Source organism: Brachyhypopomus gauderio, chromosome 21 (assembly GCF_052324685.1).
Source record: "Brachyhypopomus gauderio isolate BG-103 chromosome 21, BGAUD_0.2, whole genome shotgun sequence".
In the NCBI taxonomy this organism is placed as follows: domain Eukaryota; kingdom Metazoa; phylum Chordata; class Actinopteri; order Gymnotiformes; family Hypopomidae; genus Brachyhypopomus; species Brachyhypopomus gauderio.
This window is the reverse complement of record NC_135231.1, coordinates 8,014,938-8,152,463: the sequence shown is the minus strand read 5'-3', so window position 1 is coordinate 8,152,463 and position 137,526 is coordinate 8,014,938. Positions and strand designations below refer to the sequence as shown.

Here is a 137,526-nt window from a genome sequence, read left to right as displayed (position 1 = left end):
TACATGTAACTCAAAGTGCTTATCCCGATCCCGCAGCCGAAACTTTTAAGAGACGGTCCTGGCGCTTGCTGGTCTTTCTTGGGCGCCCTGGAGCTTTTTTGGCAACAATGGAACCTCTCTCCTTGAAGTTCTTGATGATGCAATAGATTGTTGACTGAGGTGCAATCTTTCTAGCTGTGATACTCTTCCCTGTTAGGCCATTTTTGTGCAGTGCAATGATGACTGCACATGTTTCTTTAGAGATAACCATGATTAACAGAAGAGAAACAATGATGCCAAGCACCAATCTCCTTTTTAAGTGTCCAGTGGTGTCATTCTTACTTAATCATGACAGATTGATCTCCAGCCCTGTCCTCATCAACACCCACACCTGTGTTAATGGAGCAATCACTAAAACGATGTTAGCTGGTCCTATTAAGGCAGGGCTGCAATGAAGTTGAATTGTGTTTTGGGGGATAAAGTTCATTTTCTATGCAAATATTGACTTTGCAATTGATTGCTGTTAAGCTGATCACTCTTTATAACATTCTGGAGTATATGCAAATTGCCGTTATAAAAACTGAAGCAGTAGACTTTGTAAAAATTTATATTTGTATCATTTTCAAAACTTTTGGCCATGACTGTACACTGCCATACCGCTATAGCAGGTATCACCAAATGGCGGACCGCGGTCCGGATCCGGACCCGAACGCCGTCCTGTCCGGACCCAATCACATTCCTGATTAACTGGATACGGACCCAAATGCCAAAAAATTTTTAACGGGAGACTATATTTTAAACCGGAGAATTTATTTTCAGACGAGTGTTACGTTCACCACCCATTTGAGTGTTACGTTCGCCACCCCCCCCCCCCCCCCCCCCCCCCCCCCCGCTCAACAACTTTCGTTCGCCACCGCGGACCCGGACCTAAGGTCTGAGCTATCTGCCAAAAATGGACCGCAGAAAGATTTAATTGATTACCCCTGCGCTATAGTATAGTATACACTGCCCTCTTCTGGTGAAATATAAAATGTTGTGAACAGAGGTAAACAGAGGCTGTGGGCCAGAAAATTTGAACGTAGGCCACATTTGGACACTTCAAGGACACCCCTGGGGGTAGAGGGAGGATGAAAAACTGTGTCATCATCAGTAAACTACAATATAAGATAGGGACATAAAGTGTACAGTGTGTGTAGCTATAAGGTGTTTCTAATAAAGTGTCCAGTGTTTACAGGTACATGGTGTTTCTTATAAAGTATCTGGTGAGGCCCCATTCACATAAACATTATTCTACATCACCAGAGTTAAAGTCAGGTGCAGGTTCTCTGTGTTTGTTCTACTGTCACTACAGCATTTGGGTTCAGTGTCCCTCAGTCTGGGAGGCCAGTGAACCGTGACATGTTTAAGTGTGTTGGGTTATTCCACATGTATCACATCATCATCATCATCATCATGTACAGAAGCATGAATAAAACATGTACTCATGAACGTAACATATATTCTTTAATGTAATGTATTTATGAGAGTAACATATATTCATGAATATAACATATATTCATGTCTATAAAAGGTAGATTTTCCATTAAAGCTGTTGTTCTGTTTGTACACAGTGCCCAAAAGAAACCTGTAAAGACTTCTATAAACAAACTGGAGTCAATATTCAAGGTGTGTATATGTCTGTATATGTATATGTGTGTGTGTGAGTGGGAGAAGGGTCTTAATTATTAGAGTGTGTTTACATCCCAGATCATGATGAGACTCTGTGGTTTTACTGCTTAATGCTTTAATTTAATTTTGCTGATGATGAATCATACTCAAACTTATAAAAAACTGTGTTCTGGCTTTATAAAGCTACATACAATTGAAGCGTTAATATTAGAATTATGTACTTATAAACCATAATGTCCACAAGACAAACTTTAATGGATTATCCTGTGTTATAATCATCTGTCTGTAACACTGTAGTTTTACTGATATTGTTTATTCAGGAGCTGGAGCACAAAATCATCTCTCTGGTGAAAAATGAGCTGAAGAGATTCAAGAATCTACTGAGTCCAGATTACCCAGCATGCACTGAGAGACAGGTGGAGGATGAGGAGGATCAGAGCAGTGTCAGAGAGGGGGCGCTGAAGATCACACTGCATGTCCTGAGGAACATGAACCAGACAGACCTCGCTAACACACTACAGACCAGTAAGAGCTCTGGGTCATGACATCATAACATCACTTTATTACTTCAGAGGGAGAACACTGTTGGTGAATCTCAGTTCACAATGAGTATCTTAAATCGGTGCTGTTCTGTCCACAGTTGACCTCCCTTCAGTGTAGTCTGCTCAGGTGCAGACTCAACACTCTCCTACATTTATCATTGTTGTCATGTCATTGTAGAAGTTTTGAGGATACATTGTTATTCTTTAGAACTGAGATTTGACCAATCAGATTTGACCACAGGTCACTGTCTCATGATGTCATTCACAGGTGTGTTTTCTATTTCCCCCCCCATTGTCTCTCAGATGTCCAGTCTGCTAGTTGTAGGTCTCCTCAGTCAGGTGACAGTTACCAGTGTGTGTGGTAGAACTTCAGCTGGTATAAGGCTTCCTCCATGAACCCATGTGTTCTCCATTTCAAACTGCTGATCGTTCAGTGTAATTGATACCCCGACACACAAACCATCCTCTAATTTAACACTTACACTACTTCAATGTCCTGAATGTGTCAATCTATGGGGACAAAAAAATCTATTCATAATGATGTATTTTCTTGTATTTCCTGTGATAAGTCTGTTATGGTTGATCCTAAATACATTAACATGTGTGATGTTGTCTTCCTCTTTATCAGAACTGGCCCCTGCTTGCCATAGAAATCTCAAATCCAAACTGAGGGACAAATGTCAGAAAATTAATGAAGGAATCTCACAGCATGGAACCACAGCACTTCTGAATGAGATCTACACAGAGCTCTATATCACAGAGGGAGGGAGTGGAGAGGTCAATAATGAACATGAGGTGAGACAGATTGAGACAGCATCCAGGAGACCAGCAACACAGGAGACACCCATCAAATGCAGTGACATATTTAGACCCTTACCAGGACAAGACAAAGCCATCAGAACTGTGCTGACTAAAGGAGTGGCTGGAATTGGTAAAACAGTCTCGGTGCAGAAGTTCATACTGGACTGGTCTGAAGGAAATGTAAATCAGGATGTTCTCTTCATATTTCCACTTCCTTTTAGGGAGCTGAATTTGATGAAGGAGAAAAAGCTCAGTTTGGTGGAGCTTCTTCATAGCTTTTTTCCAGAAGCACATAAATTAAAACCAACTCACTATACATACTACAAAATTCTGTTCATCTTTGATGGTCTGGATGAGTGTCGTCTTCCTCTAGATTTCCAGAACAATGAGAGCTTGTGGGATGTAAGAGATTCGACATCAGTGGATGTACTGCTGACAAACCTCATCAAGGGGAATCTGCTTCCCACTGCTCTCCTTTGGATAACCTCTCGACCAGCAGCAGCCAATCAGATCCCTCCTGAGTGTGTTGAGCAGGTAACAGAGGTGCGAGGGTTCAGTGGCCCTCAGAAAGAGGAGTACTTCAGGAAGAGAATCAGAGACCAGAGCCTGGCCAATAGAATCATCTCACACATGAAGTCATCAAGAAGCCTCTACATCATGTGCCACATTCCAGTCTTCTGTTGGATTGCAGCCACTGTTCTAGAGAGAATGTTGAGTGAAGTAGAGAGTGGAGAGATCCCCAAGACTCTCACTGAGATGTTCACACACTTCCTGATCTTTCACATCAAACACAAGGACCAAAAGTATGATCAGAAAAGTGACACTGACCCTCAACAAACTAGAAATCATGTTTTGGCACTGGGAAAACTGGCTTTCCAACAGCTGGAAAAAGGCAACCTGATCTTCTATGAGGATGACCTGAGAAACAGTGGCATTGATGTCAGAGAAATGTCAGTGTATTCAGGAATGTGTACTCAGATCTTCAGAGAGGAGTTTGGTCTACAGCTGGGGAAGGTGTTTAGCTTTGTACATCTGAGTGTTCAGGAGTTTCTGGCTGCTTTATATGTGTTTATTATCTTCATTTCCACCAACACCAATGTGCTGGAACAGCAACAACCTGGATTGGTCAAAAACACATTGTCTGACCTCCTCAACAGTGCAGTGGACAAGGCTTTACAGAGTCAGAATGGACACCTGGACCTTTTCCTTCGCTTCCTTCTGGGTCTCTCACTGGAGTCCAATCAGACTCTCTTACAAGGTCTACTGACACAGACAGGAAGCAGCTCTCACAGCAATAAGGAAACAGTAAATTACATCAAGAAGAAGATCAGGGAGAATCTCTCTCCAGAGAAATCCATCAATCTGTTCCACTGTCTGAATGAACTGAATGATAATTCTCTAGTACAAGAAGTCCAAACATACCTGAACAGTGGAGGTGACAATCGACTACGTGGAGCCAGGCTCTCTCCTGCTCAGTGGTCAGCTGTGGTGTTTGTCCTGCTGAACTCAAAAGAGGAGCTGGATGAGTTTGACCTGGGGAAATATGACCCATCAGAGGAATGTCTACTGAGACTGCTACAAGTGGTCAAAGCATCCAGAAAAGCCATGTGAGTATTTTCATTTAGAGATTAACAGTGGATGTAGCATTTGACTCAGAAGACAAATGAAAATGAAAAAGAGTGTGAGAAGAGTAGAAAGACCATACATTAAAGCCAGAGAACATTAGAAAGAAAGAAAGGTAGAGAGACCCTACTGTGATGTTGTGGCGCTGGAGGAAGGACGAGACACGAGTCCAGGTCTCTGACACAAATTACATGTTTTATTATATGAATAAGCGCAGTTAGCGCACATAGAACACTCAACAAACACACGGAAAACGTGTAGACTCAGACAACGACGAGCACAGAACACTGCGCGAACGCGCATTAAATAGACAAACCCCATAAACCCCAAGTGATGATGAGACGAGCCACAGGTGAGACGAACAATCACAAGACGTAACCGCACCCACGGAGATCCACAGACGCAGACAAGTAGACGCAGACGACGTAAACACACACCCAAAAGGGAGGGGCCGGGGTCCTCAACGTGACACCTACATTAAAAAAGAGAACATTAGAAAGATATCCCTACATTAAAGAGAGAGAAGATTAGAGAGAGAAGATTAAAGAGACCATACATTAAAGAACAATTTCACAAGATACTGACACCACTCACTATGGATATTTATCAAGACACTTTTCTTGTGGAGATATCTTTTAATTTCATTTACACATATGACAAATTCCCAATATTAAAATGGCATGTTATAAAAATTCACCTTTTCAGTGCTTGTGCACATATATTTGACTACATTATATGAAAGGTCAGAGATAAGCAGGTTAGAATTATTAGTTTTATTATTGTGGAGGGTGTTTGGTGGTGTAGGATCATATGTGATGAATGGATACGAGACCTCACCATGTTTATTATAAAGCACAGGGTGAAGCCTCCACTACAGTTACTGGCCTCTCTAGCGCCCCATACCTGCTTTGACACTTTTTAATCTGTTCATGCAATTAATATCATCATATTTTCCCAGATACAGAGGATAATTTAATCAGCATCAGCAGTTCAGATTCAATAATATTTGTAACTTGAATAATAAATTCAGAGTTATTTAACATTAAGGAGTAGTTACATTAATAGGGCAACGATTATGCTGATGTGGCCTGCAGTGAAAATGAGTTTGACACCACTGATCTAAAGAGACACAGATGAGTCCTTGTCTAAATGTGTGTGGGTATTTATAGAGACACAGAGACTCCTACACCGAGCTGAACACACACAATCGTACACAGAGCTGACCACACACACACACACACACACACACACACACACACACACACACATATATATATATATTCCTACATAGAGCCTGCAGAAACAAACAGCCTGTAAAACAGCTCTGCCCCAAGTGTCTTCATATTCTGGAATCCAGCATCATCTGATTGATCTGCATTTTGTACTGTATTGACTCCTCCTTTACAGACTGTCTCTCTGTGGTCTCACTGAGGAGTCTTGCAAATCTCTCACATCAGTTCTACAAACAGAAAACTCCTCACTGAGAGAGCTGGAGATGAATAATAATGACCTACAAGATTCAGGAGTGGAGCAGCTCTGTGCTGGACTGAAGAGTTCAAACTGTAAACTGGAGATTCTCAGGTGAGTTTTCTGTCAATTTAATTTGGAATGGAAACAGTAAAATGTGGTGACTGTTGGGATATTTTTTCTTGACCCAGATAGGCTTAACACCAAAAGTTATTTTAGACCAATTTACATTAAATATAAATGAGTACAAAATAGCCAAAGTATATGTGGTACAAACTCTCCAGTGCACTGGTGCTGGTTGCCTAACTACCTAACCCAAGTGGATCTCAGCAGCGTCCGAGCAAAAAGTCCCCGTGCTGGGCGATGTCCTCCCTTTCATACTCTTTCTCTCTAAGTTTCGATAACTCCCCCCCCCCCCCGGCTCCTCTCTAGTTGTCTGCCTGCATATCTCAAAACTGCTTGCTACACATCCTGCACTGAAAGGGCCCGTTCTGTTCTCCTCAAGGCCACTGAGGCCTCCTCACTTCTCCTTTCCCACAGTCTCCCTGGAAAACATTAAGTTGAAACATTAACCTTATGCTGCAGATTCGCACGCCCGGTGGCCATTTTTAACATTTTTGACATAGTTCACATTAAAACTAGATATCTCAAGTTGTACATATAGGAAAATTATCATTCATGGCTCAAACTGAAGTAGGCAGTGGGGGGAACATATTAATACACTTCAGTATCATATTCACATAATTTGGTTTATTTTAGAGCCTCTATTGCAGATGCTAATATGCCAGGAATGTCAAAAATGCTGACTTGAACTTGAACATGACTGGAATGTATATTCACATAGTTATTCAAATGTGGTATCAGAAATTACAATAAATTTCGCTAGGGTCTTTTCTAACAACACAGAAAAAATGGAGCAAATCCATGCAAGCATTGAAAAGTTATTCAGCTTTATCCAAGGTATGTCAAGTGCACCACACCCATGTCTAAATATGCCACACCCGACACACACCATTAGCCAACTAAGCTAACATGCCAACAAATTCCTTACACGAAACCGAGGAGCTACGACAAACAACAATGTTGCACATATTACAGCAAGACCAGAAAATTCCAATGACTAAATTTCATGTCCAAATATGAACGTTATGATATCATATTTATGTCCAATATAGTCCGACAGCATAAGCTAGGTTACCGTAGCCAACTCCGGTAGCATCCGACACGATACAGAGTGCTGCAGCACTCAAACGCTCTAAAACTGTTTATAATCTAACGCTTAGTTAATGTTTAGTATTAGAATATATATTTTGTACAATATCGCTTATGAAAAATTATCCATTGTTACTCACAGTACGTAGAATCGCGTCGTAGCCGGTGTACCGTCTCACTTCCGGGTTGGCGAAAATTCCGAAAATTGCTCATATATTCCACACAAAGTAATCCGTTTATGTTCAAAAGTATCCACAATCCGCATAAAAACGAACAAAATAATCCATGGCTGCTTCAGTTTCGCCGAACAGTGTGTTCTGGGGAGCTTAGCTTAGGTTAGCAAAGGGTTAGCTTATGTTGCTATGCTAGCGGCCGAAATTGGAAATGAAGCGCCAGTTTCCGAGGGCTCAATTTAAAAATATACTTGACCAATCATGTCATATGAGGGCTGGTTAGCTTCGGAAGGATGTACACTATTGGTTAGAACAGCTTTCAATCACTTCTGAGGCTCCAGCTTGTCTCTGTGGGCTTATTGGTTCACCCTCCCCCCCTCCCCTTCGCACCTCGCCGTGGGAGAGGTTGTAAAACCTGTCATTCAAAGTCACTACCCCACTTTAGACCAATAAAAACCACTCAAATCAAAGCAGAACCGCTGCAGCTTTGTAATGAGGGATCAAATCAGCGTTAAAAACGCTTCTGTGACGCTTAGGGGGCAGATTTGTCGGAGTGTCTCATTCAGGAAGCGGATTTTGGAAAATTTTGCAGTGAGGTGAGCAAGCTTTTTAAGGTACTTAACCACAACGGATCTACGCTGTTAAGGTCTTAAATTAAAGCCTTATTAGTAAACGATTTTTAGGTGACAAAACATTAAGACATTTCACAACATAAATATGTTTTGTAAACGGATATGTCGGGAGACCCCCTCGCGGGGTGCACTTTTGTGGTCAACTTCAAAGCCGGATATCTCGCGATCGGCTGCACGTAGACGGCTGAAACTCGGTAGGCATGTAGATGGGATAGGAAATTTTGATTTAAGCGCTTTTGTTCGGAGATTCATTAATGTTTAATATGTTTTATATCGCCGTAAAGGAGCTGGGCCCGCCGGCGGGCCCACTAGGGGGCGCTTCTGCATAATAGGTTAAGTTGTTCACCTTTAAATTTCTTTTTTCTTACATGACACTGCAGAGTTTTAATAAATATTAAAATAAGACAAAAATTTGTGCCCTTTTAAAAAGTAAATTTCCTTTTAAAAATAATAAACTTCCTTTGGGTGCAGTATAGAAAAATACTACCACAAGGCAATGCAAGACAATTCTACACTTTATTATTTTATTTATTTAAGTTTTCTTCCTTAATTCAACCCAAATATTTTTTGTTAAAGTTAACCACATAAACTACATTTCATTAAATGACCACATTGTGGAGAGAAAGAAAAATTTGTGATGCATAAGCAGATTCCCAGAAACTTCTAGCAGAAAAATGTAACACTCTAAAGCAGGGGTGTCAAACTCAAGCTGTATGTCCTGCCGCACAGTTTGAGTTTGACACAATGTGGCATGCCACATCATTTTTTGTGGCCCATGAGAGCTTAAAAAGCCCAATTGTCTAAAAAATTCGTCAAATACGTGCAGTAAACAAAAACTACATTTCCCACAATTATGTTACGGGCGAAGTGACAGCATCTCAACACTGCAGTGTTTCTATGTGATATTCCCAATAAGTGTAATTGAAAAATACAAATATTGATCCCAAAATGTCCAGGAAGAGAAAAATCGATGTAGATGGGAGTTGTTTCAAGAAAGATGAGAAAGCGAATACATGTTTGTGCTTCAAGGAGAAAAACCGGTATGTCTTTTGTGTTATGAAGCAGTGGCGGTTGTCAAAGTGTACAATCTACGTCGGCATTTTGAGACCAAACACGGAGTTAAGTATTCCAAAATTAGGCATCAAGAAAAACAACAAATCACCAAAGAATTAAAAGGCAAACCCCGATCGCAACAGAGTATTTGCAAAAGCCACAACCACAAACAATGCGGCAGTAAAAGCTAGATTTGTTGTGGCTGAAGAAATCACACCCACGTTTCAAAGTCTTTTTCAGAGGGAGTGTTTTTGAAGCATAATTGCCATTTTCAATTATTTCATATTTCAGGTTTTGAACAAAGTATAAATGTGATATCTTCAATGTTACTTTTCTTTATTCACTTGGGAGAGTTTGATCATTAATTGTGTGGGTAATGTGGATTTCATAATATAACAAATTAAAAGGATTTATGTTATAATGATGCAAACATGTGTAATATGTAATATTTGAAACTTGAATAATAAATTCAAATATTTAACATTAATGTCACGTTGAGGACCCCGGCCCCTCCCTTTTGGACATGTGTTTACGTAGTCCACGTGCATCGTCTGCGTCTGTGGATTTCTGTGGTTATGGCTATGTTGTGTGATAATCTGTCTCACCTGTGACTCGTCTCGTAATCACGTGGGGCTAATGTGGTTTGTCTATTTAAAGTGCGCTCGCGCAGTGTCCTGTGCTCGTCGTTGTCTAAGTCTACACGTTGTGTGTGCTTGCTCAATGTTATTCGTGCGCTATTGCGCAATATTTGTGAAAATTAAAGTGACATCAGTGGAAAATAAGGATTCCGTGTCTCATCCTTCGCCACGAGCTGCGCGTCACAATTAAGGAGTAGTTACATTTATAAGTTCTGTGGGCAATGATTATGCTGATGTGGCCTGCGGTGAAAAGAGACAGAGATGAGTCCTTGTCTATATGTATGTGGGTATTTATGGAAACACAGAGACTCCTACACAGAGCTGACCACACACACACACACACACACACACACACACACACATAGAGCCTGCAGAAACAAACAGCCTGTAAAACAACTCTGCCCCAAGTGTCTTCATAGTCTGGAATCCATCATCATCTGATTGATCTGCATATTGTACTGTATTTACTCCTCCTTTACAGACTGTCTCTCTGTGGTCTCACTGAGGAGTCTTGCAAATCTCTCACATTAGTTCTACAAACAGAAAACTCCTCACTGAGAGAGCTGGAGATGAATAAAAATGACCTACAAGATTCAGGAGTGGAGCAGCTCTGTGCTGGACTGAAGAGTTCAAACTGTAAACTGGAGATTCTCAGGTGAGTTTTCTGTCAATTTAATCTGGAATGGAACAGTAAAATGTGGTGACACTACAGAGTTTCAATAAATATTAAGGTAAGACAAAGATTTATGTTCTTTTAAAAAGTCAATTTCCTTTTAAAAATAATAAACTTCCTCATGAGTATAGTGTTAAGTATATTACCACACAAGGCAATTCAAAACAATTTCACACTTTATTTTATTTATTTATTAGTTATTATTATTTATTTATTTGACAGGGACAGTGTACATTAATTAACATAACTGTAAAAGTACCAGAATTAGCTTAAAAGCTATTTTTCATCCATTGTCCCTGTGTAACGCGGGGTTGGAGGCAGCAGGAGGCAGAGGTTGAGATTCGAGGGTTTTATTCTCCATTACAAAACAGAAGAACTCAGGCCACTAGGCAGTACAAAACAGCAGGTTTAACGAAAATAAGAAAGGCAAGAACAAAGTGTAGAGCAGAGACCAGCGAGGCGACGGGAGACTCTCACGTTGCGAGGCGAGGGGTGCAAGCAGTATGCGCAGCACTGGACGGCGCGACTTGTTGGAATATAAAGAGCCCGAGGCTGATTAGTATATATGATCGATATAAGCGACGACGCATCTGTTCAGATACTCCCTAAGGACCTCGTTTATAAACGCCTGGAAAAACAACGGCGCCGAAGCCAAGCCGTACGGCAAGACCCGGTATTCGTAGTGTCCCGTGGACGTACTAAACGCAGTTTTCCACTCATCCCCCTCACGGATGCGGATGAGGTTATAGGCGCTGCGTAGATCAAGCTTGGTGAATACCCTCACTGCCCTCAACTGCTCCAGTGCCGATGGCACGAGCGGAAGTGGGTAGGAGTAATTCACCAGGAGGGAATTGAGTCCTCGATAATCCACGCACGGCCTCAACCCACCGTCCTTCTTCTTCACAAAGAAGACGCTGGCTGAGGCAGGCGAGGTGGACGGAGTGATGTAGCCCTGCGCCAAAGCCTCCTTGACGTACTGACCCATGACTTTCTCCTCCTCCTGAGAGAGTGGGTAGACTCTGCCCTTGGGTGGAGTGGTACCTTCCTTGAGGGTGATGGTGCAGTCCCACGGGCGATGCGGAGGAAGCTGAGCTGCTCTGGTGGTGCTGAACACCTCCGCCAGATGGCGGTATTGCCCAGGGATCGCTTGGAGGGAGGCTACATTAGGGCTCTCTATACTAGTGGTCATGAGACGTGTGGGGGCGCGACGATACGCACCTCTGGGTGAGGTGAACCACCGTAAAATACGCCCTGATGACCAACGAATGAGGGGATTGTGTAAACGCAACCACGGGAGACCTAGGGTGACTGGGTAGCGCAGGTTAGACAGCACGTGAAACGATATGTGTTCAGTATGACCTTGTATGGTGAGGCGGATGGGAGAGGTGCGATAACGAATGGTGCCCTCGCCCACTGGCCGGCCGTCCAGCGCCTGCACATGCCTCGGGATCTCCAACTCTCTCAAGGGAACCCGCAGTCGCTCCGCCAAACTCCGCTCCATTATGTTGCCTGACGCTCCGGAATCGACTAGGGCGAAAACCCCCACAGAGCAACCCTTATAAGAAACCGATGCAGAAATGGAGAGCAAACTGCCGGTCAAGGAATTACTCACCCGAGCTCAGCCACCGCCCGGGCGAGCGGTCTCTCTGGCTGCGGTAGTCTTTCCCAGCTGCATCGGCTCAGGGGCTTCTCGTTCCTTAGGCGCGGGTGCTGGGGATGTGCTGGGCATGAAACCGGACACCGGACGTTTCTCCTGCAGCAAGCGGTCGTAGGTCACCGCCAGCCGAACCAGCTGATTAAAGGACTGGCCCTCCTGGCGGCATGCCAGCTCGGCACGCAACTCCGGCTTAAGGCTGGCCACAAACACGTCCACTAGAGCAACATCGCCCCATCCGGTGCTGGCAGCCAGGGTCCGGAACTCTAGCGCGTATTCCGATATCGGCCGCCCGCCTTGCCGCATCCTGAGGAGGCTCTGTCCACACGCCCTTCCCTGTCTTGGGTGGTGGAAAACCTCCTTGAGTTCGGCGATGAAACCGGCGTAGGTAGAAAGGAGCGGTGATTCGCTATTCAGGAGCGCCGCTGCCCATTCCAGCGCTTTGCCGGTCAAACGTGTGATCACGTACGCAACCCTCTTCGACTCGGACAGGTGAGAGTGGTACTTGAAGTATAGCTCAACCTGTACGAGGAACCCTCCGCACTTATCCGGGTCACCTCCGTAGGGCTCCGGAGGAGCCAGGTGGACCTTCTCCTCCTGGACTGGACGGGAGGAGGAAGCACTCGCCTGTGAGGAGAGGACCTGCAAACAGCTGGACATGGCCTGCATTAGGTTCTTCAGCTCCTGTATTTCCTGTTGCTGTTTCCCGATGGTCCTGCCCTGCATGGCAAGGATCTCTAGTGGCGACGGCTCCTCAGCCCCAGCTGCCATCGGCTGCGCATTCTGTAACGCGGGGTTGGAGGCAGCAGGAGGCAGAGGTTGAGATTCGAGGGTTTTATTCTCCATTACAAAACAGAAGAACTCAGGCCACTAGGCAGTACAAAACAGCAGGTTTAACGAAAATAAGAAAGGCAAGAACGAAGTGTAGAGCAGAGACCAGCGAGGCGACGGGAGACTCTCACGTTGCGAGGCGAGGGGTGCAAGCAGTATGCGCAGCACTGGACGGCACGACCTGTTGGAATATAAAGAGCCCGAGGCTGATTAGTAACAGGTGTCAATACTCGGGCGATTGGGAACGAGGGTGTGACCGTGCGTGAGGAGGCGTGTGCAGCGTTAGAGTGGGCGTGTAGGTAGAGGAAGGTGTGTGTGTGTGCGTCCTCTGGCGGCGTCTGGGCTGACCCACCGTAACACCCTGGACAGATCTTAAAAACTGTCTACCTAAAAACCAACAATAAAAAGTTACAATGAACAACACAAATATAAAAGAGCAATAAAATAGATATAACACAGTGTTTACGTTAGCTGTAATACAAACAAAACAAAGTAAGACAACAAGAAAAATTATATTACATTATACTACATATTAACATAACACAAGTGGGAGCAGGGTTGGGTTGAATTGAGGGGTGACACTGTCCATAATCTTATTAATGCTGACATGTCTGCTGTATTGTGAACCAGTTTTTAGATGCTTTTTGAACAGAGTGTATGTGGTCAGTTCTCTAATGTTTTGAAGGACACAGTTCCACTTCTGTGAAGCTTTAACTGAAAAGGCACTCTGGCTGAAGGCACTTTTCCTGAGAGGAACAACACAGTCTCCTCGGGCCACCCCTCGTGTTACTCTCAGGGTGGCGTTTCTGATCTTTAACAAACTGTCTAAGTGGAGTAGATGACAGACCAAAGATGATTTCGAATATCAGGCAGAGATTTGAATACTTGATGACATTTTCCCTATTATATTATTATTATAAAAGGTTTTATTATTATGATTATATAAACATTCCTTAATTAATTCCAAATATTGTCTGTTAAAACTAACTACATGAACTACATTTCATTTACTGACCACATTGTGGAGAGAAAGAAAAATTTGTGATGATGTCACGCCTACCTTCGCCCTCCTCCCCTTTCCCAAGTCGTCTGCGGTAGTCCCTCCTTGTTTTCATTTCCATGGTTGTCTGTTACGCCCCTGTACTGTGTTTTCCCTTTCCCTTTGCCTATGTTCTATGGTTGTTTCTTGTTATATTTAATGCCCTAGTTTATACGTTTACTTCGTTTGTCTGTTCCCCATTCGCGTTATGTTCATTGTATTTAATGTCTATCGTAGCCAGTTATTTTAGTCAGTTCAAATTAGTATATTGGTCCCTGTCGTGTTAGCGTAGGTGTGTCTCGTAGTCAATAGTGTTTCCCTGTTCCTAGTTCTTTCCCCGTGTTTCGTATTTTGTTTTTGTTATTTAATAAAATTAGTAAAATCCTGCATCTACCGTCCCGCCAGCCCAATCAGATCCTTACAGATGCATAAGCAGATTTCCAGAATCTCCTAGAAGAGAAATGTAACACTCTAAAGAGACACAGATGAGTCCTTTTCCAAACGTATGTGGGTATTTATGGGAAAACACACATACTTCTACATAGAACTAACAGAAACACACAGCACTGCCCCAAGTGTCTTATCACAGGATCACAGGTGAGGAATGGATACAAGACCTCACCATGTAAGTAGTTTATTATAAATCACAGGGTGAAGCCTCCACTACAGTTTCTGGCCTCTCTAGCGCCCCATACTGGCTGCTCTGGAAATGCATCTCCCTCACTGTCTCTCTCCCTCTTTTTCCCTCCATTCTGCAGATTGTCTGGTTGTTTGGTCACAGAGGAAGGCTGTTCTTCTCTGGCTTCAGCTCTGAGTTCAAACCCCTCACACCTGAAAGAACTGGATCTGACTTACAACCATCCAGGAGACTCAGGAGTGAAGCTGCTCTCTGCTAGACTGGAGGATCCCCACTGCAGACTGGACACACTCAGGTATGTAGGAATCCCCTTAAATACCCTGTGTGTGAACACACACTACAAATGTGAGAAGAACAGTGTTATACATAGAAACAGCACACATGACACACGCATGGTCTTATTTCTAAAATACACACAGTATCATACGACACCAGTGGCAACTCGTCAGTAGGGGGCGCTGGGGTGCCGCCCCATCAAATTATCCAGAGAAAAAAATGCTACTTAGACATATGAACTTATGTAAATTGTATATTGCAAAAGTATTATGAGTCTAGTAATACTGGCAATTATCATTCATTAAATTCTACCCGCTGAATGTCTGTGACATTACATGTGTACCGTATACTTCCTGTGTGTGGGGTGCCAAACTAATAGGTGTCTATGTAGGTCCTTAAACCTACATTTTGGCAAGCAAGTGACAGGGTTGCCAACTTTTCAAAATCACTTGGAGTGAGATTTGTATGTCAAACGTTGACGGGGGGAATTAGTGTGTGTGTGTCAAACGTTGACGGAGGGAATTGGTGTGTGTGTGTGTGTCAAACGTTGATGGGGTGGAGGGGGGGGGTGTGCTGCGCCTAAAGCGATCGATCACCAGTGGTCGGCGCCAGAGCAAACTAGTAACTGATTGAATCATAGATGTAAATAAGAGATAAATAAACTAGTTTTTTTTTCAGCATGAGAAATCGGATGTATGGAGCAGAGGTGGGGACTCGAGTCACATGACTTGGACTCGAGTCAGACTCGAGTCATTAATATTAAGACTTTTGACTTGACTTGAAAAAATATTCAGAGACTTAGACTTGACTTGGACTTTTACACCAATAACTTGGGACTTGAATTGGACTTGAACCTTACTTGCAAAGACTTGATTTTTTTTTACCCCAAATCTAAATTTTAAAACGCATATTAATATTTATAAAGTGCGCCCCATTAATTTCATTTCCGTCCTTCTGACGCAGACCGGCGTTACACCAGATTCTGTGACCGGCGAGTTTTGTGACCACAGGGGGCGCTATATCACAGTTTCTGTTCAGAGGCACAAACGCTTTACGAATGCTATGTAAACTACGCTGATGCACTTTCTTTACTCGTTTTGTTGGTGTCCACGAGCCAAAATATGACAGATGTTTATATTTACATTTATCGTCTCTTAATTACATAAATGTACTTAAACAAGATTTACCATCCCCTCACCATTGCAGCGAAACAAAGAAATCATGAATGGGATGTACAGGTGAGCCTTTTTAACTGGGGTCACCAATTCTGACGGCAGCCATCAGAATATGTGACACAACTGAATCTCCAGGTAACAATAGTAGCCTACACCGTGACCCCACAATAACAGAAAACAATGAAAAATAACCCTAACCTTTTATTAGTCTATATTTAAACATTTTATCCAAATGTTTAGAATAACCATTCGTAATGACAGCATCTTGCTTACGAATATTTTTTCGTGTAAAATGATGTAACGAAACATTCTTGTTTAAGTACATTTATGTAATTAAGAGAAGATAAAATGTAAATGATCTGTCATCTTTTGGCTGGCGGACACCAACAAAACGAGTAAAGAAACGCATCAGCGTAGCATTCGTAAAGCGTTGGTGCCTGTAAAAAAAAAAAGACTCGAAAGGACTTGAAATTCCAAGTTTCAGACTTGGGACTTGACTTGACGGTTGCTTGTCTTGACTCGAGACTTGACTTGAGTTGACTGTCTTTGCTTGAGTCTTGACTCGGGAATTGAGGATAAAGACTTGGACTTACTTGAGACTTGCAAAACACTGACTTGGTCCCACCTCTGGTATGGAGTATGAAGACAGTCAAATGCATGTGTCTCACGCTCATTGCATGAGAGTTGGCAACCCTGATGTGATCTGCAGAAGCTCTTTAATTGGTTGCTTTAATTGATCTCTCAGTCTCTCGTTGCATTCTCAAGTTAAAGGTGTTTCGCCACCTTATTCTCTCCTCCTCTCTCTTTTGTTCTTTTACTTATTCGAGTATTTGTCTCCTGTGCTGCTCTCTGACCTATCTCAACTTTTCCCCAAGCTATTTTTCTTCCTATCTGTTACTCATTTATTTTTGGGAAGGGTTTTATTTTGTTGCGGCGCTCACCTGCTGCTAGTTACTTCCCCTGGCGTCCTGTGTTTTATTTTCATGCGTTGTTTATTCCGCGTTCTTTGAGTTGCCTTTATTACTTTTCTCCCGTGCTTATACGGTTGACTTTTCTTTTGTCTTTTCACGTGTTGTTTTTCCACGTTGTTTTCTGTTGGTTTTTCTCCCGTGTTGTTATGGTCGGAATTTTGTTTTGCACGTTGAGTCTTCCACGCTCTTTAAGTTTAGTTTTTACTTGTGTGTGTGTGTGTGTGTTTACGTGCGTGCAGTTTAGTTTCTTGTTCACGGTTTCTGTTTGCCCGTGTGTTTTTGTCTTGTACACACAGCATTAGTTTACTGGTGTATTATCCTGCCTATATTAGGCGGCACTTGGGTTTACTCCTCTTTTCATTTTCTGACGTGGTGTGTACTGGTTTTTGTACACCCGTCGTCACAGCGTTAATGAAGCAAGCAGCTGCTTTGTAAAAGAAACAGGCATTAGAGTTGAAAGAAGCTGAAATTAAAACTGTAAAGGAAAGAATAGAAATAGAGACAGCGCTCACGGCTTCTGCTGCCAGAATGAAAATATATGAAGAGAGTGAAGAACGGCAATCGCCAGCAGATAAAAGTAAATTACATGACGTCTCAGATTACAATGAACATGAGGATATGCAAAGCATAATGGCTACCCGACCAAAGCAAGCTGACAAGTCTGCATTGGATGTGGATAGGAGCCTGGGTGCAGCTAGTGGGTTTGAACACCAAGGGACAGATGTTACAACCCAAACCACGGCCAACCGAAACAACGTTTTCACCACAGTCAGCCTAGGCCCGCACCACAACATGATGAAGGAGCAGAAGATCGATGTATCAGATGATGCAAAGGGAAACAGACATTACAGAGCTGCTTGCAAAGAACCAACAGCTGTTTAGATTACCACAGTATTCCAAGGGGATCCACTGGAATTCAGATCTTTTATAAGAGCTTTCAGTTATGCCATTGACTCTAAAGCAGAAAGTGAAGCAGATAAGCTATATTTTTTGGAGCAGTACACCAGAGGTGAGGCTTGTGATTTGGTCAGGAATTGTTTGCATATGCCAGAATGATGTGGGTATGCAAAGGCCCTCAGTCTGCTGCAAGACAAGTATGGGAATGAGGTGAAAGTGGCTGATGCATTGATTGAAAAGATGGTGAGATGGTGAACTCCTGTGACTGATATTACTGACATTACTGCTGGCAGTTGGGTGCAGGTTCCGTAGGTGAGTGATTCCATACATTAGATTATCCACAAGCATTTGATTCCCAGCCCTGTTAGGGTGAAGCTGATCAGGTTTTAAAAGCTGTGGACATCTCCAAAAGATATTGAAATTGAAGTTTACCTTTCGATGAGCACAGGCTGTAGTGAGCCAGCTGTTTAGAGCCAGCAGTCTGGTAAAGTGACCACTGCCCCGACGTGCAGTTGGTATCGGTCCAGAAATGAACACTTCACACTGGGAAAACTCCAGAATGTCGAGCAGATGGTTAAAATCCTGTTTCAGAATCTCAGACTGTTTGTAAACATTGCTAGAGCAAATATGCACAATCAGTCTTTCCATAGCTGGATGATCATGCAGTATGTGTGGAATCATGGGTATCACTTCACAGACAGTAACACGAGGAAAGCAAAAGGCCTTAATACTGGTGCTCCATACATCTCTGATGACTGAGTCCCCAATCAGAGTTTTGGGCTGTGGAGGTGTTCCTCGTCTCCTTTCACTGTTATTGCCTCAACAGCTAACATGGTTAGCATCCCGATGGCTAACCCTATTAGCATGCTTATTAGTTAGCCGTCAACTGGCATGGTTTGCTAGCTGGTGGTTGGGACATGTGTGACCGCACTGATGGCTAAGACTCTTAGCATGCTTGTTGGCATGCTGCCGGCTAGCACAGCTGGCAGCCTGGTGGTTGGTCTGCGTGTGGCCAGAGTCATACAGAGATTCATATCTGTTATCTAAATGAATGTTCTGTTCTGGAGATGGCTGCTTGCCACCGCTACTGTGCTGGTTTCTGCTGCGTTCCTTCCCCGAACAAGAGTCCAGCCTTCATCACTGTTGTTGTTAACAGGATTGGGATTTGAGGCCAAGATGAGCTTAGGCTTTGCCCCCAGTAGGCTACACCTCAGTGACAATGGAGAGAAACGTCTCTTTCTTTGCCAGCCGCCGGGACGGTTTTATCAGCAGTTTGCGTGGCAAAAATCGAGTCCAGATATTCTTCATCCTCCCTTATAGGTTGTAAGGTATGGATTCTTTCCTGAAGTTCTGCAACCCTCTGAGACAGTTTGATACACTCAGAGCAAATAGATGACGTAGAAGCGTGAGCCATAATCGAAACGATATCAAAAGCACGGGGCACACAAGGCTCAAATATCCAAATTAAAATACCAAAATGCAAAATTGACACTCAAGAAGTTCTGGCAGGTATTTCACAGCTGGTAACAATATCAGCCGCCGATAGAAACAGTGCACAAAAACCACTTACAAGGTTGAGGCGCAAAAAACTCACTGCTTACTCGCAGTGTCAGAATGTCAAAAATGCTAAACAATCCTTTATAGATAAATAAAAAAAACTTACCAAGTGAAGTAATGAGTAATGAATTCCTTTAACTTGTAAAAATAACTTTTAACTTAAAAATATAACTCAAATAAATTAAATAACTATGGAATAAGCAGAGCTAGCAGAAAAGCGTCTGCAAGAAAGCAGGAAGTGAAAAAAGGATTGTGAAAGTGAATCAAAATGAACAATCAAGGAAATTATGAAAACGAGGAAGTAGTTTCACTACTAGAGTAGAAGAAATGAAAACAAACAATGACAAAGATGATTCACCAAGGCCACAGGGTGATGTCATACAACCTTGCTTTTACAAAACCATGCTTGTACTGTGGGAATAACCATACAATGCAAGAGAGTTATAAACTTAGGGAGAAATCACAAAAAGAAAGAGTAACATTCTTAAAGAAATATGGATTCTGCTTTGGGTGTCTGTTGAAAGGTCACTTGAGCAGGGAATGTAAAAGGAAGATGACATGTGAGATTTGTGCTTTGAGACACCCCAGTATGCTACACATTTCAAGTGAGGAGAGAGGTACAAAGGAAAGGCCTGTTGAAGCTGTGCCTAGTGATGCCAGCACATCCAGGGTTCTGTCAGCTCTTCCTCATGAGACAAGTGTCTGTACTGGGGCTGGAGAAGATTGTGTGCTTGCCGTAGTTCCTGTTAGAGTGAAGTCCAGAAAGAGTGACCGAGTTGTAGAAGTCTACGCATTCATAGACCCTGGCAGTTCTGTCACCTTCTGCACTGAATCACTGGTAAGGCAACTGAATGTTCAAGGCAGATGAACTGAGATCATGTTGAGTACCATTAACTCTCAGAGTAGAGCAGAGTTACATTGTCTCAGATTGTCAGCCATCTTGAAAACGATGATTTCATTGAGTTAACCAAAGTCTTCACACAGAAAAACATTCCGGTGTCCAGAAAGAACATACCACTGCAGAAGGTGCATGTGTGTGTGAATGAGACAGACAGTATGGTCATCTAGGTGCATGTGTGTGTGAATGAGAGAGGCCTGTTATCTATGTGTGTGTGAGAGAGAGGCCTGTTATCTATGTGTGTGTGAGAGACAGTCCTGTTATCTGGGTGTTTCTGTGTGTGAGAGACTGTCCTGTTAATTGTGTGTGCGCGTGTGTGTGCGTGTGTGTGTTCTTTAGGGTGGATCATTCAGGGAAGATCAGACTCAAACCAGGACTAAGAAAATGTAAGTAGCAGTTATGTAGTTAATACACACACAGATACATACACACACACGCACACACATATACACACACTCACATATGCATATACACACACATACACACACACACACAGTATTTGTGTGGTCTCCTCTAATGTCTCTTCTTGTGTGCAGATGCGTGTGAGCTCACACTGGACCCAAACACAGCAAACAAACTTCTCTCTCTGTCTGAGGGGAACAGAAAGGTGACGTATATGGAGGAGCAGCAGACGTATCCTGATCATCCAGAGAGATTTGATGGCTGGTATCAGGTGATGTGTAGAGAGAGTCTGACTGGACCCTGTTACTGGGAGGCTGAGTGGAGTGGAACTGCTGATATAGCAGTGACATATAAAGGAATCAGCAGGAGAGGACGCAGTGATGACTGTGTGTTTGGATACAATATGAAGTCCTGGATGTTGCGCTGCTATAATAACAGATACACTGTCTGGCACAATAAGAACTACACTCACATCACTGCCCCCTCCAGCTCCAACAGAGTAGGAGTGTATCTGGACTGGCCGGCTGGCACTCTGTCCTTCTACAGCGTCTCCTCTCACACACACACACTCACACACTTACACACATTCCACTCCACATTCACTGAGCCCCTCTATGCAGGGTTTGGGGTTTGGCATTCTGACTCCTCAGTGTGTGTGTGTAAGATAAAATAACCTCCTGTGTACTGGAGCAACACCTGAGTGTCCATGGAAACGTACACTACTACACACAACTGAAGAACAAAACCTCTCTCTCTCTCTCTCTCTCTCTCTCTCTCTCTCTCTCATTCACTCTCTCTAGCAAACACCAACACACCTTCCAGTGAGCTGAGTGGTGTGTGTAGGTTTTGTGTTGGTTCTCTGTTGCTGGTGGTAAATGACAGTCTGTAAATCAGCACTCTGATGCTCCAATAAAGGACTGTTGAGCTGCAGTTGATTTCTGTACATATGACATAAATCCTGTTCTACAAGTTACATATGCTGAATCACAATCTCACTGTGTTCAACTCTGTACAAATCTACACATTAAAGGTGGAAATCTGTGGAAACTGAAAGGTTTTTCATTCTGTTTTTCTGTGTGTTGGACTGATACAGATACAGATGTTGTACAGTATGAATGTAAAGCTAAAGAATTCTTACAATAAAATACTGTCAACACTCAAAAGCTCTCAGTCTCTTTCACACACAGGCACCTAAATAATAGGTCTGTTTGTCTCTCACACATACACAGGCACAGAGATAACAGGTCTGTCTTTGTCTTACACACGCACCTAGTCTTTCTCTGTCTTTTCATTCCTAGTCTATCTTTCTCTCTCTCATAGACACATTCACCTACATATGAGGTTGGTCTCTCTCTCAGAAACACACAGACGCCTAGACTGCAGAAATGTCTGTCTGTCTCTCACACCCATACAGGCACCTAGATAGCAGGTCTGTCTGTCTCTGTCTCATACACACAGACACCTAGATAACAGTACTGTCTGTCTCTCACACAAACACAGGCACCTCGATAACAGATCTATCTGTCTCAAACACACATGTGCCTACATAACAGGACTCTCTATTTCTCTCTCTCTCTCTCACACACACACACACACACATATGCACACACAGTTAACAGGACTGTCTCACACACATACACATGCACCTACATAACAGGACTGTGTCTGTCTCTCTCTCTTGGCCACTTGTACATTAATGCCAAGTTAAGAACATTGATAAACATTTCAACCACGTTGTGCTTGCGAAGCAGAATCTGAAAACAGTTGAACTTGGCCTCCTCCAGCACAGCATCATTCAGTCTGAACCCACTCGCTGGAGCTCCACACACCACATGATGCAGAGATGCTGGAGCAGAAACACTGAACATCTACGCTGGAGATACGCTGGGAACATTTGCTGCACCAACTGCTGATCAATGGGACATAATTTCCAGTTTGATTGACATGCTGGAACGTGTTGAGGAAGTTCCTCTTGAGATCAACAGTTCAGAGGCTCCATCTCCAGTGTCATCCCAAGCATTGCTGTGCTGAAGATGGAGCTTCAGGCAGAGGGTCATAACACGAGGAGGATGGAAACACTCAGGGAAACCTGCTGCAGAAAAGGTTTGAAGGGACGGAGGAGAGAAAATGTTTGGTGCTAGTGACACTGCTGGATCCTCGTTATATCCTCATGTCTTCTTTACAGTGGACAAACTGACCAAGACAGAACAACAGATAAAAGAAGAGCAGGACATTGTGTCCCAGCAACTGATACAGACACCGCTGAAGACCAAGGATCAGAGAAAGGTGGAAGATGAAGAGGTATCTGGTCACTCCAGCATTCTTGAGCAAAGGTACGCAAACATCTTGGGGTCTCATGGATCTCCTACTCAGGAGAGAGATGATGAGCATCACTGAGCAGCTGGATCAGCTCCTCTATGAGACACTGATTGACAGACAGACTGGTCAGATACTGCAATGGTGGAAACAGAAAACATCCCGTCTACACTTTCTTGCACTATTTCTGCATGACACACACAGACACGACAATATATAGACCAACACACACACACATGGACATGACCATATTGTATATAGACAAGCAGTAGTTAATAGTAATAATAATGAATAAAGGATGGGCAAAAGTTCACCCCTCACTTGGGTGACCAGAGTAGTTTTGAAACTCCTTGGCGTCAAGGCTCCGGGGTAGAGGAGATCTGTCCTGAGTTTGTTAAAGGCTCCAGGGTGGAGGAGATCTGTCCTGAGTTTGTTAAAGGCTCCAGGGTGGAGGAGATCTGTCCTGAGTTTGTTAAATTAAAGCTCTGGATGATGTGGGACTGTCCTGGCTGACATGTCTTTGCAGCATCACGTGGACATCGGGAACAGTGCCTCTAGTCTGGAATCATTGGACCAGGACCTACAGCTCTCGCTGGATCAGGTTGCAGCCGTATGTGAGACGGCCGGGATGAGAATCAGAACCTCTAAATCTGAGACCATGGTACTCAGGTGAACAAGGGTGGAGTGCCCTCTCTGGGTCAGGAGTGAGTTTTTGTCTCACATGAAGGACTTCAAGTATCTGTGTTCTTGTTCATGAGTGATGGAATGAGAGGTTGACATGCAGATTGGTGCAGCGATTTCTGTGTTGTGGATGCTGTACTGGACTGTACAAAAGTCAAAGCTCTTGATTTACTGGTCAATCTATGTTCGGGCTTTTACCTATAGACTTGAGCTCTGGGTACTGGCTGAAAGAATAAGATCGCACATACAAGCGGCTGAAATGAGTTTTCTTGACAGGGTGCCTGGGCTCTCCTTTAGAGATAAGGTGAGGAGTTTTCCATTTTCCGGTAGTTCCGGTATTCGTCCACTAGATGGCAGCACACAACCGAATATTGATATTATATCGTAACTGGGCAAAGTATAGCATTTTGTATGGAATGTTTTATGTTGTGGTGTGATGTACATTTGCTTCTGTCCATTAAAGAGAAACACTGAAATTTACCCCAGTCCTGCCATTAAGAAGTGGGTTGAATAGTACTGAGGAAAGGAAAATGGTAAATTACTTTTAAATCAACCATGTGGAGATATTATTATTATAATTTTTCCTTAAGGTTGCCTAATCAGAATACATGTATCAAGAAAAAAAATTTGTTTGAAAATAATAATAAAAACAACAACAACAATAATTTTCAGTGTCTTTAACATATAGTAATTTATCCAATATATGTAGAGATCTCCCCAGTATTTATGGCAGATTAATTCAGACTGGGCTGAACGGTTAGCCACATGTCCCCGTTACTGGCAGGCAGTTCTCAGGTTTATATTGGCTTCACGGTGGACACTAAGGGAATTCACTATGGTGAATTAAAAGCATTCTGGCATGCTGCATGGCTCCAGAGACTCCAACACCCAGAATTCCTGGCAACACCTACCTAGATCCCGCCCCCCTAATTACTAGTTCATGCTTGTCCCTCATTCACCACACCTATATAACAAGGATGTGATCTATTACTCACTGTGTATCGCCAACAACACTATTTGAAAGCATCGAGCACTCATCCCACATTGGTCTACACGGTTTGACCTTGTTTGTGTTCAGTCTGTCAGATTTGCCCCTTTGTACACCTTGATTCCTGTTGCAGTGGTCTGAAGCATGTTGAAATGCTTTTGAGTGGTTAAAAGTCTGATGTCTTCACCAGTGCTGGTGTATCCTGTCCCCAGCAGAGGACTCATGTTGGAGAGAGACTGGTGATGTGAGGTCTCCAGTGGTCACAGGGAGAATCTGGGCCAGAGAGTACTAACCTCTGCCAGTGGGGCATGGACTGAGCAAGAATGCAACTATGCTAATAGGAGTTGTTGAGTATAGTGTCCTTTTCTAAGTCTGTCAAACACCTTCTGGACAAGGAGCTTATTTTCAGGGCTTGGAGGGGCAAATAAATGGTCAGTTTGGCTGGTTTTCAGTATCACATTGCACGGTGGCCAGGGGTCTCCTACACTAATGTGGCTGCCTTGGCCAGACGCCCTGGTGATGGGGCTCTTTGGGATCAGAGAGGTGTGGTGCCATCCTGCCTATAGAGGAACCTGTTTTTAAAGTGAAAAACTAGTACCTCACACCCAGGGTTTGCAATTTCAGGCTTGCAAACAAGTCAGGTCAATGTAAGATTAAAAAGAATCACACTGTTTATGGTATTATCAATGTATGAAATATTAGCAATTCTTGAAATAGACATTTATTTGCTGGTCTCAACAATCAGACAGCCAGCAGGTGCAACTGCCAGAATATCTTGGACATGCAGTGATTGATGAGAACTTTTGTCAACTTCCTGCATAGTGATGAAACGTTATACATTACTCCCTGTGTAGTTCGCCTGAACTGAACACTCACTCTGGTTTGTAATCTTCTCATAAAATGGCAGAATTACTTGTATATTCCACACTGAGGGAAATAGCAGATGAATGCCAACATTAAAGAACCTCATCAAAGGCTGAACAATATTCACATTTACCGTCTGTCAAAACAGGCAAGTGGAGCTCATTATCCCACTGTTCACTTTTCACACCACCAGTGTGGAAATAAAAATGCTGCATGTTGACATTTTTACTGGGTTTTACAGGGTAACATCTGCATTAATAGCATTATCAAAATTATCTTTTTTTTTTTTACATTTTGGCGTAACAAAGGATGCATAGTGTCCTCACCCACCTTCCTGGGGAACTAACCCATTACCTTTCCAAGGCAATCATAAAGCCTTCAAACGTAACACTAACACTTTAATAGACATCAACTCCAAACCCACCTGACCTCCCTTCATATTTCACCATTGAGGGCGATTAAGTTTCATTCAGAAGCAGGGATGAACACCCCAACAAAGTCCCACCGAAGTCAAAGTGGATGTCTGTTCACTTCAAACATATTTTACCCAAAGGAAGAAGTTTCAATTTCAGTAGTGGAATATGGTCCTGAACAGAAAGTACAGCACTAGGATCAGAACAGAGAGAACTCAGAGGGCCACGTCCTGTCAGACATATTCAGCACAAAATCTGCATAGAAAGTGAACAGCACTAATGTGAAGTATTACAGCAGCTCATCTGGCTGACTGAAGTGCACCACACTGGTAATATTAAAGACATGGGTTTGATTCCCCAGGGAGCACATGTGGACATATGATAGATTAGAACGTCTGCAAATGAGTGAAAACACAACACTTAGCCTTTTTAAAAAGGGAATATCAAAAGCTGATATAAGCAAACACCCGTAACATATGTGCTTTAGTCTTTACTGTATCCCTACTTAACTGATTCAGACCATTTTAAAAGTCTAGACTGCAGACGCACAACTGGAGTGGTGAACTTGTACTGACGTAACCAAAGTTCATTTAGTCTTTACACACCCCTAAGCTGAACTTGTTTGATCAGCTTTTTGATACACTTCAATTCATTCAAAAGATGCATCTGCCAGCATCTTGCACAAATGTAGTGAAAATGCAGATTAGACACAACATTGAAAAAAATAAAACACAAGCACTTGAGAATCCTGTGCGATTTAAATGGACATGTTCCAGGAGAAATGCAAAATTAGATCCTCTTCAGCACAGGCCATCGTCTAGTACCAATAAAATCACACATAATGCTCATGTGTGTATGCACGACTCACTTGGGCAGCTCAAAAGATTTTTAACTATTTTACAGAGAGATTAACCTTCTGGACTCTTATAGCAGAGCTTATAGCAGGTATTAGATGTAGGTCTAGCTCTGGGAAACGGAGTCCTTAGCCAATGTTGACATAGAGAAACACGTCCTAGCACCTAGTTCCCTATTTTTAAACTCCACTCACCAGTTAATAGGCATGTATCGAACCCATAAGAAGTTCAATCATATTATTCATCCTAAAAGCTGGTTTCACATATATTAAACCTACTGTCTCTCTCACTCTCACTCACACACACACACACATGAGTCTTATAAAGGGGAATGTTTATCATATATTTATTTCAACAGACAATGCAGTTTAATCCTAAACAAGCCTTAACCTGTATAGAGAACACACTGCCCTCCAGTGGTTGTTCCTGGTTACAAGCCTGCAGCGCTGCATGAGAACGGAAATCAAAACACGTTAACAGAAGCAGCGACGGCAGAGTGACTGTACAGTACTTGCAGGGTAGCGACGTGCACGTTCACTAGAGGCTGGAGCTCCTGTGGGCTCCTGTGGAGCTCCTGTACTCTGTGCTTCAAGCAGTGGTTCCTCAAGCACTCAAAAATAGGACTGCGTAGTATTCTACCCTTTCCAAAGCCCAAACTCAACTTCATCAACACATTATTCATCTACAAATGTACATATTTAAACTGCCCAGGTGCTTGGAAGAGCTTGGTGTTTCATTCTGGGGTTCTGCCCCTCCTTCTCTCAGGTTCTCATCGGAGAGGAATCAAGCCCGCAAGTGACAGCTGGGAGCACGCCTACATTTACAGTGCAGGTGGAAGAGGGCGGGGCAGCACTAATCAGAGTGGGCGGGGTCAAGTTGAAGATGGCTGGGAGGGGGGAGCAAAAGAGACAAAGAGAGAAAGAGGAAGACAGGAGTAGGAGGGCAGTAGAAGACAGACAAAAAAAAAGACAAAATGAAAATCAGCAATAGAAAAACACAGAAAAGCTGCAGTAGTGCAAGGTGCCAATGTCAAAACCCAACAGAAGATGTGTGAGGAGAGGAGGAAGAGGAGAGGGGGAGGAAGAGGAAGGAGGGAGGATCAGTCTCCGGAGCGGCAGCAGGCCCTGAAGCCACACTGCAGGTTCTGACATCCACTGGCGAGATCAGCATGGGGACCTGCAGGCAGACGGAGGGAGGGGAGAGTCAGACACACACACCCAGCAGCAGGAGCACAACTGCCTCAAACACCCACGATAAACACAGAGCAGCACGCAGGAAACGCCATACAACTCAAAGCTCACCTTACAGTACACGTGAAAACTACTGAAATGTATTCTCTCATTGCACTTAGTTAACATGTAATCTTAAAGGCATATTTCAAGAAAAACACACAAGTTCAAAGGAGGTCGCCTGTACATTTGAATTGAAATGCCCTGAGCCCTGAAAACCTTTCAAGGAAATAGATTTTGTGGTTGTCGAGTGCTGTTGCACTGAGATGAAGAGCAGAGACACCAGCCCTGTGCACCAGACTGCAGACACTATGGTTTCAGTCCACTGTGAAATGCACCAACATTTATTTACCATCTGTGCTAATGAAGTAGAGACAGCAGTCCATCACTGAATCTACCCTACACTCATATAAAGGTAACTGAATGAACTAAGGACAGCGCAACCATGGAGACCCGTAACAGACCCAAAGACTACACTGCCTACCTGACCAATCACGTTAGGCTTGTCCTGATCTGATATTTGGATTGGATCGGCCGCCGATATTTGCAAAAAATGCGTATCGGTATCGGATCGGCAGGCAAGAGAAAATGCAGATCCAGACTCCCGATCCATTTTTTTTAAAGTCCGATCCGGGTTTTAGATCATCCATTCCAGTTTTTGCTGCGGTTTCGCCAGCAAGAGTAAAATCCGGTCCACATTTTCCAGCACACCTTCAACAGAGCATAGCTTCTCCCCAATTTAGCTCAGTGGCATCTCCTAACCATTAAGACGGCCATGTAAATTTGAAGTTATCTGTGAAAATGTATACAATTTACAGTATTATCTGCACTTATGGCTTTTTAAGCCTTAGTGTACTGATGCCATCTCTGTTTGTTATTTATTATTTTGTCTATTTTGAGTTTATTAATTGCTAAATAAACAGGTCAGTTTCTACTTACCAACCATTGTGTATTACTCAAACACGCCTAATTGAGCTGACTACTTGTTATCAAGAGTAAAACGCTTTTCAACATGAGTTTGACAACAAAGCAAGTTGGCTAAATAACTTTAAACTTTAATACATGCTCGGATAGGCCGGTATCTGTATCAGCCGATATCGGTATCGAATAGGAAAGTGCAAATAAATATCAGTATCGGAAGTTCAAAAAGCTGGATCGGCACATCCCTAAATCACGTCACCACAGAAGTAGTCTGACTTTAAGCTCGGAGACGCTGAGCAATTCTCCCCCCGGACGAACCACAGGAATAAACGCCCTGCAAACTCACGCGCCTTGGCTCACTAATACCGTTCGCAATAAAGCGGCCCGCTGTTCCACCACCACCCATTCAGGCCGAACGAGCTTCACTCAAATGGAGCTTTGCTCGTGCTAGAGAAAATTAAACCTCCGATTTCAAACAGTCCAATCTGCTCTATGGAGGGACAGAACATGCCACGGTCATGTAGCCGTGTGAATGAGGCAGCTTGGCTCTCATTGACCTGTACAGATCCATACGCCAGTCTAGGAACTACTTTTCTTTATACTCACCTTGAGGTACTGTATACCCATCAACATCAGGGCAGGGCTGAGTGAGAGTTGTGTTAAGCACTATTTACACCTTTTGTTCACAAGTCGTTACACGTCTACATGAAAACCAATCAAAAGCCTTCCATTAACTACCCCCAATAACACCACGTACAGAGGTCATACATGTAGACAGCAGCTTAACATCCAAACAGAGCTGAGGAGAAAATTCACATTCAGAAAACATTAGTCTTTAAAACTGATCTAGACACAGCGATCATGCCTTACTCATCAGAAGCTGTGAATGCAGAGTGTCCTGTGGAGGTACATTTTAAGCAGTCATTGTAATAGGACGTGTATATGACCTGTGACCATTAATGTATTAATCTGTCACATAATACAAGACTGTGTGTGAGAGCACGTGAGAAACTAGCTGGTGTGGTCAGAGCTGGTGTTGAGCGTGTGTGTGTGTTACCGTTGATGTTATCGCAGTAGTAGAAGTGTTCGTAGTTGAGGGTGGGGCAGACAGACACCAGCTCCTGTAGTCCCACCTCCGTGATAAACAGGCAGCCTGAGAGGTTCAGATGCTCCAGTAGGGGGAGCCCTCCTCCCTGAGACAAACATCTACAGCAGCCAGACATGCGCACAGCCAGACACAGACACACAGACGTCACGTACTAGAAACAGGTCTTCCATCTAGTGGCACGTTTTAGTAAATCCGTTTTTCTTTCTAACTCTCTGAACTGTGAAATGTGCAATGCATTTTGGAAAACTCGCTCTTAGAAAGAAAAAAAAACATGACACTGACTCTTGATGGGAGATTTATGACATGCTCGTCTAATTTCATTAAAGTTGATTTGTGCCAGATGTGGTAGACTGCTGGGACTGAAGGACCAGGGTGTAGAAACTCAGACCCACTGATTACACTAGTGGAGTGGGGTGTGTGTGTGTGTGTGTGTTTGTGTGTGTGTGAGGGAGTCAGACGTGCAGTACCTGAGGCCCAGGTCTGTGACCTGATAACATCCTGACAGGCTGAGGAACCTTAGTGATCGAGAGGTCCCTGATTGGTCAGTCCTGTAGTCGCCCTCGGAAGGGCATGTAGTCCGAAACACAGCGCTGCCCCCTGTGGGCTGGGAGCTGCACTGCGCTCCTTTCACTGTCCTGACTGCAGTGTCTGAACTGCAGCATGTGGAGTGGCCACATTTCACGTCTCCCAAAGCTCCATACAGCTTCCGCCAGTAGGAGGAGCCAGGGCCGGTGACGTAGCTCTGCCTCTTGCCCCGCCTGCAGCAGCAAGACCCGCCTCCTGCCTGTAGCTCCAAAATACTTCCGTGTACTCCGTCCTGCGCAGACACGCCCCCTCGCCTGCTCCAATCCGCCGCGTCCTCGATGTCCGCCAGCTCGGCCGGATCCAGAACCCAGACGGGACTGCAGCCCATGCCCCGCCCCCCGGGCCTCCGCTTATAAATGAACGCCTGTCGGGTTCGTCCCATTGAACAGGTGGAGTGCTCGTCGAGGAGTCTGATTGGAGATGGTGCCGCCTTCAGAAGCTTGGCCCCGTGGTCTGGGCTGTTCTTGGAGCAGGGACGTATGGTCAGGTCACCTATGGCTAGGGACAGCCTCTTGAGGGTGTGGTCAGTGATCTTCTCACAGCCTGATAAGTCCAAATGCTCAAGTGAACGACACGCCCCCAGCTCCGCCCAGCTAAGCAAAGAAACGGGAATTTCTGTTAGCAGCATCACTGGCTTAAAACATCAATCTCTCTAGAGCTACATTCTCAAATTCTTGCCAGTGAAATTAAGTCCTTGAAGGGAAAGAAAAAAAAGTGTAGATTTATGATGAAACACTCACCTGTCAAAGGCTGAATCTGTGATATCGGTCTGCGTTAGGTCTAGGTGTTTAAGATTTGGGCACAGACTGAGGATCTGACGCACCTGGCGGTGGAGAATAAAATAGATATAAAAAATAAATTGTCAATTCAAATAAAATTAATTTTATCAATTGTTCACACTATGGCCTGTCTGTAAGCGTGCCTGCTTTCAGATTTCAAGACAGTTTTATTCAAATACAGACCATGCACTTTGATGATATAGTCCAGTTTTGCAGAAGTTGCTAGTCTCAGTGATCCTAAACCCTCCGTGATACAGCTCTATTGAAGAGTTGATTCCAAGTGATCAATCGGACGTTCAGAAGTCAGTTACATTGAAATAATGGTCTACTACTAGACCTCTCTATGAAATCTTGTCGCCTAAAGGATTTTAGGTTTTCCGTAGTGGGAACTTTATTCCAGCTAATAAACTTAAACCCATCGCTTGGTGTCAGTTTGGCTTCTTGGTTATACATTTTCCTTTAACTAAAACTATGCAAGATCCATTATGTCAAAGCAGCTCTATATTAACCCCACAGTAACTCCACTTTCTCAACTACACACTGCAGACTGCCAGTGTGTGTGAACTATTTATATACTGTAACCACAGGCCATACTGTAACAGTGCATCTCTTGGCTATATTACTATTAGGGGTGTCACGAAAATCGATATTTAATCGAAATTATGTCACAATCTCGAGCCTCGAAGTCAAAAAGAGGATTGACTATTCCTATGGCGTCAAAATAGGTCTTAATGTTTAGAGAATCAAAAAACTGAATCCACAACCAATAAATAACATTTTGTAATTGAGAAAACTGTCGTTAATATTGAGAGTTAAAAAAGCAGGTTTGTAAACAGAATAATGTTTTTAATTGTCTATTTTGAGTTTAATATTCTTGAAGAATCCGTTTTCGTTGCGCCTTTTCTTGCTCGCACTTCTCTCAGTCTCTCTCTCGCCTCCAGAAGTTTCTTGCTTTTGACTTTTGGACCCGATTTGACGAGTGGGCGGGATTTACACAGTCATTGGCTGATGAAGTTACGTCAGCGAAAGCGCGCCAATCTCACCCTGTTTGGAAAATGGCCGACCGGCAAACACAGGTAAGATGTGTGTTTATATGTTTTCTCATATCAGCTATTTTTAACGATTATCTATTTTAGTAACCCACAGTATATAGACTGAAGTAGATTGTTGTGGAGTTACAATCAATCAATCAAAGTTTATTTGTATAGCGCTTTTAACAACTCAAGTTGTCGCAAAGCAGCTTTACAGGGTTTACAAGGTTAACAATACTATGGGTCCAGAACCCTAATGAGCAAGCCAAAGGTGACAGTGGCGAGGAAAAACTCTCTATGATGGTGGGAAATAGGAAGAAACCTCGGGAGAACCAAGACTCAAAAGGGAACCCATCCTCCATTGGGCGGCCCGTTAACACACAAATACACAAGTCACACACAATCAGACTAGGTAAAAGGTAGAATTGAAAGTTCTGGGTTTTGATATTGTCACTGTAAATGTCTGTTGATGAATGCCAGGCTTTCATTCCGTGTCGGAGCAGTGATGCTGGTATTGTAGGCTCCGACTACTACTACCCTGTTGTAGCAGGGTGTGTAGAATGGGATGGGTGGGCGGGGCTTAACTCCATCAGCCAATGACTGTGTAAATCCCTTTCTTTCTGTGTAAATATCTTTCTTCTCCGAGGTTCACCTGGGGAGTAACACTGCAGTCGGAGCCTACAATACCAGTGTCATCACTCCGACACGGAATGAAAACCTGGCGTTCAATATAAGACATTTACATTGACAATATCAACACCCAGAACTTTCATTCTAGTTACCTTATTAACCTGATTGTGTGATTTATTTGCAGTGTTGTATAAAGTATTCGAGACCCATACTTGAGTAAAAGTACAAGTACTCTATCAAAAAATTTACTTGAGTAGAAGTTGAAGTGTTCTTTAAAAAAATTACTTAAGTAGAAGTACAGAAGTATTCAGCATTTTTTGTACTTAAGTATTGCAAGTAGTTTAGTCTAAAATTTATTACTCACGTACTGAAAGTAAAAAGAACAAGTATTGTGTTTTGAATTAATTACAGAAAGCCATTAAAGTTTGATTATAAATTGTTTTTATATATCACTTACAAATCAAAGATGTCAAAGATCACAAATACAAGTGTTCTGTTTGTACTTAAAAAACTGGGGTTAACACTTCGTACACAAAAAACAGATAACCTATGTCCCGCTACGTCGTAGGTTTGACGCAGAAGTACAAATTCGCCTTCATTTACCTGAGAAAACGAGGTGTATTTTGGACGGAAAATCCATCCGTCGGATTCTAAGGGTGAGCCTACTGCCCTGCGTTTACCCTCATTAAATGCTCTTACCCTATAAAAACACTACACTATAAAAATGGACACATGATTAGTCAGCACGTCGCCTTTATTGCCAGCTAATATTAAGTGAATTCTGCAGCACGCCATGAACATAATTAGGTTAGTTAGCTAAGATATCTAACCTAAGTCGTGCTTACTGCGCTCTTCTGCTGTTACCAAACACTGTACCATCTCTTTTAATGAGATAGGCTAAAAAGAGAATTATTTGGAATAATTTCAAATATATGTGTATTTGTATAAATATGTAAATCAAGCTGAAGGTGCTGGAAAATACTGAAAATGGACCTTTCAAAGTGCCGCACAAGTGCATAAATTCCACCTTGTAACTTCGCACGCACAAAAATCGAGAGGTGCACGACCTCGCGATGCGACCGCGCGTGTGGCCAACGCGCATTGGCGGAGCCAGCGCGATTGCATCATTTTTTCCACGTGGACCCTTGCGGCAGTCACGACGTGTCAAGTGAACCTAGATTACGAAGCTCATGTGTTCAGCGAAGGCAGCAGCAGAGTAATCGAGACGCGACCGTAGCATGCGCAGTTTTCTCATAAGACAGCCTGCTCGCTTAACCCGGTGACAGTGGCAGTTAACATGTTTATAATTGTAACGAGTAACTATACAGCACGTAAAAAATGTATTGGAGTAAAAGTATTAAACTGATGGAAAATATGTAGTGAAGTAAAAGTGGAAGTAGGAGAACAAAATAACACTCCAGTAAAGTACAGATACAGCATTTTAGTACTTAAGTACAGTAGTGAAGTAGTTCTACTTCGTTACTATACAACTCTGTTTATTTGTGACTTGTGTATTCATTTGTGTAATTTGTGTGTTAACGGGCCGCCCATTGGAGGATGGGTTCCCTTTTGAGTCTTGGTCCTCCCAAGGTTTCTTCCTATTCCCCACCATCTAGGGAGTTTTTCCTTGCCACCGTCACCTTTGGCTTGCTCATTAGGGATTTGGACCCATAGTATTGTTAACCTTGTAAATCCTGTAAAGCGCTTTGTGACAACATGTGTTGTGAAAAGCGCTATACAAATATATTTGATTTGATTTGACTTGTATCCCTTATATCAAACCCAACTTTTGAATAAGATATTGTAAATTTAGACTAATCTAAAACTGGCGTAGGCCTCTCTGCTGTAAAAAAAAAAAAAAAAAGAAAGAAAAAGAAAAGAAAATCGAGAATCAAATTGAATCGTCACCCTAAAATCGGAAATAAAATCGAATCGAAGATTTAGAGAATCATGACACCCCTAATTACTATGTATATAGATTCGATTTTCTATTTATTCCCCTTCATGGGAGCAGCGTTTCACTGCTAGTTGTACACACACTACGAATGTGGCTCTGATTTAACTGGACACTGACCACACAGGCCCAGGCACTGCGTAGTGACCCTCTCTCACCAACGTGTGGTGCCACTGATGAAGGGCCTGATGGTTTATGAGGAGTGAGGCAGTGCAGGCTCCTCTACACACAGACACCTCAGGAGAGCTTCATGCGTGGAAGACAGGACTATCTGAAATACCGTTACCCCATCACGGGTGTGGCGTGTACCGGAAAGTGTTTGCAGCCTGACTGATTTCAGCACCTGCTCACCACACTCACCATCTTGCTGGAGACGGTCACACTGTAGGCCAGGCTGATGGTGCGCACGGACGAGCCCACGGCTGGGAGAAGGTTCTGGATCATTCCGTTCAGGAGCCTCTGCTCCTGTCTTACGGTGTCCATGGCCAGCTTGTCCTCACATGCTTCTTCTACACACACACACACACACACACACACACACACACACACACACACACACACACACACACACACACACACGAATACAGCAACCACTTGTCCAGATATACTTCATACTAAGGTCCAGAAGTACATGTTCGGTACTCAGCGCCACTAGTTCCAAGGGGCAAGGAGACACTCAAACACAAGGGCCAGGCATAAAAATAAGAGACAGAACTGGGTCCAAGTACTAAAGGCTCTTCCAATTCTCAATGCCAGCAGCGAAACACCCACTACACCCGCACGTCTCCCTGGAGATGTGGACATGTGCACAGGCAGCCTCACGCTACCTGTCTCGTCCACGTCTGCGTCCTCGTCCCACTCCTGAAAGGCTCGTCCCTCCTCCCGCAGGTTCTGCACCCACTCCTCATCCGGACCCTGATCCAGCTCCGACGGGGGGCCACAGTAATGATCACCTAGGAAACACGCTCCGTTACACATGCTTGCCAAAAACTCATTACGAGGATGCACCGTGTACGCTGGGACAATCACTTCATCAAATATTAACAGAATCCCAACTGCTCACAGAGAAAACGCATTGTAGACGAATAAGAAGCAGCTGAAATCTAGAACCCCAGTCATCTGCACCTAGAACCCCTCCTAGTCGTTTTGACACCAGTACCTAGCACATGGGTTAAAGCAAGAAATTTTCATTTGACTGAAAATTTTTTCTTGGCAAAAGACAATGCCAGCAATTACTGAAAATGTGGTGTAGTTGGGACACGGCCTCTTTTGCCTAATTCTACACAATAAACACATTTATAAAGTATATTTATCTAAACAGCCTGTGTAAGGAGAGAAGAGAGAATGAACACCTGAGCAGTAAATGTACATAAATGTGTATTTAATGGGAGTTATCTGGGGGTCCTCTTCCAGAAAATTATTTAAAGATCAAGTCAAATTTAGTGAATCCTGGTTTAAAAGGTATGAAGTTCTCTTGTTTTTATCAGATTCACCATCGCAAAAACATAAGCCGTAAGATTACCTGCTTTAAGTAGGTATGTTACAAAAAAATTAACACCACTGGATAGAGCTTTTAAATACAAACAGAACAACACCATCCATGTTAAGCCTGGTTTAAGCCTTTACACTTGACGCAGCACGAGTGGCGTGAGCAGCGCGAGGGTCCGCACGCCGAAAATGACGTAATCGCGGTGGCTCCACCCGTGCGCGAGAGCCTCGAAGTCGGAGAAGGGTAATGCTGCAGGTCGGAGCCCCGGTGGGCGTGGGTAAAGGGCGGAGCATGTGTCAATCATTTTCAACTGCAGCCAATCAGATACTAGACTTTCGTTGTCAATCAATTTTTATTGAGCCAATTATCAGCCAGAGTTAACTGTCAATCATTTTTTACTGCAGCCAATCATCTTAACAGATCTGCCAAATGAAGGCGGAAACTGCACGGAGAAGCTCTTTAAACAGAAGTATATGCCGCTCTTACACAAAAGTAGCTGAATAAAAACATTAGAAGAGCCATGACTTTAGACATTTTAAAATCAAAGTTTAAAATACTTCTCACTTATTTTTCTGGAACGGCACTTTAATGTTTTTTTCCTTTATTGCACGTATTGCATCATTTCTACATCATATATATGTGGCGAGTGTAAATTGGTAGCGGAGGGGAGGTGTAAATGGACACAAATTAAGTATTATATCGCGATCGATCGCCATGTATAAGCGCCTCCGCCGAGCAGAGCGTTGAGGAGCGATTTCGATTGGAGGATCGTGCTCTATTTTTTATTAATTTTTTTGCCGATGCTGGTCCAGCGTGTCGCGTGCCACTGATTATGCCTCGGCGTGCCAACGGTGGCCCGCGTGCCATAGGTTGCCGACCCCTGCTGTAGAGCCTTTGAATATTAAAACCATTGTCGAAATTAAGCTCAGCAAGTAAAGTAAAAGAAGGACGCGATCACAAAGTCTCATTGAAAATGTAGGAGTTAATGAATAAAGTGCACCAACGCAAAACCCGTGACATAATCCAAATAAAGTTTGAAGACTAGTATTATTTTGATATAATCAAATGACGATGGAGTGTTGGAGTTATCGGACAGAGTTGATCAAATCAGAGTTAATCCAACTCAATGACTCCCGCAAAGATGTAATTAAACACTGCCCACGAATTTCTCTTGGCATAGATGTACACGGTGAGCATACGATAGCTTCAAACTTTGGATTTGGATTATGTCACGGGTTTTGCGTTGGTGCACTTTATTCATTAACTCCTACATTTTCAATGAGACTGTGTGATCGCGTCCTTCTTTTACTTGCGCTCCATTGCTGGTCACATCTGAGCTTAATTTCTACAATGGTTTTAATATTCAAAGGCCCCATACCACAGGGGTCGGCAACCTATGGCACGCGGGCCACCGTTGGCACGCCGAGGCATAATCAGTGGCACGCGACAAGCTGGACCAGCATCAGCAAAAAATTAATAATAAAAAATAGAGCACGATCCTCCAATCGAAATCGCTCCTTAACGCTCTGCTCGGCGGAGGCGTTTATACTTGGCGATCGATCGCGATATAATACTTAATTTGTGTCCATTTACACCTCCCCTCCGCTAACAATTTACACTCGCCACATATATATATATGTAAATGATACAATACGTGCAATAAAGGAAAAAAAACATTAAAGTGCCGTTCCAGAATAACAAGTGAGAAGTATTTTAAACTTTTATTTAAAAATGTCTAAAGTCATGGCTCTTCTAATGTTTTTATTCAGCTACTTTTGTGCAAGAATGGCATATACTTCTGTTTAAAGAGCTTCTCCGTGCAGTTTCCGCCTTCTTTTGGCAGATCTGTTAAGATGATTGGCTGCAGTAAAAAATGATTGACAGCTAACTCTGGCTGATAATTGGCTTAATAAAAAATTATTGACAACGAAAGTCTAGTATCTGATTGGCTGCATTCGAAAATGATTGACACATGCTCCGCCCTTTACCCATGCCCACCGGGGCTCCGGGCTGCAGCATTACATATATGCGCAGTCGTGCACCTCTCGAATTTTGTAACTTCGCGCGCACAGCGCTTCAGCACAGTGAACCAAGTCATGTTTGCCGGGTTCATACACCTTTATAAGGTGGAATTAAAGCACTTGTACGTCACTTTCAAGGTCCATTTCAACGCGTTCTCAACGTTAAATTTAATTAAGTTAAATATTTATACATATACTCGAAATGATTCGAAATAATTCTCTTTTTATCACATTATTTAATGGTGGTTTATTTTCAAAACGCCCAATCTTAACGACTTCACGTTCTCTCATGTTTCATCCTGGAATTACAAGAGGCTCGTATTTGTTAGCGTAATAACTGTTCAGTCAGACAGATATTTGTTGTGAAACGAAGTAGTTACATTTTCAAGCATTTTAAAGTACTTTAGCCTAAATTCCAGCACTAATGCAACATTACAATTGGTCAGGTAAATGTTCATTCCCCTGTTTTTGAGGGGACTACACTGCAAAAAGAATGTGACGCAGCAAGTAGCCTCCGCCGTTCGCGCAGGTGTACAGAGTCGCGCGCTACGGTCACACCAGGCAGGAGGGGGGTAAAAACTTTTCTACGTAACATCCGCAAATCTGAAGGCGGAATGAACCGCAAGTCAATCAAATGACACCGCCGTCATCCATCCAGCGCTGATGAGCGCCAGTGAGAATCATATTTCGGCCACAAAACAGATAGCACGTGCGTGTGTTGTTTATTATGATTTGACGGATTTTTTCCCCAAAAAAATCAAATGACGGAAATCCGTCGTAGTGACGGAGAACTTTAACCCATGACCTAGCACAAGGCCTCACTCCAGCAACTCTCATCACAGTTAACGGGCAGTAAAGAAGTGTGGGCCCTCACCTCGCGCCCAGCGGACCGGGTACAGGTGTCTCCAGAGCAAGCCCGTTTGGACCAGCTCTGCCCAGGTACTGCACACCTGGCTGCAGCGGCACAGGTCGACCGGGCCGAGGTAGCGGAACAGGCGCACCAAGACCTCCTCCGGCAGCACGGAGATGTGCGTGCGGACACCGACCTCCACCTCTGCTGGACAGGAACGACACACAGACAACTGACATGAAGCACAGGCGCCATCTTGGCTAACGCGGTGCTAAAGATTTGGGCTAAAGACCAAATTATGTTTATACTGCTACAGCAATGCAGCTTTAAAAGCCAACTGCTGAAGACTACAAGATCCTGCAAGAACAGCCTGGATTGTTATTACATTTTTTTACCATAACATTTGTTAGATCATGTGACCAGTGTAATTCAGTGAAGTCCATTATGGGCTCAATAAAGGACATTTCACCTCCAACATTGTCACGCGTGTTTTTGGAGCCCTTCTGAGGCTGTGTTGGGGCGGCAGCAGGCACGTGGAGTTTTAGTATTATATAACCACACGCTCACTGTGCTCCAACACCCCACGTCTGGGCTGCCAAGGAGTCCCAAGGACAGTTGGCACGAACGGCACTGAGCGTTAAAGCCAAACAGGACAGAGCTGGAAAACACCACCCAAGTGCTTCGATGGAGCCATGGTCCTCCATCAGGGGCCTCTCCTAACTGTTCCTGAACATGATCTGGGGCGTGTGCGGTGGCTCACCGTCCTGGGTCTTCTCGTGGTCGGAGTATTTGAAGGCCTTGTGCAGCTCCTCCGCCTGACTCCACACGTTCAGGCCCTTCAGCACCTCGGCGGCCACGTCCCCCTGCTGCTGGCTGCAGTGCTGGGCGATCACCTGCCTCTTGATGGCCTTCAGCTCCTCATACGTGAAGTACTCCATCAGCATGGGCTGGAACACCTGAGACAGGTGCACCCGACAGGTGCGGGGGTAGATAGGGACGCGGACAGGTGCGATAATGTTAGGTTGTAGTACTCCAACATAGCCATGTTCTTGACAACCTGACATTTTGACTCTGCCTTCTTATCTAAAAGTGGGTGGTTTGTATGATGCGCTGTGTATTGAATGGTGCTGGTCCATGATCAGCACTCTTGTGTAAGATGAGGTCAGCACGAGCCCTCACTGCTAGGTGCGGGTGATGAAGGCGGGCCCCTACCTCCTCCTCCTCCTTCATGTGAGGGAGGAAGTCCTGGGTGAAGGCCTCCAGACGCTCCTTCAGCTGCCGTGCATAGTTCAGCTGCTCACACTCGCTCTGCCGTGGTCAGGGGCAGAGGGGCAAAGGTCAACAAGATGGTCAGCCACATACAAATGATCAATCCAGAACACACACACACACACAGGGTACCACACTCAACCACTCGAGTATCACATGAGTGGAACGGCAGGCATGCACGTACACACACACACACACACACACACACACACACACACACACACACACACACACACACACACACACACACACATCCACACATCCACACATCAGGTGAAATCATACACATCTGCAGTCCTGGTGCAAATGTGTTGCAAGTGTGTACCTCATCACTACAGACCCACTAAGGGGAGCTTCAATTTCAGCTCCCCATGACATCACACAGGAGATCATGACACAATCAAGCAATTACTTAAATACTGTAATTACAAACGTCCAACTGGGAGTTCAAGAATCAATTCAGGCCAAGTCTGATGGAAAATATTTTCACGTACATCTCTCTGTCCAGGGGCGTGTGCACCATAGTACAAAAAGTCCAGGGGCGTGTGCACCATAGTAAACCAGACCTCAGTGGGGTCAGGGTGCTGCTGCAGTGTACGAGGTGCTGTTATGATTTATGATTTTTTTCTTTCTGGAACGTTATACACAAGAAATCAGAATACAAGCAAGAATAATTCTTGCATGAGTCTGATTGTACTGAAAGTGACAAAGCTAAACCTTCTGAACTGTGCAGTTCAGTAGCACAACGGGCTCATCTACTCATGGAAAAACATCAGCGTGCAATTTTATGCATCATTTCCTAAGCAACTCTACACCAGACAAAGATCATATTTGATGCGTGAAAAACCCCCTCCCCAACACACACAACCATTCTTCCAAGGGAAAACACTACGGGCAAATGAACACCTTGAAATAAATGCGTTTGAGCAGGAACGTGATTCAGGTGAGCACATCACATTCTTTTTTTTTTTTTTGTTAGATACGTCACGCATGCAGCAGGCTTACACTGCACAGCCTTTCATAAACTACGCATCTTTGTTTCAACAAAAACGTAGTTGAAACACGGAAGTCTCCATGTAGCAACAGGTCAGGCCAGTGTCATTTACGCGCCCATATATGGTGCCACAACAGACTGAGTTATCCTTGTACAGCAAAGAGACAGTCCCCACCCTGCATGGACAGCTGTAACTCCGCCTCATGAACAGGACGGGACCTGACCTAGGATCAGAGTCGTTTGATGCTGCCTTGTTCCTCGACTGGCAAATCAGTCACAAAAACTGATTAGAGATCAGAATTCCTGTTCTGAAATGCTTTTTGGCAGCTTAAAAGCCTACACAGCACAGGTGACATTAAACTAATAATGGCTCACTCAGTCACCACCATTTTGGGATTCGCCAAACAAAACACAGTTGTGTGATTCCAACCTGGGTTTACTTTTCACATATCTTAGACACACAAGATTAATTAGGCAAACTAGATGTGCTCATCAAAATTATATCTTCAGCAAACAATAAAAGCAAATAAGCAAACGTTCCTCAATCTTTCCAGTTACTGAAACAAAACAAACTGGCCTCGTTTCACTTGGCGTTACCAAGTGGAAAATTCCACGATTGGCTAACTAAGACTGGGAAAGTCAGACCACTTTACCACAGACTGTTTCCCCAGTCGTGGTGATTCATCCATGCTAACCAAAGACACAAATATTTGCAGCGGCTATCCACAACTGCCTTAAACCAAACAGCTTTTAAAACCCACAACTGCAAAACCAATACCACAACTAACCAAAAACGCAACATCTGTACATTTTCCATGTCCTGTTTGCACAGTTTTATAACATTAGTTTAGAAGCCTTAAAAAGTTGCCTTGTCATTTTCAGGTACCTTCAACTGGGGCCCTCACTGATGCAAGAAACACCTCGGCATGGTTTCACCTGCATGATAACCGACACCGTACACCCAAACCTTAAGCTAAGTTACAGCACCCATGGCTCACAACAGGCCCGTGCCAGGCAGGGACAGACATATGACCTTCCACAGTCACTTTCTTCATACTTAGGAACAAAGTTAAAACAGGTACACGAACACACCCCCTTAGACGCACGCACCTTGACGTTCCTGAGGCCTTTCTCGAAGAGCGAGAGCATCTCTGAGAGCTTGTTGTCGGAGTGCACGTTGTAGACGGTGCGACTCCGCTGCTGCAGCTGGTCGATGATGTACTCGTTCTCGATCTGCTCGTGGATCTTGAACACCTTGAAGGTGGCGCAGAGCGTCTGGAGGAACGCGCGGAAATCATTGTTGTTGGAGAAGTTCGTCTTTGACAGCTGTTGACGGAACAGAAAAAGGAGACGTGTTGGCATCTACATTAAGAAGTTGACTACTACAGAAATCACAGTTTGAGCGTGCCGTTACCTCTCCACAGCCACACAATGACAAGTCAACCATAAATGTGTGGGACGTGATGAGCAGATCCCAGTGTTTACTTTACAGCTTACTGTAAAGCTGTTACATAACTGCAGTAAATCCAGTGTCTGGTGTACTGTGTTTATTCAGATCTAATTCATACATACCCACAATACAGGCCTACAAGTAGTTTTGTTAATCACAACCATAACATTCTCATAACTTTTAAAACTGCGAATTAAGTGCAAAAACAATACTTAGATAGTTTAATTGTTTATTAAGGGCTATAAATGTCAGATGCTTGCATTCATCATTCCAATTCACGCAGGACAAAGTCGCCAACCCATTTATACACCTGGTCTAGTGATCAGACATGGTTCAGCCCACTTATATAACCAAAAGCTCTTATGTTACACGACGCATTACAGATGGAACACACTTTTTTACTTAAAATGGACAAGGCTGGAAAAACATACTAATTAACTAATTATCTTCGTTCATAGTTATATTAGATCCGGACCACTGCAGTGACTACATAAACACGGCGGCCTGGTGGCGCCCGTCCGCCCTCACGTACCGCACGTACCCAACTAACCAACTCCGCTGACTGGCGATACAGCCACGCAGCTAACGCCTCCACCCCGCCAGTCAGGCTGTTTAAGAACAAGTATGTCTTCAGAAACCGAAAAAAATTACATAACTGTTGAATAATATGAATAATTTTATTATGAATAATAAGTGAGTTAATGAGGCGCTGGGGTGTTAGCTCACCAGCTACGCGCTCCAATCTGCTAGGCTAGCTAGGGTTAGCATGCTAACTAGCGTACGCTGCCCGTTTAAAGACCCCCACTATGGACGACGGGACGCGATATTGTGTTTTTGAAGACGTACTTTGTCGCAGTAGAGGCCGATCAGCTGCTTCATCCGCCAGTGCGGGCCGGTGAACACGTCCACCTCGTCGGGGAAGGGCGCCATCGCACTCCATGGACAACGGCGAAATCCGCTCTACTGCGCTGCTACGGCGTGTTTACGTCAGCACGTCGCCGGCGACCAATGAGCGGGCAGCAAGCTCCCTGACGTATGCAAATTAACTTTGGCCGAGCGTGTTTTTGTTGTTATTATTCTAACGCCATAATGTAATCCTCTAGCATACGAAGGAGTGACGAATAAGATGGTGCGGTGTTTCGAGGTGAACGTGATCACAGTCATGTGATCACAGCCTTTATATCTAATAACCATTTGATCATAATTGATATATTTATGACCTAATCATGACCGAGATCTCAATTATAGTTCAGTGTCTTACGATTGAGACATTATACATTTAATTTCTCAGTTATGCAAAATTTTATTGAGATATCAAGTCACATGTTTGAGGATGTCTTTAATTATCATAAACAGGATTTCTTAGGATTAAACACTCCTAATTTAACTGTCTCCAATGTATTTTTTCCCATATGATTGCTTTTTTCTGCTAATTTTAGCTTCACCAACATTTCATCACCTCTGATCACCTGTAACAGTCTCTCATGAGACAAAAACTGAAGACACAAAATATAATTATTCAGCAACTAACACAAAGGAACGAGAAATAAACGTAAAAATAAAGAAAAACAAAAACATTAGTTATCCATCATGGATGCAGATTCCTCTCAGTTTTGATTACAAGACCACTAGATAAAGGAAAACTAAACTTTCACCTGCATTGCCCAAGCTCTGTGAATATACAAGTTGATATAAACTGCTTCCAACTATAAACCATATATTTTTCTCCAGGTACAAGGGTGCTGCAGACTCTCAACAAAGGAAAATGTCATCTACATATCTTCATTTGGGCCAGCACTGTGTGGTTTCAAACACCAAGATATCCTTGACTGTATGGTGTAGGCATGGGCCAGTTCAACTGTGACATTTAAAAGCTGACCAATCAACAGCCTCATAAAATAATGTAGGACCAATGATGCACACTGGCATGTCACTGAAGTTATAAAAGGGCAGAACCAACAATTTCTTATGAAGTTTATCAGCCAAGGGGGAGAGTTGACTGTGTTTGGCATCAAGCCAAAGTCCACTTCTACTAAACAGAGATAACGTATCCTTAAATCAATCTACTGTTAAATCAGGAGACTGAATTCTTATGTGATTTCTTCTTAATTAACTTCAAAAGATAAACATATCAATAGGATACCATAAAGTATGATATTAGGATCTGTCTAAATACAATGTCTCTTAAAAACCCACTCTTGGTTGAAGGTTTTGTCGTTTTTGTCTTGGTCCATTACCCCCCTCCCCCACATCTCCCAGTGCAGTGTTGGGTCCACGCGAGATTTCCCAGTGCAGTGTTGGGTCCACGTGAGAAGGAACTTAGGGTTTAGCTGTCAGCCTGTAGCATCTCCTCAATCTCACGGTCCCAGTTATCGTCACGATTATCCGTGTCTGCAACCACTTCGTACTCTTGCAACTCTCGCTGCAACTCCCTCTCCCACTCGGACGCGTCTTCTGAGGAGAGAGAAAGACAGAAGAACGTGTTGGGGGAGAGATAGAGGCTATACGAGACATAACCATGCACCGTTGTTCATTATAGCTTAATGTGACTGGAAGCGTGAGTGGATATACTAGCGCAGCACATGTTAAATGACCAGGCCCAACCCACTAACCACAAGCTCACCGTCATGCGGAGAAGCTTCGGCTTTCTTGTCCAGGACGAGCTGTTCCATCTCCTTCCGCAAGTCTTCCTGGTTGATGTTACAGGAGTCAAACGCGTCACTCACAAACTCAGACACACCAGGGCTCGTAGAGATCTCTTCCTCATCGTGCTGCTTTCAAACAAAAGAAGTCTGTTGTGTGTGCGTGTACGGGCTTGTGTGTGTACGTGTTTGTGCATGCACGCGTTATCAGTTAGATTAATCGTAATGAAAATATCTAGTGCTGTGTAATACCTCACTCGACTTGGTCTTGGCGTTGATGGTTGTGGGAGGGGTTTTTGGTCTTATGGCTTCTGTGAAATAGATTGCATGAAGAAAAAACAATGGGAAATTGTAAAGAAACCAATATGAAACATCAAGAAAGCACGTTCAATCCTTAAATAAAAGACGAGAACAAGAGACTTGAGGTGCCTGTACCAGCCAAATGTATGTAAACTCACGGCGTACCCACTACACCCTCGTCCTGCGGCGCGGCGCCGTTCTTCTCCTCCTCTCTCCTCTCAGCGGCCTGCTGCTGTGCTGCCAGCGCAGTGAGCTGGGCGGACTGCTTGATGAGGGACACGCGGTAGAAATAGTTCCTCCAGAACACCTCCTCCTTCACGCTGCACGACACACACACGGCAGCTCGTGAGCCGCACGGACCACAGCGCGCCACCGACCAACCCAAACTCACCTCATCCTAGAATTACGAGCAGTGATCTTTCTGTTGAGCTTGCTAGCTTAAGACGTATGCTGGAATACATACTCAATTCCTTAGAATTCCCAAAACATAGACTACTTTATGGTGGAAAGTTTCTGATTTAGTAATTCTGTTCTAAAATGGTCGAGGAATTAATTTCTATGCCTCCCATTCCCTCTTTCGACAGCATGAACCGAACCCATAATGGGCTCACAGGTAACTGCAGGCCATCCCAAACTTGCCGCCACTCACAGTTTTGGGACGAGGTCGAAGCGCATCCTGTTAAGGAGCTCGTCTTCCTGCAACATGACCAGGGCGATGGGATACATCTGCTCAACATCAAAGTGGTAGTGCACACCAGCCGGCGGGTCACGGAGGAAGTTCCTTTTGTCCTGAGGAAATATTTTTGAAAGAAGGCCTCACAACGATGGATGTTGACACTGCTTCACAGTGTGATGCTGCAGTAGCTGAAGGTAAATGAACCTTACTGCTGATAAAGCCAAGATCTGCTGCTGAATGGTCTCCTCCTCACTGTAGCCGACCCAAGGAGGTACTGCTGCATCTACACATTTAGATCGACGTTACTGGAATACATGTAGCTAAGCACCGTGATCAATTTCAATAGTGTTAACACTGGGAAATATAGGAAATAAGTCCTAAATTTAACATAGTTTAATTCCACAGACGTCTGTATCTAGGAATATCCTCACCTGTTTTCTTTGCATTCTTCTCTTGCACAAATTTTTCTTGTTCCTTCTGAAAATCTCCAAGAATGGTCTGAGAAATAATACGGTCACGTGTAACTCTTAAAGAACAAAATGTGCATTACATTCCTAAGTGTTCAACTTAGAGAGAGAGAGAGAGAGAGAGAGAGAGAGAGAGAGAGAGAGAGAGAGAGAGAGACCTTGTCGATAATGCCATCGATGTTACCCTCCTCCACGCTTTTCTTGATACTCTGTGCTGTCTCCGTCACAGACTCTGATATTTTCTTGGTGGCGCTGCTCGCAAAGTTGAGAATGTAACCTTGCAACCCAAAAGAGTAATTCGGGTTATCCAGCTAAACCAGACTACTACAATTCTTATTGCTTGTTAACCAATTATGAGTAACTAAAACAATAACGTGTACTATATATCGACCACTACACTTCCTCGTACAGCTAGATGTCTATCGCAGGTAATTTAGCCAACGAGCGAACTCAGCTAAGTGACATAAGCCTTAACGCATTAAAACACGTTACAGCAGTGTTAGTTGAGTGAGTATCGGACGTGGTCTCACCGCTCAGCCCCTTCGCCTGCGGTATAACCGGCCTGCTCTGCTCGTCTGGCCGCGCTGGGCTCTCCTCTTGTTTGTTTACTTCACTGTCCTCCACATCTGCCGTTTCTTTACTTCCGAGTGTTTCTGGAGCGTCGTCTCCCTCCGTTTGGGGCCCTGGGCTGGACTCTATGCCCAGCCACGATCCCCAGCCTTTAAACATATTTGTCGTTGGCCGTTTTAAGCTGCTATACTGCGAGTTTTAACCGATTAAGATCGCAACGTTAGTGGAATATTACTCCATCTTCCACCTCTACGCTGAGGTGCTTGGCTACCAACGTCACCACCTGCTTCTTCTTCGGCGTCTTTCTTAGCGAACATGTGGAAACAGCGCCCTCTAATGTACAGGGGAGGAAACCCACTTTATATGTATCTACCTGCTCGGGAACAGTGCGTCTGGGTTTTACCCACTATTGGAAATGTGCTTAAAAACTGGCAGTAAGATATAAACGTGGGGCGATAACTAAAGAACTGTAGCTAACAACTTTACAGTCGACGTTCTGTCTCTGTCTAAATAAAAAAATGCCATATTTGTCATAAATGCAATTAATAAATTCCATAAATAAACTATAGGCCTACTAACTATACTATGGAATGACAATAAGATCAAACGTGAAAAAAACACAAAGTTGTCTTATAGCTAATTAATTAATAATGCTGATTTCATTTACACATACGATTTAATATCTCCAAGTCTCGGACTCCATAGCAACTGTTACCCGTGTGTTTAGGATATGACACAGAAATTAAAGTGAAATAACCTTTTATTTCAGCATTCTCTGGTTACCTTTGCACAGTACAGTGATCGTCTGAGAGCTTTGTTCATAGCGTCACACACTTAAATAGAACAGAATATTTTGGTAACGGTGTTTGAACTTAACATAACTATAACATCATGGTTCGGATCCAGTAGAGCTCGCAACAACAGGGAAATAACGAAAGGAAGAGCTTTGTTACGAGTTGGTTATGGGCTGAATAATGATTCTCATTACAATCAACACTAAATGAAGCAGAGAGTGTGAGTGGGATTAGATCAGAATTTCTTTGCTTTTTCATTACCTCTATAATAATAATTCACTATGGTAATAATTCGTGAGTGTAATGTGCCCGAGCACACTGGTGGCTACTTGTAGCAGGAGTACAGCGAATGGAGAACGAAACGTACCTTGTTCTGTCCAGTGTGGAGTTCGCCACTGAACTTGAGAACTATAGGATGCATGTTTCTTTGCCCTTGTCTTTTCACTAGAGGGCAGACCTTCCCAGCAGCGACACAAACCATTCTTACCAGCTTCAAATAACGTCACGTAGCAGAATTTAGAGTATAAAAAACGAAAATCATATATGTACACTATTGAAACCTTTAAATATTTTGTGTAGTTCTTTATGAATACAATTGGAAAACAGTGGATATGTATAAACATATGTTCCCACCACCAGCTCCACAAGCCTTTAGCTCCCCTGATCCATATGTTCACATTCCTGAATCAGATCCACTCAGATCCACTCCAGGTTAATCTAACCTGGGCTGGCGCATTGACCTTGGATGTCACATCTATATCTTTGCTTAAAGACATGTGGTATACACTGTTATATTTGGTTTTCTACCAGCAACATACTTTAAAATGTAGTTTAAAAGAATACATCTAGTGATGCACGCATTATGTGGGGTCAAACACCAGTTTCTCTGGTGACCCTGAACAGGGTGATCACTTCCCAGCTTGCGATTATGTAGTACACATCCACAGATTGCTCTTTTTCATCTACCGCCATCTGAAGGCCTCCCTGCTGTCTCTGACAGCCTTCTTGTGTGTGCCTGTAATGGCCGGGAGTCCGGAGGCCTTAGACTGAGACCCAGGAGACCAATGAGACTGCAGACGGTCACTGAGCTGCAAAGTCTCTATAATTGACCTCTATGAGCACCATTTCCTTTCTGTGGCACTAAGCATCCAACTCCCTTTCTTTTGTTGACCTCTTAAATCCTTCTAGGGCACAACGAACTCAAGGACCGCCTGCTTTGATGTGATCATAATCAGCACAACGTCTGGTCTCTGGAAATCACAGATGGTTTTCCAGATCTTCAGCAAGAGCAGGGTCTTCTTCTACCAATAACATCACCGTTCTTGATGCACAAATGCACTTGGCTCAGTTTTTGGCCATGCAAATGCCTTCAGCAACATCCTTCAGGACCTGGTCATGATGCCAGCTGTAGCAACCTTTAGCGCTGTGGGGGAGCAAGTAAGAATGTGGTGTAGTGTTTCCTGAGGCACACAGGATGGGCTGGTGAGGTGTCCTTCCCCCCACCTGAACATATACAGATCTGGGATGGATATCATAGACAAATTGTAGTAGGAAACATAATGTGGAATGGCTCAGCCTGCTACAAATTGGAGCAGATCTTGCGATCCAGCTCCTGGTTCCATCTAGTCCATGCTTCATGCTGGCTCAGACCTACCACCTGGCTTACAGTCAGCTCCTCAACCTCAGCTCTTACCTACTATTAGAACAGGTGGCGTCTGCACCTGCTTGTTCCCGCCCTCAGTTTGTTCATGACGGGTTGATGGAAAGCTACCAGGCCTCTTCAAGCTACAACCGTGCCCACCAGAGCTCTTTGCCGCCGGCGTGACTCCACCTGGTTTACTGTATCCTGTGCCTTCCTTTTTTCACAGTCTTTATGCAAGCCTAGGAGACCTTTGGGTCACATGACATGTTTCTGCTGGAGTCCATCCTTGCAAACTATAGTCCACTAATTTACAGTCCTCTGTACTTGGACATACCTATAAGTCTTTTCTCTCTTTCTGCTGAGTTACACCTACTCCTAATGTCATGCTGTTACTGAATCTCAACCTGTCTCACTTGCTGTCTAACCCCCTGATGCCCCTCTGATGCCCCCAGTGACCCCCTGCTGTGCTATACAAATAAATGTGACTTTGGCTTGGCGCTACAGTAGCACGTCTTGTGCGCAGGTGACTTTGAACTGCTTCTGTTCTAGCAGTTGTCTTGTGAAATGGAAATTTGAAATGAAGGCTGTGTGTCTTCTGTGACCTTCATGGTGTGGGAACACACGCTTGTTACTGAGGACTCCTGAGAGGCTGCCGGTACATCAGCCATGATAAAAACACTCATTTCTAATGTTGCCATGAGATTTGACAAGCTTGTTAAGACAGATGTAGTTTCTAAATCGATTATGTGTTCTAAAGACTTGGAAACAATCTTTTAAGCTGTTATTCCCTCCCTTTCTGTTATTACTCCATCAATACTGGAATTTACAAATCATCTTGTCACATCTGCAGTTGGCCCAGAGCGCAGCTGTTATGAGTTTGACTGGTGGGTAATAAGAAAAGGAAAATCTCTACTCTCTACACTGGGTACCAGTTAAATAAACAAAAGGTTTTTTAAAGATTTGTTATTTGTTTTAAAAGGATAGATACATGGCACGGCACCATATTCCCAGGATCCTTTGCTCCTATTCCTTCCTCAAATCAGCTGTTTTAAGCCATTTCAAAGTCTTGGCCGAGGTTCAAAAGTGACTTAGCCTATTTTGGGACTAAGATTATGGACCAGCGTGCCCCTTAGATTAAGATATCCCCAGGACATTTTAAAATCCAATTTTTCCATGCATTTCTTATGGTCTTTAGTACTTAGTCATATTGTCCTATTCTGTTACCTGACACTGATTTTAAAATGCTTTATTTTATCCCATTACTTCTATCATGTATGGTTGAAATCATCTGATTTAAACACCTGTTGGTTTCCAAGGTGCTCTATAAATGAATATGACTAAAGAATAAGGTTTATGACTCCACTACAACTGGCTCAAGGTAAAGTAACCCAAACCTCCAATGAATGACTGTAAACATATTTTAATACCATGTTAAGCAACAGACACTGCAGTACTGGCTTCACGTTTGAACAACAGCATGTAACACGTTTCTCCACGGCGAGACAAAGAGGTGAAGGTGGTGCTGAGAAAAGACGGGTTCCGTTGTCATGACACCACAGACGGCTTCCGATGTAGTTGGAACAAAAGAAACATCGTCACGGTTTTACTGTATACATATGATCAGTGACATAGAGAAATCGACATGTAAGAATTCTCAGTTTGCTTTTACAAATATGCTAAAAAAAAAAAACTAAACATTGATTGCTAATGTTCAAACACTGAATTAGGCCATGTGCAATATTTCAAAGCTAAATATTTCAGAACAGTAGTTTAGCAACCTTGGACTATCAGTAGTTTAACACATTACTGAGAATATTCAGGACAGTGAAGTCAGTGAATTCAAGTTCACTGCAAAGTTCTGCTTCCTACTCGAGCCACCAATCCAGACAGCACATAACAGGCACCGCAATTCAATCACTGCTGTCCGTCTTTCTATGTGATGTAAACCAAGGCAAAACATAAAAAAATAACTCTTTGGTTTAGTGAATGTATTTTCTTTTCCCATTCTCTTTCTTTTGAGCTAAGAAGAGCATAGCTACATGAGCTGGTTTTCAATTTCCTCAGTGCTAGCTTTCAATATCTTAAGAATATCTTTCTATTAAACCCGGTACTTTTCCACAAAACTCCTTTGACTTTAATCTCTGTGGTGGTATGTGTGATAAGTCAAAAAACACGTAGACTCCTCTAAGGAGCAGGTGAGGGGGAAGGCGGTGTCACTGCTGTGGACAGATACAGGGCCGTGTGTAAACATCATGATCCTACTGAGACGGCACCTTAGGGCTTCATTATCATAAATTACGACTTCCCAGCTCAATCTGTACAATGCTACATTATCTGTGTTGCGTTTAGCTCAGACACAGAAAAATAACAGTATGGCGGATGAATTGTGGTAAATTGAGTACACGAACGTGTACGAGTGTGATACACGTTTAAGCTGACAGAGCGACAGTAGGTGTGTGTGTGTGTGTGTGTGAATGGGGTGGAATGATGTGTCCTTCTTGGCCATTTAGGTGAGTCCAATCTCCTCCAGGACACTGCGAGGGGTCTCTGCTTCCTGAAGGGGACAAAAGGAACAGTGAACCAGACTCTGACACACCAAGGCTGTGACCCAATACTCAATTCACACCTCACTCCACTCACACCTCACTCAGTTCACTCCTCACTCCACTCATACCTCACTCTACTCACACCTAACTCAATTCACACCTCACTCTACTCACACCTAACTCAGTTCACTCCTCACTCCACTCATACCTCACTCTACTCACACCTCACTCAGTTCACACCTCACTCTACTCACACCTCACTCAGTTCACACCTCACTCTACTCACACCTAACTCAATTCACACCTCACTCTACTCACACCTAACTCAGTTCACTCCTCACTCCACTCATACCTCACTCTACTCACACCTAACTCAGTTCACTCCTCACTCCACTCACACCTCACTCTACTCACACCTAACTCAGTTCACTCCTCACTCCACTCATACCTCACTCTACTCACACCTAACTCAATTCACACCTCACTCTACTCACACCTAACTCAGTTCACTCCTCACTCCACTCATACCTCACTCTACTCACACCTAACTCGATTCACACCTCACTCTACTCACACCTAACTCAGTTCACTCCTCACTCCACTCATACCTCACTCTACTCACACCTAACTCAGTTCACTCCTCACTCCACTCATACCTCACTCTACTCACACCTAACTCAGTTCACTCCTCACTCCACTCACACCTAACTCAGATCACTCCTCACTCCACTCATACCTCACTCTACTCACACCTAACTCAATTCACACCTCACTCTACTCACACCTTACTCAGTTCACTCCTCACTCCACTCATACCTCACTCTACTCACACCTAACTCAATTCACACCTCACTTCAATCACACCTCACTCAATTCACCTCACTCCACTCACACCTAACTCAATTCACACCTAACTCAATTCACACCTCACTACACTCACACTTCACTCCACTCGCACCTCACTCCACTCACACCTCACTCCACTTATATCTAATTCCACTTACACCTCACTCCACTCATATCTTACTCCACATGCCTCACTCCACTCGCACTTCACTCCACTCCACTCGCACCTCACTCCACTCACACCTCACTCCACTTGCAAATAAAATAGGCTTGTATGTCTCAGAGTCAGGGAATAACTGTCATTAATCTACTCATAAAGCTATAATGTATAAATACATATATTTTTTTTCAGAGATTTTAAATGAATCTGGCAATCAAGAAACAGGTATTTTTGACAATGACTTTGTTCATCAACCTACCTGACACATTTTACTGGCAAAGAAAAAAAAAAATTAGCGTACTTATTTAGAATAAAATACAACTGCACATCTAAGGAACACGGTATTGTACAAGCAGACAGGTGGACAAACTTTAAAACACAAACACACACAGAGAATCTTGGAAAATTTTGACCAGTGTAGTTGAGGCAGAATTACTGAAGTGAGCAGGCCGTCTTGAGATGGGATTAAATGGATTGTTCACGATTTTTTTTTATGATCCAAAAATAAGCAATGTGAGCAAATCACATGACTCGGGCGTGGGCGGTGATTAAGAGTGGCGGATGGTACTAAACGTGAAATTACTACAAGCGCACACAGCTCTACATGTATGGGTGATCAGATGGGATTATATAAACATGGAACGGTGACACACAGAAAAACATTTGGCACTTACTTTGGTGTCCTACACATTATCGTCAGGCACAAAGTAAAGAGAGAAGTGACTGATGAGAAGAGACGTCTCCCTGAAACGACTGCAGGGTCCTGCGGCCACACACTCCTATCTGAGCTCCACCGACTTCCGGAATTCTGTCTGGCTGAGAATTTCACAGCGTGCGGAATTTATGAGAATTTAGAGTTCTAGAACAGTTCTAGAGTTCTAGAACCAAGACGGCTGGGGTGTAGATCAGCTCAGTCTGGGTGGGTGACACGGTCAGCCACAGGGCAGCAGAGGCCATTACCACATTGATCCTCCGGGTCCTTCACTCTCACGTAGGCGGGGCTTTAATGTTCGGCACGCAGCACGAGTGTTTCCCGTCAGCAGCTGAATCATTCATGCACTCCGGGTTCCGCAGATTCTTGGTGCATTAAAAAAAGCCTATTACTGATTCTCAAGAGCTGGGGGAGGGGGGGGGGGGTGGTTACACTGAGACGTGAGCTGAAGAGGAGAGCGGTGAATATTTGAGTTGATATCTACACACTGGGAGGATTTTTGTGAGCATTTCTGTATTTGTAATCAGAGGAAAAACAGGACACGCACAATTTGGCTATGACTGTCCTGGCCAACATTTGGAACAAGTGCTTCGATGTCTGAGCGGAGCGGCGCGTGGTGTTGACCCACCATCGGTGTGAGTGTTCAGGCCCTCAGTGAACACAATCAAGACATGCAGCAGTGCCTATGGGGCGTGGTTAATCCAGTACCGGTGCTATTCCCAATCCAATCCAATCTCTGGTCCTGGATTTTGTTATTGCCTAAAGTTTCATGACTGATTGCCTACCATTATCACGACTCCTAGACAAAGGAAAATTTGTTGCCCCTAGACCTCATGAGCTGTGTTCAAGGACATAAATTATCTTTGGGGGGGGGTTTAAAAATGTAAGACCAGATCTGAATTTGTGATCTAAAGACAAATACCTCTAGTATAAGGTTGATGATGGACAACTGAGAATTGAGCTTTTGGAATTGGTGACTGATCACAGACTGATCACAATTTACAACAAGTACCTATTGAAAAGTAACTCTGTTATAAACCCCACACCTGGTTTGATGGGGCACTCTCATAATTTAGTCACTTTATTTCCTTAGGAAAACATAAGAATAAGAAACATTCACTTTGACAGATTTATTTAAGCCATTTTACAATTTTTTATATGAAATCACTCCTGACAATTGATTTGTAATTCTAAAGTTTTTTTTAATATAATGCACAAATTTTTGATGCATAAATATCAGTCTAATTGTTTTGACTGAATCATGATCATGGTGTTTTGACAATCTGCTATTCAAGGGAAAAATACTTTTCAGGCTGTTATGTGAGTCTAGATGATGGTTAAAAGCCTTTTTCTCCAACACGATTCACCAGTCCATCATAATAATGCAGTTAGGCTGGGTCCATATACATGTACTGTGTATATATAGGTGCTGGATAAACCATAATGTGTTTCTTCATTATTAAATTATATGAAAATGCAAAACAACAAATTATCTCTCAATCCTATATTTCTTGTAAGTTCCCCAATGCAATGATTAATTTTGATCTTCAAGATCACATCACTATAAATCACTGATAAATGTACTGCAGTAATGATTAAAGGTTGTTAGTAAATAGTGAGCACTGATCGAGGTACCTAAAGTGAACGGTGTGTGTGTGTGTGTGTGTGTGTGTGTGTGTGTGTGTGTGTGTGTGTAGAACTGCAGCAACTAACTCTAACTGTAAGCACACTGGGTCGCCAGCAGTCCTGATCAACACCATCTTCCATAAAAGCATCTGAACAGTAGTTGGGCTTGTACTGCAGTGGCTATTTGTCACCTACATGCTGTAAAGCAAAACTCATACCGACTCCCAGGACTCCAAACACTACAAGACCCAGCATGCACCACTGGGAACATGTAGTCATTCACTCAGTTCAGTGGTAAATCATGCTGCTTTAAAACACCCCAGGTCATGTGATCTAACATATTCTTCATGTATACGTCTGGGACACCAACCATAAGTGAATAGCAAGTAATGGATTTAGCCTTGACAAAAGACATCTCATCGAAACAATTTTTAAACAGTGGTAAATAAAACAGTAAATATATTCCAGTCATGGCATTATCACATTGTTATTTAAAATTATGCTGCAGAAATGTAGTGTGTTTGTGGAGGGAGGGGCTGGGCTGGGGACGACCACTAGGGGTCACTGTCACAGAGAGTCCACACACAGGTCAGATACAGACAAGCAACAAAGTAAACAAGAGTGTGAGCATATGCACGACAGAGAAGGAGAAAGAGAGCAGAGAATGTGTAGGATGAACGTGGAAGCACACAGGATGACGATGAGCCTGGAGACCCAGAGACGCTGCGTTCTGATAGGACCGTGGTGGAAGAAGGGGCGGGACCAGCAGGCATGCCGTGCAGGGGAGGGGCTCAGCATGCATGACCAGCAGCCAGCACCGGCCAATCAGTACACAGGCACATTAAAATATTCATGACGGGGCTGAGGGAGAAAGAGAGATGCACAAAACACAAACAAACATCGACAAAAGATCTCAGAATAAACAATCCTTCAGACAACCGTCATATCTAAAGGGCAGGGGACATGGTGCAAAGAAGGCAGTGGTTCACAAATATCAGGATTACAGACTCCTCACACACACACACACACACACACACACACACACACACACACACACTAGGCAGAACCCGGTAACAGAAGGACAGAGCATTTAGTAAGAATAATCGAGTGCGTGTTGGAGTTTTCCTTGACTCCCACGCACCGGATTCATTTGCACCTCAGCTAATTACTGAAACCTTCACAGCCCCAAAGCAGCGAGTGGAAAGACGCTACACTCCAGCCCTCTGGGTCGTGGAGCAGGGAGACGCTCCACTCCAAAGGAAACAGCACCTACAGCAACAGCTCCAGCACATTACACCGTGTTTGTGTATGTAGGTCACCAGCTTTAGACTGTTACACCCCACCACGTAGTGTTTGTACAACATGGCTTCACACACTGTCTCTGATCCTTCGCCCGTGCTTTATGAAGCCTCCCCCTCCACCCTCGTCTGCCGCCGCCCCCCGTAGACGTACGGGTTCAAGCCTCTCCGCTCCATCACTCCAGAGTCACATCATCTGATTACTGCACTGATCTGTGCATTTCCCGCCCGGCTTGTGGGTGGGTAAAGGGGACCCAGGGGGCCGCACGGAGCCTGGCCAGGGCCAGGCGGAGGGGGACACAGCCAGGGGGGAGGACCAGAGTTACACTAGCAATGCGTGTCCTCCCCGACGGCCTGCCAGAAACCCAGAACGAGCTGAATAACTAATCTCCACTTCCCAACGCAGCCTGGAACCATTTCAAATACATCCTGCTGCTGTAGCAAAGAAACCACTTAATCATTTTTTTTTTTAACAGAAAGTTGACTGTCCCATTTAAACATGTTCTGTATCATTTAGTTCATCTTTACTCGACTGCGATGAGTGTGTGAAATATTCTGGTCAAATCTTAGTATACTTGTGCCTATTTAAAAAGCACCAGACCATCCTGAATAAGCAGGACGTCTGCTGCGGGACGTGCATCCGCAAAGCCAAATAAGATCATCAAACAAACAAACTAAAACGGTACTTGACTGTCACATGACTGTCACATGATTCTCACGAGGACCTCTCCTGTAGAGGGGGCTGTAGAACTGGGTTAGACGCGGGGTGAGACGCTCTCTAGGGAAGTTCTAACAACAGTTCAGAATCCTCTACAGGGCCTACAAAGCGTCGAGTGATCAGAAACCTAACGAGAGGCTCCACACACTCTTTAATGGAAACTAGAACACACTACAACTTCATTAATGTGACTAATTGTCGATGGCAACAGAGGCACGTTTCTCCACAGGGACAGACGAAACACAGCAGTCCTACTCTACCCATGGTGAAAGACCCAGACTGACCCAAAGCATGTACCATATTCACCTGGACGGTCTGAGCTCTTGAACAAACTCAGCTTACATGCCAGCATCCAGAACTCCTGCAGAAGGGACAGTCTTCATCATATAAAGTACCAGTCTCCCACAGCTATAGTGCAGTTGTTTTGCACTGATGTTCAGGGGCAGAGCAGTAGTGTTCTTCACTGCATTAACTCGCCCTTAAGCAGGAAAAAAACTCTCAAAGTAAACCACAAATCAGTCATATCAACAAATGATGTTTCTCCACATTTCCCCTTCTTTCTTTGCTCGGGCACAGACGCAGAGGGAGACGCACACAGAGACACACCATTTTCTCTTTTGTATCCTCTGTGATGTGAATCATTTGCTCTAATGCAATTACCAGAGTGCTTGGTTCCTCCACTCCAATAACACCCTGTTCCATGTTAATTCCATTCTAATTAAAACCGTTTCCCCTCTAATTCCCCGCAGAATGTCTCAGAGTTCCATTTTAATTAAGCCGCATATCTGACTCCACACTGGAGCTTTCCCAGCTAAGAGTCCCGCATAAGCACCAAATATTCTTCTGGAATGTTCTTCTCCATGACACGTCCACACACACACACACACACACACATTATATATATATATATATATATATATATATATATATATATATATATATATATATATATATATATATATATATATATATATATATATATATATGAAAACGCTACCAAAAGTGGGAGAAATGTCAGGTTTCACAGCCGATTTGGTAACAGAAAATAAAATAAGTGCAGCTACATATAATATAATATATACATATAATGTCTGCCAGCTACGTATAATTCATAGTTCATTCATTTTCCATTAGGAAATCCAACAACATCTCCAGACCTCTGACATACAGATGCTGTGTGACCTAACTCAATGAGACAAAGAGATACATGCATAATGGATCTTATTCCTCAGGGATCCACCATGGCTGGTGACCAGGCGGTGTGTGTGTGTGTGTGTGTGTGTGTGTGTGTGTGTGTGTGTGTGTGTGTGTGTGTGTGTGTGTGCATGTCTCACTTAGCTGACCTTTCCCACCAGTACACCCGTGTGGCTGTGGTGACACAGTGCATGAGTTTCAAACCTGCTGGAAAACCTGAAAATCCACTACAACTGAATGCAGCAGTTACACTGATGTTTTTTTTTGCCAGTGAATTGTTGTAAGGGAGGGATTATGGAGGCCCTCTTAGACATGGTTATGGAAAAATTAACAGAGAGCGTCTTGAAGGAGGGGCTTAGTGAAAAAGAGGGCGGACTCCCAGAGAAATGAGAGGGATCACATTCTGAGGGAAATGCCCAGAACGGACAAAACGGATCTTATCTTAATATTAAAAATGCACATTTAATACAAATCTGACCATAACCGCATAATCCAGCGTCACTTCAACGTTTATGAAAATAATTTCCTTTTTAGAATTTCGGGCCTCTTTTCTGCTATATGTACATAATCTCTCAGTCTCGTGAGTCATATTCAAGCATTATATACCAAAGTCACCACTGCAAACACAAAACCAAAGCATCTGACCGCAGAGCAACCAGCGTGTGTGAGAGGCAACGAGGTCCGTTCTGGAGATACGGGTCCCTACACGGAACCGTTGACTCCGCCCCTCTCGCTCCTATGTACGAGTCTAGGCAGGTAGGACTGCTGGTAAATAAGGTCTGGCCCTCACCAGGCTGACATGTCCTGCTCCTGATGAAGATCAGATCTAGACGAGACGAGCTCCGACAGACACGAGTGTCAAAGCATCTTCAGGTCTCGTGGTCCTGGTCCGGAGGGGGAACGCTTGCCTCCTCCTCTCACACTGCTGGGCCTGCTGCGGTCAGAACGTGTGGGGGTTCATGCGCTCGCTTTCCACGCCACTGTCTGGCCATGCCAACTTGACCAATCAACTCAAGCAACTGGTGTAATTACCAATGGGCTGCCAGAGGGCGTGACTTCAAACCCTTTATAAGATCTCGTCATTGGCCAAACCGCCCCAGTCCTCAGTCTGGCTCTATGAACACAGAATCCAGCCAATCACAGTTTTGGTCTTCATATAAGCAACGCCCCACGTGGGAGGTATTCAAATATATGAGAGAAATATATATATGACTGTAATACCATATAATAGATTCTATCTATTCATAGCAATGCCACTTCATTTTGTGGTTTGTTTTTTTACGAGGATACTGCATTTTATTCTGTACTTCTGTGAAGTGGTTTCATGTCTTTTGGGCCCGATCTGCTTTCAGGGTCATACTCATTACACAACACAAAATGAAATTTATTTGCTCCACCACCTCGCTTGAAAAATACGTCTGACTAGAAGTGGTGTTTCCTCTGGAGCTGCTCTGGGTCTACGACTCTCAGCAGATTTACATGCGCACAAGAACCCGACGGCAGCAGCAAGAGGTCTGATGTGTCGCAGACAGAACACGTGGAGCCCTGCTGATCCAGGACCTGCCTCCTTCATCAAGCCTGGATCGTATGTATATCACAAAAGCAGGTCTCAGGTCAGCAGATGAGGGTGACGTCTGCTAATGCAACCTGCTGTAAAGACCCCCCCCCCCAGTTGCCCTGGCTACGTGTTGGCGTTTGCGTGGTGAATGGTTGGGATCTCTGCCGTGTTCGCTCGGCGCATTTGGGTCACGGCCCAACGGGCGGCTGCTGCCGGGCAGACAAACGCCGCTTTGTGTCGCCTCGGCCCCGCCCACCTGGAGCCGTCCTTCCCCACAAACCTTGGAAAACAGGCGTCACGTGACCCTCTGAAGCCTCGAGGTCACGGAAGGGGCAACTTGGATATTACACGCAATTCCTGATTACGGCTCTGAGCAGAATGGAGTGTTCAGATCCTGACGAGAGGGAACAGGACTTCAGACGGACACGTTTACACATTTCTAAGAAACTGCAGAGCAGAACCATGCGTGAACTGAACCAAATTGCGCCCACACTTGGGCACAGTTCCTTGAATTTCAAGTGCAGTTTCTTCTAACTACTTGGCTGGTCTCAGCAGGAAAGCAGACGTACTCTTCCTTGGGTTCTACCATCCCACGGATTTGTAGTTTTACCACTAATCTAGCACACTTGCCTTTAATAGGGCTCTTCAGACGTAGTCGCGAAGGGTTTGTTAGAGTAAAACTACACGTAAGACGAAGGGGCGGGATGGAAGGAGGTCGGATCTGTGGCAGTGGCACTCACACACTGCTGAAATTGAAAAAAGAAAATTGGACCATTTTTAGGTGCTGTTGCTGGCATGCTGAACAACCTGTACACCCCCCCCCCTTTTTGGTGCAGGGAAGCTGACTGACGAGCACGAGGAGGCCGTGAGGGGAATTATGGGAAACAGGGCAGGGAACTAGAGACTCATTGGCTTTCCCAATCAATAAATAACACCCCCGTACCTGGAAAGAGGCGGACGCGATTCTGCAAATCACCAAAGAGACAACGAACCAGGAGGCGAGAAAAAAGAGACGATGGAAAGATGAGAAAAACAAAAACAAAAGGATCGTGTCAGGTGGAGTCTGAGGTAAACAACAACAACAACAACAACAACAACACCGTGGTGAAGTACGTGTGAATGGAGCGACGCGGGATGACAAAGAACGCCAGACAGGAAAGGGGCGGGGAGTACCGCAGGGAAAGAAAACATAGCTGGCACCAGGAGCTGAAATGTCAGCACTCATTACCATGGAGATAAAGAGCAGCTGCAGGCCCTACACCCCCCCCCCCCCACCCCCCCCCCACACCCACCCCCGCTCGTGCGCAAGCGTGCGAGAAGTGAACGCAACAATAATATCTATTCCTGTCGCAGCGCTCGCGTTTAATCAAAGGCCAGCGGGGCGGGCCGGGCCGGGCCGGGCCGGGTCGTTCTCAGCGCCACCGGCTCCGCAGTGCGACTCTGCGCCCGGAAGAGATGGAGGCAGACGCGGATGTTTGTGAACGGCGCAGCCGCTTAACCGGGCTGGGTCTGATCTCTACACAGCCCTGCTGGTCAGGGAAGGGGTCAGTCCATGTAGTGAGGATTTCAACAGGCCTGTGCATTGAGAGGAGGGTGTGTGTGTGTGTGTGTGCGTGTGTTTATAAAAGACGAACATATGATGGATAAATGAGTGTTTTTTGTGTGTGGGTTATTGTTATGAGTAACAGTTGCATGCATGTATTTATGGTTATAGACAGAGTGAGTGATGAAGAATGGGGATGATTGTCGGTTCCTGTGTGTGTCTTTACGCATTATTGTGAGTAAAAGAACAAGCATGCGCCCATGTAGCAGTGTGTGTGTGTGTGTGTGTGTGTGTGTGTGTGTGTGTGTGTGTGTGGCTATCAGTCATTTAGAGAATGAGTGTGCACTCATGCATGTGCACATGTGTGTGTGTGTCTTCGTCACTGTGACAGAGGGATCTCCATGACTCACTTTACAGAGTTTCAAAAGCACCAGACCTGCTGGCGTTAACCATACAGCTCTACAGCAAGAGGTGGCAAGACAGTGTGTGTGTGTGTGTGTGTGTGTGTGTGAGAGGAAGAGAAACAGATGCATGTGTACAGAATGGGAGAGGGAACAAGAGTAAGAATGAGTGGGAGTGAGAGAGAGAAGAAGAGAATGAGAGAGTGAGTAGTAGAATATCAGAGTGTTTAAGAGAGGAATAGAGCCATTATTAAAGCTCTAGGCCACTCGCCCTCGCCTGCACACCACCCATAGCCCCGCCCATAACCCCGCCCATATCACCACCCACAGCCCCGCCCATATCACCGCCCCGACTACACGGGAGCTGCACAAGCACACCAGCAAGAGTCATGAAGACAGCACAGAGTGATGGGGAGAGGGCTGGAGAGGGGGAGTGACACCAGGGTGAAGAGATCGAGAGAGGGAGAGATGGAAGGAGGGAGTGCTGTAGAGATGGAGGGAGGAGGAGTTGAAGACGAATACGTCATTAGAGGCCTCCCCAGTCACAAGGGCGTAAAGCCAGTTCATGACCTCACGTCAGAGATTATAGATTAAGACCTAATCCTGTTCCCCACCAGGGCAGCTACGGCATTCCAAGAATACAAACCACTTTGACCGTAACGAGCAAACCTGGCGTCCTTAATACTGAATTTACCCCATGAATTCTGATATGAAGACATTATAAATGTGTCTATCATGTGACAGTTCAAAGGGAGCACATTAGTGTTGTATTCAGGTGGAGCTAGACATTATAGAGTGCAGTGTCTAAGTCTCTTACCTCCTGCAGGAGGTCAGCTTGTTCGATTGCCTTTAGGACGTTCTTCTTGGAGGTCTCCTGAGCCTCCCCTCCCAGAAGGAACTCGTCCAGGATAAAGTACGCCTTCTCAAAGTTGAAAATGATGTCCAGCTCACACACCTTCAACCAGAGAAGATATCACCAGCTTACTATATGCAGGCTGGATTACACCAGAGGGAAGTTCAGTCCTGCATCACCCCATGCAAACATTCCCCCCGATCCCACAAACATTCCCGCTACGCCCGTGAACCCAACAGTGTGAAGGGTGGAGGAGACCTACACTGCCAAAGTACTTATCCAGCAGCTCCACGTAGCGATGAATGATCTCCAAGGTGATCAGCTCATTGTCCTGATCTTCAATGGCACAGCAGAAATACAGGCTGGCATATCTGTGACACACACACACACACACACACACAGGTTAATGATATGGAGGTATGGAGGTGCTTTAAACAGGTTTTTTTAGGGATGATGAATGCTATATTCCAGTAAGTTTAGATATATTATTTTAGCACTATTAGGTTGACATGTAAAGCCAACATCTTTAGAGCCGAGTCTTGGTGCGAGTCTTAGCTGTGCCATGTGATGGTCACAAAGCTTTTACACGTAAATACAGATGCTCAAGAAATATTTCTCACAAAGATTATCAGCAGGTTAGTACAGCAGTGTGTTGACCCTGGACTATAAAGACACTGTATAAAGACACTGTATCTTTGTAGGCAGACAGAAGGCAAGTTTGTTGTAGCGGCTTCAGTGATGTAGGAGTTGCAGCGTTGGCCACGTTTCCCAGAAGCACTACAGCACGGTGATCCAACCTACCCTGTCTGCCACCACAACAGGACTGCTTAGCAAAACCAGCACAGAGCAGGAGGGGGTACATGCCTGTGTGTGTGTGTGTGTGTGTGTGTGTGTGTGTGTGTGTGTGTGTGTGTGTGTGTGTGTGTGTGTGTGTGTCATTCTAAACAGTAAGTGCTCTTTTTTTGGTTCGCTCAGATTTCTTTGTTCCCCTTTCTCAACTTCAGGCAAAGAGTGTGCACTATCTTCTGTTCTCTCTCGGTCTCGCTCTCTCTCTCTCTCTGTCTCTCTTTCTCTCTGTATCTCTCTCTCTCTGTATCTCTCTCTCTCTGTATCTCTCTCTCTCTCTCTGTATCTCTCTCTCTCTCTCTGTCTCGCTCTCTGATGATATATAGGATGTGTGTAAGTGCTGACCAAGCACCTGCTCTCTTTGAAACAAAGTAACTGCTGTTTTCAGCACAGAGGATATTCATCCGTTTAGGTTGGTGCTGTGGGGTAGTGAAGCACCAACCCCACACCACAGCACCACCCTGCAACCCCACACCACAGCACCACCCTCGCAACCCCACACCACAGCATCACCCCGCAACCCCACACCAAACCCACACCACAGCACCACCCTCGCAACCCCACACCACAGCACCACCCTCGCAACCCCACACCACAGCACCACCCTCGCAACCCCACACCACACCACAGCATAACCCCGCAACCCCACACCACACCACACCACAGCATCACCCCGCAACCCCACACCACAGCACACCACAGCACCACCCCCACAACACCACCCCACACCACAGCACCACCCTCACAACCCCACACCACAGCACCACACTGCAACCCCACACCACAGCACCACACTGCAACCCCACACCACAGCACCACCCTTGCAACCCCACACCACACCACAGCATCACCCCGCAACCCCACACCACACCACACCACAGCACCACCCTGCAACCCCACACCACAGCACCACCCTGCAACCCCACACCACAGCACCACCCCCACAACACCACCCCACACCACAGCACCACCCTCACAACCCCACACCACAGCACCACCCTCACAACCCCACACCACAGCACCACCCCCACAACCCCACACCACTCCAGTACCCCGCCCACAAACCCACACCACAGCACCACCCCCACAACCCCACACCACACCTGGAACTCCCCGCGAGTCTCTCACACACCTCTGTCTCAGCGGCCAGCAGTGTCAAGCCTGTGAGAGGGACAGGTTTCTTCAGGAACCCAAGCCCCCCACCCCCTGCAGGTCCACACTGGAGTTCCCGCGTTGCAGCAAAGGCAATTCAGCTCTAATCATTAAGTCCTTCATAAAAACCCAGTTCATACAGCACCAGAGAAATACACTAGACACCGCAAGACTGCTGATCTATCTGTTCTGCTCGGTCCTGCTCGTTTGGTATCTATATCTGTCCACTACAATCCATCAGAGTGCAGCTATACACCCAGCAACCACTTCCTTTAAAACATCCATACACTCCCTTTAAGGCCGTCCCTTCATTAGTCACGCCTCTGTGCACTTTAGGACTACAGTTACAGCAAGTGACCATTGCTGATGAGGCAGAGAACAGCAAACTCAAACTCCACTACAGATGGACTCCACTGTTAAGAGGAGCACCGTGTACGAAGAAGTGATGTTTCTTAGCACAGCCTTGCGAGCTGTATTAATCGATCGCCTTTAATGCAGCAGCGGAGAAAGTGAGAGGGAGACAAAGTGAGAGACAGAGAGAGAGAGACATATGGAGAGCTTCTGATCAGTACATGAGTATTCATCCTAAAGTGCTTCCAGAGGCACGATGCTCAGACAGGGGGCGCCGGAGAGTCATAGGTATCGAACAAGCGAAATACCGAACGGCCAAATGTGTCGACAGCTGAAAGAGCTGAAAGGAAAGCTGGGTAGGGGACCGAATGTGTGCGCACAGTCAGGAAGCAACACAATGCGGTATTGCATTAAGCTACAAACACCTGGTCCATCTGCCAATGGCCACACAAGTTCTGTGAGGTTCTGCTCTGTAATGGCCGACGTGATGGACGCTGAATGTAGTGCAGTGAAACGCTGTTGTCCTGCGTGGGCCACCAGAGGTGTGAGTGGGGGCTGGGGTGTTGTTGGGGGTGTGGATACGTAAAAGCATTAAAAACCCAAGGGAGTAGAACATCCGTAGCACGGCGCTGAGTGGCAGGGGCGTCCACCGGTGCTGTTTTGGCCTGCGGTGGAGAAACAGCCCCACTCGAGTTGTTGTTGCTATCTTGCAAGTGGTATAAGCATTTCAAACCACCATTCCATAAGGCTGCGTACCAATATTAAGGTACATGTGCCTAACCTCTGAAGAGTAGAAGACTTAGGAGTTAAGGGCACAAAGGAGACAGGAAGTGCAGGAATGTAATACATCCCGCAAGGGTACACTTCTTACTTCACGGCTGTTAAGGGCACCTCGAAACCTTGTTACATTTTCACACCGACATGAGGGAAATTGAAGAAAGCTGCTCTTACTTTGACACTTCACCGGAGCCTGAAACATCTCAGGCAGTTGGACACGCTCGGCGGGACCGTCTGACGAGCACTCTGTCCTGGATGCAGTCGGGATTTGCTGGGGTTTTTTTTTCCCAGTAGCGCCTCCACGCTAGGCTGTGCGAAGGATCGAAATGCTACATGACTGCTCACAATTCAGCTGCAGCAACATCACTCAGATCCAACTCCAGACGTGAGGAGCAGCGGTTGTGTTACCATCAGGCTGTAGAGAGCATTTGGAAGCCTGGCCCTGCTTGGACCAGAGTCCACTACCCTGTCCTTCAGTTTCAGCAACCCAACCACGGCTTGAACCGGGACCGGGATGGGTTAAAGATCCATCTTGGAGCAGAAAAAAACACATTTTGTACTATGAGGGTTTAAGTACTGGGCACTGTTAATCCTTTCTGTGTGGCTGTCTCCCCCATCAGCACCACGGACAGCGACCCTCCACCAGCCCCAGGACTGCAGACAGAGGCAGGAGCTGGAGTCTAAGGTCCTGTTGCTGTGGATGCCCACTCCTGCCTCGGGCTACTCAGCAGCAGGACAAAACAGAGCCGCAGGTCGGGGCGGGGGAGGAGCGCTCCTGTCTGACCCTCTCTTGCCCCCTCTCACACCTTCGGTTATGACACAATAAAGCACTGGTTCACATGACCTGGTCACGTGACCGTTCCTGGCTGCGGAACCCCCCCCGCCCCTTCATTAGTAACATCTCCTGGACATTCCCCAGCGTGGCCTCAGCCGCAACGTGTGGGACACTCCTGGAAGTTTGCCTGGAAGTCAAATTATTAACCAAGACCAATGCTTAAATAAACCATGTTAAACACAAGACGCCAGGTCATGGATCACAGCCAGCAGAGTAGGGACTTTTTCTGTGGCAGGGGGTGGGGCCTAATGAGGAACAGGGCGGGGTTATGGCGGGAAGAGTGAGGCCACATTACAGCGCAGGCTCAGAAGACACGTCTGATCTGAAGGGGATTCACCCTCTGTCTTCCCAGCTATCTGTCTCTCCTGTTTGTCTTGTCCCTCTACTTCTCTTGATCTGCCCTCCATCAGATCAATCTCAGCCTTTTCTAACATTCCATTCGTATTTTAGAATCATCACCCTTTAAAACATTAATACTTTCATTATTTGATTCTTTTCTACCCTTGTCTGCCTTCTCATCTCCTCTTACACTCTTCTCCTCTCACAGTTCCTACCCATCTTTCCTGGGAAGAGCTGCCTTGTCACCTTTCTGAAACTGTCAAGCTATTGTGTGTGTACCCACGCACGCACGCACACACACACACACACACACACACACACACACACACACACGCACAGAAACACACACACACACACGCACAGACACACACACGCACGCACAGACACACGCACGCACAGACACACACACACACAGCACCTGCCAAATACTGAAGAGCCATCTTTCATTTGCTCTCTCTCTCCATTCAGTCTTCACAACCCAACTCTGTGTTTTTGTAAAATCAGATCTTCACTGTTCAGCCATGTCTGCGAGTACTACTCAAAACTCACACAACTCAAACTCAAGACTCACACACTCTTCATCCGTCAGTCAAACCATCCGCCGCTCCGTCAGTCTCTCGAACACGTACAGTACATGCGCTCGCTGGTGCCAAACCTTAGTCCTTACTGAAAATAAAAACTACATCATGAATTTTGTGTTTTCCTAACAGAATGTAGCCATTACAATGTCCAGACAGGTTGTACTTATTCAACTACGAATAAGAAGGAAGAGAAATTCAGTTGTCGCATTAGGGTCTTTCAGGTGTGTGTGTGTGTGTGTGTGTGTGTGTGTGTGTGTGTGTGTGTGTGTGTGTGTGTGTGTGAGTGTATGCGTACGTGCATGCGCATGGAGGTGTGTGTGTGTGAGGCCCATGTAGTGCTTGAACATGCCATCTTGTTTTACATTCTCCCCACTCTCCATGTAAGGTGACCCTCGCAACATCTCCGGCTTCCCGGTGCCCGCGGTGCTGATTAAATTCCTTGTGAAAAATAAATAAAGAAGAGAAAAGAAAGGAAAACAGTTGAAATATTCATGGGGTCCTCTCACCCCCCCGGATAAGAATCACCACGCATCCTCCGGAGAAGCAAACAAGGGCAGCGAACGTGCGTCCCAACAGCTTCATCAGCCGCGCAGCGCCGCATACTAACGACATCGTCCATCATCCACCGCTTTACACGTGCGTCCAAAACGGCATTGGCTTTGGCACAGCCCGAAGCCCTGTACACGCAGACCAGAATCGATCTGTTTACACGGGTCTAATGATGATGTATTTGCAAAGATATGGGACACGGGGGCCGCTGATATGCGTTTGGGCGCTTCTGGCTGTCAAACAGCTCAAATGGCAAACTGCTTATTCTGTGTATCTAATGCAAGCTAGGTTTGTATGTTGCATTTCTGTCTTGTTCTCTTGTATATTTACACACACACACACAAAAGCACACAGATGACCTTTGTTATTCTATAAGAACTAGTGGATAGTGTTGTTGTTTGGTAGACAGAGGTGAGAGATTACCAGGCACTGCAGCAGTGTGAGTAAGCATTTTTACAATTCTGTGTGTGTGTGTGTAAACACGTCATGGAGTGTGTAGGTGTGTGTGTGTGTGTGTGTGTGTGTCTCCTGGAACATCTATCTGTATGCTCCTTAGGTCATTGTGGTTCCCCCTACACTCTCAACCAAACCCATCAGCTACCATGGCAACTGGGCCATATTAAATATTCAAATTTTCCCCCGGCACAGTCCAATAAGACGCGCAATTCCTTTCATCCTTTGAATAACCTGCATCTCCAGTCTGAATGCTACTGTGGTGACAGGTATGGCATAGATTAACCATTCACCACCACTTGGGCAAACAGGACACGGGGGAAGAAGTTCGCCGCTAACAGCTTCAAGGAAACTCCTACGACAGCAAGGCCAAGTCAGTAGCGCAACCCTTTCATCCTTCTCACCCGCCCAGAACGCACAAGTGCAGTCAAAACAGCTCAATCAGTAACTCTGCTGGTTAGCTTAGTAACTTAGTTTGGGGGTTTTGGGGTCAGCCTGAGTTGAACGCAAGTTGTACTTGTGCGGAGCTGTACACAAGGCTGTATTTCAACAGCACTCTCACGCAGAGAGGGGCCTCACTTCACACTCAGCCAACGCAAAACACTTTGGCAATAAAAATGTCCCAGTTACTGACATGTCAAGTGCTGTTACCAATGTGTACTCCTTTTGTGTACGTTATGTTAACGGGGAACCGATATGCTCCACTCGTCCGCTTTTGAGAGGACCAAAAATGGGGCGACGAAAAACGTAGAGGGGCAAACAGTTGGTTTGAAAAAAAATGTGAAGGCTCATAAGCCATCGTTGCATTGACCGCCGTTGTGTTCACGCGATGCTGAGACAGGTTGTGTTTGTTATCCTCCTATTCTTCATCAGTGGTTTCTTTCTGACCTCATAACCTCTCATTTGAGGGGTTGGGGGGGGGGGGGGGGGGGGGGCATGACACTAAAGGATGCGGGACCGTTCTCAGCCCAGCACTGACACCGACATACATAAAAAACCACATGCTGTTTACACTTGTACGTGCACAAATGGTCTCTCAGTCCAAAATTACTGGCTGGTCAGCAGTGTGGTCAGAAATTAACCAGTCATGAACCTGAGTAGAAGAGTTTTTGAACTGCACTGCTAGGACTGCAGTTCCAGGAAGCCCAGTGAACCATGGGGCTGAACCGCGAGACCCTGCAGACCCCCATCTCTGACCTTTTGTAAACGATCTTGAGGTCCCTCCACTCCAGGAAGCTGCACATCTTGGGCTTGCGGGCCAGGACGGTCTGGACCAGCTCCCGCGTGATCTTCTTCTTCTCCTTGTCGGACAGCGGGACGTACCACTTCTGTAGGCGGAGCTTGCCTTGCCGGCTGAAGAGTAGCATGAACTGCATCTAAGCAGACGAGGAGAGACGGGTGAGAGGGGAGGAGGAGCAGGGCAGACGGGGGGGGGGGGAGAACCTGGCGGCTGGAGGTTCATGAGAAGATAGTGGATACTGGAGGCGTAATATGAAGTAGGTAATCAAGTTTAATAGCGTAAGGGGGGAAATGGCAAAACAGATGAGTGAGAAGGGTAAAACGACAAGAATCAAGAGACAAGAGAGAGAAAGAGAGAGAGAGAAACCAGGATAGAGGAGTGTGGAGGTGAGTAAGAGGATTATCATGTGGTAAATACGTGCTGTGCCTGGAGCCAAAGACAAAACGCTCTCTCATGACAAACCCGTTTCTCAAACTGAAGCTCAGCATTTGAGATCTAGGTTATAAAACACCAACTACATCAATATTGACCCAATCATTAAATAAAACAGTGGCCCAACCTAAGCCAAAGTCAATACCACACAGACTCAAAGGCTGTGGGCTTCCCTAAGGTAAGCGTCATCATTTCTCAAAGATACAAACCTCAGCAACAAACTGTCGCAAATAAACGTTGTGGCTAACTGTAAGATATCTGAGGTAAGATGACTGTAAGATATCTGAGGTGGGGAACGAGGTGTAGTCGATTAAAAACTCAGACGCGTTATGTATCTTCGCCATCTGAGCATAAGTTATTCCGCATCGTGGGCTTTTATCAAGATCATCGCAATCAGTGTGTCTAACAAGAAGTGATTATATTTTAGGTTTAAAGTTTAAAAAAGGAATAAACAGAGATAAAGCGCAGTTAACTACATGACGTTAACGACAGCACTCTATATAAAATTTAGAGGCGGCACATGGGAAAATTTACAATAGTAAACAAGGCATTGTTTTTCTAGTTTTTCGTCGTGGCTGTGTAAATAAGACAACCTTAAATAACAGCGACTGTATAAAACAATTATATCCATGTACAAATGCGTATATATATATATCGATAGCGTGGGGTGAATTTACCATGCAAAACCAATATCTAGAGTATACTTTTGACAAGCAACAGCAATTCGTGGCAGTTTCAAATACTCGTTTACCTTTTTTTAATCGAACGATTAAACCAAATACGACATACCTTTCTGCGAAAAATCAATTTTTCCCCAAATAAAAGATAAACATGCCCTGCTTCGACACCGCTGTAATTTCAGAGTTTAGTATCGTATCGATCCACTGTGCATTTCCTCTCCTCGCTCCCCTCGCTTGGTTTTCTGTCTGACAGATACACAAAGCTGTCAGCTAACTCCTGTTTCCTCATTGGTTTAAGGAGTTGTTTTAAAGGATGTCATTGGTTTAAATAAACCCGTTATCCCCGCCCATTCCTGGTATCAACGATATGATTGGGTTTTCCATGCCTGAATGTTTTCCAGTCACTCCTCCCGTAAATGTTGTTTGAAGGATAATTGTCTGGGTCCATGGCTCCGAGCTGTTTTAGAAACTGGAGACAGGCGCTATCAATTATGAAAACAGCGAAACATCACAAAAAGCGTTAGTGTAATCTCGAGTGCAATAACATTAAGGTATAAGTCACGTGTTTTCATATCAGCAACGAATAACTGGTGTACAGTATTGAATAGATACTGTATATTGTTTAACCATGTCATTCTAATAGAGTCAATGTATGCCAATGTTTTGTGGATAAATAACAAGGCCACAATGAATTATAGCAAAATAAATCATAAATGAACAAGTTTAATCTAAAATAACTTCTAAGATTAGACAAATGTAAGTGTGATTTTTTTTTCCCCAAAACCTCGGCATAATCGTGCAAATATCAAGACAAGTGTCTGAAAGCAAAGCAAATATCACGACACCATCTAGTGGTAGAGCTTTGGCTATTTCACAGTACTCGGCTGCACCGTGTATTTAAGTGTGAATCGTTGACATTAGAGGGGCTTGCACTAGCACACGTGTCTTCACTGTCCCACTATTAGACACACTGCCACACGCGGGCACTGACTGTAAAAGAGAATAAACGCATGTCCGTTTAAATCCGTTTACCTGCATCCCCCATAATAATCTCCCTATATGTCGCGAGGTAACAGTTCGTGTTACCATGGCAAAGCCACTGTGTCCAGATTGCCCAGGTGTAATTATTCATCACCACTGCAACGTCGCCGCGCGCGCATGCAACACGATCTGGGCCCCGAGCCAAGCCCAGCATCACGAGAGGAAACCATGGTCATTTCTCAAGCGACTGTACACCTTGTGCCATCCAGTCAGGGCGAAGAGAAAACCGCCATCTTCACTCCTGCTGCTACATTAATAATCCTGTTTATATTAGCTAATAATCACACGGCATCATTAATCAGATGTATGTCTTATGGTACTATGTCGTTTTTGTGTGTGTGAGAGAATGCTCAATTCATTCTGACATCTGAAGGAGTGGTCTAGTTTTAATGCTACTACAACTTTTCTAAGCTCGAAGAACATCGATGCAGTGTATCCCATTGGTTGAATTGACAATCATTCCATCATAAACCACCCAATATAACACGGTTCAATGAGAGCAGTTACATACTGAACGCGCAGACAGAAATCACTGAAACAGAACTTCTGAGGCCCACTCTGGTACTGATGTAACAGGAAGACTCCGTTACAGAGTGTGCCTGAAAATACAGCCCGGTTTAATTAAGGGCACCGCCCATAGTGAATTAGTGCACATCACGAAGGGTATTTAAACTCTCGTGTGTTCTCGTTAGCTCGGAAGCTGATTGACGGGACGAGAGACGCGCTCGGGTCCGGGTGGCAAGAGTTATTACCCATTCTCACGGAGTTTCTGGGTGGCAAGAGTTATTACCCATTCTCACAGAGTTGTTGAGTGGCCAGAGCTTTTACCCATTCTCGGAGTTTGAGATTGTTCGGGGCTTTTAGAAGCTGACTGGGTGTGTTGTGAGCTGCATACGAGCGGTAAGTAGGCTGATGATAATGAAATATATTCCATGTTGTTGGAATCAATTAATTTGATGCATTTGTGCGCGTGCTGTAGGTCGCAGAGGTGGCCAAGTCACGGGCGATCTGAGTCATTCCAGCTATTGCACGGTAGGGCCGAGCTTGAGCGCAGGCAATGTTTTTAAATGATGTTCGTCTTAGTTAAAGTGTGTTCCTTCCTACAGGAGCCATCAGAGTGCGCGTGAGAGCTAGACCACTGTTTTCTCCCCTTTAATTTTCTGTATAGGAATTGGAGTTTGTTAGTGGCAGACGTGTTTGGTGGAACGTGATTTACTGTTGTGTTTTTATTTTTAGCCCGGCGGTACGGTTGGAGAAAGGTGGGAGCAGAACGAGTGAGGTGTTGGCGGCACCTACCTATTTGGGGTTTATTTGCAGTGAATTTGAGTTTATTTGGAGCGCGTTCACGCGAACGTGTGGTGTGGGTTATTTGTGTATTGAGTGGTTTGTTTGCTTTATTCTTTTAGGTGCGCGCCAACCCCCGCTGGTGGAAGTGAGGTAACCTGTGTTAGGTAGCTGCTCCGGAAAGTCTGTGGCTGTACCGCACGGTGCTTCTTTTTAAGAATGTCCGGTGTTTTATATTTTGTATAATAAATGATCTGCATCTCAGTCTCTGCAGTCCAACAATTTTATTTTCGCTGGCAGTAATCTCGCGCGGGTGAAACGTTACTGATTAGTTTCCCTCTAGTTGAGGGTGGCGTAGTCCAAACTATTACATTTTGGCGCTGTGTGACGCGGTGAGCGTTACACTAAATACATAAAACTTGCTTCAAGAACATAAGTGAAAAAATATTTAATTCAAAATTAACAAATAAATAAATCTGTAGCAGTGTATTAAGCGATATCAGGTCCTGCTAGCATTGACATTAATTCAAAATGTCTGTGTTGGCAGCAACGCTGTTACTAAATCGGTAGGCGACAGCAGTAGTGAGACAGCAATAATACAATGACAAATTCACAACACTTGAATGCGCATTGTGCATAAATCACATGCCATTTGTCATCGTCCAAAAAATAAATACCAATTAACATAATTGGTACAACCTACTCCCATCATCTCCATCCGTTTGAGTGAATTTCCAAACCACTGACACGTTTACTTGCATCCAATTTGGTGCATATATAAAGCGGATGTCGGTAAGACTGAGAGTGGATTTATATTGACAATTCGAAGGAGTACAGGCTCCTCCCCTTCCTTATCAGCTCCTCCCCTTCCTTATCAGCTGCGCTCTAGCCCCGCCTCCAAATTCCTTCCTACAAGAATGCTGCTGTAAACGCTGTGAAAAGGTCAATATTGCTGGACAACAAACAAACATGAATAAATATTTTAGACATGAGAAGACAGCTATATATTCAGTAAAACAACTAGCACGCACTTATTTCAGTGCTTAAACGCTTGATAAACTCAAACAGTTCTAAATAAGCAGAAAACATGAGAATATTTAGCTGTGAGAGCACAGGAGATAGTCTTGGCATCAGAAACAAGCTAACATTAGACCGAATGCAACAGTAAAAATCAGAAAACCATTACAGTATTATTAAAATCATTACCATTTTAGCAACGTTTCGGTTTTTCCGAAATTAAAAGGTGGGAGGAATTACCCACCTGTCAATCAGAAATGTACCTATACTTCTTCCCACCACTGAAAAGCCGCTGTGATCTCATTGTTTTGTGTGTCTTTTTTGCTGTTTACTTGTATTTTTACACGCCGTTATTGTCAAAGGAATGATGTGGGGTTTTTTTTTTTTTTTTTTTTAAAGAGTTGTTTATCGGCCACTGTTATTGCAATGTTCCTGAAACGGAGTGATCAAGTGCGCTCATACGCAGCGGCCACGCCCCCAGACGCTCCTCCGGGCTCTGATTGGTTGGTTTGATTCGGGCGTGGTGGACTAGGGTGAAGAAGTGCCCGTTTCCCAGATTATCAGGTACGTTTTATAATCTACTAGTTCTCTCTGCTGGTGCTTTAGTCATGTAGACTACGATACTTGCGTTCACTGACTAATGTAGCATCTGTCCTGCATGCGCTGTTCCCAAATAACCTACACAGTGAGAAGAGATTTATGCAATAATTTGTGTTAGATCAATAAAGCATTAAAACGTAATTCCTATCGGAATAGGACCCGGTTTTTTCCAGAAATAAGCCCATCGTACGTGGAGAAATACCAAGTATCTAACTTGTATAGATCTGGTGAATTTCTACCGTCTACACTTCACGAGAGGAAAACGTGCGTAGCCTACTCCACCGAAAACATTAGTATAGCGTGATGAGGTAAAAAAGAGAGGGTCGAACAAATGGTTTTATTTATGCTAGTCGTAAGATGCATAAATATAGACAACTACGGTAGTGTTAACGCACAATGGCACGAGCCTTTGTAGCCTTCAAAAATATAATTCCGACACCATTTTTGATATTTTAATGACTTAAGTATGCTACCACGACCGATATTTTATGCCAATGTCGAATTTCCCTTCGTAAGTTATAAATTTCTGATTTATAAACTGAGAAATAAAAACGTGTTTCACATCCACAAAGTATGCGCAGCGGTATCTTGTGTCTTCGGGGTTGCCAAGCAACGACGTGCCGTACGAGACTCCTTTCTACAAAACGTACACTTTCACCAGTAGTGGCAACCTCACCATTTCAGTGCCACACTGTAATAGAAACGAACATTTACATACCCTCTTTAGGCAATTTCAAACACAGAAGTACTGAACTACTCAAACTTCTCCAAACCTCTTTATTCAAATCCGTATTAGCTTAAAAAAACATTTAAACTGATGTGTCCATGAATTTAAAAAGCAGGCGAACCAGTGATGATCAAGCGCCGTCTTCCTCCGCGTTATTTGCGTAGACGGAGCGTGCGCGCCGCAGCGTTCAGCTCGCGCTGCGTGATGGCGCCGCGCCTGTTGAACTTGGCCAACCGCTCCGCTTCAACGCCGAGCCGCGCGCACGCCTGCAGGCGGCGTGGCACTGCAGCACTGTCGCTCACGGTCGAGCTCGCCTGCAGGACAGGGACACACAGGGGGGAACGTGGCTGGACAAACACGATCAGAAATGCACCGATTTAAAAGACGAGAAAAAAGATTACACACGGACTGGCGACTTCTATCCAAAAGTTATAACGAATTCCTTTTTCCACATCACAAACCTTCTTTATCTTATAAATGTAGTCTGAATATGCTTTGGTGCATATTCTGGTTTTTCTGCATGTCCTCTTAGTCCTATTCAAAATGACTGTTTTCATTGTAAAATCTGCAAAAATCCAGTTAATAATGAACACCCAAGATTATTAATGCGCAAACCGTGTATACACGATGCGTGGTTTCTTATCATCAACGTGTAGGAAGGAACTGTGTCGTTGGCCTCCGCAGGTGTTCACCTTTAAAGGTTAATTGGAAAACCAGCAATAAGCTGCACTGGTTGCTTAATTTAACGGACGAGAGGGATTACGTCAGACTGTTTAGGTTACTTAATAAACATAAAATAATAAATGTATTGGGTTACTTAATACATTTCCTGTTTTTAAATAGTTTCTTTGAATTGTGATAATTTATACTGTTGCCCGAGCCACAATCTAAACTGAACCATAGGAAATAAATAACAGACCTGTTAACACAACGCAGTAAGTGTACATCGCTGGACAGAACTGTCTGCAATGTGTGGTCCCGCTGAATGAACTCGACGTGTTCGTTTATCATCTCCTTTTTATGTACTGTTTCGTTATATTTAAAGCGTTGCTGGTTGAACAACCGTTATCATTATAGTTATTTTCAATTAGTGTAGTCAGTCAGGTGTGTTTGTTAGGACACTTGGGAACATGATATAGGCCTACTGGGAGAGTGAAACGTAATTCGATGACAACAGTGCCCTCAAGTGGTGGATAACTGTAATCAAAACAGCTGGATTGAAGCATGAAGAAGCGGTAGTCCAGCCCTCAAGGTGGATGATGTTAACGGTTCTGAGCGTGTTTCTGCTGAGAGAAAGTGTGAGTGATTTCAGGTTACTGTGTTTTGGTGACACTGAGAGAACGTGTGCAGTGGAGGAGTTGAGACCCAGTGTGTGCTCTGAAACGTATCCGCGGACGTCTACGTAGTAAAGGTTGCTACATGAAAAAGTCTTTCAGTGAGTGAAGGAATGTATTTACACTAAAATGCCTGAATGTGCATATGCCCTTGTGAGGGGTACGGTGTGCACCACCTTCATGCCCTTGTGAGGGGTATGGCGTGCACCACCTTCATGCCCTTGTGAGGGGTACGGTGTGCACCACCTTCATGCCCTTGATGCACGCCAGCTCACACCACCCACTTGTGGCATCAGCAAGGTATAACAAACAGGCCAACATGAGTCCAGATATGGCTATTTGTGCACCCACTGAACATAATTCACACATACAACACATACATACATAAACATAACTGATGTTTTTTTCTGTTTTATGTTTTTCTCCCCCAGTTGTTTCATGCTGTTTTTTAGTGAGATCTTAGACTTACACTTAGGCTCACCGAATCCTTAATAGGTTTCTAGTAATGTAGAAATCTGAATCAAGTGATTTTATGTAGTATGATTAACAAGTACGATTCTTAATGCAGTGCGATTGAAACACCAGATACATGTGTAAACAGTGTAATGCTATTAAAGAGCAGTTGTCAACCCATAATGGCATTACAGACGAACTGGTGTGATCCTCAGATTACAAGGTATCGATTAGGATTGGCGTCAGGATATTTCAGGATCTTCCTGTATGGGAAAAAACAACCTGAGGCTGTCTGTCTGCGTGTCTGTCTGCGTGTCTGTCTGCGTGTCCCATAAACAGTGCCCTTCCCACATATCCCTGGGGTTCCAATCTGGCTTGGTGTCTTCAGAACCTATTATATGGTTCAATGAGAAGCAGTGTGTGGGTTGGGTTCCTTCCTGATCATCCAGCAAGGCCCACCCCATGAGCCATGATTGGAAGGGGAGAGCCCTGTCCACCCTCAGGTCCAGACTCACAGAACCACAGACTTGCCCAGTTTAAAGGGCAGATGTTTAAAAGTGGGGGGGGGGGGGGGGTGCAGCCTTCCACAAAGAGTGAGCAGCACCCGCTTCTAGCTCTCAGTATCTCTGAAATTGCCGAACATGTCGGATGAAAGCAGCTTCCCTGTGGAGACGTTGTCTGGCTCTGATTCGAGTCTCCTCGAACGAGTCCAAATGGCGCAGCCGAGACATAAATTTTAACTCTCCAGACGAGAAAGCACTCTGGATTCGTTCCACGCATCATTCTCCCTGGTCCTGGAATGCCCTCTTCTCCGCCCATCTACCTCTCCTTCCCTCCTCCACCCAGCGGAGCGTGGCTGTGCTCCAGGACACCAAGCTGTGTCGGCAGATGGAGAGGAGGGCCACGCCCCACCCGAGCTAGTGCACCACCTACAGCAACCTCAGCTACACACGGCTGCAGGACAGAAACAGCCACAGAGAGAGACATGAGCCAACATCCATCGTGCTACACTGCAAAGCACTAAAAACACAGGTGGAAGGAGTCATTTGTAACAAAATGGCAAGATTTACATGGTTCTCCACAAAAGCTTTTGAGCATTAGCCTGCAAACTGTCCCAATTCAGTTTCCGTAGTTTCTTATAGACACTTGCTTCCATGCTTTGTTCAGTAATATCAAAAATCTGGTTATGTGGTTTCTGATATTGCAAGACAGTTATATAAAAATGGACAGTTACGACAGTCACTGGACAAACACAAATCAGTTATTTGTGATCCAGGGAGTGAAAACCTGCAGTGGTGATCCAGGGAGTGAATATCTATGGGGGTGATCCAGGGAGTGAAATCCTGCAGTGGTGAACTGAAAGGTGAGAACTGACTCTCAGGTTCCACTCTCCCCCTCCAGGTGTTTTTGACCACCACGTCGAACCCGCCACGTGTGTTGAGGGTAGTCCCACGTCTACCTACTGCACAACAACATCTACTGTGCCGACAACATCGAAACAGACGTTTCCGAGTGTGATGTTACGTATGGTTGTAGTCTGAATCTTGTGTGTTAGTGCTACGTTATGTCTCTAGTGTTGTCTGGGATGCAACGTGCTGAATAATGACTAAACACATCCTGAGGTTGCCGTATTTTCATCTAGACGGTCACGTTCTCACCTGACGGTCAGCACTCTGCTACGAGTGTCAATCAAATTAATTATGCGCACTGTAGTAGAAGACGTGTAATATTAATTTTAGTGTGATTGCATGAAAAGTATTACTGTGTGTGGATATACTACACATATGGAAGCACATAATATTTTCATTTGTAATGAATTAAAAGCACACATTCTGAAATATAGAAGAAAACATGGGATGACAAGTCATTTCATTAAGAAGTTCACTGTGCCAAATGTTCCGTCAAACGTAGGTAATTCACCCACGAAACAGAAGTTCTTGGTAAAAACATCAGGAATTTTCAAACCCTAGCAGGACCTTCATGAAGTTGGTGAGATGCCCATTTAAATACAGCATGCAGACTTAAAATATTGCATTTTAATAAGTGTCATCGGGCAAATGAGCATGAATATTCATTAGTTACAGTGACTGTTGATCACTGTGAGACAGAGAGAGAACTGATAAACCGAATGGGAAAAAAACTACAGCACACACAAATCATTGCACAGGAAGTACTGAAGAACTGAAGACTCCAATTTCCTGTTTTTGAAATGAAAATGGAATCCACTAGATTTATTGAGATCGCTGTCCATAACAGGTGTAAACAAGAAACAGGGGGAGAACTGCATGTCTCCCTAGTAACGGTATTTACCCGTGAAAAACAAATACTTGTTGATGCAGATGAAACATTATTAATCTATGCTACCATGTCATGTTTGTGTTAACCCAAAAATCCTTAATGTTCAACCATTTTCAAGTGCTGAGAAGCTGCTATGAATATAACCATCTGAATAGTCACACATTGGTATTAGTGTATTACAGTGTCTATTGAAAAACCTTTTATTCCAGGTTACAGACATCAGTTTGTTTACAACAGAGACAGATTTTCACTGTCAGGTCTTAAGTTGCAGTACCTGGAATATATATACTGCATATATCACAAATACAATACAAAAGACTTCTAGATAGGCTGGGATACCTAGTTACACATGGTGTGATCATTATCGTACACTGCGTGTGACGGTTATTGGTGAAGAGACGCAAGCTTTTTGTCCGACAACCACGTGGTCTGTTCAAAGTGCACAGGTGAGCAGTCCGAAGTCAATCAGCAACATTGCTTAGAGATTTCGTTTTCTTCTGAGTAATGCAGGATTTAAGGCTCTAGATTCTCAACGGAGGAAGTGAGGTGAGAGGGGGAGGAATTTCACTGGGTCTCTCTTATTTAAGAACCTCCTGTTGTTTGTAGTACGATGCTGGTGTTCGTTCTGTAGATGCTAAAACGAATGAGTTCACAATAGTGAAGCAGTTATTTCGAATCCAGCTAATCAACAAGCTAGTTTGTGATTTAAACACCTTCAGAGAGGTTTAATGCATATTTTCTTTCTGGATGCATATTTCATAATTTCTGCGCTAAGGTGTTTACAGATTTCTTGGCATTTGACATCTTGTGTAATTACTTATTGACATACAAGTCAATAGCAGTGATCACTGAAATATTTTTCCCTTATCCAAGGAAGTTTTACTTTGATAATGTGGATAATTATTTATTGTTTTAAAATATTGCAATAAGCTGATTAGATAACCTACATTCCTTCACACATTCATATATTAAGTCTATATCTCTAAAGAGAAACAGAAATTAAAAAATCTTTTTTCCTGCACTGGTCTCAAAATATTGCAATAAAATAGTATTTAGTATTTACAATGTTTAAATAACACTAAACCTGAGTATATACAAATGAAATCTGGCTTTTACAAACGTGAACATACTGCAAAGCCACAGCCATTTTACGTCCATCCCCCCTTCTGTCTTATGCAAACAGTTGTGTACATTATTGTACACCAGGCACGCTTAACTGCGGCCCTAGAGGCCAGAGTCAGACACTGCGTAGAGATTTCACGGCATTTACAGCCCAGCTAAACCAGGTTATTAACTGGTAGGTTAAATCAGATGCAGACAGGGAAATCACCAGTCTGTGCTGAACTCTGGCCCTCAAAGGCTGGAATTGAGCAACCCAATGTGCAATGTCTTTAAGCATGTAGTGTGAGTGTAGTGAGCAACTGTGTCCGGCAGGTGGCGCTATGACATTGTGTGGTGCAATTACTTGAAAAATATTTGGAGTTAGCGGGGATTACAAAGCTCTACTCTGCCTTGCCTTTTAAAAGCTTTGAGAAATGTTATTTGTTGCATTTTATTAACTAACAAATGATATTACATGATCTTTAGATTTGACTCTGAGCTCCTATGTTAAATCCACTAAATCAATTTAGAAATAAATGTAACACAGGAACTTGTAGAGTACAATGTAATGACATTGTTTCACTTCTTATAAACTTATATATTTCATACACAAACCATTTAACATTCTTAACCAAATATAAGAATTATTATATGCAGATATGCAGAATAGTATATTATATCTAGGGTAATTATACATCTTATACTTACATAAACATTTATATATATATATATATATATATATATATATATATATATATATATATATATATATATATATATATATATATATATATAAAATTTAAGTTGTATTTATTCAATAACAAAAATTACAGTAAGTACATAAATAAAATTCTATTAAATATGGATGACTAAAAAAAAAGATTAAGACATGTCTAGGCCTCCTACCCCTAGTGTTTGAAAGAACAGTGCCCTTCACATGTGCCCTCCAATCCTCCAGCCCTCCAGGTGGCGCTGTGGTGCCATGTCCGCCCTCAAATTTACAGAGCAGTTTCTTTCAGGTCATTGAGGTTTGGCATCCGTGAGCGAGAGGGGCGGCCGAAGCCGAGTCCGTTCTGGCCCCCTTTGGAGGCCAGCTGGTCTGGGTACGGGTTCCCCTCCGCCCGGGCCAGGGCGGCAGCGTGCCAGGTGGGCTCCATCTGGCCCGGGAGAGGGTACGCGGCTTGTCGCGCCTTTAACTGTGGAGCGCCGGCCCCGCCCCCTCCCACATGGCCCCGGAAGCGCAGGTCCGGGGTGGAGGGCTGGTTGGATGACGATGAGGAGGAGAGATGAAGCAGCCGGCGAAGAGACTTGAGCGGTTGGTTCTGCGAGGGGCGAGAGACAGGAGAAAATGGGCTGGGCCTGTGACCTGTAAGACAGCTTTGATTTCACCCGGTGTATTTTACAGATCAGCAAGCATCTACTATGAGGCTTTACTGCTGACTGGCCGCATGGTTTCAGCTCACTGCTGGTAGGGATTATCCCCAGAATTTAAACTCATCGTTCCTGTCTCCCAGACCTGAGACATCACACAGATGCACTGTTTTGTGTTTTCCAACCTCTAATACCCAATGTAGGCCACAATGCTCGACACTCCTGTGGCCCCGGCAGTGACGTTTACATTCGAACATTATGTACATCCGACTGAATTCCTTGCATGAGACATGAGGTGATCTCTACAATCTGATGAAACTCTCAGGTTTACGTGCACACTGCGAGCGATCTCAAAACGACGTGCATGTGTAGTGTACACGTTACCATGACAACGAGCGGGCGCGAGTCACATAGCTACCATGTTACCTGAGTTCGCAGTTACTGTTGAAACGTGGACAGCTTTCTGGCTCTTGTAGTGCGTCTGAACTCGTCACTGTGCGATTTACGCATGTCCATCCTGCTACTGTCCGGTCTCTTAAAGTTTGTGGCATTAATTTAGTCTGTTCTGCACACCACTGTTATACATCTGCCATGCTGAATTTTGTAAACATCTGCTATGACGCAAAAGTACATCGAACTGGAATTCCAGCCCTGCTGCTTACTGGCTGTTATTTTTCTATGTAATTAATTATTTAAAAGATTACCCGCCTCGTTCAATCAGACAGAAATTGCATTCTGAACGGCCTCAATTGGATTAGTTTATTCAGCTCGAGGTGCATACACAGACGTTGTCTATTCCAGTTGAGTTCTGTCGGATTATTACTGGATTATCAGGCTACGTGTAAACGTGGCTACCGACATTCCCGGGTGCTGCATGGCGGGACACCGACCTGATCTCTCTGCAGCGCCTGTGAGTGGGTCTCGGCCGGCCACTCGCCCTCCCTGTCCCGCTCCTGGTCCTGGTCCCGCTCACGCTCACGGCTCCTCTCACGGTCCCGGCTGCGGGTGCGATGACGGCTGCCGCCCTGGTGACCAAATGACCTGGACGACTTCTGCACCACCACCTGGTCCGGCCCCTCGTTCAGGACCTGGCCAATGACGTGCAAGCACAAAGGCGTCGGTCAGGCTAAACGTCCAGTCCTGAACTGGAGGCCGGCTCTTCCAGCCTTTATTACCCAGAAGTCACTGGGAGAGAGGAGGAACCAAGGATATGACCCTCTTCCAATTTCACCTTTGACCTTTAGGAGTAAGGGACACTTACATGAACATATAAGTGTTGGTACTAGTAGGAAGAATAAGTATCATACATACGTTCTCATAAATAACATATACTTGGACTAAAAAGTTTAAGTGTCACTCTTGAATCCGATTATTTCTACACAAACAGGGACCAAATGTACGAGGAGTATCAAATTATTTAAATGTGGTCATTCTGGTCCAGTTGGTCTCCCTCCCTCCAGTGTCCTGTGGCTTCAGTTAGGCTGTTTAATATGCCATTTAAATATGTCCAGAATCTAGACATGCAGTGTCATCGGCCTATCCTACGCGCCGGGACCGGTAGTTGTGCTGACGTCTTCGTCCCCATTGTCCTTATCATCACCATAGTAATAAACAAAACACCAGATCTTTGAGGTCACTCCCTACAACTCCTTCCTGGGGGTTCAACAACTCTTCAACGCACTCTTTGTTTAACAGAATTTTCCCCATATCACAAAATGCTGCCGAGAGCTTCTCCGTAGTGGGAGGAGTTCTCAGTAACCCCGTGGAGAGAGCACTGCGATCTCCGCTCTAGTACTCCAGCTGGGAGTCTGGGGAGGAAAACCTCATGGATCTAGTGACAGTGACAACACCCGCCTCCAAGAATTAAAGGCTGATTAATAATGTTAATGGCATGCAGTGGCACAGGTTTAGTTTATGTTAGGTGTGTTACAATGTGGTATATTAATGGGCGGTTATACCATATGTGTGGCCACTAGGGGGAGAACTCTCTCAGAGGAGCTAAGTTTAAAGCTAGTCTTTGAGTTAAACAGAGGGAAAAGAGATTTCTTGATCACGGGACCTCTGCCTTCTCCAGTGTCCACCTGGAATACAAGAGGCATAAGACGCACAGTGGGATGGACACGTCTAGCCACAGACAAGTACGTTTACAAATACACACCATTCGCATGGGTGTACACACAAGCACATAACGCAGACACACAATTGCCGACACAGATATATATAAATACACATATAGAAAGGATACGGACAAAAATACAGCTAAGAATAGACGACTCGATGTCACTCAACACACGAAATGCACAGAACGCACACGTCAGCAGACGGCAGGCGCCACAGCGTGGGGGAGGCGGAGACTGACCGACTTCTTCTTCTTCTTCTTTATTGCTCTGAAGAAGCCCTGCTTCTCCTTCTCTTTGGCTGGCTCTGGAGGACTGAGCTCCAGGGGCTCCGGCCCGGTCCTAATAACACACACAGGTAGACACCCAGCAGAGTGAACCTCGCCATCTGGAACCTGAGTGCTCGGTTTGCTGCTAGTTGGCTAGGGCCCCTTGCGGGCAGAGCCGGTGGACATGGCAGTACGTCCAGAGGGAGGTGGGCGTGGCTTTCTGGGGCTCACCAGGGGTCGTACGTGGGCTGGCGTTTGGGGTGACTGGCGGTCTCCATGGTGATCCCTGAGCCCACGGGCTGCCCACTGCTCTCATGGAAAGCGTTATCCGGTCTAGGAGAGGGCACTACAGCAACACACACACACACACACGCAATGAACTTTAGGAATGTGTGTCAAGCAAAATAATAAATAATATGTACATTGTGTGTGTGTGTGTGTGTGAGAGAGAGAGAGAGAGAGAGAGAGAGAGAGAGAGAGAGAGGGAGAGAGAGAGAGAGAAAGCTCATTCTAACCTCTGTAGAAGCTTCCAACCCGGCGTGGCATGGAGTCGCTGTAGATCATACGGTTCTCTTTGGATGAACCTCCATCTTCCGGGTGCTGCTCGTGATACATGGCCGCCTGCAACAGGCACAGAGAATCAGCTGATCTTATACACACACACACACTGTTTCTTTTTTTCCTCCACCACCTCATAGCTCAGTCAATTTGCTGGAGTTGACAATCTACAGCAGAGTGTGCTGGTAGGCTGTGGTTTGGGCCAGGTTTGGGCCAGAATTGGGCTAGATTTGGGCCAAGTTTGGGGTGGGTTTGGGCCAGAATTGGGCTAGATTTGGGCCAGGATTGGGGTGGGTTTGGGCCAGGATTGGGGTGGGTTTTGGGCCAGGATTGGGGTGGGTTTTGGGCCAGGATTGGGGTGGGTCAACAGTCTGCAACGGTAGCACTGTCATGTGTTTTCAGACTGAATAAGAGTGAATGGAATATTCATCTATGTGCCGCCAGCGTTCACTGTAAAACTCCCAAATGTTGTGGCAGAAGCTGGTGGTCTCCCAGGGAAACGACCTGGCTAGGGGCAGGAGGTACCACAACACTTGGCCCTGTGACCCTTTCCTGGGGTTCGTCCTGTGCAACGTTTCTCAGTGTAACCTCACAACACTATATCCTAGCAACAGTGTTACCTCACAACAGTGTAACCTCGCTACAGTGTAACCTCACAACAGTGTAACCTCGCAACAGTGTAACCCCGCAACAGTGTAACCTCACTTACATAAAAACAGTGTATCTTACATTGGTCTCTGTTGGCGTTCATCTTGTTTACATGGTTCAATTACAACAATTTTAACAAATACAATTATAAGTGTTTGAGGAAACCCAATGTGACACTCCCATAATTTCACCTTATGAAGATTTGGAAAATGTCATGTTCTTTCCATCTGGACAAATGAATTCATGAATCAGTTTTCCCACAAATGGACCAGCGCTGAACAATGGCAATGTAAATGAACACCTCATAGGTTGAGCTATGTTGCAGAATGCTAATTTCCACATAACATTAGCAGTGCGAACACTTCCTGGAACCCACATATTGAGAAGCGGGCAAGTGTGTGCGGTAAGACTGACCCTGAGGTCGTCGGGGTCGTCGTCGCGGGAGGCGGAGCCTACTTGTCGTGGCAGCGTGCGGTGCTGCAGCTGTGGTGAGAGCATCTGGAGGCTGCTGGTGCGTGCGGGCATGCCCTGACCCACGGCCAGGCCCTGCGTGTCGCCCCCGTGTGGCCGCCCCCGCTCCCTCCGCACGTACATGGAGTGCCTGTGGGGGCGCTGCTGTGACGAGAAAGGGCTGGTGTAGCCCATGCCGTATGGGAAGTCGTAGGCGGCCGAGAGCCCGCCCCCCGCCCCGCCCCCGCCCACGGGGTCGAGAGCGTCGCCCCCTTTGCCCTCGTCCGGCGCCAGGCTCTTGTGGCGCGAGGTGGCATGGCGGAGCGAAGCGTCCTGCCGCTCGGGTTTGGAGCGGCCCGCGGCGGGGCTGTGACGCAGGGCCGGGCTGCCCGGCGCCGGCAGGTTCAGCCCCGCGTTCAGGTCCAGGCAGCTGGAGGGGAAGTAGCGGGCCTCGTCCTGTAGGAGGCGCGGGTCGCTCAGGTTGCTAACCGACCGGGCGTCGCTGAGCGAGCCGTGGCTCTTCGACAGGCTCAGGAACGACGACGACGCCTTGCCGCCCGAGGACGCCGGCGCCGGAGCCTCGCCGTAGCCGTGCCGACCCGCGTGCTTCTCTCGCTCGCCCTGCAGCGTGTTGGTCTTGCCCTCCACGAAGGAGTGGCGGTTCTGGGAGCGCGAGGCGTTGGACTTGAGGTATTTCGCGCCGGGGCCGTCGGACGGTTTGCCGAAGTCGAAGTCGCCGGCCTTTGCTTTCGACTTCTTGGGGCTGAGGGCGGAGGGCGGCAGGTTGGACAGGTCCTTGCCGCAGGAGGCCGAGCGGTTGAGCGGCTGCGGGGGCGGGTAGGTCTTGGGGTGGAGGGTGGGGCTCAGGCTGCTGGAGGCGGGGCCGGCGCCGTTCAGGAAGGCCTCGGCACTGGGCGGGAGCAGGTCGTCGTGGCTGTGGCGTGGCAGGCTGGAGCAGTCGCGGCTGCTGGAGCGATGGTGGCCTGAGCTCTTGCTACCATGACTCCTAAAGACAATGAGCAACAGAGAGGGGCTAAAACTGCTGCTGCTCTTTTATTACCAGGTACACTGTTATTGGAGCTGAGAATTCAATTAAGCCTCACACAGTCCTCAGACCTGGAGCAGGGCATGTCACCCAGTACTGACACCCAGTACTGACACGCAGTACTGACACCCAGTACTGACACATGCGGGTCATCATTCGGGTCCAGGCTTTGTAGCTCATCGTATGACTTAACAGGCACAACTAAAGTTAATTTTGAGGCCATTCCATCATTTTGTTAAGTCAATTCAGCTAATTAAGTGTCTTCATTTAGCATGGTAAAATTATTATTAGTCATACTTGAACTCTAACTGCAAACAGTCTTCAGCTAGGCTTCAAATAATTAGCCTTGTTTGATCAAACATGATTTACCGAAGAAAATGAAAACACTATTGTCAGATCAGTGCAAAAAAGGACAAACATTTACACCAAGATATTAAGCATTTGGAAATTTTGATTTTTAATACCACCACTTAAAACTGAGTGAGTGGTAAAGTCTCAAACATTGGGCTCACGGGATTCACCAAGGATTAAAGCACTGTGCTACAGGCTACGGAGACAGTGTGGACTGATGGAGCGAGGTGCTCATCACCGGGTTCATCAGATATCAGGTTCATCAAGTTCATCTTGCAGACATCTTGGCCAAGGCACGCGACCCCCAGCGCGCTCCATCGGGTGCTGTGTCTGCGGCCGAAATGTCCACTTTTTCAACACAAACTGACCCATCCTGACGGATGTGGGTCTCCCTCCTGACCTGCTGAGGGCGCTGTTGTCGTGGTGGGGCTTCCTCTTGGAGGAGCGGATGGGCGTAGGCGTGGGCGGGCCGGGACGCTCAGCCTGCCGCTGGGTCTGGAAGGCGTGGTGGTTCAGACTCTGCTCCGTCAGAAAACGCTCGTTTGGGTTGAGAAGCAGCAGGTTCTGAAACGGTAGTGATGAAAACACATCAGTCCTGCCTCCTGGTAAAGAACATCTATCCGATGTTCACTATTGCTAAGTACCGGTACATGTTCTTTTGCCCTGGTTCATTAATAAACATGTTTTTTGGTCTGTATACAATTTTTTTGTGTAATCAAGACACACCGTTCTGCTAAATCTGTATGGGTAAGCTGTTAAGATGAGGTTAGAGATAATATTCAGAACATTAATGTGAATACGGCAATTACATAGAGACCAAAACAACTGTGCTTCATTCAGATTTTACTCCCAACAGCCTAAGCTATCATTGATTACCTCCTGAAGAACATGCCTATTGGTCAGAGACTCTTTAAAGAAACAGTACTTTACTTAATCAAACCTCTATAAAATGTAACTCCTCCTACTACTTTGACTACTACTTTTTACCTCCTACTCCTAAATAATTCAAACTAGCTGTAATGAGAACAAGAAAACAAGAAATGTAAGTGACCAATGTCAGCTGTCACTATTGGTTGATTTCAAACCTCCCTTTCGGTTCCACAGCCCTGAAGATGTCTCTGAGCTGTTCAGGGTTCGGGTCTCGTCATAGTACTGAGACAGCCCACATTTCTTTATATATGCTATGTCTAGGTGAAATCATTACATAAACGCTGTGCTGGTTTTTACTGCTACACTCATAACACTCAATTAAATGTCTTAGCCAAACAAGAAGACAATATCAGCTTAATATTACTGAGGAATGCGTAAAGGACATCAGACACCGGATGACACATTCTGGCAAAACAGAAAACCAGACGAGCTTTTTTTAGGCAACAGACAGCCAGTACGCTTTCTGATATAATAAACCTTAATGGTCTCCCAATTACACCATGTTTAATGGTTAACCATGTTGGTGTAGTTATGAATCCTCGTCTCTCGATTTGATATTTCTAGGACAACCTTTTTAAAACAGGAATGATGCTAAGACTAAAAATGTATGACCATTACATGAGGTGGAAAAGCTGGTCAGTGTGTTTTCTTCCTCACAGACTGGACTACTGTAATGTTTTACTACCTGGATGTACACAGGACTTCTACGAACTCAGAGACTCAGACTTCTACTGTTTGTTTTGCTCAGATTGTTTACTGTGTCCCTGTTGTGGTGTTCAGAGTTGGATGGCCATCCTCATTCTCAGTCTGGGATGATCTCAAGGTTTCCTGCTTCAAGCTCTAAGGCGGTTCATTCTGGCTACAGCCACTCCTGCTTCGCTCTCTGTGTGCTTGGCCCTGGACGTCTGTAATGCTGCTTTATGACAGCGGTCATTGTATCACCCTCTACACAAATATATCTGACGTGATGTGAGATTATGGCTGTTTTCATACTTATCAATTGGGTGGTGGGCCATTTTCAATAAAGCCTGCTTATTGCATTTGTGTCCCGATTGAGGTTCCTCGGTGGAGCTCAATGGCAATTATGCCCTAACTTTCAACATTCAGTTCATTTAAATGCGCTGAAGAAATTCAAGTATGAATACAATTAGCATATGATCAGCATATTAATACTATCTTATCCTCAGCTAAATAAGACATGTTAATATGAATCACCCCTATTATCATAAATATGTAATAGCTTCACTGGGTGCTCAATGAATCGTGACCCACGTACAGCTGCCTAGAGCCTCTTGCTGTCTGTCTCTCTCTCTTGCTGTCTGTCTCTCTCCAGGGCCTTCGCACATAAAAAACAAAAACATTGGAGTTTTCTACAGTGTTTGCCAATATGTACTGTATACCTTTGGTTTTTCTTAGAAAGGAGGGAAAAACTTAATTTCTGAAAAAAATTGGCTTAATCTCCAAACATCTTTAAAATTCTTTCAAGTTGTATAAAGAAGGAAACAGTCCTTTAGTTCAAACCTCCCCCGCACATCACATTACAGCATCGTCCTGGTCTCAGCCTACCTGACTCCACCACTCGACTAATTAACAGACCCTTGCAGAAATTCAAAGGGACGTGCGGGAGGATTAACTCCACTCACAGTGTTCAACCAGCAGCTCTGTGGAAGACTAACACCACTCAGAGTGTTCCACCAGCAGCTCTGTGGAGGATTAACACCACTCAGAGTGTTCAACCAGCAGCTCTGTGGAGGACTAATACCACTCAGAGTGTTCCACCAGCAGCTCTGTGGAGGATTAACACCACTCAGAGTGTTCAACCAGCAGCTCTGTGGAGGACTAGTGCCACTCAGTGTTCAACCAGCTGCTCTGTGGAGGACTAACACCACTCAGAGTGTTCCACCAGCAGCTCTGTGGAGGACTAACACCACTCAGAGTGTTCCACCAGCAGCTCTGTGGAGGACTAACACCACTCAGAGTGTTCCACCAGCAGCTCTGTGAAGTGTCTGCTGCCATGTTCATTACCTGCAACATTACCTGTACTGGGTCTGATGCACCGATGTAACGAGTCCCAAAAATCACACACACACGCACACACACACACGCGCGTGCACACACACACACACACACGCACACACACACACACGCATACGCACACTTCATCAAACCATCTTTTGAGGGCCATAAGCATCGAGGGCTCTGTAACGATATTCTTCCTCTCTCAAGCTCTCACTGACATTAAGGTATGACGGCTTTTCCTCTGCCGCCATTTAACTTTTTTATGGCCGTGACCTTTCAGCAAACGCCTTTACAGCTCACGATGCGGACGACTGAAATGTCTGGGAGTAGAGTCCCGCGGAAACAGAGCAACGAGGTTGAAAGACACCAGCAACCATTTGTAGAGACCTGCCACACAGAGACCTGCCTCAGAGAAACCTGCCTCACAGAGACCGGCTTCACAGACCTACCCCGTAGACCTGTCTCACAGAGACCTGCTTCACAGACCTATTCCGTAGAGACCTGTCTCACAGAGACCTGCTTCATAGACCTACCCCGTAGAGACCTGTCTAACAGAGACCTGCTTCACAGACCTGCCCCGTAGAGACCTGCCTCACAGAGACCTGCCTCAGAGAAACCTGCCTCACAGAGACTTGCCTCACAGAGACCTGCCTCGAACACAACATTCATATACACTCTTATGACTGTAATGGAAGGATGACTTGCATAATGGACACTAAATTAGCGAGGAAGAGAAAGAGAATGAGTTGTGTGGCTGTTGGCGTGTGGTGGACTATAAGCACATAGGCTAGCTATGCTGTTGCCGTGGGAGATGCCAGCGAGCTGGTGATGGGAGATGTGTAAGGAGCTTCTGTAGGAGCAGTGAGTCATCAGGAAACAGGCAACACTGCCCACTGGCCTGGCAGCAGACACACTGTTCACACTACACACACATACATACACACGCACACACTACACACACACACACACACATACACACACACATACACACACTACACACCAGGGGTGGAAAGTAACTAATTACATTTACTCACATTACTGTAATTGAGTACTTTTTATGAGTAATTTGTAATTTTCTGAGTAGTTTTTGAAATATGTAATTTTTACTTTTACTTGAGTACATTTTGACCCAAGTAGTTTTACTTCACTACATTTGAACGCCCTCACATTACAGAATAAAAAAAATTTAGGGTGAAAAATTAAATGAGGGCAGAAATTTAAACTTCTGAGTCCCAGAACTGAAGGCCAATTGCATGGCCTTGCCTTGCACGTGCCCTTTCCATTATCTCATAATCAGGTCGTAATCTGGTGCACTTTTTTTCCAAAAGGATGAGATTGGTCTATCTTTAAATCTTCTATCTATCAGGTTCTGTGGGATCCTGTGGACATTTTATTGTGAAAAGTGGAATCCTGTGGGCACTGTATTTTGAATAGTTGTATCCTGTGAGCGTTTTAAATAGTGGAATCCTGTGCCCATTTTGTTTTATTTTGAGATGTGGGATCCTGTGGTCATTTTATATTTTATTTTGAGTTGTGGCAACCTGTGGGCATTTTATTGTGAATAGTGGGATCCGGTGGGCACTCTATTTTTAATAGTTGGATCCTGTGAGCACTTACTTTTAAATTGTGGGATCCTATGAGCATTTTTTTATTTTTGATGTGGGATCCTGTGGGCATTTTATTGTGAGTAGTGGAATCCTTTGCATTTTAGTTTGATTTGTGGCATCTTGTGGGCACTTAATTTTGTGTGCATTTTGTTTTTTGAATAATTTGTAATTAAAATTTCTTTATTCTTTCATAGTGTTGTCTGTTGGACAATAGGACTGAAAATTGTTTGCACTTTATGGTACAGGTTGTGACTGTCCTTGTGCTGTGAGGAAGTATGTTCCTGAGCCCAGCTGATCTTTTTGCAAGTGTGGATGTGCACTTAAATACACTTTGAAATCCATTAAAACAACTTGTGCTGAATTTGGTTCATCATTCATCCATGCATTAAATAACTGAAAGTAACTAAGTAACTTTTATTCAAATTACATTTTAAATGAAGTAATTTTGTACTTTTACTCGAGTAAATTTTGAGATGGGTAACTTTACTTTTACTCTGAGTAGATTTTAGGCAAAGTAATGATACTTTTACTCAATTACAATTTTTCAGTACTCTTTCCACCTCTGCTACACACATACACACATACACACACACTACACACACATACACACGCACACACACATACACACACACTACACACACATACACACGCACACACTACACACACATACACACGCACACACTACACACATACACACACACACACACTACACACACATACACACACACACTACACACATACTACACACATACACACACACACTACACACATACACACAGGGCCGGAGTGGGACACTTTTTCAGCCCGGGAGTTTCATGCCCAAATCCGGCCCAAAATTATTTTTCCCTCCCAATCGGCCCAAACTAGAGACTGACATGAGCCGGCCCATCGGGAATCCTCCCGAATCTCCCGATTAGCCACTCCGGCTCTGCATACACACACACTACACACATACACACTCACACTACACACACACACATACACACACACACTACACACATACACACACACACTACACATATATATATATATACACACACATCCCTACATACATGTACACACACCCCCACACACACACACACACGCACACACCCCTACACACATGCACACTACACACACACACTACACACCTACATACACACACACACAAACACACGCGCACAAACACACGCACACAGCTGCACACACACACACACCTACACCCACTCACACACACACCTACATACACACATACACACACAAATACACACACACACATCTACACACACAACTACATACACACATGCACAGCCACTCAAACACAGCCACAAACATACATGGACATTCCACACAGAAACATGCGAGGTCCCACACACACACCACGACTTCTAGTGAAGCAGAATCATGTTCTTCTCACACACACACTCTCTCTGTCTCTGTATCCTCCTCTACAAACAAGACCAACACTGGCAGGCAAAATCAATGTTCCATTACACACTGAGCCCATCTGTGTCTCTCCCTCCATCTCTCTCTCTCTCAAACACACACACACACACACACACACACACACACACACACACACACACACACACACGCACACACACAGATCAGTGGTCTGGTGCCTCTTACCTTCATTAGGTCCAGCATGGGGCCGTTGATGATGCCGAGGTATCTCCTTTCCAGAGTCTGTGGGTGGCTCACTGTGGGGAACTGCAGCACAGACCAGAAGAGAGAATAAGAGTGCAACACACACACACACACACACACACACACACACACACACACACTCACACTCACACACACACACACACACACACACACACACACACACACACACACACACACTCACACACACACACACACACACACACACACACACACACACACACTTCTCTTTACAGTTTCCACCCCACGATATGGCTTGCGAGCTGTGACACTCCCCCTTAAGGCCTGGGGTTCGGTGACGCAATGCACGTGCGCACGTTTTGCGCTCACACGTGTGCAAGCATGCACGCTTGCGAGCGCTCGCGTGTGTTTCGCCGCGCAGATACGAGAGTGTGCCACGCTTTCCACTACCACCATCTGCTGCAGGCAGCCCGGCCTTCCAGCCGAGGGTCTTCCGTGGCGTCCGCACGGCCTCGCCCGCGTGACTGCGATTTCACGCTCGCGCGCTCTGCCTCACCCGTCATCACAGCACACGCTGCGCGGCGGGCGGATGACATACAGAGCGTAGCGCCCGTACAGGACTCACGCGCTCCATATGTTTGGAGCCCAGTCAGAGGACGGAGACCGTATTCGACTCCAGCTGTCAAATAAACAGACCAGCCTCTCTTATGCAGGAGACCGCGGCCTTTACAATCACATGCCTGAAGGTGCAGGTACCCCAGATACTCCTGGACCGCATTTTGTCCAGGTGTCTGTCGTGGTGACAAAGTGGCCAATCACTTAAATGAACAATTTCATGCCAGGCGCTTGCAAAATCCAGGACTGGATTAGGATTAGAGGACTGGAGCTGAGTCTCTGGGCTACAGAAGCTCCACTCTGTGTTTCTGCTTATTCTTTGCCACATATCAGTTTCCCTGCTACTCAAATCATAAACAATGCTTTGCGTCTCCATAAAGTTCAAAGGCAGCCGTCTCATTACCACAGAGAAACAACAATAACTTATTGAGAATACTTATTCAAACAGATCCATATGTAATGGCGGAAGACAATCTGCTATGTTGCTGGAAACTGTTGATTTGAGTGGCGACCTACTTGTTCTCTGTCATTAGCAAAGGAACGACAGTGAGCGATGCTGCTGGATATGGACCAAACTATGACATAACAGAGATGATTCATAGAGAGAGAGGGAGAGAGAGAGAGAGGGAGAGAGAGAGAGATCTAGGTAAGGTGGACTGATCTTGGCTTTTGTCATCAGGTCTTGGTCAGCATCTCACACATATGCACACTGACGCACAAATACATACACACACACACATACACACACACACACACACAGGCTTATACATACTGATATACGCAAATGCACACATAGTCAACGGTGAGAAGACACAACCATGAGTCATCACAATCCATCAGTCACAGCACAGAATGGCCAGCCAGAGGGAGAAGGAGGGAAAGAGAGAGAGAGAGAGAGAGAGAGAGAGAGAGAGAGGGAGAGAGAGGCAGAGACTGAGTGCTACAGAGAGACAGGGAATCAGAGAATCAGAGAGACACAGTGAGAGAGATGAAGAGAGAGAGAGAGAGAGAGAGAGAGAGAGAGAGAAAGAGAGAAAATGTGTCTGGCAGGAGGTAGGGGAGATGATCAAAGATAGCAAAGAGATCAAAGACAGTGAGCAAGAAAAAATACAGAAGAGGTAGAAAGGCAAACGCAGTGAGAGAGAGAGAGAAAGAGAGAGAGAGAGTGGTAGAGGGTGATTTAGAGAGAAAGTGTGGTAGAGGGTGATTTAGAGAGAGAGTGTGGTAGAGGGTGAGTCACAGAGTGTGGCAGAGAGAGCAAAGCAAAAGAGAGTGAGATAGGGACATGACAAGGCAAACTGAGGTAGAAAGCAAGTGATACAGGAGGAGTATAGGATGTAGGAGTGATACCTAGAGAGTGAGGCAGAGGAGTGAGATACAGAGGGTAAGGCAGGAGAGTGAGATAGAGAGGGCTAGTCAGAGGAGTGAGGTATAGAGGGTGAGGCGGGGGAGTGAGGTAGAGAGGGTGAGACAGGGGAGTGAGCTAGAGAGGGTGAGACAGGGGAATGAGGTACAGAGGGTGAAACAGGGTAGTGAGGTACAGAGAGTGAGACAGGGGAGTGAGGTACAGAGGGTGAGGTGGGGGAGTGAGGTACAGAGGGTGAGACGGGGTAGTGAGGCGAACTCCTGCCCACCCGTAGGCCGTGGAAGCGGGGGTTGTTGTAGAAAAGCTTCATCTGCTCTGGAGGAAGGGGTCCAAGAACTTTCTGGATGGTGAAGAGTTGATCTATCTCACTCTCGCCCGGAAACAAAGGCTGTCCATCGCTCAGCTCTCCCAGAATGCACCCCACCGACCACATGTCCACTGTCTTCCCATACGGAGCTCTGCAGAGGGAGCACACAGGTCAGAGCTTCCCATCACAACCACTTAGATCAGAACCACCCATTAACCAACCTGCAGTCTATGACACACAAGCATACTTAGAGATCAAGTCCGTTTCAGACATTATTAGATTTACGTAGCTGAATCTTGAACAGTGAACTGGGTGGTCAACAAGTACGTCAAACACACAGACACGTGCACTCCAGGAAACACTACATTAGAGCAGTATGTGAATTTAAATTGTCAGGCTGAAATATCTTTCCTTGCTGGCGCTAAAAAGGAGAAACAGTGGCCACAGTGCTGACGTGCTCGTTAACACCAGCGGTGGGTCCAGTCCGTGGGCGACGCCACACTAAAGGTTGTGGTCCCGACAGCACCTCATCCAAACGCTGCCTGCAGCGATTCGTGCCAACACAGGGACGCAGCAGTCAAAACCGAAGCCCAAAACCCGAAGCCCAATCGTGGTGAAATTAGCCGCCGCGGGTTCCCATGGCTGTTTTACCTGTGGCCATAATTGCAACATCCTACTCGGAGAATCTGGTGGCTTTAAGACTAACGGAGAACATTCAAATGTAGGTCCTGTGGCACTATGATAAATATCAGAGCACAACCCCCTCCACCACCCCCCCCACAACACCCTCCACCACCCCCCCCACCCCCGCAATTCTCCCCCCAAAACCTCTCCTGCAAAAATAAAGGGTAAAAAAAAAACGATAAGCTTGAATATGAAGGTTTACAGGATATGACTAATTACAATCAGTCACAGGAGGCGGGTGCACTGGTGCACTGTGGGTACCCCTGGAAGGCATCACAGTTTTCACAGCCTGAAATGCAGGGAAGGAACCATCCTGGATCGTAACACCACCAAATAATGGAATGGATCGGCCGTTATTCTCTGAAACATCTACTTGCTACTCTGTGTGTGCACGTGCATGATCTTTCCAGTAGACAGCTAGACCACTGCTGAGACGGGCGATAACGGCACCGAACCAATGTCATGAGTCCTAGGACTTATGCAATCACAGACCCCCGGTAACTACGGGGTCGCTGATTGGCTGGAGACGGTCGTGAACTAGGTGTGGGTTTTTCATAGGAGCGGTGCTCATTTGTAGGTTTAACTGCACAGGGGGCATGCAGAGGCAGCCATGGCCCTGGTGGTCACACACACACACACACACACACACACACACACACACACGCGTGCAGGAGACTGACCCCAGCAGCAGTTCTGGAGAGCGATACCACCTGGTGGCCACGTACTCGGTGTAGTTTGCATCATTTCCTTCAGAGAGGTCACGCGCAAAACCTGTAGCAACAGACACAAGAGTTAAAGAAACGAGAGAGAGAGAGAGAACAGACAAACGGAAAAGGGGTGGAGGACACAGGAATAATCAGCAGTCATTAGGGCTCTGATTTGCAAACGGTCTTCGTGTTGATATGGCAACAAGAGAAGCTTTCAAACAAACAGGCCAGAGCCACAAGCCGACACCGACTGGTCAGCACATGCCGGTTTGTTTTGCAGAGGAAGTATTGTACTGTCTATACGAAAAGCAGTCTGTTAGCACACTGGGCCATATCTGTGGTGTGTGTGTGTGTGCACACTGGGCCATATCTGTGGCCGAGCCAGGTCACATGTGTGCAGTCTGCTCGTCTGTGTGTGTGTGTGTGTGTGTGTGTGTGTGTGTGTGTGTGTGTGTGTGTGTGTGTGTGTGTGTGTGTGTGTGTGTGTGTGTGTGTGTGTGTGTGGAAAAGCAAAATGGCAGAAGCCTAAGTAGAGCACTCCAGGCATTCGACCCTTAATATGGAGTGTGAGACACAGAGACCTGCTGCTGCTCTCCCAGCTACACACACACACACACACACACACACACACACACACACACACACACACACACACACACACACACCACCCACTTCCAGGCACATAAGCACACACACGTGCAGGTAGCATCAGGGAATGTCAATACGACAGGCGTAAAATTAGCCCTCAGGTTGAGGGATAAAAATAATGATTCTTGAGAACCTGTGGTAAAAACATCATCTGGACGGAACACTACATCCTCCTCACGTCCAGAGACCTGTGCTGCTGATTGAAATAGTCGTTTTGGAAAAGGTTGCTATGGGAAATTTAGGTGTTTCAGTTTGACCAGAGAGCCAGTCACCATCACTGAGGTTAACACAACAGCATCGATCCAGCTGAGACTGAGTGAAGGCTAACATTAGCGGTTAGCATGCTAAATCTGCGTGCTGTCTTTGGACTGTTAGCCAGGTTAGCTTCGCTCAGCCAAACTTCCTCATTGTAAATGACCTCATCCAGGACTGGGGCAGGAAGAGGGACGCGTGTGTCTCCTCGGAGAGAGAGCGGATGCTGTTCTTCTTGTGCTTTTGTGATGGGCCTTCAAGAAGGCTGGACCAGGCCAGTCCAGTAGAGAGATCGCCCCCTGCAGGCCCGGCGGTGTTATTGCGACGTTTGGAAGCGGCAAGGCGGCTCCACTGCTGGTCCGACCCCCAGCTGGGCTGGCGTGAGTCATCTGGTGCCACAGCGGGACAGCTGCCCGGATGCGTTACTGTTTATGGGTACACAGAAGAGCTCAGGGCCGGCGCTTAATCGATCCGGCTGGCCGTCAGCACGTCTGTGACGGAGCAGGTGCATTGTCGCCATGGTACATGGTGTGTGTGCGCCTGTCTGTGTGCGCGCGCCTGTCTGTGGTGCGCTGAGTGACCCAGCTGCGATGCGTGGAGTGAGACCAGTTCAGTGCGGCCCAGGAAGTGTCTCAGTGCTGCGAATCATTTGGAGACTCTTGAACTTCTAGGAAACACACTCGCTAATGCATGAACTGACATGCACGGATGAAGCGAACTATTACATATGCGGCTGGCTAAATGGGCATCGGATGTTTTCAGACGGTAGGAAGGCCAGTCAGAGCTACTGACTGGCACGCCAGATCCATCCCACGGCCTCCTCCAGGGTGCACTCAGAACTGAGAGTAGGGCCAAGAGCTGGACAGCAGTGCGTTTTCTTAAAGTGATTTCATTTGCACACTTTCATATTTCATATTTAGCAGTGTATGCCCCTCCCTCTACAGCCCACGGTCCCAGTGCCCCTCCCTCTACAGCCTACGGTCCCGGTGCCCCTCCCCCTACATCCCACGGTCCCGGTGCCCCTCCCCCTAGAGCCCACGGTCCCGGTGCCCCTCCCCCTACAGCCCACGGTCACGGTGCCCCTCCCCCTAGAGCCCACGGTCCCGGTGCCCCTCCCCCTAGAGCCCACGGTCCCGGTGCCCCTCCCTCTACAGCCCACGGTCCCGGTGCCCCTCCCCCTACAGCCCACGGTCCCGGTGCCCCTCCCCCTAGAGCCCACGGTCCCGGTGCCCCTCCCTCTACAGCCCACGGTCCCGGTGCCCCTCCCCCTACAGCCCACGGTCCCGGTGCCCCTCCCCCTAGAGCCCACGGTCCCAGTGCCCCTCCCTCTACAGCCCACGGTCCCGGTGCCCCTCCCTCTACAGCCCACGGTCCCAGTGCCCCTCCCCCTACAGCCCACGGTCACGGTGCCCCTCCCCCTACAGCCCACGGTCCCAGTGCCCCTCCCTCTACAGCTCACGGCCCCAGTGCCCCTCCCCCTACACCCACGGTCCCAGTGCCCCTTCCCCTACACCCACGGCCCCAGTGCCCCTCCCCCTACACCCCCAGTCACACCTTCTCCATGTCTCCTGCTCCCCTGTGGTATCCCTGTATGTCTCACCGATCTGTTTGCAGCGAGCGAGCGCTGGATTTACGTCCGTGGGCAGCAGGACGAGAAGTGAGGAACTCACCAAAGTCGCACAGCTTGAGCACATCGTCTGAGCTGATGAGAAGATTCTCCGGCTTAATGTCTACGGAGGGAGGAGGAGTGGAGTGTTACCACGCAAATAAAGACAGGAAACAAGAAACAGCCCAGTTAGAAAATAATCAGCCCAAGGACCAACTGATACTTCCCCTGGATGTTTTTATGTATTCCTGTTGCTACATAAATCCTGCATAAATAGTTTATTCAAATCTAACTGAACTGGTTCCCATTTCTCAAAAATCATCAGTGTTCAGATCATCTTAAAAGAGAGATGGAGTTTTCAATGCAAAACTTTAGCATTTTCCTTGATCTTCAGGGATTTACTCCCAGGTTAAGTCATTAAATAGTCTATAGTCATTTCAAACTATATTCCAACATTTTCCTTCATTCTATAGTGCTTAAAAAGTTCCACAAAAACCTTCCACTGGGATTTTGGACAGCAAAGCTGCTGTCTGTAATGTTTTATATTTTACACATAAACAGTATATGTAACAGACCAAGATCTCCTGTGTCCTGAGACCATGTTGAGACTGACAACAGCACAACCTGCACATGTTCAACCACCTGCTCACAAGTGGGACAGCAGCTCAGGGTGTGGAGCTCCTGCCCGCTGGCCTAGGTAGGACACACCTCTCTCTCTCTCTCTCTCTCTCTCTCTCTCTCTCTCTCTCTCTCTCTCTCTCTCTCTCTCTCTCTCTCTCTCTCTCTCTCTCTCTTTCTCTCTCTCTCCTCCGCAGCCATCATGCCTGTCTCTGGGTCTGCTGCTGAAATTGTGATGCCTGCTTGGGGGTTGTGGCAGCCTAGTGGGTAGAACTTTGGCTATCAGACAGAAGGTTGTGGGTTTGAATCCTGGCTCTGCCCTTAAGTAAGTCCCTTAATCTCCAGGGGTGAGTTTCGCGAAACGTTCTTAGCGCTAAGTACTTCTTAACCTCGTACGTTTCATACGAGGTTACGAAGTACTTAGCGCTACGAACGTTTCGGGAAACCCACCCCAGATGAGTCCAGCCACTTATGAAGGTGAGATATGTGGACATTGCACGCGCGCGTGCGCACACACACACACACACACACATACACACACATATATCCTGGTTTCCCACATCTATATGCAAGTTTACAATTCCCCAAAAAAATATGACATTTATGATAAATAAAGCTGCACTTCACTGCGGTATACTCCTGAACTCTAGGGGGCGCTGTAGCGAGCGTCTGCACCGGAGTGTGTGGGCGTCTCACCTCTGTGCACGATGTCGTTTTTGTGGCACCAGTGGATGGCTTTGATCAGCTGGTAGATGTAGTTGCGCACCTTGTCGGGCGGTGCGCCGTTGGGTTGCTCCTCCAACAGCTCCAGCATGTTCTACACCAGCAGCAACAAACGGGTGGGGGTGGGGTGGTGGTGGTGGTGGGGGGGTGGAGGCGGCAGACAACAATTAGCAATTCAACTGAATCGTTGTAGCGCTTTTAAAAATAGACGACTCAAAGCAGCGTTTTAGAAACGCAGACCCCTAATGAGCGAGCCAAAGTCGACGAGGAATAAGGACATAAGGCAGAATGCACAGAAAACGGAGACAGTACAGAACAGAACATAATAATAGTACAGAGTGTCATGGTAAGTGCTTTAACAGCTTGTGCCCGTGGTGATAAAAAGTCTAAATACAACGAAGGAAACAACGCCAAGAGGAAATTCGAGTGGAAATGAGACAACTGTACCGTTTCTGTTCACCCGGTCACTTCCTGTTCTCTGTTCAGTCTTTAATCCTGAACAATTTACCTCCTGTTCACTATTTAATCCTGAGTAATCTACTCCCTGTTCACTCTTCAATCCTGAACAGTCTACCCCATGTTCACTCTTTAATCCTGAACAGTCTACCCCATGTTCACTCTTTAATCCTGAACAATTTACCCCATGTTCACTCTTTAATCCTGAACAATTTACCCCATGTTCACTCTTTAATCCTGAACAATCTACCCCACGTTCTCTCTTCAATCCTGAACAGTCTACCCCATGTTCACTCTTCAATCCTGAACAGTCTACCACATGTTCACTCTTCAATTCTGAACAGTCTACCCCATGTTCACTCTTTAATCCTGAACAATTTACCCCATGTTCACTCTTTAATCCTGAACAATTTACCCCATGTTCACTCTTTAATCCTGAACAATCTACCCCACGTTCTCTCTTCAATCCTGAACAGTCTACCCCATGTTCACTCTTCAATCCTGAACAGTCTACCACATGTTCACTCTTCAATTCTGAACAGTCTACCCCATGTTCACTCTTCAATCCTGAACAGTCTACCACATGTTCACTCTTCAATTCTGAACAGTCTACCACATGTTCACTCTTCAATTCTGAACAGTCTACCCCATGTTCACTCTTTAATCCTGAACAATTTACCCCATGTTCACTCTTTAATCCTGAACAATCTACCACATGTTCACTCTTCAATTCTGAACAGTCTACCACATGTTCACTCTTCAATTCTGAACAGTCTACCACATGTTCACTCTTCAATTCTGAACAGTCTACCACATGTTCACTCTTCAATCCTGAACAATCTACCCCATGTTCACTCTTCAATTCTGAACAGTCTACCACATGTTCACTCCTTAATCCCCTGTTATCAGGCAAAGTCCTGCCACTTAAAGCCTAAAGTAGCCTTAACTTTGGCTTAAATTTGTCCTGAAAACGTGTCCTACATTTCAGCCCACAAGTCTCTGGCACAGGTGCATGTTTAGTGTATATTTTCAGCCAGAAGAAGTAAAGTGCTTAGCTAGCAAGAAGATAAGTGTCAGTTTAAAACAAACTAGAACCAAAAATATAAAAAACTTTCAGGTAATGAAGTAAGGCCATTTTCATGACAACCACGAAACCACACATTTCTTCCTAAACACACTCAGGAAAAGATGATTTAATGTTTTGTTTTTGTATTAAATGGAACGTGCCAGTGTAGCTAACCCTGTGTTTCAGACGCCATGCTTGTCACTGTGCTGTGTGAATATATAGTCTATAGTTTATTTCAGATGCATCATTGCCCTGCAGTCAGCTCCCTTGTTAACATCCACTCTCTTTCCACACAGAAGAGTCTGCTGAATATTAACTACAGCATTCCACGCAGAAAATTCCTGTTTGCACTTTAACCAAAGTGTGTCAAAGAGCAGATCCCTGCGTGCGTTAGCTCGGGCTCGTCACGCCATCAAGCTCCTTCCGGGCGCACATGCAGTGTAACCTCGGTCTTCATGTGCGGCTTCTATAACCGACCCGCTCTATTTCAGCTGCTGCTGTTTGAGTCACTGACAGCATAACGGAGGCCTTGGAGGGACTCGGCGCTGGTACCTTCTCCACATACTCAAACACCAGGTAGAGCTTCCCACGGCGACGGAAGGCGTCCTTCAGCTCCACGATGTTCTCCTGCTTGAGCGTGCGGAGCATCTTCAGCTCCCGCAGGGTCGTCTCCTTCACCTCCTCATTCTCTGCGGGGTTAAAGGAGCGGTGAAATGGTGACGTTCTCCTCTGGAGTGTCACAGCGCACGCAGGCAGTGCTGTCTCGGCCAGGTGAACTACGGCTCCGAGAGCGTCTGACTGGCGTTCGGGTCCGCCGCATGTCTAACATCTAAACAGCACATTCTGAAATGGTCGTAAAAATTGCCGGCAGCGTGTATGAACGCACACACTGAAATGCTCGAGAAGGGGAGCGATCACATCGTCTGCTTTCCAAACAACAAAACGTCTAGGCTGTGGGTTTTTTTGTTTTTTTATCTTGCATACTGATGAAACATTACAAATATTACAACCACTAATATGACTGTGAAGCATTAGGTGAGCAGTGGAACGCAGTGAAGCGCATAACTCATAAGTCATGTGACCAGGTGCAGAGACAGGCAGGACGGGTGTAATATAGGACACTGCGGTGAGCTGCTAGGACATCAGGCACCTCCAGGAGGCGACGACGCACTGCTGCCCCAGCGGGAGTGAGGGCGGGTAACGGAACACCTGCTGGCGCGGGCATTACGGCCTCGTCCGAGTTTGCATGAAGGAGAAACGCCAGCCGGTGCAACAATGTGCAAGATGCTGATGCGTCATTAAAAAATTCTGCGGCTCTGATTGGACAAAGGTTTTATTTTATTCTCCATGGGGAGGCGGGGTGTGTGTAAGAGGGAGGTGTGAGGGGGCTGGGTACGCTGGTCAGGGGGATCTTACCTTCGCTGTCCTTGAACTTCTTAATGGCCACGATTTCATTAGTGTCCTGTAAAATAAAAGAGGGAGATGTGGATTAGGGCCATTCGGAGGGCCGTCACCCCTGCACCTCACTGTCCACAGCAGCGTCAGGCTGCAGAGGTACACAGGGCCACTGCTGCATTTCATTAAGCCAGTCGCTGCAGCACCGAACAAAGAGCTACCCACACACACACACACACACACACACACACACACACTGTATGAAAATGGCTTCCTATTGTTATTACAAGGCTCTGTTTCTATAAAGCAAACAAGTCTCAGTAGCAGCAGCAACAGAGCGGTGTTGCGTCAGGACCCAGACTCTAGGAAGGCACTACTCCACGTATTTAGGCAACATCGCAGTCTGTGCAGGTTCTGAAGCAGCGACCCATTTGACTGGGAGAGGAGTGAGAAATACTGCAGACCATAAAATAAGACTCCACCTCACTGCTCCAGGCTGTTAAAGGTAAGATATGACTTCACACACAGGCCCATAAACTCCATGGATTAGGGGCCACGGTTTTAGCAGGAAACAAGTCGAAATGTGGAGTATCGTTCAACAGGCTGCAGTGTGGATGTGATGGTCGGACAGTAGCGTGGAGGACGGGGGACGGGGGACGGGGGGGTGATAACAGGAACAGCCATGTCCTCTGTGCCATTCTGCCCCTCCCCTCCCCTCCCTTCTCTCACTCCCTCCTCTTTTCCACACTCTCTCCTGCCGTTGCTGTCCTATTTTACTCTTGTCTTTCCCATCTCCCTCCACACACCTCTGATCTACTTTCAGTCTCTCAGGAGAAAGAGACAGAGGGTGGGGGGGTCGGGTGGGGGGGGGGGGTTAGAGGAGTATCTGAAGGAGGACATTACTCACTGATTTATAATCAGACGCTTCCCATCAGTCTTTATAAAGTGCTGCTTTTCAAGCTAACTGTGTCTGTCAGTCGGCCCAAACGGTTCCTGAGGTAGAGGTAGTGGCAACAAAATCGCAAGACTGCAGGGAAAACTGGCCAGAGAGAAAGCTGTGTGTGTGTGTGTGTGTGTGTGTGTGTGTGTGTGTGTGTGTGTGTGTGTGTGTGTGTGTGTGTGTGTGTGTGTGTGTGTGTGTGTGTTTGTAGTAATAGCTTTGCGCATAATGCACACTGTTAGGTAAAAAATATTTACTCAAATTACCACTTTAATAACCCCTTCTTAGTCGTGTATGCACTTTCAATTGCAGATTAAGTTTGTGTCTCAGATGGCACTAAAACAAGCTTTTAAAGGCTGATTTAAAATATATATAGTTCTGGTAGGGCAGAGACTCAAACTGCCTTCCCCAGTACTCAGCTCATGCCTACACAGTGTGTGTAGACATGCTTTAACCCTTCGCTGTATGCTGGAGACAGGCATGTTTTTATCTCTTTGTGACTACCAATTGTCATAAAAATTTGACATCATGGGGAATTGGGCTGCTGTCCCACAAGTAAAAATGCCTTTTTATTTGCATTTTTTAAACAAAAAGACCTCACAAACACAGTAATAAAGAACTGTGTTTCTGTGAGTGTGATTTATCACCAGTGATGCTGCGCCCACAGGCTGGGCTCTAATTTGGGACCTGAGGCAGATCTGTCTCAGCAAACACAAACAGGCATGCTGCCACCAGGGCTGCACACACAGGCACGGTTAGCCAGCCTTATTTACTTACGCAGCTGCCTGCTTGGAGCCTGCACTCAAGTGGGCATCTGTGGAAAAGCCAGTATCGCACTGTAAAGACTCACCCACCACTTGGGCCTTTACAGCACTGTAAAGACTCATCCACCACTTGGGCCTTTACAGCACTGTAAAGACTCACCCACCACTGGGGCCTTTACAGCACTGTAAAGACTCACCCACCACTTGGGCCCTTACAGCACTGTAAAGACTCACCCACCACTGGGGCCTTTACAGCACTGTAAAGACTCACCCACCACTGGGGCCTTTACAGCACTGTAAAGACTCACCCACCACTTGGCCCTTTTCCACACCATAAAGACTCATGCATCATTCTGGCCTTTACCACAATCAGACCTTTACTCCACCATGAAGACTCACCTACAACAGGGCCTTGCCTTTAACATGCTGTAATGACTCGGCACCCACTGCTTGGGCTTTACCAGACTGCAAAGACTCACCCACCACTTCACTGCACTGTAAGGACTTACACATCAATCTGGCTTCAATAAAACGTGAAGTTATTTGTTTGTTATTTACCAATTAGGGCCTTTATTAATTCAGTCCTGCAGCGTCTTCACAAACGATCACAGCCCAAATCATCTGAGCCTCTTAGAACGGAGATGCAAATGTGTCCTAACACTGTTTTTTATTTTTTTTACACACTGTTACAAACTGTTACACATGAAACATCAACACCTGAGTGTGCGGGTCTATGGGGGGGTCTGTGGTGAGTGCCTCAATATTTCAGGCTGTGACCACATCATCCATGACGGAGCTCTTCAATGGCTCAGTTATGCCTGCCTTTCATGGACCTTCTCTGAAGAGAGTCTCAGAAGATATGAGAAGGTCCAGGGGCCAACGCGTGTCCTGTGCTTACAGACAACATCGCGTCGTCTTCGCATCATTAGGGCCAAGCTCCTCTCTTGAGCTGCTTGACGTTTCTCAGATGTTTTGCATGAGACCTGACTGATAACTTTGCATGAGTTACCAAAGCTGTGGGCTATTTATGTCCCCTCCATGTGACCACATGTCAGATCTCTTCATAAGGACCCACTGTGTAGCATGACTGATGGCTCCCCAGAGACTCCTTCAGGGTGAATGAGCGACGGATTGATTGACCTGTCAACTTCTGTACCTGTTCTGGTTGCTCATGTCTGGAAAAAAAAGGCTTAGTGCTTTGTGAAATACCATAGTTCATGTATAATACTCAGACCATATTATTGCATAAATGGAATAGGGACACGTGTTAACCTTGTTTCCACTATTGTCACCCGTATAGAAACTGTTCTGGGTAAGATACTTTAAACATGATAACATACTTTAAACATGATCTAACATGCTTTAAGATGCCACAGTATTAACAACTGTATTTCTCTTTGACAGCTGAATAAGGAGATTTATGTAGATGGAACTGACACACAGTGAACCTCAAATATTCTTCCTTTAAATGCAAATCCCACATTAGTAAAACAGAGCAGGTCAGTAATCATTCATTTATACGCACCCTACATTTGCATAAGCCAGCCCATGTTCTAACTTATTCAATATTAACATGGATACCCAAGACGAAGCTTCAACAGTTTTGCAGGTGTAGAGAAGAACAAAACAGTGGCAAGGAAACAAAAACAGAGAAAACGACCATGTACAGAAATACTGAATACCATTCTAGGCTGTAAAGGTGATGTAGCACATCATAACGAGCCCAAGTAACAGGACTGGGACGGGTGTGGATTATTTTCAGATTTAACTTAATTTGCATCACATATATTTATCCATATTGTGTAATATTGATCCACAAGTCCATTCTATGGATAATTTGCTCCTTGAGTCCAACTTAGCTTTAGCACCACTGAAGTAGAAACGACTGTTATTTGGAACATGTAGTCTATCTGTTAAAATCAGCATTGCTTGCCTATACATCAAGGGAGCAATAATCAGTATTGTGAAGTCTGTGATGGTGACAATGGTCTTTATAAACTTTGGTAAGATAAACAAATCAATAGTCGTGAAACTTGAAAGCAGCGCTCATCATTTGTCATGAACGGCACATTTACACACTGCTCGGCTTGGTGAAATCTTGATAAAACTACATGAAGGAGTTGGCATCGTGAAAATAAATGTTGACTGAGCCGCGAAATAATTACAGTGTTCTCGCTACAATGCAAAAAACAAAGTTATGATTATGCAAACGTTGTGGCTACGCTGAAGTGTGAGTGTTACAGTTACGTGGTGCGGATGGCTCTGGCAAATGATAGAAGTGTTCGTTTGCAAACTCTGAGCAACTGGCCGATCCTCAATATCCGTCTCTTCCTCCGATGCAGTCTCAACCTTATAGGACACCTTGTTGGATGACAACACGACCCATGGTTTGAAGCGATTTGGTGTGCCATCACCGTGTCTCGCTGTAAATCACCCAATCAACGCAAAGCTCATCAAGCTATTCACGAGCCCATCAAAAATAAAGGAAAACAGCTAGGCACAAATCAAAGGGCTGTGAATGTCTTTGTAAAACCACATGTGGGCATTTACCCTGACCGAAGTCACGTGCCTTTTATGTAGACTTCAGAGTATAATAATAATGATATAATGCATTCTGTAGCACCTTGATGGCAGTCTGTGAAGGACACTATAGATTAGTAGTAATCCTGTGTTTGTACTATAAAACAAGTACAGAAGATAATGGTATATTTTTAGATATAGAATTTAATTTTTTATTTGTTGTTGTTTGTGTTTGTTTGTTTTTTTTTTTACAGTGAAACCCAATTTTATACAGTATAACCCTGGATGGAACAAAGACAAAAGCCCAAACATTTATTTTCAAGTGCAATATTGAAATGCCAATTTTCCACAACCTTTTTACTAATATAATTAACATTACAGTTGTACATTTTAATCCTAATATTTACATTTCTGCATGCTGTAAGTCCATGACATATGAACATATGACACCGTGTTGCACACTGAGTGATGTAAGCAGGGTGATCCTTCCCTAGATCAGTGCCCAGCGAGGTCTGAATGACCATGACAGAGGGACGTCAGAGCCCAACGTGGCAGCCAGGGGTCAGCACACTGGCACATACTGCAGCGCAGCCTCTACTTGTCGACGGGCAGGCCCGCAATCAAACCCGTCCTCGTTTTTAACCACACACAAACGGAGATGGTCTTCTCAAAGCTGGAGATGAGAGGGAGTGATAAAACCGCACCTCCAAAATAGCACCCAAAGATCACACCCCCCTCCTCTCTCTCATTTTCTCACTCTCTACATCTTTTGATCTCTTTCATTTTCACTCTTCTCACTCTCGGCTTGTGTTTTACTCTCGTCCTCTGTGTCCAGCCCTGTCAGTACCTCTAGAGTCCGTCTCCCTGTCTTCCTGTATCATCCAGTCCACTGTCCAGAGTGGATTAGAGATGGTGCCGGAGCCTTCGCTCACACCCGAACAGGATTCCGTTCTGGGAAATCCGGCCGGCGTGTGTCCCTTCGGACTGGGCGACACATCAAAGGGAGCCGTGTGGTCACCACGCCAACGTGAGGGCACCCGGGCCCTTTGTATTGCTTCCAGACTGTTTTCCGCACCAACCGTTGGCCTCGGACACGGCAGCGTTCCTCGTGCCTTCGCTACGCGAGAGCCGCCACCCGCTGTCAGCCCACGCAAGGGCAGCAGGAGAACACGGAGCTTCTGCCCCGCCTCTTCTTGTTGTCTTCATGAGGGTCGGACAGCACTGTGCCAAACGGGCCATGATCATATGCATATGACCACAGACAGAATAAAGTGTCATTGCTCTGTACTTCTTGACATCAGAGGAAGTTTGTAGAAGAAAAGGAAAACAAACAATATACTCTGCAGGCTCCCCAAGACTCTCGTGTTTAGCAAGATGTAGCTAAAACTGCCTCATAACAGAACCATCTGCATCAAAGCACTCTAGGTGATCTAACAAGGGGCAAACCCGATTTATGATTGACTGGAATCAACTGGAATGTCTACCCTTGGTGTAATATAGAATTGTACTCTGAAAAGAAAATTATTCTTTTCTATTCTATTCTGGAAATATTCCAACTCTAAAAAGATTCACTTGTCAGCCCACTCAGATGGAAATTCCCCGTAGAGAATGGGTGTCAAGCCCGGAGGGTATTCAATGAATTAGAACAGAGTATGAATGTTCATCACATGTATATTCACAAAACCACGATGCTCTATTCAAGTGAAGTGTGCCAAGATGGCAGCACAATCGCAGTAGCTCTAATCGGGGAACCCCCAGCCAGATAAATGCCTTTTCAAGCCCAACTCACACAGGCAGAAATATGAACTGTTAAATATGTTTTTTTTACTTATACATTTAGGGATTGGGGTAAAATATGAACTATTGTTCAGTCATCAGCAACTGACAGAATCAGCCAAGGCTCTCCAGGACTGTGTTTATGAACACACTAGAGAACTTCAGGAGGTGTTCTGTAATGGTGTTGAGTTGTGATTTGGGATTGTCTTCAGGAGATGTTCTGTAATTGTGTTGAGTTGTGATTTGGGGTTGTCTTCAGGGGTGTTCTGTAATGGTGTTGTTGTGATTTTGGGTTGTCTTCAGGGGTGTTCTGTAATGGTGTTGTTGTGATTTTGGGTTGTCTTCAGGGGTGTTCTGTAATGGTGTTGAGTTGTGATTTGGGGTTGTCTTCAGGGGTGTTCTGTAATGGTGTTGAGTTGTGATTTGGGGTTGTCTTCAGGGGTGTTCTGTAATGGTTTTGTTGTGATTTTGGGTTGTCTTCAGGGGGTGTTCTGTAATGGTGTTGAGTTGTTGTGATTTTGGATTGTCTTCAGGAGATGTCCTGTAATGGTGTTGAGTTGTGATTTGGGGTTGTCGTCAGGACGTGTCCTGTAATGGTGTTGAGTTGTGATTTGGGTCTTCTCGTGCAGGAGCTCCTGAAACCCAACCTCTCGGTGTTGTCAGACTGTGGCTTTGAGCTAATCTGTCAGCGATCCTCGTCCTTGCCCAGTCCTGTGGGACGATGGCACGCTGGGCGAACTCTGAGAAGGATGGCAGGCTCGCTCTCAGAAGGGTGGACAGAGCAGATCCTACCCTGCAAGAGCTCAGTCTGCATTCCTAAAATAACACAGGTTTAGCAGGGGGTGGTATTAATCACCGCCCCCAACCCCTCCCCCCGCCTCTCCCCCCCGCCCCCATGGTTTTAGCAGACCTGTGGCTTGACTCATTGTAATACTAACGGTGTAGCACACTTAAGCTCACTCTGTTGCTCAGTTATACTCAGTCTCCCGGTCGCTTTCTTGCACACATGCACGCATGCTCACACACAGACACACACACACACACAACTCTCTTTACACCATGAAGTGTCCCACTCAAGATGACCTATTTTACTCCATACCATGCAAAAGCCACTTTCTCTCTCCTGTCCCACTTACTTTCTCTCTCTCTCTCTCTCTCTCTCTCTCTCTCTCTCTCTCTCTCTATCCTGTCCCACTTTTTATCATTAGGGAAGGAAGAAACCCTGCTCCTACAGAAATAGGCCGAGAGGCTATTTCAAACAACCCTGGGTGGAGAGGCACACAGGCAGACATTCTAAGTATCAATCAGGCAAAACTACTTCTGTCACAGGGTGCTTTCAGAGACGACTGCTGCATCTAATGAGAGGTGCGACCTGTGAGAAGCGTTCAGCAGTATCAAACCTTCGGAGTCGGCTGATCTCAGATCAGTTTCACCTTTCATGTGCAGGGTGGAGTTCTTGCTCTGAAATCTCTGATAACACAAAGAACCTGGACCCTCTCTGATGCTGATTGTTTTCTATATGCTAATGAATATGGTTCTGCATGACCAATTAATGATTTTTTAACAATAAATATTCCATGCATATACAAAAGCAGGACCCATTGATGTAATATATATTCAAACAATTTCAATCATTATTTCACCTACAGTATTTTGAACAAAAGCTCATGGGAACCAGCCTTATTTGCATTATGCTAAACAAACTTTGTTCATATTAAACTAATTTGCATTTATTCAATTTGCATTATGCATAGTAATACAATTGCATGATTATGTATTAAATTCACTTGCTATGCAAGCTCACTATTTTTATTACAAATTTGATAAATGTATTCCTTTAATGACGTATGTAGAATAAACCTTCAGAGTAGAACAGCACTCTCCCATTTAGAACGTTCAATCTCCTTAAACAAAACAGGATGTTCTTTATTTCAGGAACACTGATTGTACTATTTGATTAAATCAATATCCGACTTAATTGACTGATCTTCCTCATGATCCGTTTTAGCAGTTAATGATGTAAACTGCAAAGCTAGACCACATTATAAATAGAGTTCCATTATTCATTCTAGAAACCTCTCTGAGGAACTGTCTGTAGACCAACACTAAGCATCTGCTTGGTCGTGGCAGGTTCTGTCCATGATGAAGGTGGAAAGTTTGCGATCCAAACATGTGACCTTGCTGTAGAATATCTGAGGACGTTCCCGGAAGCCTTGCAGATGCTCCTGATAGACCCACTGGAGCAGAAGAGGGGAGAATGTGCGTGTGTTACTCAGTATCAAAGGGATGGGGGAGGTTATCTCGGAGCAGGCTGGGACCGAGGCACACGTCCAAGACGTTTACGTTGTAAACGCGCTCGTGCGCGGCGTTCACGCCATCCCACCAAGGTGTTTTCTAATCTAACAGAAAGCTTCATTGGAACAAACGGGGCTGGCTTTGCTCGCGACAGGAAAACCTCACGGTGTAGCTTTCAAACATGGTCTACAGAGACGAGTGAGGAGAGCAAGCCTGTCAGGGACTAAGCCATGCCCAGGAAAGACCATCAGGGATTAAGCCATGTCCAGGAAAGACCATCAGGGATTAAGCCATGCCCAGGAAAGACCATCAGGGATTAAGCCATGCCCAGGAAAGACCATCAGGGATTAAGCCATGCCCAGGAAAGACCATCAGGGATTAAGCCATGCCCAGGAAAGACCATCAGGGATTAAGCCATGTCCAGGAAAGACCATCAGGGATTAAGCCAAAATTATAAATTTTTATAAACTTTTGACATTGTGAAACTCTATGTGATGAGTGTCTACAATTATTTTAAATATGTGGGAAAGGCTGAACAATATAGCAGGTTAGGTTATACTTGTTTTAATTCCTGCATTGAACAAATTTCCACTTGGTTTTTGGCATTGGTCTCAACTAAATGTATTGTTTGGCTTTGTTTTTGTATTACACCTATGGTGTGGGTGTGATCTACAAGGCCTCGAGTGCTGCAAGGCACCTGGCCTCGAATCACACCTCTGATTACACTCAGACACAGGGTTGTGTGACAACACACATCATCCACCTTTTAAAATTATGCTAGAATTATAATATCGGTTATTAGCCGCAAAACCACAGGCTTCAGTTCCATATTTTTCATCATTTAAGGAAACACAAACATGAACGTTAAGCTGAATGCCTGACAAATCACAAATAATTGAGCAGGTTTCAAAAACAGAAAACACGGGGGGAGAGCAGATAACAGAAGCAGAAGGCCACGAGACGATGCAACGAATCAAACGGTTAACAAAAGACGATATACCAAACAGTTAGCTATTTTGAAGTCAAAATAAGAAGACGCTATAACGACACTCAGACCTCCATCGCGGCGCAGTCAGAGCGCGCGGATGGCACAGTGGCGGCGCGCGCTGAAGGAACGCTGCTCAATTAGCCTGATTAGAACCAGGTGATTACAGGCTGTGTTTGCACTGCTGAGGGTGCGGACCTAATTGCTAACACACGCTTCAGTTTTACATTTAGCTAGTTGTGTACCTTCCTTGCAAAAGGTAATGTAAATATAATAACTTCACCACCGTGAACAGTTTAAAACTGCTTCAAAACTACCTCAACACAGGGATGTGGAACAGGACCACAATATAATGTAATAAAGTAATCGGTCTTTTGCATTTTGTTTTAGATTTATTCATTTAATTTACAGAAAGTGTGTTATATCGTGATATATGTTGTCTCAATATAAAATGACCTATATCGAGATATATTTTAGTAATATCACAGCCGTGCTCAGACATAACATAAAACAAAGTGAGCAACACTGGGTCAGGATAAAGTGTGAGACACTCACACTAAGCAGCACCCAGACCCACCACTGGGCTCTGTACTCTGCTGCTGAACCCAGATCAGCTCTGTGCTCCTCTCAGAGTGCTGGTAAGAGACCCTCATCCATTAACAACTGGCCTGAAAGTACTCTTTGGTTGCTTTCAGGTGGGCCTAATGGGATTCAGGTAATGGGAGCTGGCTTTGGGTGGCCATTAACACACAACAACAACTAACAGCAGGAAACAAAAAGAGAAAAAAAGAGCTAAAGCAAAATAAAACACTTTCATTATCGATCGCTCCAGCTACACCTGAGGCCAGAAGAAGCTAAAGTAGGAGATATATCGAGGATTGTGCTATAAACCCTAATAGATATGGTTACCTGCCTGCTTCTGGTTTGGCTCTGCTCCTTTATGTGTGTGTGTGCAGTCTGAGACTGAGCTGGTAGACAACGGCATGTGTGTAATTAAGAGTCCTGACAATGCCTGCTGAAAGACGAGATGACACAGATGTTCTCATAAAAGTTGGCAGCCACTTCACAGGCCAATTTTGCATATTTGCACAGTAGGCCAACCTGTTTACTTATTCTGTGTGTTTTTTTCAGCTAGCCTTGATCCTGTAGGAATATAAATTACATATCTACATGGACAATAGTGACCAATTTGTTACATAAAAAATCATTTGAAATCATTTAAATAATTCATGTGCACACAAGCAGGAAGTGTCTACGCTGCATATGAAGCGAGCTGCTCTTTGATGCACTATATGATGAAGCGGCACAAGGCTGTGCAGTGGTGGAGTGATTACTGGTGTGTCCTACCACCCCAGCTCACACTCCTGTTCTCAGGGTCATCTCTGGTCTGCTCCGAAGAGAATGTGTTTGTGGTCTGTTAGCTCTGTCAGGGGTGTACGGTACTGACAAATCACATGATGAAGCACAATACTGGAGATAATACAGAGAGAATGGCATTGCACTTTAATTAGAAACTGACTTTAAAACAAAGGAAGAAGAGCGTATTTGCTGTGAACAAACATCATCTCAGTTTTTCTTACACAAATATATGTCCCCAGTACACATATATTGCTCTGAGAAACTTGGGTAAATGTATCACAGCAAAACAATACACTGCACTCCAGCATATCATGTTTGCAAAATGTCTCCTGGCACTTTTTGCGAGAAAGCTTTCTAAACATTTACCACAGCTAACAGAGCGAAAAATCCATGACCCAACAATGCCGCCTCTCTTGCCGTCTATAGTCCCGCCCACCTTTTCGGATGTTTTTTGTGTGTGTGTTTTTAATAATATTTGTTTGTATACTTACAGTCTTTATATGACATGTATTTATACATATAAAACACACACTTTGAGTTTGAGTTTGTCCAAGTAACAAAACAAACTGACCAGCATTGTTGAATATGCAAAGATGTGTAAGTCATTAAAGAAAAAAAAAAAGATTTATTGGGATAATAAAAAAAAAAATAAACAAAAGTAATGTAAATGTAAATAATGTGATAAATGTAAATGATTTTACACATCCCCATTCTTCATTTAGGCCTTCTGCTGTAAATAAACTGCTGACACCAAACGTTCCAGCCACACTCTGGATCTGCCCCAGGGGGAATTTTCTTTATTGTTCACTGTAACTCCATGAAGGCAAGAGCCCTTTCCTTAAATACCTCAGTACAATACTGAGTTTAAGACTGGTGTTTAGCACTAATACTCACACTAATACTTCATCACCAAAGCTTGATACATGCGAATGTGTGTTTTTGCCTCAGGCTTTGGACCCGGTCCCTTCCGACGGTTAAGTGCCCTGTCATGGGTACCACGGCGACGGGGAGAGTCTGGGTGCCTCCATGCCGCTGCAGTAATTGCTGCGCTATTAGCCTCGATGATTTGGGGCCTGTGGTTTGTCCTGTAATCGGGAGTATAGCGGGCAAAGTGCTGTGCAGTAACATTAAGCTCAAAGAGTGTCACTCTGTGGCACAGGCCTGCCATTAATGCGCTGGGCTCTGCAACTCACTGCTCTGCACTGCGAATGGCTGAAGCCCCAGAGCCTCGTTAAAGCTCAGCAGTTTGCTGATCCAGGGTCAGCGACTTTCCTACAAACCAGTGATGCTCACCCAGGGTAGGGGGCAGGGAGCTGATCCCAGATCAGCTGTGAATGGGGTGTGGGGCAGATGCAGTGTGGGTAATAAGAGGACACTCAGAACGCAGGGTGTCAGAAGGTCGATTTCAGACAGCTCTCCATTCTAGAGCAGGTGATGCTCAAAGCTCTGGTGCTGTCCCCCTGTAAACTACTAATGAACAAAATAAGAATGTTCATACCATGGTAAGCATCTATATACCTTAATACCGACATGAGGTAAAAGAAACATGGAAAAGGTGAATGACAGATAAAACGTGTCCAAAATTATATGTGAGACATGTTGGTAATTCTCCACTGCAAACTGCAAATATAAATTCTTGAATATTATAACTAATAATAAACAATGTATTATCTGGCATTTGATACCTTACATTGTACATTTGTGTTCTCTAGTTGGCTGCAATGGCTGACACTCCAAGACACGCCTACTTATGATTTTACAGCCTGTATCCTGTAAAATTATACAGCCTGCTTCCCCACTCTGGTCAGGGAAGCCAGGCTTATATCAATGTTCTCTCTCTCGCTCTCTCTCTCTCTCTCTCTCTCTCTCTCTCTTTCTCTATCCCTCTCTCTCTCATTCTCTCCATTAATCCTTCCAGCTGCCTACCATCACACTCCTGATGCAAGGACGATGCTGATACGTTGGACGTGTCCCTGTGTCTCGGCTCTCCTGGGAGTCGGCGCATAAAGCCATTAACGTTCTGCCACACGCTGTCCCACCCCCTCCGAGAGCTGCCACGCCCCTGCTCAGAAAGTCGAGAGCCCGAGGGCCCCTCCATGACCAGGTACACCTTTCCAGACTCCAGAGAAAAGGTGAGAGAGAGTGTAAGTGCGACTATCCCAGACCAGCCTCAGGCTGTACGCACAAATCAAGGACGCTAACTCGACTGAAAGTCATTACTAGTGGTAACTTCATCAAGCCACAGACCACAGGAGTAGAAAGCACCTTGGTACTCATTTGTTCCTGCCTTAAACGTCGTAAACGTCAAAATTCATTACATTTCCCTGGCTTTGCAATTACAGTTGCTACTCTCTATTAATTAGCATTATTGATTAGCATATTGAACTAGCTCGAGAGCTTCAAAAAAATGAAGCGAAGACCGATTTGTCCTGATATTGAATATTCGCTTCAACCGTCCACCACACAGATGCTAGCCAGTGCCCTCGGTGCACAGCTAATGGAAGTCTCACGGACACGTGACCAAACGGAAAAGATTAGCAGCAGCGTTTTGCCACTGCAGAAGCCAAAATCATGAATTTCTGGAAACGTAATCATGGCAAGCGGCTGCTCCCGGGTCAGTGAGGCAAAGGAGATTTGGATGGTGGACACCGATAACAAGTCTTCTGCTGCTTCCAACTTTTTCGTTTCGTTTTCTTGATGTAACTGCCCTGGCCCAATGCCCACCTGCTTGCAACTGTGTTCACTCGCAAACTGCTGAGTCACCGCCGAGCCCCGAGACTCCATGATGCCTGAACATGTCTGGTCACTGATAAAAGGCCACAAAATCCTTCCAAAGATGCAAGCAATGTGTGAGTCATGGCCTTCATTAGTTAAATGGCCTCAAATAAAAGCCTCAGCCAAGAGTTCCGGGCTTATATTCGCAACTTCTGGGACTTGTGAGTGCGCAATGGAGGTGATGGAGGATTCACTATCTGGTGCAGGACAGACACGCAACATTACCTACAATCACGATAAAGACCTGAGACTAGAACATGATTTTCCTGCCATTCAGAATGTGGAATAGGCTGCAGGTGTTGAGACTCCCTCGGGTCCAGCGCCCATTGAAGGATGTTTAGCATTCTGCACATAAGAACAAAACAGCTTATAACAAACTGCGTTTGATATAGGCACATCATCCGCTGTTGAAACAGGCGGAGAGCACACCGTTTGGCAACATGGGGGGGGGGGGGGGGGGGGGGGGGGGGGGAGGGGGGGGCAAAGGTGGTACGCCAGTCGCAGCATCGTTGGTGACCGGCCATGAGAACGGGTGGTTTTGGTCAAGGGATCAGACGCTGAGGTGGGGAGATCAGACCCTGGGTGGGGAGTTTAGACCCCGAAGTGAGAAGATCAGATGCTGGGTGGTACTGGGTCACAACGGAGAGCCTGGGCCCTTCATCTGTGGCTCGGAGGCTGTAAATACGTCTGTGCCAGCAGCAACCTATGGATTTTCTTTCTGCCGACACACACACACGAGCAAATGCTGCTGTTCTGTTAGGGGACGCAGACGCACACGGCTGCTGAATGTGTCTGCCACACGCGGCCTCACAACAAACAACATGGCTCCAAATATAACCACCACTGCTTTTTGTCTTTTGTTTCATCACAGAAACTCCAAGGTGACCTTTCATTTCTGTTGAGCTAACGTCCGCTAATCCCTCTCTCACACAAAGACCGACTGCCAGGCGGAGAGAAGGAGAGAGAAACAGAACGAAAGACTGAGAAAGACTAGGCCTTGTACATTCATTCTGAATCGCTTTTCTAGGTGTTGAGTACATTACTTAAATGGACCAGCAAAAGAGGACAGCAGTATTAAATATAGACCTCACTTCTTGTCAGAGTGTTCTTTTGGAGCTAGCGAAACCTTTATTCATCTAGTTTGCCTTCAACATTTTCCAGTAAAGTAAAAAAAAAGTACACATTCTACATTCCAACCTTAATTGTACACCTGTAACACCTGTAACATCTGTAACACCTATACACCTGTACACCAGTAACACCTGCCATATATGAGCAACTAAAATCAATGCCACAGGTTACAGGTCACTTACAGGCCTTTGACTTCAACACTGAAAGACAACCATCTTTTTTCTGTTTTCTTACCGGGAAGATCCATGATCCACCTGCTGTGAGCACCATGTACACTTCACACGCTTTGGACATCAAAACAATTTCTGAGAGTTTTTTTTTCCTTGCCAGTGATGCATGCATAACAATTACACATTTTATTTATATACCACCTTTCCAGAACTCAAGGTTGCTTTACAAAGCAACAGGACATCAAAACAAAGGCAAAAAATAAAGCACAAGAATAGTACCAAAAAAAATAAGAACAAAAACATCGTGAGAATACAGCAACTCCCGGCTCACTCTCACAAACAGCAGAATCTTAACTACAATCTCCAAACCACAAGCCATCCCCTCTGATGGCGTCATGAATGGGATGCCACGGGGGTCGAGTGGCGAGTGGGCCCATGATCGGCACCGGAAGGTGATACAATCAGCTCTGCTAATGAAAAAAAAAACGGAGGGAGTCGGAACCCAAAACAAAACATGACACTCAGAAGCTCACAGTAAAAACACAGTGATGTAGCCAGATGGTGCAAATGCAGCGTAGAGCCAGCAGGCCCTCCAGCACTGTGCTGGGGTGAGGTCCAACGTCAACAGGATGGTGCTGGAGCAGATTTAGCCACGGCCATCTGCTCCGCCCAGTAGCGCGGAGCCGTGAGGAGCCGTGAGGAGCACCGCGCTAGCGCTATGAGTTTGTGTTGCAGTTTGTGGCGGAGGCTTGAGCCGACCTTTCGGGCTGCTCAGGCTGCAGCCAGGGCGATCTGGGAAGGGCCATAAGGAACCCTTATCTCCAGCACCACAGTGAGCTGTTGTTGGAGGGCGGGGCAGAGGCAGGGTTGGGGTGGGGCTCCAGGGAGTGGGGCGTGGCCCGGGACGGCTCTATATATGCCTTGGACAGTCCAGCTGACCTTTCTCTCTTGGCGCTAACATGTGCGAAGGCTGCTTTAAGAGCAGACAAACACAAATCAGAAAAAAACCCAGAAATAGTCCAGCACGGCGGCTCCTGGCGCCCCGCCACCGTCACGTGCTCTTGTGTGGACAGGCAGCCATGTGGCGAGGTTACTTTGGGGACAGCATGCTCCGTGAGATGGCCATGCAAGCTCACTGGCCTCATCCAAGTGGTCATGTGGCAGCACTTCCCTGCCTGCCAGCAAGCACCTCATACAGGCCGATCTCCTGATCACCTCATACAGGCCGATCTCCTGATCACCTCATACAGGCCGATCTCCTGATCACCGCACACAGGCCGATCTCCTGATCACCTCATACAGGCCGATCTCCTGATCACCTCATACAGGCCGATCTCCTGATCACCTCACACAGGCCGATCTCCTGATCACCGCACACAGGCCGATCTCCTGATCACCGCACACAGGCCGATCTCCTGATCACCGCACACAGGCCGATCTCCTGATCACCTCAGACAGGCCGATATCCTGATCACCGCACACAGGCCGATATCCTGATCACCGCACACAGGCCGATCTCCTGATCACCGCACACAGGCCGATCTCCTGATCACCGCACACAGGCCGATCTCCTGATCACCTCATACAGGCCGATCTCCTGATCACCGCGTACAGGCCGATCTCCTGATAACCGCACGCAGGCCTATCTCATGGCCACCGCTCGCCATCCTGATTGGTTAACTCGACTGTTCTATCCCTAAGTGACCCAGATTCACTGCGGAGTGAATATAGGTCGTCACAGGCGCCGGTGCAGAGCAGCAGTGATGAACTGCCCAGATAAATGTGTTCTTTTGCAGTCTACTAAGCTCAAGTAAGCCTTGTTCTGTTAAGTTCACGCTGGTCTCTACCTGTTCTCACTGGCTCAGGAGAGCACAGGTAGAGATCCACGTGAGATGCTGGAGGGTTACATTCCTGGCCCTAATGGAGCAAACAGCACAACAGTCCGCGTGTCTTACCTTATGTCTGCACTTGAGAACAACCCCATACGCTCCTGCATGGGAGAAAGAAAGACACAGTGGGAGAGAGAGAGAGAGAGGGAGAGAGAGACACAGGGAGAGAGAGAGGGAGAGAAAGAGAGGGAGAGAGAGATGAGAGAAAACAATTTTTCAGTGTCAATTTGCAGTGGCAGTAAACGTTACTACACTCAATAAGTCACCCATAAAACATCATCAGATCATCAGGCTTGAGTTTCTCATTGAATGCTGCCACACACACACACACACACACACACACCTCACTGGTCGTGTTGCAAGGAGATGAGCTAAGAGCAAGTTTTGTCTCTGAACAAATCGATTGATTGTTCTCTGAATGAGAACCTCAGGTTCATGTGCATGGCGCCTCTCCAGTGAGCCAATGTGCCATTGAGGTAAACAAAGCCAACGGCCCTCTGGGAAACCGAGCTAAGGACACAGAGCGAGCATTCATTATCCCGTTCTTTGAATCAGAACAGCAGGTGAATCAGATGGGTTGTGGAGTTTTGAACTATTTTTCAGAACGTTACTGTCATAAATAGTGCACATACGGCATTTCTGGATCCATGTGGAACTGTGGGTGATGAAGGCAAGATTCTTTCATCAAAAAGCAGCATCCGTGTAAGTGTGTATGTAGTGTGTGAAGTGCATACACAGCCTGGGTGTGTAAGTGTGCATATAGCCTGTGCTCGTTTCCATGGGTTTGCCTCGGTGTATAAGTGTGTATATAGCCTGTGCCCGTTTCCATGGGTTTGCCTAGGTGTATAAGTGTGTATACAGCCTGTGATCGTGTTTGCCCGTGTGTGTAAGAGTGTTTGCAGCCTGTGCTCATGTGTGTAAGTGGAGCACAGTAGGCAGTGGTGGAGTGATGGCAGAGGAGATGCTATCGTCACAATCTGTGACACAAATCTCAAAGTCCCCCAGGAGCAGAGCGCTCAGGACATTCAGAGCTCTTCAAACATGCATCCAGTAATATCAGCACTGTCACAGAAACACGACGAGAGATAACTTGTCAACTGAGTTCATCCCAGACAGGCCGAACGACACACAGAGGGCAAAACCTGGAGATGGAACGGAAAAAGAGCACCGCTGTCAGGAACGCAGACCAGCCCAGATTCAGAAGACTTGCCATATGAAAAAAAAGATTTTCATATAATTTTTGTATCTGGTCAAATATTTTTTTTTTACAAAATTCCAGGAAGAACACCTTGCTGTCAGTCCAGGATCAGAATTACTAGAACTACAATTTAGAATTTGAATCTGCGAGTGTCTCAGGGATGAATGTGGCCTGATCGTGATGAACAATCCAGCATCAGGGCCAGTCTCAGGAAGGTATGCATGATTCCTTCAGCTGGAACTCAGCAGGTAAGAAGGAGCCGGCGTGTCTCCAGCCGCTCTCACACGCCGGTCTCACCATGTGTTTTTCTCTCAGTGGGAAAATGAGCTCATGTCTGCCGCACCATAAGCCAAACAGCAACATCTAAGAGCGCTTCCGGGTCGAGCCGCATGCGTACACAAGACGCGGCCTCAACACCGAGGACTCGAGGAGCTTGGAAAAGCCAGGCCAAAATCCTGCTTCAGAACAAGAAATGACTATATAAATCCTCACAGCATCACAATGAAAGCTTAGAAATCCGCTCAATGAATCTGTATTACTAAGAATGGAAGTGATCTTCATCAACTAAGGGAAAACTGTTTGTTTATTTGATCCCGTTTGTCAGAGTGGGTCTGTTTCTGAACACATCCACTCCAGCAAATCGACACACGTCCCCCTCCAGATCCAATCAGACAACACACCATGTCCCCTGCTACCAGCACTGCCTCAAACTCCATTAGCACTCAAACAACAGCAGAAGCCTAATTAAACTGATGGAAGTCGTACTCCAGGGGACAGCTGACTCAGACGTGGATTTGATGCCTGGATCTTCTGTACCTTTAGGGTCTCCCAACAAGCTCATCTGGACCACGAGGTCCACTGATGATGGAGGGATTCACATAGTGCAGCCTGTTACGAATTTTTAAATGAGTTTGCAAAGCAACATAGAATTAAGACTCCAGAAAAGGAGGTAGAGGAAGTGGCTTCATGAGGCAAGCTGGGTTAGACCATCTATAAGTCCATTAACCCATTTATGCCCAAATTTTTCCCAGGCATGCAAATATGCAAATCATGTGTTATTAGCAAACCTTTGAAATAATCAAGAATTATTTCCTCAAAAAAAAAGAGAAAAGTAGATGAAAAAGTGTGTTTTATTACCGGTCACAATTGTGACCGGTGGGATGATATGCGTATTCTCAATGAAAGGTTTGTGCCACTACTCGTGTGAAGGTGAGCAGATCAATGGTTCCTCCCATAACATCTCTATAAAAGTAATGACTATTCACAAGTGCACTGTTGAGAGACCATGCAAAAGTGGACCACCACCACTTCTTGGACTTGATTGTGATGTTGAATCTTGAGGCCCCTGACCTAATCTGGTCTGTGGGAGGAGCGTGAAGCGTCCCCCATATGGCTTCATATGATGCATGTACCGTTTGTGTGAGGCAAGGCTCCAGATTTTATAACAAAAACAGATTGGTTTGCTTCTGATAAACTGCTTACATCCATGATGGCCATAATATCGTATCATGCTTTCATACACAACCAGCCATTCTGGATATGGCATGACTTTGTATGATGTGTTGAGCTCAGTGAAGATGGGTCTGACTTCGAAAAATGAGTCCACTGTGATCTTGGTGTTGTCAACAAAATGTAGAGAGGCCATGATCTCATCAAATCATTTCCTCCGCATTGCATTTGAAATGCTTTCATTGTGTACATCATAATCAAACGACCAGTACATACGCCTTCTTGGAACTGTGCTGTATCCGGATTCCAGTAAAATCCCATAGAATGTAAGGAGCTCTTCCATAGTCATATTCAGTGGCCTGGCCTTGGTCTGGGTAGAGTAGAGTTTGGACATTTCAACATTGATCTCTCATTGGATCCATTGGATCTGGACAGCTCTGTTTGACACATTCAGCAGCATTGGGGCTGTATACTATATGTATTCCTTTGGCTTGCTCATTAGGGATCTGGACCCATACGATTGTAAAGCTGCTTTGTGACAACATGTGTTGTGAAAAGTGCTATATAAATAAATTTGACTTTGACTATTTTTTACCACCTCAGGCTGTGCCCATACCCCTTCCGGCTGACCCCTCTGGTTACTAGATGACCTTGAAGGTTCCTCAGACTCCATTCTGGAATTCAGAGGACCTTGGGGTGTCTTTAGACCTGTTCTGACATCTAGGATATCTTGGAGGTCTCTCAGACTGGCCAGTCTTGTGACATGAGGATGTTGGAGGCTCTTTTATCTTATCTATTGGGTGGCTAGAAGATCTTGGCCGTTTAACAGTAGACAGTGGTGAAGAAGAGGTTGGCTCTTGTGGTTGCCTGGAATGTTTTCTAAAGGCCCTGCAGTGGGGGGCTGGTTGGGGTGGGGGTGAGGGGAGGGGGAGTTCACAGTAAATTTTATTCCGGTCATCATCTGTCTCCAACAGTTCAGCATTTTAAATTCTGCCCATCTCTCCCTGGTAGTCCATATCTGAACCATCACTTATAAAAGCATCTTTCTCATTTTGAGGTATGATTGCAATGTTGCATGCTTTGTCTGGGCCATCATCTACATGTCAAGGACTTCACTTAAAGTCATCCTGAAGAATTTTGTATATTTAGTATGTGTGCATCTAGATACAACTTTCTATCCCACCGGTCACAATTGTGACTGCTTATATGTTTACTCATTCTGCAAACACACCAAAGACATTTGACTAATTGTAAATGCATATATTATAACTAAACAACTTAGAGAGCATGTGTACAAAAATATTTTTTTCTATGTTTATTTTAACATACTTTACTATCCTTTTATTTTGGAGCTTTGAGGCAGCCATCCTCTTCTCAAGGTGCAACCAGGAAGTAAACTGCTCTGGTCATGTGACAATTTACTCAAAAAATGTGATACTGCCCACATTTAATTGAAACACTGTAATATTTCAATATATCCTTATATAGTATTGGGAAAGTACCCAGTAACATTTTTAGAGGCTTATAATTAATGAATTTTTTTTTGGTCACAATTGTGACCGATGGGTTGAAATGGGTTAAAACTCGAACGTTGTTACATACCCAACTCACAGATACGTCTAAAAGGAACACCTCAGCAGTCCCACCCAAGCTGCTATTCTGTTGGTGAGTGCAGGCATGCTAAGTCATAGTGGTGGTGGGTCTCATCTCTCCCCTCTGACATATCCACATCACTGCTTTAATCTCTTCACAGTAGCCCAGTAATGAGCTGTCATCCCTTTCCACACACACACACACACACACAAACACGGTATGCGTATCCTGAGTGATCAAGCGATTTGATTAGTTAGTGTGCACCACCCCTCTCTTTGACTAAACGCGGTGAGAAGTGTGAATGAGTGCTTACGTTAGCATATTAGCGTCTCCCTGCTGATCAGTGTAGTGTGGGACAGGGGTAGGCCTATGGGGCAGAGGGGTCAGGGGGCAAGTGGATGGAGGGTGAAGGGGGGGCAGAAAGAGGGGGGAGGGTAGTTGGAGGGGTTGTGATCCAGGAGGCAAGCGCTCATGATAGTCCAAGTCTTCCAATTAGTTAAGACAACAATACTGGCGGAGCTGCTCTGAGGTCATGGTGAAGAGCCACACTGAGATTGCTGCTTGCCTGTCTCAGACATGTCTCAGAATTTTAGCGTATACTTCACCCAAGGAAGCATTACTAAGGAAGCCAACAAAAACTGAAAACTAGAGGTGGCCAGCTAGCATATTCTGACTTACACATTGCTATCTTTTTTTAGCAGCTTGCGTTCAGTCACTGTGATGCTAAATACATTTGCATGTTTCACTGTAGCATAGAGGTATCACCTTTAAACCTTCAGTTCACATCAACGCAGACAAAGGTTGTGAGACTGACAGAATTGTTTGGTTCCAATTGTGGGCAAAACAATCAGTGCAGAAAGATTCCTTCAGTGTTGGTGTTTCTTGTCAGGTATAACAGGTTTACACTGTAGGCCTACCCAGGCTAGAGAGTAGTAGGTGAGAGAGAGTCTTTAGCATTGGCCGACGGGCTCAAATTAGCAAACGCTGACTAAATGCCACACATACTATGGTCTCTACATACAGCGAGCAATTAGCTTCCTCTGAGAAATATGAGAAGCATCACCAAACGAGTGGCGCAGTGTGACAACAGAGTCAATGCTGTACTGAGAGAGAGAGAGAGAGAGAGGGAGAGAGATGGTTGTGCATGTGGCCAGACCCAGAACGAAACCTGCTCCACTGACAGCTGAACACAGAGCAGGCCATAATCACTGCCAAAACACACAGGCTAAAATACGCACGCACACCCGCCTTTAGCGCTGTAGCAAATGTGCATCGTTCCACCAAGAGCAGTTATTTTATCATCATCTTCACCAGGGCCGGCACCAGGGGGGGGGAGCGAGGTGTCCCGCCCCTCAATGTAAATAATAAGACCCATTTATTTTACATGGCGCCCCCTCGCCCGCTCCACAATCGTCACACGCCGTCACGCCCCCCACCCCCCCCCACAACAACTTACGTTCGCTAACCCCCCCCACCCCCCCACCACCGGGCAATAACTTACATTCGCCACCCCGAAATTTTCTGACGCCCCCCCACTGTATATGTCCTGGCGCCGGCCCTGATCTTCACGCACCTTCACTCCAGAACACCCCTCACCCCCCCAACCCCCGACCCCCAACCTCCAACCCCTAGCACCACTCTCCTCTGGCCATAATGAGAAAAAAACATCCACTGAACCACAGAGCTGATAAAACACTGAGAGATAAAAACAAAACAATCCTGTCAAAAAGCACCCCAGTCTGTTCATAATTGACTCTAGCGCGTGGCACTAATTAACGGGCCCTTGCTGGCGTTTTGTTGCTTCTTGCTAATCCATTCAGGTTTGCCTGCAGATCGTATTGCAATTTCCACCCCCTGTTGATTGGCCATGCCTTAACATGTACTCTTCAGAGATTTGGGGAGATGGAGCAAGAGCATTGCACCAAAATCCAGCTTCTGCTTACATATGGTGATACACCTGCACAGTGGAACACCTGGTCAACTCTACCAATCTTCTGTGCAAATTTCCAGGCAATCAGGGTTGGTGAGATGAATAGAGAGGGTAAAAATAGCTCGGGCCCCAGATATTTTCTCCCATATTCTCATGCAAAATGTAAAGAAAGTGATCCAAGTGCAGATGAAGGAGAAACACTCCAGGATTCTGGTTGTGGTCGGAGCGCGAGATAATGGTAATGTTGAAGAATGGTGCGGTTCTGGTGACGGGCAGCTTTGGGTTTGGTTGGTGTTCATTTTCTGAGGCTCCAGAAGTGAGATGAGCGATGCAGATAAGGGGCTTTAGAGGATATTAATTCACACATCTCTGGAGACTTTCTTAATTCACTAACTTACATATTAGTGAAGCTGGACCATGCCACTTCAACTCAACGTGTATATAACTTATATATACTGGTACATATATGTTATATATCATGTATATAAGTTTTTGCTATTAATTTAGCATAACACTAAATTAGTATTTATGTTGATACTGAAAAATTGTAAGTACAACACTCACCTTCCCCCACGATCCCAAGCACCTCAAACTTGTTCATCACATCACCGATGACAGGGTTCCTCATCAAGACAAACGGCCGCTGGCCGAGAGAGGCGGAGCTCGAGGGGGTGAGAGGTCGTAGTCCGAGTTACCGGCGGGCATGGGGTGGCCTGGCACCAGGTGGTCCAATCAGTGCGGGCCACAGTACTTTCCGCATTCTTCTTTGAAACACGCATTCGCACCTGTGGATACATATGGAGATAAGGTTTAAGACACACACTAGATAAAGCACCACGGTGTTCCGTTTGACAGAGCACGATGCCCTCAAAAGAGCTCTCCGCAAGCCGACGCCCTGTACCTCTGTGTGAACCCTGGCAGAAAGTGCTGAAAGCCAGGTTTCCAAACAAGTACCAGCCGATGCTTCGTCTGAAATGTACATCAGCATCAAGAGGGTCAGATAGCCCAGAGCTTCATTTCAAAATCTTGCCGATTCCGCAGTGCTTTGGTACAGCACATCAGCTGAATCCCAGCAAAACATGCAGCCCGTTGTTTCTTTATAGGCTAAATTGTTTTCACTGATTTAATAGTCCAATCATAATTGTATTTCTCCAGTTATCTGATTATTCAAGTGGTTATATGAACAGCATACTCCCATTTCTTAGAGTATGGCCTAGAAATCAGATTACAAATCCGATAAAGAGAGCTGGGTTTTAGCTCAGTAATCTGATTTCTCAGCGCATGTATACCCTTACTCTGACTTTGTTCAGATTTCTCAGTGTACACATGCACGCAGATGTAACTTGATCCAGTGCGGAGATGTAACTGGATCCAGTGTGGAGATGTCCCGGAAGAGACTTGCAAGATTAAATGCAGCACTTGCTCATTGAAACAAAATGCTTGCTTCCATCTTTGCTTCAATATTTTAAAAAACGGTAAAAAGGGCAACGTTGTGCACTGTTAATAACCTCACGTCATACTGCAAGATTATTGGCTGGTTGCAAAGTAAAAATATCATTACTGCCTGACTCAGGTAAATACAGATTTTTCCCATTATTTGAATACCCAAGTGCACGTAAACCCATTGATGAGATTACTGAGAAAATGTGATTTTCTGCAGTTATTGAATTATTAAGTACACGTAAATGCACTTGGTGTGAAATTTCCCATGATCTTGGTTTCTTATTATGGATGATGGGGGTATTATAGTCCCATCATACGTGTGTTGTTGTGTATAAGAGCTACATAATGAAAGGGTTGGACAGTAGCATATTGGATACTGTGGTATGCGACATTAAATTGCTTTTTGGGAACCTAAAAGTGCATGAATGCTGATTGAATTATATATTTTGCAGCATAGGTAATGGAAGCAGCATCATGTCAACCAATAGAATTCACAATGAATCCAAATAAGAAATATGAAGTCTACTAAATAGGCAATATATAAACATGTTTTTTCCTTGTGAAAGTTTTCAATAGCACATGTTCTTTTCTGAGCTGCTTTGATGGACCTGGGAATTAGAAACATAATTTATCTTAAATCAAACAAACAACAGCTCATGCTGAGGGGGTCCTAGCCCCCTCCGTGTTAGTTTTTATTCTACTAGTGAAGAGAGGTTTTTGTCTCAGTAGAAGGGGGCTTTTATCTCAGTGGAAAAGACAGGCTTTTATATTAATAGAGAAGTCAGGTCTTTATCTCAGAATAGATGTCTTTGCCTCACTAGAATATATAGGTGTAGGTATAGAATAGAGATATTTGTCTCACTGGAGAAGACAACTCTATCTTAGTAGACATGAGAGGTGTTTATCTCACTGGAGAAGAGAGGTCTATCTCAGTAGAGATGAGAGTTGTTTATCTCACTGGAGAAGAGTGGTCTTTATCTCAGTAGAGATGAGAGGTGTTTATCTCACTGGAGAAGACAAGTCTATCTCAGTAGAGATGAGAGGTGTTTATCTCACTGGAGAAGACGAGTCTATCTCAGTAGAGATGAGAGGTGTTTATCTCACTGGAGAAGACGAGTCTATCTCAGTAGAGATGAGAGGTGTTTATCTCACTGGAGAAGACAAGTCTATCTCAGTAGAGATAAGAGGTGTTTATCTCACTGGAGAAGACAAGTCTATCTCAGTAGAGATGAGAGGTGTTTATCTCACTGGAGAAGACAAGTCTATCTCAGTAGACATGAGAGGTGTTTATCTCACTGGAGAAGAGAGGTCTATCTCAGTAGAGATGAGAGTTGTTTATCTCACTGGAGAAGAGAGGTCTTTATCTCAATAGAGATAAGAGGTGTTTATCTCAATGGGGAAGACAAGTCTATCTCAGTAGAGATGAGAGGTGTTTATCTCACTGGAGAAGAGTGGTCTTTATCTCAGTAGAGATGAGAGGTGTTTATCTCACTGGAGAAGACAAGTCTATCTCAGTAGAGATAAGAGGTGTTTATCTCAATGGGGAAGACAAGTCTATCTCAGTAGAGATGAGAGGTGTTTATCTCACTGGAGAAGACAAGTCTATCTCAGTAGAGATGAGAGGTGTTTATCTCACTGGAGAAGACAAGTCTATCTCAGTAGAGATAAGAGGTGTTTATCTCAATGGGGAAGACAAGTCTATCTCAGTAGAGATGAGAGGTGTTTATCTCACTGGAGAAGACAAGTCTATCTCAGTAGAGATGAGAGGTGTTTATCTCACTGGAGAAGACAAGTCTATCTCAGTAGAGATAAGAGGTGTTTATCTCACTGGAGAAGACAAGTCTATCTCAGTAGAGATAAGAGGTGTTTATCTCACTGGAGAAGACAAGTCTATCTCAGAAGAGATGAGAGGTGTTTATCTCACTGGAGAAGACAAGTCTATCTCAGTAGAGATGAGAGGTGTTTATCTCACTGGAGAAGACAAGTCTATCTCAGAAGAGATGAGAGGTGTTTATCTCACTGGAGAAGACAAGTCTATCTCAGAAGAGATGAGAGGTGTTTATCTCACTGGAGAAGACAAGTCTATCTCAGAAGAGATGAGAGGTGTTTATCTCACTGGAGAAGACAAGTCTATCTCAGAAGAGATGAGAGGTGTTTATCTCACTGGAGAAGACAAGTCTATCTCAGTAGAGATGAGAGGTGTTTATCTCCCCTCCAGTGTTAATTGCCTGTCTCTCTCTGCATGCATGTTGTCAGTGTTTCAGGGCAGTAGAAGATTCAAGCCCTCCACCAGTGCTCTGCATATCTGGTTTCTATGAACAAGCCTGTTTGTCTGTGTATGAAAGAAAGAGAGAGAGACAAAGAGAGAGACAGAGAAAGAGATGTTTGGTGTCACTTAATGTGACTACTTGTCAGCTCAGGTAGCCCTGATTTCACTCGTTTTATTTCCATGGAGATGACTAGACCTGCTCATGCCTGGCCAACGTGGCAACAGTATGCAAAAACAATGGCCTAACAGCACTAAGACCACCGCAAGACTGCTCATTCTTGGGAAAAAAAACTATTAGGAAAATGATGCAATCTCAGTGATTGCCAGTGTAAACGCTGTAATGATGAAGAAAAATGTTCACATTCAATAAAAAACAGTCTAGATATAAATTAACAGTCTAGATTGCAGCTTCACAATGCAAAGGACACAAAGTCAAGTGTTCATAAACTAGGAAAAATCTGTGTTAAACTAAAACTCAGTGTGTCTGTCACTGTTGTAAAAGTGACATTAAACATTTTGACATGTTGAACACACCCTGAATCAAATTTATTGAATGTCAAGATCTGATATACAATCAGGTCAAACCTGCCTCCACTGTAAAATACAAGAGTACGTGTGTGGAATGAAGCATCAGTTTAGCATCTCTGTTTTGTCTGTTTCATAAGAGCCCTTAACATTACCGAAGCCTAGTATCATCACTTTATCATTGAATCTGAGTCTTTTTCACACTCCTGAGAGAGAGAGAGAGAGAGAGAGAGAGGTCATCTCTAAGATACAACAGGTATTGAGAAATTTGACAAATTGTAAGCTGTATCAGGGCCTGTGTGTTAAGATTTTAAATTTTAAATTTACAAGCAGTGAAAGCTTGCTTACTGCTAAAGTAGTCTGTCTGCTAAAGACTTTGATGCTCCCCCACACACACTTCCCTAAACAAAGACTAGAATTAACTGGGCATGGGAATTTTAATCTAAATTTGCAGTAAACACTACCCAAAACAAAAATGTCTCACATGACAACCATATTACCACCAGAATCAATAGCTCCTGTTAGGCAATAAAGGATAATGTCTGCATGATATGGGCAAAATAATGTTTTTTAAAAGAGTGATTGCAGTAAGTCTTGTAATATATTAGAACTCAGCAGTGACAAACATTTGCCTGCATTATTTTTTTTAACCAAAACTGTTTATTGGATTACGTCAAAGTCATTATTCATCCAAACACCCACACAACACTCATCTGGAACGTCTAACACCATTCCCGACCCTCATGGCACAAGATATTTTAAAAATAAAAACAATGTCCTTTTTTAGATAGTTTGCATAATGCAGCCTTCTGCCATATCGATAATGCAAATCAGTATTGCGATAAAGATTAACAAATGATACATTGTGCAGCCCTAGACAAAAAGTGACTCCTTAGCATCCTTATACGTGGTCGTGAAATGCAGCCTCATCGGTCTTTGTCAGTATTCGCCCTTTGCAAAAGTGCCGACTTTGAGCGCGTGCTGTAGGGACGGGGGCTGTTGTGGCCGGCCCAGCAGAGCAGCACCAAGCTGCTCCTTCATAGTGTGCGATGCCATCACATCAATCAGGCTCCTTCCGAGGCTCGATGTGAGCGCACTGGCGCTGAGCTGCTCCCTGGCAACTTCTCGAGACGAACGGGGTAGTTATTTACTGAACAGCCGCGAGCGAGAGCTAGCTAACGAGTGAAACAGACACGAAATAGTGGACACACTGGCAAAGATCACAGTAATAAGATTTGCTTTTCAAGCAATCAGTGCTTTCCTAATGTGGGATGTGGTGTGGCTTGATTAATGTCTGTGTTAACACCAACAACACAGAAGTTTCTAGTCAAATAAGCAAATTGTTGTATGAAACCAACATATAGGAGCTACAGTTGCACATAAAATATCTCGGAAACTAATAAATGTGCAGTGGCACATCAAACAACCCCTTCCACCATGTACAGTATCTGAAGAGCCCTTTATTCATAAACGAACAAAAACAAACAATGTTAAAAGAACAGGAGATTGAAAATGAAGTCTGGGCCGTGTTGAGCAGAGAGCTGGCTGCAGAGATCCTCAACAGAGTTCATTAGGGTTTTGTTTAGTGAGGGCTGTATAATGACTGCCCAAGTTCTACAATGTTTACGAGAACGTACCCCACATACCAAGACTCCCGTCGTTACATAAAAATGTTAATAAAATATACCTTTATGCGCTTCAGTAAATGCCAACATTATGGTAATAACGCGTCTTGATCTTATTACATTTTGAGTTGGCCTGTTAGATATAGCCTCGATTACCAAGTGACTGCCACTGTCCAGATGCACGGTACTTCATAAGGGAATAAGGCCCTCGTCTCCAGAGAAGGTCAGTGATTATTTCAAATTCAAACTGAAGGACTTTCATTGATGTGACTAACATACTCAATACCAACATCCATTTTGGTAGAATTGAGCTATCTCAGTGGGGCCCAAGGACTTCCAGTAATAGCTTCACTAATCGGAGATAAATATTTATTTCAGGGAGAAACGCAGATGAACAGTGCTAATCGTTGGATTTTCCCCCATCATTTTTGTTAATATAGAAACCAGCAAGATCCTCCAGACTCAATTCAACAGCAAAATTACATACTTTTGAACTCATGTTGTTCATTGAACTGAAAATATCCAAATTTGACAATAAGTAACAGATACAGCCAACTGTCACTTACAGTAATACACCATGTTAAATCAAGTGCATAAAATCATTAGTAGGGGGTGTGGTATCACAATACTGCAAATATGATCAGAGGTGTCAATTCCAGGTTCAGTCCTCACCAAGATTTTGCTCAGGCTTCCTGGATTGTGTTGATTCCACTAATTTTACCTGGATTGCACTAATTAGAAAATCCAGCAATCTTGAGCAAAATCCTGGTGAGGACTTTTACTTTCTGAACCTGGAATTGATTCACACGATTCACAGAGCGGCAAACATGGTGAAAACCAACACTTAATAAATAAACAAATAAACAAACACTGAGCTGAATTATTTTTGAGTTCTCAGCCTCGTTTAGCATTTCCCCTCCAGAGCAGCTGATCAGGACAAGACAACAATGAAAGACTGTCGCTGCTTCACGTTGAGAACAGGCCTAAACACTTTGCACTTACATGCCTGTTTATTAACGTTTAACCATAACAGCCTGCAACGCCCCACCAACAGCATTAGGTACGTTAGTTATGTGAGTTCCAACCACAGCAAAACCACAATAAACACAGACAAAACAGCATTTTTGCAGCAAATAAAGCTTTGAAAGAATAAGAGGTTATCTCAAATTTTCACATTTTGTGTAAGTTTGCATGCAGGCGTGTTGGAGGGACACTTGACACTTGACCTCACAGCAACTTTTAAAATAAAACAAGGCTTACATTGCATCATAACAAACTTCACTTTCCTAAAGACCAAATATGAAAACAAAACAAAAAAAAAACAACCAAGACCTAATCGACGAATCATCCTCCTACATTGCATAACAGGAGCCAAAACAAGCACAACTGGGTTCAAAAATTATTCTTGGCCCAGTTCCTCGGTACACACACCAACGACACCGATTCCACAAGTCTCATCCCCATCAGAGTGAAACCGGTTTAGCCCACCACACAGTGTGAACGCGCATCTGAAACCGACCCTGTTGCTACGGGCGACGAGTCCTCCCACTCCTCGCGCCCAGAGCAAACCACGCCAGTCTCTGCAGAAAGAAGCCAGACCACGGATAGAGAGAGAGAGAACAGGGAGTGATCACGGATTATTTTTATTTTTCTTACCCGACTTCCATCCTCTTCACTCACTCACGATGTCAACACAGAAGCCAGACAAGTAGATAAATAAATAAACGTGACTGTTAATCAGTTAATGAACATGGCGTCTTTTTTAGAGGTGCGCCAAGTTACTGTTTCTTCTTCAGATCCGCGTTTTTAAAACGTTGAAGTCAAGAGCCATGGCAGCAGTACCGGGTTTAACTACAATACTGCGGGTCCACCTCAACCACCCGTACGCGGTGTCACGCTGACCTCCATCAGCGCATCAGGACGACAGCTTTACACGACACGTCGCGGCTGCCCTTCGTCTCCAGACCGCCCATAACGCAGTGGGAACAGCCCGCGTCCCGAATTGGTTCCGTTATCGGTTCGGCGGCTCCGTCCCTCCAGTATGTTGGTGTGCGACGCAGTAAGAGGCTCCGGTGCGTGGGTGTGAGTGCGGGGTCGGAAGCGCGCTGCGTGCAGTCCGTGTGTGCACTGCAGTTTGTGCACAGTTTGCACGCAGAATTAAATGATGATAATAATAATAATAAAGCAGCCCACATGCGTGTGCATGTGTGTACAAACACACACACACACACACACACGCACACACACACTGGTGTGTACAAACAGCCCACTCAGTGCCTCTGAAAACCAGGGGGGGAAACTCCTGATTTGCAAACGTAATTGTCCATAGACTGCATGCATTTCAGAAACAGACATTCCGTCTGCTGTCAGGATGAGCTTTTATGATAATGTATGCTGTCGTGTTTTGTACTGACACGTTAGTTTGAACGGTTATAACAACTATCACAGCCAACTAGCTAGCTGGAATATGCCCTGCTATGTTATTGATTATTGTTCAGGATATTTAACCAGAAAGCATGAAACGGAGACACTACTAATAAAAGTCTATATAAAGCTGTAATACCTAGATTGCAAAAAACTACAATGAAATAAAACGGTTAAGGGTACTTACTCATAATGTGGTTAGAGGAGTGTGAATCCGTTCAGTTCTCTGCGGATGAGACTACATTGCTGCTCTAGGCTGCTCACTTGAAACCTCACGCAGTTGTCGACCTACTGGAGCTAACAGCAACAGTTTTTTGAGTGGCGTCACAGTATCCAATCAAAATGAAAGAGTGTTCGTCACACACACGCCCTTCTTCCAATGAACCAATCACGCGTCACGTTATCCACGAGAGGCGTTTCCTGGGGGCGTGGTTAGGTATCTGGCCCCAGCGTGGTGCTTGAACTTGTCAAAATATAAACACAGTAAGCGAACGCACTTGTTTTTAGTATTCCGTTCATAATCAGATGTTATGGATATATAGACATGGACGTTCCGTGGAAAGCCTTCACTGATAGCTGAACGTAACCTTTTTCTGTTAAAGAATGAGCGACCACTAAATACCCATTCGTTAAATTGTAATAGACTGCTCTTCGTATTTCTCTTGTTCCTAATGTCTGGGGCTGGCTAAAGCCGTTTAAGTGGTATAAAGAAAGTGTCATAGATAGGACACGATAAAGCGTGTATTCATTTTTAATCTTTAACGCCTCTACGTGGTTGCATTAAGTATAACACCTACCCGTCTTGGGGTTACCTGGTGTAAGCTTTACACACAAATGGATTTGATCATTGAATGAAGCTTGTATAAAAAGCAGACAGGCTTCCCCTTGCGTGTCCTTGAATGATCAAAAATGTTCTTAAAATAAAATACATTGAATAGAAACAGAATTACATTATAATATGATATAAATACAAATACCTTTTAAATGCAACCCAGTGATCCTGGAAAAAAATCAACACGCTTCATTTTGTATACTTTACTCAAAGTAATCCGTTTAATTAAATATTTCCAAGACCAAAAAAGTAGTAGAAGAAGAAAATAAACTAAAATTAAAAAGAAACATTAAGTGTTATGTATAAAAATGTACCACGAATTTTAAGGGGGATTGACGTTTATTAACCTACTTTTAATATG

The 137,526-nt window shown here is 45.1% G+C and overlaps 5 protein-coding genes and 2 long non-coding RNA genes across 16 annotated transcripts in view; 2 read left to right on the top strand and 5 right to left on the bottom strand.

Moving 5' to 3' along the window:
- The window catches only part of LOC143485191 (NLR family CARD domain-containing protein 3-like), a 26,200-nt gene extending 4,289 nt beyond the window's left edge, over positions 1-21,911 (top strand). Inside the window, exons 4-11 of the mRNA XM_076984522.1 lie at positions 1,590-1,644; positions 1,968-2,172; positions 2,818-4,597; positions 6,021-6,194; positions 10,270-10,443; positions 14,744-14,917; positions 20,736-20,782; positions 20,933-21,911. Of these exons, the coding sequence (XP_076840637.1) occupies positions 1,590-1,644; positions 1,968-2,172; positions 2,818-4,597; positions 6,021-6,194; positions 10,270-10,443; positions 14,744-14,917; positions 20,736-20,782; positions 20,933-21,471 (3,148 nt within the window). The 3' untranslated portion in view covers positions 21,472-21,911. The remainder of the gene's footprint in view (positions 1-1,589; positions 1,645-1,967; positions 2,173-2,817; positions 4,598-6,020; positions 6,195-10,269; positions 10,444-14,743; positions 14,918-20,735; positions 20,783-20,932) is intronic.
- A 5,332-nt stretch (positions 21,912-27,243) lies between these two features.
- fbxl5 (F-box and leucine-rich repeat protein 5) lies at positions 27,244-44,230 on the bottom strand. 4 transcript variants are annotated; one of them, XM_076984702.1, is made up of 11 exons: positions 44,071-44,230; positions 42,885-43,100; positions 40,724-40,819; positions 40,272-40,467; positions 39,536-39,718; positions 35,979-36,104; positions 35,512-35,660; positions 31,498-31,580; positions 30,640-31,350; positions 30,122-30,270; positions 27,244-28,090 (listed from the first exon to the last, which is right to left on the bottom strand). In XM_076984702.1, the coding sequence occupies exons 1-11, from the start codon at positions 44,152-44,154 to the stop codon at positions 28,014-28,016; spliced, it is 2,070 nt and encodes a 689-aa protein (XP_076840817.1). In that variant the 5' UTR covers positions 44,155-44,230; the 3' UTR covers positions 27,244-28,013. The 4 variants fall into 4 exon arrangements, with proteins under 4 accessions (XP_076840817.1, XP_076840818.1, XP_076840814.1 ...); XM_076984703.1 differs by having other exon boundaries at positions 39,536-39,715; XM_076984699.1 differs by lacking the exon at positions 27,244-28,090 and having other exon boundaries at positions 28,097-30,270.
- A 272-nt stretch (positions 44,231-44,502) lies between these two features.
- On the bottom strand, positions 44,503-48,185 carry syap1 (synapse associated protein 1). Of its 2 annotated transcripts, none has more exons than XM_076984704.1 (9): positions 47,840-48,185; positions 47,468-47,586; positions 47,274-47,340; positions 47,052-47,125; positions 46,816-46,955; positions 46,332-46,486; positions 46,119-46,177; positions 45,848-45,998; positions 44,503-45,678 (listed from the first exon to the last, which is right to left on the bottom strand). In XM_076984704.1, exons 1-9 carry the CDS (start codon positions 48,036-48,038, stop codon positions 45,551-45,553), a joined length of 1,092 nt encoding a protein of 363 aa, XP_076840819.1. In that variant the 5' UTR covers positions 48,039-48,185; the 3' UTR covers positions 44,503-45,550. The 2 variants fall into 2 exon arrangements, with proteins under 2 accessions (XP_076840819.1, XP_076840820.1); XM_076984705.1 differs by having other exon boundaries at positions 45,848-45,995.
- Positions 48,186-51,719: 3,534 nt separating this feature from the next.
- Positions 51,720-75,151, bottom strand: LOC143484855 (AP-1 complex subunit sigma-2). Of its 4 annotated transcripts, none has more exons than XM_076983845.1 (5): positions 75,034-75,141; positions 70,851-71,029; positions 64,033-64,141; positions 63,735-63,872; positions 51,720-52,869 (listed from the first exon to the last, which is right to left on the bottom strand). In XM_076983845.1, the coding sequence occupies exons 1-5, from the start codon at positions 75,046-75,048 to the stop codon at positions 52,822-52,824; spliced, it is 489 nt and encodes a 162-aa protein (XP_076839960.1). In that variant the 5' UTR covers positions 75,049-75,141; the 3' UTR covers positions 51,720-52,821. The 4 variants fall into 4 exon arrangements, with proteins under 4 accessions (XP_076839960.1, XP_076839964.1, XP_076839963.1 ...); XM_076983849.1 differs by lacking the exon at positions 75,034-75,141 and adding an exon at positions 72,115-72,273; XM_076983848.1 differs by lacking the exon at positions 51,720-52,869 and adding an exon at positions 55,695-57,066 and having other exon boundaries at positions 75,034-75,142.
- LOC143484856 (uncharacterized) lies at positions 71,143-80,282 on the top strand. The gene is made up of 3 exons (XR_013122730.1): positions 71,143-71,279; positions 75,747-75,911; positions 79,863-80,282. It is a non-coding gene; the product is annotated as an uncharacterized LOC143484856 (long non-coding RNA).
- On the bottom strand, positions 76,708-77,744 carry LOC143485168 (uncharacterized). The gene is made up of 3 exons (XR_013122801.1): positions 77,594-77,744; positions 77,136-77,366; positions 76,708-76,988 (listed from the first exon to the last, which is right to left on the bottom strand). It is a non-coding gene; the product is annotated as an uncharacterized LOC143485168 (long non-coding RNA).
- Positions 80,283-82,679: 2,397 nt separating the features above from the next.
- Positions 82,680-136,640, bottom strand: LOC143484930 (cyclin-dependent kinase-like 5). Of its 3 annotated transcripts, none has more exons than XM_076983997.1 (18): positions 135,566-136,020; positions 128,612-128,832; positions 121,944-121,978; positions 105,295-105,340; positions 104,431-104,567; positions 102,330-102,450; positions 101,080-101,139; positions 98,483-98,573; positions 97,080-97,269; positions 94,834-94,914; positions 89,070-89,233; positions 87,238-88,279; positions 86,133-86,238; positions 85,849-85,963; positions 85,591-85,690; positions 85,190-85,312; positions 84,122-84,319; positions 82,680-83,182 (listed from the first exon to the last, which is right to left on the bottom strand). In XM_076983997.1, the coding sequence occupies exons 2-18, from the start codon at positions 128,673-128,675 to the stop codon at positions 82,859-82,861; spliced, it is 2,997 nt and encodes a 998-aa protein (XP_076840112.1). In that variant the 5' UTR covers positions 128,676-128,832; positions 135,566-136,020; the 3' UTR covers positions 82,680-82,858. The 3 variants fall into 3 exon arrangements, with proteins under 3 accessions (XP_076840112.1, XP_076840111.1, XP_076840113.1); XM_076983996.1 differs by lacking the exon at positions 135,566-136,020 and adding an exon at positions 136,521-136,640 and having other exon boundaries at positions 82,681-83,182; XM_076983998.1 differs by lacking the exons at positions 85,190-85,312; positions 135,566-136,020 and adding an exon at positions 136,521-136,640 and having other exon boundaries at positions 82,681-83,182.
- Between the last annotated feature and the right edge of the window lie 886 nt (positions 136,641-137,526).

Excerpts from the sequence above, each read along its gene's own strand:
- syap1 (XM_076984704.1), bottom strand. The coding sequence starts at position 48,038 with ATGTTTAAAGGCTGGGGATCGTGGCTGGGCATAGAGTCCAGCCCAGGG. Across the intron at positions 47,126-47,273 it reads GAAGAATGCAAAGAAAACAG|ATGCAGCAGTACCTCCTTGG; the intron begins GTGAGGATATTC and ends CTAAATGTGTAG. Across the intron at positions 46,487-46,815 it reads TTCGACCTCGTCCCAAAACT|CGTGAAGGAGGAGGTGTTCT; the intron begins GTGAGTGGCGGC and ends TGTGTCGTGCAG.
- LOC143484930 (XM_076983996.1), bottom strand. The coding sequence starts at position 128,675 with ATGAGGAACCCTGTCATCGGTGATGTGATGAACAAGTTTGAGGTGCTT. Across the intron at positions 89,234-94,833 it reads CCATGCTGGACCTAATGAAG|AACCTGCTGCTTCTCAACCC; the intron begins GTAAGAGGCACC and ends CTACCGTTTCAG. Across the intron at positions 84,320-85,189 it reads CCCTAGTGGCCACACATATG|GTCCTGAACGAGGGGCCGGA; the intron begins GTATAACCGCCC and ends GTCATTGGCCAG.
- fbxl5 (XM_076984699.1), bottom strand. The coding sequence starts at position 44,154 with ATGGCGCCCTTCCCCGACGAGGTGGACGTGTTCACCGGCCCGCACTGG. Across the intron at positions 39,719-40,271 it reads CCACGAGAAGACCCAGGACG|CAGAGGTGGAGGTCGGTGTC; the intron begins GTGAGCCACCGC and ends GTTCCTGTCCAG. Across the intron at positions 31,351-31,497 it reads ACAGATTCAGCCTTTGACAG|CTGGGCGGAGCTGGGGGCGT; the intron begins GTGAGTGTTTCA and ends TTCTTTGCTTAG.
- LOC143484855 (XM_076983847.1), bottom strand. Across the intron at positions 64,142-70,850 it reads CTCAAGATCGTTTACAAAAG|ATATGCCAGCCTGTATTTCT; the intron begins GTCAGAGATGGG and ends TGTGTGTCACAG. Across the intron at positions 60,530-63,734 it reads AAGCTGACCTCCTGCAGGAG|AGCCAGACTGAGGACTGGGG; the intron begins GTAAGAGACTTA and ends CTGTGTTCATAG.